General features: G+C 35.9%; 1 protein-coding gene across 1 annotated transcript; it reads left to right on the top strand.

The window, feature by feature from the left end:
* The first annotated feature begins 27124 nt into the window (after nt 1–27124).
* On the top strand, nt 27125–118890 carry LOC112043430 (knirps-related protein-like). Its single transcript, XM_024078837.2, has 3 exons — nt 27125–27482; nt 97162–97239; nt 117047–118890. Exons 2-3 carry the CDS (start codon nt 97162–97164, stop codon nt 118064–118066), a joined length of 1098 nt encoding a protein of 365 aa, XP_023934605.1. The 5' UTR covers nt 27125–27482; the 3' UTR covers nt 118067–118890.
* The last annotated feature ends 25289 nt before the right edge of the window (nt 118891–144179 follow it).

Here is a 144179-nt window from a genome sequence, read left to right as displayed (position 1 = left end):
AACAATACTTGAGTATTTTATTGATCGATTTGGGAAGTAGGTGTCCTTCAAGGATACACACTGAGCCCGGATTTATTGTTGAGTTGATAACTTGGGATTTGAACTTTGTTATAGGCGATGCTATTTCACTTAACATCAGTTAGGCCATGTATTTATTCCGTCATAAAAAAACATATAATGAGGATTAATTACTAAAACTACTGTAGCACATTTTCTGTATTTTTTTTATAGTAAGTGTGAGTTTGGAATTAATTTATATATATATGTCTATAGTCGTACTGTTTTAGATATAAAGAAATACAGGCGAATCAAGACACTGTCGAAGTAAAAAAATATAATTTCAGAATAACCTAAGAAGTGCCAAAAGCATATTGTGAAGAAAAAAATTAAAATATTGCTTAATTTTTTGTCGTCCGTATTCTGCCGTTATTAGTCAACGATATGTATTTTATCTTCACGAGATATCTCGTGTCGCGCATCTAAGGCCTACAGGTAACAGTTACATCGTTGAGGAAAGATCGTTGTAATGCGGAATCTCAAACTATACAACTGTAGAGTCGAGCGCAGAGTCGTACATCGATACCTGTGATGCAGGACGCCCACTCAAAAATTCTTATCTCACACGAGCAAGCGTGGAAACAAATCAAGACGCTAATCCTGGAATCGGGAAGCCCATAATTGGTGTTAAATGAAACACGGTCCGGGGACCGCGTGAATGGAATCCGGAGATCGGCGATGGCCGCGCATCGATGCTATCGGCGCCTAGACCTCGCCTGTACACCGCGCCCGTGTGTACCCGCATCGTACGATACGTCCGATTTATTATATCGTTATATTATTTCGAATGTATGAAACGTTAAGTAAAGAAGCGTCAGTAAAACTTTTTAAAAAATAAGTTCCACCGACTTTTTTTTATTCTCTACAAGCTAGCCCTTGACTACACTCTCACCTGATGGTAAGTGATGATGCAATCTAAGATGGAAGCGATTTCAATGGTGTGACTGCTGAAAGCGACTTGTCTTCTGTATCAAGTTTGGAATGAGGTGGTTTTGAAAGATAGCAAGTTTTTACGTTCAAGACTTTCAGTAGTCCTAACAAAGCGTACTTTTTTAATATTTTCCTCGACATAATTTGAGAATCATGTGCACCATTCACTTAATTTTGCGGCACCCTTTTAAGATCCCTTTCATAGATCAAATATTAAAGATATCTACAGATCGCGGACTCTCTTATTTTTTATGGTTGGAAAACCTACAGCTAGAAAGACATTCCATATCTTCGCAATGTGAATCAGGAGATGTACCAAAATGTTTTGTATGCTTCTAGGGGATATCGACTATGTAAGGGTGGGTGCTCACCTCTGCTTCAATGGCCGACGAGTGACGCATACTGCGCAGCCGATGTGGCTTCGCAGTTTTTTCCAGATTATTTATATTTATATGACCAATATTTTAATTTCCCTCAAACTAGTCAGATAAGACTGTTAGGAGTGAGTACGACAAAAGTGCATAGAACCACGACCCCTTTACAGTTGAGCTATTGAGGCTTCATACAGCGTGATGTGTCTAAGCTCCACATTACCTCTTCTATAAGAAGGGACACCTGGCCCTCTATTAAGACGTTTGAAATAGATCATGAGGAAGGGCGCTGACTAATACGATGCCAGGAATTGCCAGGCGGACCCAGGAACTGATTTTTCAAATTCTTTTAGCAATAGAAAGCCACGTATGATTATTAAAACCTATACTTTATCCCCGTATTCCCACGGGAAAAGGAACGACGCGGGTAAATCCACGAGTCATTTGCTAGTGTTATACAAACATGATAGACCAGTAGTAACCGCTTGAGTGGCAACGCACAGTGCGTGCGTCGCCGAGTGCGGCGCTAGTAATTGCGCCCGCGAGTTATCTGTGCATTGTCCGTATGCGGCACAAGGCTAGACGTGTGAGCGGCAGCCATTGTTTGACTCCCGGTGCGTTTGCGTTTGATTGTTTTGACGGGCTTAATGATCTATTTATGTTGTGATTATGGAAAGGAAAGAAATCCTGGCTCATATGGTCTATGGCACTGGGACTTGGTCAGTATGGTCCTCATAAGAAGGGATTACTCAGCTGGCTAATTGAAAATCAGTAGAAGAACCAAAGCCACCAACATAGGTCAACGACTCGCAAAACTGAAGTAGTAAAGGGTGGTCCACATAGTTCAAAGAGCTGATGGACGTTGGGATTACAAGTAGCTAGAATTACTTGAAGACCTCACATAAGAAAGCGCACAGTTGGTTGACCTTTTTTAAAGGTTACAGACAGGTAGCGTACATTTGAATAAATTTATTTACCTTCGTTCTTTCTTTCTTTCACTTTCTTTCTTTCTTTTTCTAGGTGGACTGAAACGTTAAACGTGAATCTGGGAACCGCTGATTACAGGCACCGACAGGCAGGACAGTTTTCTTTTAAACTCCCTGCAAAATAACTATGTCCAGCAGTGGTTGTTCACCGGCTAATATGATGGTGATGGATAAAGTCATCATCATTACCAGCTTATTTGAATGGCCTGCTACAGATTTTTCTGATTTTACAGATCTTTTAGTCACTAAGCTATTAAGGTTTCTCATAAGTTCATTGGCTACTATGATTCACTGCCTCAAGTTGCAAGCTAAATAATTCTGTAGTGAGTTTTTATTATATAAATCACTGCAAAAGATGCGTTAACCGTTCAACGCTCTTTATTGTCCAAGATTAACTGCATTGCGAGAATAATTATAGCGTTTAATTAATTTTTATACTCTTGCCTGTTTTGCATTAAACGTGTCGGTTTAAACTGCTTACCATTACAATTGGAACTCTAATTATGTATTACTAGAGAACGCCCGTGACTTCGTCCGTTTGAAAATTCAGTTTTTCACTAATCCTGCGCAAACCCTGGATTTTTCAGAATAAAAGTAGCATTTATGTTAATCTTGAGTTAGAAACTCTGGACCGCTTCGCCAGCTCCAGCGGCTCACTGCAACCCGCTTGAAGTCCTCAGTACACCTAGTGGGGGGTTGACCAAACACTACGCTTTCCGGTGCGGTGTCGCTATTCCAGCACCTTAGGATCCCTACGTACATCGGCTTATCGAACTATGTGGCCTGTCCATTGCAACTTCAGCTTTGCGACTTTTTAAAGTGACCACAATCCAAAGTTTATAGGATCCAACCGTACTGTACCGTACCAATGGAAGCATGGATTGACAAACTTTTACCTTTTAAAAAGGTTTTACGAGTAGGTTGAACAAAGAATTAGCTAGACATCACATACTCTCACTCTATAGACCTCCTCAGTCCATAGCGATATCAACATAGGTATATAATTACGTACGTCTTCTTTTTATATCTGTAAAAAATATCACGTCATTCGTTATTCGAACAAATAAAATCGACTAAGTTCCCTTTCCCAAGTGTCTGTCAGAGTGTTCACGTACAACAAGACACTTCCCTTGCTAAATGTACTCTATTGTTCTTAATGTGAATAAATACATTTTTTAACGATCTAACTGACTTTTAAATCCGGCTGAACCGCCTCCTTGTTACAAAGCATTAAAGTTCAAAATGTCATACATAAAAAACAACCCTTTAAGATATCTCTATTTCGGTGATTCTTTTGCACTTAAGTGACAGGTAACGCGGTTATTACAATCATGTTAAAGGTCACAATCGCTTGGCAGATGTATCGATTTACATTGAATAGAGTTGAAAGGAAGGATTAAGTGCAATTTGAAAGGTGACTTTTTGTTGGTAGATAATATCTTAATATGTTTATAATAAATGGGGGTTACGCGTAATCTGTAACTGTTGCGATGTTTTGTGAAGGTTTTTTCATTTGGGGTGATGTTTCGCACCTTTACTTTTTAGGTGGTTATTCTAAAGGATTTCATTCGATATGCTGTATTTAAACATAAAGTATATGTGGAACGGATTGCAATTTATTGCGTACCACCTTATGAGTGAAGAAATTATTTAAAGATAGTAAGATAAACCCAATAAAAATTGTGTTTTTGTTTTCGTAATATTCAGTACAAAACAGAATGGGTTAAATGAACCCGGTTGTTAATAAAACAAAACCGCAATTATTCGTTATAGTAGTAGTAACTACATAACTATGTAATATTCAAAATGTGCAAGCAACTCTATTTCAAAAACTAAACACGGTCTAATCAATCTTTACTTAGTTACCCAGAAGTTGTACAGTGTGTATACATATTGTATTGGAGTGAACTTGTAATTTAAATATAGGACTAACACAATTATTCAAAAGTAAATATGAAATATTATAAAGTTAAGGCCTAAGATTGAGTTAAGATTAAGTTAAGTTAAGATCTAGACAAAAAACAATACAATAATAAACATGTATTTTTAAGCATAATTTAGCTCATGAGAAAAGAGTATAAAAAATATTACATTTTATTATTCGAGTATCGCAAGTCAATGTCGAATGGTTTCAAGTATACTCCCCGTGGAAGTGTGAATTGTATAGTTTTTGTTTGGATTTCATTAGTTTATGCGACATCACGAGCGGAGTGTACCGATAGGGATCGGATGCGGGTTCGATTCCGTTTGGTGTCTTTATGAAGTTTGTATGAATAATGCGAATGTTTTGTAACGGAATTCGTGTTTATTCAATGCTGGACTCTTAAGTGCAGTAGGAGCTGTATTTTTATAAGAAACGTCTCGGGTTCTATTTGGCAATTTAAGATTTTATTAATTATTATTGTACTGATCTAAAAACGAGGCAGTGCGATGGGATGTACTGCAACGATTTCCTGGTCTAAGAGAGGTGGGCGGCAATAATGGTGCCCATCCTCAATCAAAGGATGCCAGGGCGCTGGTACAGTCTTATTCTATTTTCTCTTCAGTACAAATTGTTTAGTTCTTGCAAGTAACTTATAAGTCCTGTCAGATAGTGAAATGAGGGTTCAACATGTATTTCAATCGGCATCCGCGTGCACTCATAGGAATTCCCCCCGGGCCTGGCACGCGACCAATGCTAAATACTATAAAAGTGCAATTGTTACTTCTCGTGATCATGTCACCACACAAACTACCTACCTACCTACCTACGAATATATATTATATACTACAGTAAAATACTTCTATATCTCATCATTATAAATCCATAGGTATTCGGCTCTCTGCTGCGCTCGAGTCTCCTTTCAGAATGAGAGGGGTTAAGCCAATAGTCCATTACGCTAACGCTATCAGAGAATTGTGAAAATTCTCTGTTATGCAGGTTTCCTCACGATGTTTTTCCTTCACCGTTTGACGTGATATTTAATTTCTTAAATGCACACTGCTGAAAAGTTGAAAGTGCTTGCCCCGGACCGAATTCGAACCCACACCGTCCGATATCGAAGGCAGAGGTCATATCCACTGGGCTATCATGACTATGATAATCTATATCTATACTTATAATACATTTGTAGAGAGTTAAAGTCTATACATGAAATATATTTCCAAAATAACTATCAGGGGGAGATTAGTGATCGATACTGATACCAAAAATGCAAGCAGTAAAATTTTTGTCTCTCTTTCTGTCTGTATGTTCGTTATAGAAACAAAAACTACTCGACGGATTTTAACGAAACTTAGTACAATTGTTCATCATACTCCTGGGCAGGTTAAAGTATACTTTTCATCACGCTACGATCAATAGGAGCAGAGCAGAGTGAAGGGAAATGTTGGTAAAACGGGAAAAGTTACTTCAAGCCTTAATAGATAGGGTAGGGGTAGGGGTAGTTAAAAGTTTACATCGACTTTCACGCGGGCGAAGTCGCAGGCGTCCGCTAGTCTTTACTAATACTATAAAGATGTAAAGGTTGGTGGTATTGTAGGGGTAATTTCTGCATCAACGTCAATCATTACAAACATATTTTTCATCGCATTTTCAACATTTTTAATAAACATTATAGATAAAAGAAACCTTCTACCGTTACCGTTCCGATTTCAAAAACAATACTTTTTCTAATTTTTGTATTTATTTTTTATAGAGAAAGAATACAATAAGGAAGTTAAGCTAACTTATCCTAATAACTATACAAATCATGCCCACGTGGAATAGTGGTAAAAATAGTGGCTGCATTTCCGCGTTGGACAGCCAGGCTGATCCTTTTCGTATAAAATGAGCCAGCCCTTCTGTCGCCAGTCGAGGCAACTAGCCGCGGTAAAATGATTCGGTAAAACTTTTTGGCACCGCGACTAATTAATGTTGGATACATTGTGTAGCCAGCGTACATAGAATAAGATAAGGGAGATGGTATAAATTTGAAAAAATTCCACAGGCAAGTTCTCAATTTATAACATAGAATTGAAGGATTAAATTTGCAGCGTACATAAAGTAAAATCTAAACAAATTCGTGAATTAATCTACCACTTATGCATTTAGTTTGCATTATCAATACGCCACTAAACTATCTTTGGTATCGGCATACAAAGCATATAAATTAGAGGCTGTTTTTAATATATAATGCCTCCGTCCGAGCCATAAGTCTCTCGGAACAAGACGCCATTTCTAACGCGTGTGAAACCCCATACTGTTAATATATTACGGAATTATTCACGTTATCATGTCGCGTCTGGTATTTATGCCGGCCATATTGTGTCTGGCCGCCTTCCCGGTGGCAGCGACAAATCAATTTGCTACATTTAGACCCCCTTCACACTAGCGCTACTACATACATACGAGGAGTGCCTTCTCTAAGTTTCGTATCCTTTTCGAAGGTGTCAATTGTGCACTTGATATGATCACCATCATCATCATCATTATCAACCCATATTCAGCTCACTGCTGAGCTCGAGTCTCCCCTCAGAGAGGGGTTAGGCCAATAGTCCACCACGCTGGCTCTATGCGGATTGGCAGACTTCACACACGCAGAGAATTAAGAAAATTCTCTGATATGCAGGTTTCCTCATGATGTTTTTCCTTCACCGATTGAGACACGTGATATTTAATTTCTTAAAATGCACACAACTGAAAACTTGGAGGTGCATGCCCCAGACCGGATTCGAACCCACATCCTCCGGATTCGGAGGCAGAGGTCACTGGGCTATAACGGCTATGCACTTGCTAGCAAGCTTATGATTTCTTAATTTTTATTTTTGATGTACAATAAAGTAAATTTCATTCATTCATTCATTCATTTAAGGTTGCATGCAGCCCAACAGTTATTTCAGTTTTGATAGCAGCAACACGGAACAATGATTTTATGTTCACCACAGAGATTCTTATGCCAGGAGGCGTCGTCTGCTAGGTATTCGGCTTCCTTAGAGCCAGTGGCATACAATCAACAGATGCAAAAAATACTGCCTACCCATCACTCAATACAAACCTATGTTGGACCATAGAATACATAGATAAAGAAGGAATTTTCCAATTTGTACTTGTAGTGCATACCCTAGTTAAAACCCTTAGGCATGCCACTGTACTTAGAGCTTATCTTGTAATGATTAGTCCTGCGCGTGATGTGCCCCAAGTACGTACAGCAGTATTCTGTATGACAAAGTAAGTTAGCGTGAAGATTTTACAATGTTGTTTATTAAGTAGACACAATGAACAAAAAACAAAGGCAATTGGTAAAGGCATCCCAAAGGATCATCATCATTATCGGGATTTGATATATTGATATTTTGATTTGATATCCCTATTTTAAAGGGAATTTGAACCACAGCATTACCAATAACGTCAGAAAGGTTGCCCAATCGAAGGTCGAATAGAGAGGACCAGAGAAGCTTTATAGTATTTGGTACATCACCGCGGCGCATAGCGCAAGGAAAGTGTCTTCTCACATAAAGGAGGCTTGTATAAATGATAGAATGAAGGCGGATGATGGTGATGATGATGATGAAAGGCAAGAGCTCACACATGCGACAAATAGCGCAGTATCAGGTAGATCGGCGCATTGTGCGCGCGGTCAAGGCGCGGCCCGGTTCGCACAACACAATCGCCTCTGTCTTTGTGAGCTTTTTGTTGACGCTGATACTTGATACGATTGTTTCGTGCGCGCTGTTGTGTTGGCGCCGCCGATATCATACAACAACGATACACTAAACCTCTAGCACGTTTGTTGAGGCTCTAATTTTTCTGTACTTTCCCCTGGTGCAGTACGGGGTGTAGCGACCCCGTACTAAAAATTTCCGTGGTGCGGTTCGAGGTCGATCAACCCCGTAACGCAGCGAACGTGTTAAGTTGTATACCTAAAATATGTAAAAATATGTATCTAATAAAATAAACCACATCCAAATAGTATCAATAGCGCTGTTCTATAACGATTTCCTCACAGTTTCATAATGTGAAGGGCCGTGATAGCCTAGTGGATATTACCTCTGCTCTAGATTCGAAAGGCTTAGAATCGAATCAAGTCTGGGGCATGCACTTCCAATATTTCAGTTTTGTACATTTTAAGGAATTAAGTATCACACGTCTCAATCGGTGTAGGAAGAACATCGTAAGAAAACCTTCATACCTGAGAATTTTCTTAATTCACTACAAGTAAGTGTGTGAAGTCTGCCAATCCGCATTGGGCCCACGTGGTGGGCTGGAGGCCTGACCCCTCTCATTCTCAGAGGAGACCCGCCGACAATGAGCAGTATAAGGGTTATTAATTAATTATGATGATATAAAAAATTTCACTTTTCAAATTCTTACGTACTCGTAACATATCTCGGGCTTTGTATATCAATGGGTTGATATTAAATTACGTGAACTCCTTAACTCGAATTACCTAATTTGAGTGCGCCTCGAACTTTGACCGTGACAAGTAAAATTAACTGGATGCCTAAGTTCAGTTTAACTGCTATTGTTCTTAAGTTAAATAACATTCATTAATTGACATCAGGTTTTTTTTCGCGCACTAAACGAGGTCAATATTCAAAGACAAATTTTTAACAACCTTTTTGGTTAAATACTATTGGCACGTATCATAGACAATGAAACAAAAGTAATGATGCCGAGAGTGCCCTAGTAGGAATTTAGCTCGAAGGCATTTTGGTAGACTTTCCCTGGGAAGTACGAGTAGAAGCTCTTGAGCTTTAATTATTCTGAATTCAAACAGCTTGGAGTTGAAAAGTTCTTAGTTTTACGATCTCTACGGTTAAGTAGTCGGTCAAGCCTCATCAGAATACCTTGGTGGTAGAAGGTGAAAAATACCTAGAAGAAGTAAAAAGAAAAAAACGTACCTATGCGTAACGGTACGCTAGACAGAAATGATAACTTAAAACTTCTGCCGTATGAGTGAGAGAAAGGGAAGCCAGACAGAGTAGTGTCGTAACGCGTTGCGTTACGAAGCGGTTTACTCTCCCATATCAAGTTATTACTTCAAAACGTAACGTTTGAAAAAAAAAATACTCCTTGTAAAATTTTCCTCACGTCTTCTTTAATTGAAAATCGTTTCTAAACCTGCAAAAGTATTTCGATTGTATTTATCGATTAAGCATGCAACACCTTGCAAATTAGTTGTGTCATAAATATGTAAGCCATCCAATATTAATAAAATATATTATATGAATCGGCTAGGTGATTAACTATTTAATGTCCATTAATTTTGCTGTGACGTGTCTTTAGAAGTACCGGTTCTAGTTATTGCTACAATTTTAATGGCAATTTTATGAGATGCCAACTTATTAGTAATAAATATTGTGTCATTTGAAGGGTTTTATAATTTTATGCTCTATTTATAAACATTTTAATTAAAATAAAGTAGTTTTATTATAAATTCAGACAAGTGGTTTAAATCTATTTTTATCTTAATTATAATAAAACAATAAAAAAGCCAACTCTATTTACCTAAACGTCGTTAATTTTTTTATGGAAAACAATTATAACACAGACCCAAGAACACTTGCAGTTTAATATTTTTTTAACAGTTTGTCTGTTTTTTCTATTTCTTTCTTTAAGTCTACGATTTCACTATCAATATAATCGTTACAGAGTTTGCCAATTCGTATAGAGGCTTCGGATTCCCCTTTCTTTTAGTACAGAAAGGAAAAATTAATATTATTCTAAATTAAGCCAATAAAAATACTAATTAACTATAAAACACGACTACAACTCACGTGATATAACGTCGGAAAATGCCCGACTAGTTTCGAATCCATACGGGGCCCCTAGTCATGAGCTGGTTCTTGCAACGCGGCTAACTAAATTAATATGAATAATACTCACGATAGTTTAAACAATAATACCATTATGATGTATTTTATTAGTCTACGATATTGTATTGTGATTTGTGTGTGTGATCTTAGTTACAAGTTTATGTAATCGAATAATTATATACCTAATTTTACGTTGCTGATTATAAATAAATATATTTAAAAAAATGTCCAGCCGAGGACTTCCATTGACTGATAACGGTGAGGACGATAATGCATACATACTACACAAAATACGATTTTACTAAAAAATAAACAGCGTGAAGCTCGGACCCCCAGAATGTTAATTAAAACTGTAACAAACTTAACGACAGCCGCTCTTAATGAGACGTAATTAATGATCGACATGTCACTAATCATCATCTCGATTAGAACATTTATTAATTTGATTACATTTTAATTGGCAAGCGGTTCTTTAATATAACATTTAATTTTAAACAGCTGGTAGTAATATAAAGTAGTTTCATTTATAAATTATATTTCACGGAAAATACCATTTTGAACAAAATATTCTTATATAAAAATTAACTATACCCCCTTTTTAAAACTATATTGGTAAAATAATTTTAAAGAAAGAATAAAAGACTACGCAATTTTATCGCTTTGTAGTGATCTTTATTTTGTAACTTAAATTTAAAATTAAAATTTATTGTTAAATTCTCAAAAGAATACGATGTAATATTTTTAGGATCTAATAAAATTTTATTGAAATATATGTCCTCGGCCCACCTAAAGGAGGGTCAACCAACACTGCGCTTTCCGGTGCGGGATCGCCATTCTGGCATCTTGGGACCCCAAAGTCCATCAACTCTTCGAAGTATTTGGCCTGCCCATTGCCACTTCAGCTTTGCGACTCGCTGAGCTATGTCAGTAACTTTGGTTTGTCTGCGGATCTTCTCATTTCTAATTCAATCACGCATATAACCTCCTCTCCTCCTCCTTACCATACCTCGCTCCATCGCCCGCTGAGTGACTTTTAGCCTTCTAAAAAGATTATTAGAAGGTTCTGACTGTTAATTTCGCTAAATTTGTATTAATAGTTTGTTTGTACATTCCGTCTTTTATGTAACTATTTTTATTATGTTATAAAATTTTCACAGAGTTACCACCATGCGCGATGGAGGTACAAGCAGGCGATGTATTTTTATCTGAATCCTGACGACGCTATCACTAGGTACCGGTGAATAGGTACACACTCCCTTCATAAATTTTAGGGCTTAAAATTCGATAGATTATATAAAAATTATTTTGTTTAAAATAAGTCAACCATTCTTACTTGTACCGAACACAAATATACACACATCAGTCAGTTCTGTTACAAAAAACGTAAGTGTAACTACACATATCCGGAAACGTAACATTAGTGAACAAATTTTTCCAAACATTACCATCATTCAAAATTAGTGGCTTAATTTTTCTACTTAAATCTCATGTTGTGATTAAATAACACGATAATGCTATCATTATAATGATCTAAGAGCCAGTGGGTAATTTTGAGATGGGGTTAAACATTTATAATACAATTGAATATTTTATAACATTAGCCGTTGGTTTGCGGAAGGTCTTGATGTGCAAGGTTCGGTTATTGGCCCTTTGCATTTTTTAACGTATGTAAATGATCTTGCAAATAAAATTAAAACGTGCGAAATGTTTCAATTTGCTGATGATACTTGCTTAGTGTCCGCTCATCACGACATCCACGAAGCTATGTTCCAGCTTCAATCAGATTTTGATTCACTATTAAAATGGTCGCATGACGTTGGCCTAGTTATTAATGTTGATAAAACTAAAATGATGTACATTAGTTCGAGTCATAACAGATACAATGGTATTACAAAGCTTATAGCACATAGCCATCAATGTATGCATAAAAACGAGCAACATTTTACAAAACGGACATCTAATATTTGTAGTTGTGCTTCCGTTGAGACGGTCTCCAGTCAACGATACCTAGGATTAATTATCGATGATCGTCTGCAATGGAAAGAACACATTAATTATGTGTGCGATAAGCTTCGTGCTCTCCTGGCTAAACTATCATTGATCAATAACAAAGTTCCATTTTCCACCTTACTAATGATGTACAAAGCACTAGGTGAATCAATAATATCATATGGATTGAGTAGTTATGGTCTTACGTATAAAAGTAATATTAATCAAATATATCAACTTCAACTACGCCTTTTAAAAACCATTGTACCTAGAAAAATAAAACAACAATATAGAAATGATTATCATGTCTTATTTAATTACTGTAAATTAATGCCAATAGACGTAAAAACAAAATATTCCATAATAACAGAGCAGTATCTTCAAATAAAACCTAAACTGAAGGAAATTACATACAATAAACAACTAAGAAATTCAAAAAAATGTAAATTGTATGTACCGAACTTCATAAATGGGTATGGTATGAGAAGGCTGGAATATATTGTTCCAACAATCTTTAACGATTTTCCGGATGCGGTAAAGAATCTTCTAAAAGATACCAATATACTCACGAACGTACATAAGCGGAAACTAAAGAATTATTTTTTGGGACAGCCTGTGTAGCGTCGCAGCACCGGTTCACTCACACTTTTATTTAACTACCCTATAATGATTATTCTTGGTATTTATCCTCTTCTGTTTGTTAATCTGTTTATTTATCCTCTTCTGTTTGTTAATAATGTTCTGTTTGTTCCTAAATATTGTATTATGCAATAATAACCAGTGCACAGTAAAACTAACTGTGGTTTGTGTTGCACTATGGTTAGGCTTAATTTCAATGTGTTGTTTGTTGAATAATAAAAAAATAAATAAATAAAAAATAAATAAATAAAAAATAAATAAATAAAAAATAAATAAATAAAGGAGTAATTTACTATCTGCCAGTATCCACCAATTTAGTGGTTATACATTTTTTTGGTTATACAGTATATATCCTACGCGGACTACGCGGGAGGGTAGTCCCAGTAGGTACTTGCTTTTAGAGTAGCATTTCCATGCGATACTATCTTAAGACACTACAACGTTGGTTTAATATTTTTCCATTAGTGTGCATTCTCCGTCTTCTGGGACTGGCCGGGTTGAGTTAACACAGCACACTCGATTACGTTAATGTAGGTCCTTTTAAAGTTAAAGTTATATCTAATTATTTTCGACATGTCGTATCAATTCGAAACGTAAGTATGTAATATTGTGAGAACTGCACATTTTTATATAAATTTAAATTATATCAGCTTCTAAACATGCGTGGAAAATTTAATACCGGAGTGAATTTATCTTTACATATCCATGCATATCTCAAAAACTAAGTCGCATTGCACTTTTGAACTCATACGAAATAACCCAATAATTATATTATTGATTTGATAATGTTTTTTATCTGCGTGATCGAATGAGGAGATCCAAAGTCACTGACATAGCTAGTGAGTCGCGAAGCTGAAGTGACAATGGGCAGAGCACATAATTTTAAGAACCAATGGACGTTGGTCCCAAGATGCTGGAATGGCGACCCTGTACGAGATAGCGCAGTGTTGGTCGTTGGATCGTTTTGTTTGGAAGTCCATGCAAGAGGCCTATGTCTAGTTGTAGACGCCCATCGACTGTTGATAATGATGATGATGATGAATGTTTTTATACAGCTCAAATTAAATGCCTCGTGAAATCTACCCACCAGCTCCTGCACTACAATCGGTGGAATCGACCGTGAGAATGGAGACAGGCACTTCATAACGAGGATTATTCTAATCTCCAAACTCGGCTACAGCGAGTAGTGATTAATGCGTTTCCATTAGAACTGAGCGTCACCTCGCGGTCACAATCGGAGGCCAATAGAAAAATTCACGCCGATAGTAAATACGTCACTGATAATCTATATCTACGATAAAAAATTGAGGGACATCGGTGTCTGTTTATAAAAATTACTTTAAACGTCTGATATAATAAAACGTGTAATCTGTTTGTATGTATATTAGATAATTTTGGTAATTTAAAAGAAGAACAAATAACATCCCACCCTGCCCGGTAAAACATTTAATGTGCTTTTATTGATAATTTCTTATCTTCAACAACATACATACAGCCTCGTCCGGAAAAGCTTATTATTTACCCCTTCAAGCAAAATTGTTAGGTTTTGGTTTAAAGAGTTAAACTGGTGAAATTATAGGCAAAAATAGAATACCTCAAGGGTTTCAAGGACCTTAAGACATCAAAGTGATGATGGAAGTCCAAAACTTTTAGGCACTTTTGGGATGGGGAAAAAACATTAAACTCGCGGACGTAAACATCACGCACATTTAAAGTTTTCTCTTCTAACATACATTGCTATGATTGACAGTTTATTGATCCTTGAGATATCTATGTTGATTTATAAAATACTTGTAAGCAACGTCGCACGCATTCGCTAGTGCAACATAAATAGTGGCAAACGGGAATTATCAGGCCGTGATCGTAGGAGCCGGGCGCATTCACACCGCGGGCTCGTGATAAATCGACGACATTTATCTGTGCGCGATTGTATCAAAATATTTCACTTGATCTCCGGGATAAGTGTCAAGATTGTAATGGAGCGAGCTTAGTGAACCGCCCTGGGAGACACCGAGCCTCCTGATGTACGGATGACCAGGATATTTAGGCCTAAAGAGTAGAGTAGCTATTTGTGCAACTCATTTATACCAATGTTAATATTTAAAAGGGGACAGTAGTTCTATCAACGAGTCACTGTCCTCATTATTTTTTATTACCTTTCTTTAATTAATCTTTGAAATCATTATAATTATAATTTATCGAGAGACCCTTAGCTTGGTCGACATTTGTCAATTTCTCAGATGACCATAATTAATTAATAATGTGCTCTTGAAGCGCAAGGTTTGATTATATTGTATATCTTAAGTTGTCGAAAATTTTACAAAAAGTAACATAAATAATAACTAAATAATAATATAATAACTCTCTCTTAACCACTAAGCCAATGAATAAAATCAGACTAATCTTTTGATGCTATTAAACTTGTAAATCTCCTTCCAAAGGACCCGGAAAGGTTTGTACATATATATAATCCAATAGAACATACTTTTCTTATACGTAGGATGACTGGTATCCCCTAGTTATTGCAATTAAACAAATAATAGACGAAATATATAAACTTGAAATAATAGAGTAGCCAAATTTCTTCTACGTTTACAGTTGGTCCTATCTATTTCACACATAGTTTAAATATCTTTGACAGACAGCCATTTATTGGCAGGCATCCGTTAAAATTATATCAGTGACATCTTATTTATAATTTTGCATTGTATTCTGTACGTTAAACATGTATTAAAGTTTTTCTACCTTTGATCTTCAAGGATTTACAAAGATGTCCAGAGTTACTAATTAATAATAATTAATTAATCAGCCGTGATAGCCCAGTGGATATGACCTCTGCCTCCGATTCCGGAGGGTGTGGGTTCGAATCCGGTCCGGGGCATGCACCTCCAACTTTTCAGATATGTGCATTTTAAGAAATTAAATATCACGTGTCTCAATCGGTGAAGGAAAACATCGTGAGGAAACCTGCATACCAGAGAATTATCTTAATTCTCTGCGTGTGTGAAGTCTGCCAATCCGCATTGGGCCAGCGTGGTGGACCATTGGCCTAACCCCTCTCTTTCTGAGAGGAGACTTGAGCTGCGATATAGCGTTCCGGTACGATGTCCCGCAGACACCGCTAGAGGTTAATGGTAGAATAAACTTGTGCCTCTTCCACGTAAGCCCGCTTATATCTTAGACTGCATTATCACATAACATCAGGTGTGATCGCAATAAAAAAATAAAAAATATATATATATAGGCGATTTTGAGATTTCGTGATGAATGAGCTTTCGCATTTTTTTAACCAGAATAAAAAAAAACTATTTTCTACTTAAGATTAGGCGGACTACCAATTAGTCTTAATAAAAGTCTCATGCATGTACTTATTTTATTTGAATAATTTATAATAGTCTAAATACAGGTGCACTATGTGGCTATTTATAAAGATATACATAATTTATAACTGTATCTATGTTAAGCGCTATACTCGGACAAACCCAATATAAAACTAAGCGAGTTTAAATGTAAAAATTATTATAATCAACTGTCTGATTCATCAGACATAAATACTAAGTCTAGTGAGCTTAGACCCGCCACGCTGCTGCAATGCGGGTCGGTGGGATTAGGGTGATACACATAACACTAATATATAAATGCGAAAGTTTGTGTGTAAGTGTGTAAGTTTGTTCCTCCTTTATGCATCGGCTACTGAAGCGATTTGGCTGAAATTTAGAATGGAAGTAGATTTTACTCTGGATGAACACATAGGCTACTTTCACCATTTCAAAATCCATAGCTAGTGTTAAATAATTACCGTGACCGAAGGCTTACGTGCTCTCTGAGGCATGGCACCATAAAATGTTTACAAACTCCGAGCTGAGAATTCGTGCTGAAAATGTCTTAGAATAAAAGCTGAGAAACTTTTCCATGACCCAGGGGCCAGGATTTGAACCCAGGACCTCGTATTTCGAATCTAAATAGGCTAACTAGACCAATGAGGTACCAGTCTACTAGTTATCATCATCATAATTATATCAACCCATATTCGGCTCACTATTGAGCACGAGTCTCCTCTCAGAATTCATTGGCAGACTTCACACACGTAGAGAATTAAGAAAATTCTCGAATATGTAGTTATATGTATGCAGCTTTCCTCACGATGTTTTACTTTAATTTTTTAAGACACGTGATATTTAATTTCTTAAAATGCACAACTGTTGGAGGTGCATGCCCCGTGCCGGATTCGAACCTACGCCCTCCGCAATCGGAGAGATCATATCCACTGGGCCAGTGTACTAGTAGTAACAATCTGTCAAAATATGACCCAATTCCACACGTGCTCAGTGACCATAACCATTGATGATTTATTAAGTAATTCTAAACAGCTATAATCGTAAATCGTTTAGCTGCCCCGGGGTCAACGACCCGGTTGTCGATTCTTGTTCTGTGAAATTAATTAGATGAATATTTTATAATTATCACCGCGAATGGGATATCTATCGCTTTATATTGTGGTATAAAATATTTTGTACATAAATTTCTTTGTGAAACCTGATTCCTTGTATTGTACAGATTGGAGATAAAATAACGATAATTTTTAAGACATTTTTCGAAAATTTTTGATATTCGCTATGAATCATGTAAACAACGTCTCAACTCTACAATACGAGTATATCTACTAAATACACACAAATTCCTCTCTTTCAATGAATAGATACGACCATAATACAAGAGACGAGAACTAAGCCTAGAACAGCCAGCCAGTCCAGCCTTTATTTTTAATTGATTTGTAATAATGACGTAGGTATCTAAGTTTTTTACATTAACGCATTCCTCATAAGGACCAACGAACTGACCAAGTGTAAAAAGCTCTCCATGGTAATGTGCTAGGAGAGCCACACTGGCGACGAATGGCGACGGATAGTGAGACTTGCCACCACGACCACTCTGTCAAGAGTATAATACACGCAGACACTGGAAAACGCCCATGCTCATCGCAAAAATATTTTTTCCAGTGATGGGAATCGAAGCCATGATACAAAAAGCACGATCACTACCTACCCACTGTGCCACGCGGCCGTCGAAGATAGATAAGATAAACACATTACCAGCTACATCTAAGTATTAGGTATGTATGATCTAACATTTGCTTGGTCTTGGAGTACAATGCTGACCTGGTAACCAACGTTGAAACCTCAATAGCTCAACGGTAAGAGCAGTTGAACTTATCACCGAGGGGTGGTGGTTCGATTCTCGCCCCGTTGGTCTATTGTCGTACCCACTCCTAGCACAGTCTTTCCCGACTAGTTGGAGGGGAATGGGAATATTGGTCATATTACAAAAAATATGGCAAATATTCTTTTTTAAAAAAAAACACGAAACCATGAAGTTGCGGGCGTGCACTAGTTTTAATATGAATGTTGCTTTTTAACATTGGTATTTCGAAGGCATTTCGTTTTTTATTGAAAAACTATACTTCGTTATTCAAAAAATATTTTACAATAGCCTAACAAACCAGGTAGCCAGGGTCGTCGGGTGAAATTGAATGAAGCTAACAGGACCTATTATCTCTATGAATAACTTAGCACTAACGGCTTTGCGATATTCGCTTTTAATCATTACGGTGTAATAACTTTGAGTATTATTGGCAGGCACGTAGCCAGTTGTGAATTTGGGATTCGTGTACAAAAACTTCTCAAGAACTTTACATATTACATTTATACATTCATACACAATATTACATTTCACAAACTATTATTATGTTTCACAAACTTTATTGATACTTGTCTATATATTGTACAAAAAAAAATAATACTAAATTCAATTAGTTTTATTGTAATAACCCTGAAATTCCAAAATATTAATAATTTTCAATGAAGAAGACCAGTGTTCTTTTGCAATTTTTTCACTATCCTAACTTATTATTATAAATACAAAGTAAGTGAATTGATTTTATCACATCAACAAAATCAATTTGAATGCGAAAAAATCTGTAAAGTATAATCAAGTATTTTAAGACGTCTATTTCATAGATACAAAAATACACTGCCTATCCTGATGACTCATTACGAAGTTGCATCAAGAATTGTGGATTTTATAATTGAAAAAAAATACATTAAAGCGGTTACTGAAAAATCTGAAATTTTTCAGAGGAACGGTTTTAATAATTATGAATAATAAAATTAATGTGCTTTCTTCACTATTTCCCGTTTTCTTTGGTTTTATGAGCACGCTTCTTTATTAGTCATATATGCATTCATGCTAGCTTTATTTTCTTTACAGATACGTATAAATTCTTTTTGCTTTTATGGATAACCTAAGCATAACAACTTTATTCCTGTTGATGCCTTTTTGAGTGATGTCGATCCATCGATTTTGACTCCAAATCTGAATATCAACCTAATGTTAAACCTAAATTCATTTTGGACTAAATGCATACGAAGCCATTTATGAACAGATATTGTTCGATGAGACTGCATACGAAGCCATACGTGGCTTCGTATACTATTTTCTAAAATAACATATATATTTTTTTTATAATTAGGACTTATTATTGTTTAAGGTACATAAAATATATTTTCATCAAAAATTCATTCTATTTTCATCTCCTTCATAATTCATGCAATAAGGGGTTAATATCGATATATTTCGGACCCTAATTCCATGTACTATGTGATTGTGAAATTAATATTGTTTATATAAAATTTGAGTCAACTGTAGGGTATTGTATGACGAAAAGATTAACACCCTGCATTACCCTATTGCCTAACCAAGCTACGGCCCTGGCTGGATAATATAAAGATGAATACGGCGGAGCGTCCCGAGCGAGAGGTCGTGGGTTCAGACCCCGGACGCATACCAATTAGTTTTCAGTATTGTCGTGTTTATTTCCTGATGCTGGAATTCATAAAGGGCCTAAAGATGCGTCAGAGGCTATTTTATGATTATTGAGATTGGTATTTGTAAAAAGCCAATAGTATTTTCTTGACCAAAGATCGGCTGCAGCGGGCCATCATATCAGAGAGTCGTGATAGCCCAGTGGATATGATCTGTGCCTCCGAATCCGGAGGGAGCGGGTTCGAATCCGGTCCGGGGCATGCACCACCAACTTTACTTTTCAGTTGTGTGCATTTTAAGAAATTAAATATCTCGTGTCTCAAACGGAGAAGGAAAAACATCGTGAGGAAACCTGCACACCGGAGAATTTTCTTAAATCTTTGCCAATCGGCATCTTGTACACGTGATTACATCATCTCATTCTGAGAGGAGACCCGAGCTCAGCAGTGAGCCAAATATGAGTTGATAATGATGATGAAAATGGGCCATTTCACTAGTGCACAAGTGTACGCAGGTGCACTTTTATTTCCTCATTTTCAGGTTCTGTTAGATATAACAGTCTGACGATGACGAGATTTCCTAAACTGTCTCTATCTGATAATTGAACCTGGGACCTTTTTATTGCAACACCAACGTCATCTAAGAACTCGAAAAAATTCGTAAAGTTTTCAAATACAAATCACGTTTCATACATTCAGATAAATTGCATACCATCTGTGTTAAATTAAAAACAATAAATATAGTACTTACTAAATAGTTTTAGTAAAGTCTTTGGATACGTCAAAGTTATTATACCTACCTGCCAAAAGAAAATACAAAAAACAAGGTTACTTTAAACTGTTTAAAGGATTATAAACATTCAGTTCACCCACACATTAAAACGTCACCATTCTTTTGTTCATATTCCCAAAAATAGGAGCTTAGGACACCTAAGACGATTTCTTACTTTTAATGTTTTCATCCTAATTTTTGGTTAGAGATTATTTTAATTCTATTATTTAGCCTTACAACACGATGTGGTAAATGCGTGATTTCTAAAAATTTAAGATATTACAAATACTTAATATCTAACTATTTACTGTATCCATTTTGCAACCTGTGTTATATTATTATTTTTCTTCTTAGTTGACTTACTTATAATGTAAGATATTATTTACTTTTTATCATTCAGTTGGTAAGTACATAGTATGTAGTACTAGACAAAAGACAATCACATAGTTTATAATATCTTAACAGAATGTCACTTAGTATAACGGAGTGTCACTTAGATAGATACGAGTAGGTGAACACACCGAGAACACGTCCCACAAAGCACTGCCTTGCAAACTATCATATTAAAAAAAAACTGTTACAAGACTTTCCTTGAGCTCTATCAAAACTACAGAATACTTCCGCCTACTTTTAACAGATCCAACACTTCACAATTCAAAAACAGTCAATAAAATCAGTTTAAATCTATGTGTTGTTTATATTTTCATCATCATGATCATACGGCCTTCTACGAAGCCAGCTCTTGCTCTTTATAGGATAGGGGATGTGAAGCTTAGACCCACTATACTGCTACAACGCTGGTTGGCGGGCACATATTATGCAAAGCAAGCGACACTAGCAAACTGCCTGTCAAACTTTAGGAGCTAAGCCTCACCATTTCTTTCATACCGGAACAATAGCAATGTTGTATATAGGTATTACATTTATCAATCTGCAATAGATTATGTATTAACATTTCCGGGTAGTCTACGGCATGTTTATGGTATTGCGTTTTGGCATAAAAAGTTCAAATGATACTTGTGTAGACGTACTCCTAACTATCCCATACAGCCGGATCTACCACATTAATAAGAAACTTCCGGAAAATGTTCAAGGTATTTGAATAAGCACCCTCAACACTACTTAAGATCAACTAAGATCGCACTCAAGAGCAATACTTTCGATGCTATAAAGTTCGTGACACGCACAGTCCGTTATAAATAGACAACGGACATATTTGCTATATGATATGACATAAGACACGTAGTGGAGACGTATTTTTTCCATGGGTCAACGCACTTACCCATTCAAGTCCAAACGTTTGGGCGAATCAATCAATATCAAACTTTGGATAAATACACATAAGGTGGAGTTTCAAATGAGGGTAGTTGTATATTAATCAAATAACATCGTGTACATAAATCGAGGCGAGCTCCCTAAAGTATCATAGTATCGGATTAACAGGCCTGAAACGTACGACCGATATCTGAAGTTGGATGTGTTAATTCCACTCGAAGAAAATGATAACATTTTAGGGTTCCTTTGAATTACAGTTGAATAATTTAAATACTTATACACAACAAAAAGTATATTAATATGATGAAAAAACGTTTGTATTACTTGATTTAATCTTATGCTGGGTTCTACATATTCGTATTAAAATGCTAAATTGCTTTGCGATTTTTCACTTCATTTTGTGGTTACTATCGAACTATTGTGGTCATGGGTAAAGGATGCCTAAATCTAATAGTAATTAGCCCTAGTTAGGAATGGAATCAAATTCAAATCTTTCAAATTTATACATATAAATTCAAGAAGGTTCTCAAAGACACCAAAGTTTCTAAGACTTAACAAATCAGAACTATTATTTCCGTCAAGTTTAATGTCTAATTAAATCTAATGTAGTTCTGCCAATGCCTAAACTTTAGTCACCTAAAGGTCGTAAAATACATTTAATAGAGATTTATGAAAGACGAATTTGTTGTACTAATATTAGTCGCTTAGTGGCATATAAAAATTTTATTTAAAAAAAAATGCCTCACGTCGAATATACTTTTTTCAACATTAGGGAACTCTTAATTAACATGGAATTATTCCCACTTAGCCACCGATATAGACCAATAAATATCGGAAGGGCCCGTTACTCAATACCGCAGCTATCTTGTAACGACGTACTTAGGTACAGTCGGCACAATAAATATTCTGCTCCAGTCAAACTAATAAATTTATTGTAAAATTAAGACGTATGAACGAGATCTAATCTCACGCAGTGATTTATGTACTGAATAGATTTATTTTGTATAAAAAACGTATAGAATGTCGTCCCCACTAATGTGGGCCTGTTGTACTTCGCCCGGATTTGAATACTTAATACGGTTTAAACTGTTTTAAATGTCTTCTTTGAGTAAGTTCCGGATGTTCGAATAGGGCTTTCTCTGTGATATAAATGTCGTAACTGTATTTATGAGATATTTCGATGATTTTCACTCACAACTCACGAGTTTTTTTCATTATTGAGAAAAAATAGAATAAGAAACTTCAGCTAATTTATCTTAATGTATATAATTACCTACAGATTACGACCACGTGGGCGTTTATATGAATATATGAACGTAGAATGATGGTAAAGTTACTGGCTCCATTTCCACAATTCCACCGCCGCCAAGTCACATTATTTAAACTACAAAAGATTTTTAATGTGTATATGCATATGGTCAGTATTAGACGTTGTTAGTTCAGTAGATTATGTAATTGCTTGAGACAGGAGGCCTGTAAATATGAATTAAATAAAGTAACCGATAGTAGTAGTAGTAGATAGTAAAACTTTTTACGGTAAAATAACCAAGTTGCGAGATTTTTTTCAATTTTTAAGTTTTGTTTTTGAAGGCATATTTATTCTCTTTAAGTATATTTCTTTCGGAGGGAGGAAACTCCAAAATAATTTAATTTTTGAATTAAATTCAATTGATTGTTTAAGTGAACTATTCTAGCGACATATTTTAATAATCAAATATTTTACAAGCATATCTAAACTACGTACTCACGCGTTGAACTCTTTTGAACGAACGATACAAATAAGTTAATTTTACTTGTTTAGGCTAATGCAAGTAAAATTTTAGTTGTATTATAACCAATTTGTATGAATACTAGGTTATCCTAATAAAAAAAATGTGCGTGCCACAGCTATAAATATTGTCATTCCTAGTAGGTATAATCAATAATAATATTGGAATGATATTAACCTATTATAATATGTGTTTTAACTTAAAAAAAATGGGACGATTTAATATAATAAAGTAACAGAATCAGTAAAAAACATCCTAACTTAACTCTTAACCCCAAAATGGTAACAAAAAAGTGACGTCACAGGATCCCCATAGCGGTCCGGCAGCAAAAAAGTAGCATAAAAACAAAACGTACCGTTTCAAACATTTAAGGGTCGGTACCGTAAACTTTATAGCTTCAACCGTTTTGCGCAAATCACATTTCTTTTCATAGAATTGCACTTTACGTGTGTCGGTAGACTTTTGCAAATTTTTTTATTCACTTTTTCGACTTCTTTCTTCACTAATGGGTGTAGATACTAATTGTGTAACGGGTGAATTTCTTTATTTGCATAATATCCATTGTTTATTTTTAGGATATTTTGAAAGAAATTTTAATTACCTTTCGAATAGCTAACTTTTTTAATGTGTTTTGTTACGTTTGTGTTTTTATGTTGTGCAAACTACAGCGGATGTTCGTTGATTTTGAAATTTGCTTTTTTATCTAAATAAGAGATTTCTTAACCTATACGCATATTAGCGCCACTGGACTTGTGACCAATGGGTGTACATTGGTCACAAGTCCAGTGGCGCTAATATGCGATCAACGAGATATACTCCTGAAGAGAAACAGATTTGCGTTGGTATGAAAGAGATAGGACTGTGAAAACTCGAAATTATGGTCTATATTTCTCTACACTGGTTGCATGTTAGTACCTCAAGGCTCGGAGTTTTTCTCTCTGCCACACGATTGACGGACCTGTACGGTGAATCCATGGAATGCTAAGATATTCTATCTATCTTTCTCATACTCCCAAAAATCCGTTAAAATAGAGCTGAAGCATTTTATAATAGAACTACTATCGCCATATTTTTTGCCAAGCAGTATTGCTGTCATGAAGTTTCTGATAATTATAATAGTTTTCGTTGTAATATGTATATGAGGTTTTGTGATTAAATCGATTACTATTGCTTTCATTAGGTTCTATGCCTCAGATTGACGTGCGTTGCATATGCTAAGAATTTTTCCTCTGTAACACTTTCTCCTGAAAATTCAAAAATATTGTAATGCGTGAATAATCAACCTCCTATATTCTCTGTTACTCTGGTAGTTTGTTTGACGTTTTCATAATGAGCATAAATTAACTTATTACAATAAGCCGTGATAGTCCGTCGGATATGACGTCATTGCTTTGGAGGGAATAGGCTCGTGTCTGGTCCGAGGCAAGCATCTTCAACTTTTCAGTTATTTGCATTCAAAGAAATTATATATCACGTGTGAAATAGAAACATTAAAGACCTTACATATTTTATTTCCTTCTTTCGCCTTACAATGTTATCCTTCTCACTTACTCATATTTATTCTTAATTTTAATCATTTTTTATTTAAAATGAAATTTTTGTCGATAAAAGAACTATGTTCAAAAAATACTAATATTATAAAATGATCATTTATGTTTTTTTAACATGCTATGCTAAGACGCGGTGTAATAAGATTGCATCATAATATTCATATGTAGTTGAGAAATAAATGCCCTATCATTAACCACAATCAGCTAATCCTGTATATTAAATTCATTTAAATAAACTTATAACAAATAGTAACATAACATTCTATACACGATCAGTATGTGCATAAATTCAGTCCAATAACACAATAATCCACACTAATATTATAAATGTGAATGTATGTCTGTAACCTTCTGCTAAACCACTGAACCAATATGTACCTATTATAATTTTTTGTATAGATATAAATTGGAAATATATTTCGCGGAATTAGTTTGAAAAAGAAGTTATATAATAACTATAGAGACTATTTCATCATTATTAACCCATATTCGGCTCACTGCTGAGCTCGAGTCTCCTCTCAGAATGAGAGGGGCCATAGTGTGGTGGACCCACACTGGCCCAATGCGGATCGGCAGAGGCCGAGAATTAAAAAAAATCTCTGGTGAGGTTTCCTCACGATATTTTCCTTCACAGTTTTAGACACGTGATATTTAATTTCTTAAAATGCACACAACTGAAAAGTTCGAGGTGCATGCCCCGGACCGGATTCGAACCTACGCCCTCCGGAATCGGAGGCAGAGGTCATATCCACTGGACTATAACGGCTCTACAGACACCATACTACATACTAAATAATAAAATTAAGTGGAAATAGTTTGCGATTCCACAAACATAGCAACTTTTAATAACCTCGTTATTGATATAAGCTGGGAGGAAGGTGGTTTATCAAAAATAGTTACTAACCAGATGTATAACTGTAAATATTTACACGACTTAACAGCCACAATGTCCACAAATTGCGTGGTACATTGTCTTGTTCCGATGCTCAGAAATTTTTATTTCCTGGTAACCGGAATCAAGTTGACCGTCTCATCGAGATGAAGCTACTCAAGAAAAATATACTTGAAAGTAATCAACTGTAAAAAATGTTCTATGGATCCCTGACTAATGAGTTAATGCCACGTTAACGGAATTGATTGTGTTATTGTGTTCATACAAGTTAGTATATAACTGATATTGAATGATAATTAGCCCATTAGGTTTTATAATCCATAAAGGTAATAGGTATCTGGTAACGAAGATGAGTTACGCATTTATTCATATCTGTCAGCAGTAGGTAATAGTAGTTTCTTGTTGTGTGCAAACTGCAAACTAATGACTAAGTCGATTGGCATTTTATATAACACAAAGAAAAATGACCCGAACAGAAAGTAAATTGATTGATATGCATTAAGTTAAAATGTATGTTTTTTTATATTGACGATTTTAGAAGAATGACAAATAAACTTAAGCTACGTTAGCTTAAGTTACCTATATTAACAACTATAATCAAGACCACGTTGAATAGTGGCAAGAACTTTTTGCATTTCCGGTGCATTTCTGTCAGCCAGGCTTATTTTTAATTATTAATATTCGTAACGTTAAAATTAAGAAATAACTTGAAAGTAATAGTTATAAGTTACCTGAAATTGAATTAATGAAAATTAATGAATAAAACTCACATTTTTAAACGCACTATAAATTGATTTATATTTATATGTAATTGATATTTAAAAAAATAATAAATCATAAAAATTATTTTTATTTTATAAAAAATAAAACTTGAAGTTCAGTCAAATTAAATTATTATTTACGACCTTCTAATAACGGAGAGCTACAGAGGTTTCTAAAATGATAATTAATTACATATTGTAAAAAAATAAACTATGATTTAATTTAATACTAGATAAGCCCTTAAATTTAAAAAAATGCGAAATTAAAAAATACTTCCTCGAAGAAATGACTTCCGAACATACGGCAATAAAACATTGTAAGTTGCTAAGCCTACTACGGTCTAACGCATTTCATTAATCCAGCCAAAGTTCACCCCCACCACTTCACTTCATAACGCACAAGTGTTAGAGAGCGAGAACCATATACTCTCTAAAGCATATTAACAAAAGAGACGGCTATATACATAGATGTTACGTTAGACTGACGCCACGCCCACCCAGCGATCAACTTTGCGTGTACACCTCCGAAGTCCAAAGGCATTCGTGCGCGCGCGCTGCCGAAACAGCACGTTCTATTCTCAAATTATGAACCCATTTTTCTGACACGTAAAATGTACCGTGAAAATTTAAAAATGACAACATATCCACCCAGTTCTTAACACTCATCTGACAGTATCTGACCATTTTTTTTAATATCTGACAAGTTTTAAACGCATCTGATACGATTGTAGAGACGAAAGTGTATTGAGTTTGCGTTTTCAGTTAGCGCTTAGATGAGTTTCGAAAGTGACTGTGACATTTCTGTAAGCAGTTTCAGTGGTGACTATTGACTTGTGAACCCAGTGAAGTGCCAGTGGGATTTGTTAAAGGCTTTACACACCAAAGAGGTTTAAGGTGAGTATGATTTAAAAAGAATTATATACTTTTTATGTTATGGTTACTGCTTACTTTTTTTTCAAAATTTTGTTTTAATACTTATAATTATGTTTATCTGTGATGAAATATTTTATTTTAAAATCACAAGATTATGCGATAAATGAAACCACTTTATTACATTCATAGCGTACTTCATATAACTGACATAATGAAATAGTCCGAGAAGAAACTCAGCCAAGGTTTATATTTTTTTTTGTTTACCACTATTTTACAAACTTATCTAGAACTAAGTACACAATAATTAATTGCAGTTCAACACCAAGCTTTTTTATCGTTTAGATATTCACTAAAACTATAATAAAACTTTCCTATAAAGCTTGCGTTTAGTAAAAACTTTGAGGTTTAAAGAAAACTTTGGAGAGTTAAACTCTTAAAATGATTATCATTGTAGACGTTATTATCTACTAAAAATGCGCCGGTGACTGATTGAAACGTAGAGTACGTTATTTGGGGAAAATATATAAATTTATTAAGATATTCTATCATTAAATGTTTTTGCGACTTACTCAATTAAACATACTAACTCTGCGTATAGATTAAATAATGCATTTAATTGTGCTATAACAATTTGTTCATATAATTAGGTACCTACTAGATAAAATCAAATATGTATCTTTGAATATTTTACATGTAATATGACGTAAAACATGTTTTTTTCTAATATTTAACCTACTTACCTAGACAATATGTAGATGGTAGATTTCATGTTTTTGTTTGTCTCTAATTAAACTAACAACAACCATAATATGCACATAAAAATTACGAGTAGACGTACAATTTTAAAAATTATCTTTCGGAACATCTGTTAATTGTCATATCAATCATAAAATAATGAGAACCAGACGCTGGTTGTGTTTGAGTAGTGTATATTAGTACGTATATCCTTACATTAATAGAAAAATATCGTGTCACGTTGTTTATCATATTACAAACGCAAAATTTTGTATGGATGTTTATCTCTCTTCAACGCCGCTACTACTGAAGCGATTTAGCTGAAATTTGGAATGGAATTAGATTTTACTCTGATTTAACACAAAGGCTATTTCTTATCCCGGAAAATCCATAATTCCCGTGGGATTTGTGAAAAACTGAATTCCACGCGGTGAAGACGCGAGCGTCCGCTAGTCCGTCATAAATTCTTTAGTTAATGAGCCGATTTTAACGAAATATAATAATATTGTATATATTGTAATATTTTCCCTAATTCAAATAATTCCAATAATTAATTCTCCTTTAAGTTATAGAGCTACTAACTAGGTAGATGTTATAACTCAAAGAGTATTTATGAGTACAATCGTATAACTACGTTGTACTATTATTATGTATTCTGTCCTCTGTCCATTCTTTTAAAAAACCCTTAAAAGTTACCAAAGGTACTACAAAAATGATTTTATGCGTCTCTAATGAGAAGAATTGATAATGACAATTAAATTATTTACGCATATTTTTTTTTAGAAGCTATAGATGTTTATTGGCGAAGGTATAAAGAAAACTAAATCATATTTTTGTTCTCTTATCTACTACTACTCTTATTTACTAAATCATATTTTCATAGTTAACTTTTGGTTAACTATAAATTTAATCAGAAAACGTAAAATTGTGTGATATAGTTTTTATAAAAATATAAATATAAAGTAAACTGCAAAAAACAGTAATTAAAACAAATTTTAAAATCGTTATCGTTTGTGAATTATATTATCCCACAGTCTCCTTTTTCATAATTATGTATGTAATTAAGTTTTATTTCAAAGTTTTTATTATAAATTTATTGTTACTTCAAACGTATCTTTTTTTACATATTTCATTATTTGTTTGCTATGTCATAATTAGAATTAATAATCAGTGCAGCTTTATACTGTAAACTGAAAAAAATCGTGTACATGAAAAATACTCACTAAAAAATCACCTACGTTTCCAAGTCGGTTAAAATCTAAATCTTGGGAAGGTGATAATATATAAGTCTCATAATCATAATAATCAAATCAAATGAACAAAAAGTATTAGAACTTTATTATAGAAGATTTTTTTCAAATTTAGCTAACTATTTTTATTATAGAAAATTATTATTATTCAAATACTAACTACAGAGTTCAATTTAATTTAACGTAAACAATCTCTGAAATTGCAGATAAGTAGTTTTTATTTAAGTTACTTAATTTCTAATACTTTCCGATACATATAATATTAAAATCTTTATTTGTAACTTGAATCATTCCCGTTACTACTCGTTGATCCCATATAAAGGACTTAAACGCGCTACAACCCAGATTCTAATACCATTTCAAATATTATCTGTCCTTCTCCAAACTCTTAATTTTAATCCTATTACTGTATTTAAGTCTTACTAATTTTGTGTAAAAGGAAGTAATTTGTATCTTGTTATAAATAGTTTCCGTTATACCTATTAATATAGGTTTAAATAGAATATTCGAGAACTTATTTGATTTTTTTTATTATATCATATTATATTGACTACAACTTTACCTCGTTCAGTCAAAAATGCTAAAATAAACCTTTAGAGATGCTATGATGATATTTGATTAATTTTTACGTGGCTCTGTACTGGAGAGCTCAATATCACCACGTTTGGTAGATTTGTGTTATTATAACATTCTGGTAACATCAATCCACTAAAGTGAAATCAAAAAATATATTTATTTTGCTACAATATAATGTATCTGTGTGTATAAGAAATAAAACACATCTAAAATTGGCCTTTTATCTTTATTTAGGTTGAATTGCTTATTAGAATAACAGTTCCATGGGTGTACACTGAACTTAATACCCTTTGGTTCAACCGTTGAGTGGTTAAGAAGAACTGTTATACATTTTTAAAAGACATCAATATAAACAACCACTTTTGTGAATACACTAACAGATCTAAGTAAATTATGTAAGTTTTGAAATTAACCTAAAAAAATATAGGTATTTAAGTAATTTGTTTCATTAAAATAAATTAATTAATTTTGATTGTAATCTTATAAAATATATGAAAATATATTTTAATAATCTTGATTTTTTTTTTAAAAGCTAATTATTGTTACATAAAGTACCTACATAAACAAATTACTACCGTATGTAATGATAAGGAATGCCAACACATCCGCGTTGAATCACTAAGCGGATTCGTGACGTCAACACTACCCTTTTGTCATCTTAAAGCCTCTTTATACGTAACTCTTTCTAACTCGTAACAGTTAACGGAATCAAATCCAAGAGACCTGGGTTCCATTGTTATTGTTATGATTCGAAGGATAAAAAAGAACTTGATAGTGAATTATTGTAGTAGGTATAAAACTTAATTTAGAGTTCACAATATCATAATAGTAATTTAAAGACTAGATAAATATCTATTTAGTATTTTTATAAATAAACTAGTAGAGGAGTCGGTACAATGACTATAACACTAAAAAATCAAGATTATTATCGCTTTATTATGTTAATGCTAATCCCACAAATTACTAAACGGATTTTCATGCGGTTTAAACAAGTAAATTAACTTAAGCATAGGGAGTAATGATGCAGATATTGAGATAAGGAGAAGGCACTGGTTTAAATAACAAATCACTGTTCTGATAATTAGAAAGAACTCTAGGCACAGTTTTCAATTGTATAACTTGAATTTTAACTTTTCGACTTTAATTAACTCCTAACCTAACCTGAAGTTTCAAAACTGCTTGTATACTAAGCCTAATTGATATAAATTAATTTTGACTTTGATTTATCTTACTTTTGATACCACTGCGTCACGGTATATGTGGTGGATTTACAAAACGGAGGTCTGGGGTTCGGACCCTCGCCTGAGCCAATTGAGATTTTCTTAATTAGTCCAGGTCTGGCTGCCTTCGGCAAAAACGTACCGCCAAGCAACTTGACGTTCCGGTACGATGTCGTGTAAAAACCGAAATGGGGTGTGGATTTTCATCCTCCTCCTAAAAAGTTAGCCCGCTTACATCTTAGACTGCATCATCACTTACCATCAGGTGAGATTGTAGTCATGGACTTGTAAGGAATTAAAAAAAATCCTATTAACTCAAAACAATGAGCTGCTATGGGGCACACTCTCAATTCCTCTCCTCATAGGAGAGAAAATGAGAGTAGATAAGCAAGTAGAAGTGGGTGAGGGTAGGTAAGTTTGCACAAAATCTTTTGACATCAACACAAGACTCACAAAAACGTCATATCACTGTGACCCATTTAAAAATCAATTGAACAATTGACCATTATGTTCGTAATAGTACAAGTTATTTAAAAACAACGATAAAAACGATACTGAGGTAGACAATACTGGCGTGGGAGATGTTCCCACGTGGCTAAATGATACCGCACAAAAACACTGTGTCATTCGTGTTCGACTTAAACAGGTAATAAGCGTTGAGACGGCAATACAATGAGGATTGTTGGAAAACGGGCAGATAACGTATTATGGAGGCAAAATTATGATAACTCGGCTCGCGATTTCAGATAATACGTATGCTTAAATGGCGGACCTTACGAAATACGCAGGTAATTTAGCAGAATTCATATTGGAGGATGATAATAATTCACTAAAATATAATATCTATTACGTTTTGTCAAAAGATTTGCAATGTTTTATGGATCTAACAAAAATTTCCCTTTATTCTCCACTTAAACCAAGAACTGGTAGCTTTTGGCCTAATACAAGTAGACAAATAGTGCAGGTGGGAATCGAACGTAAAACCGTTTAATATTCATATTATGAACAAAGCTAATGTAGTTGCGAATCCAACCTAGATCTGATTAAATATTATTTGATCTTCCTGAACCTTTGAGCTATTATGACTAAAACTATAACTGTATCATATATCATCATTAACAACCCATATTCGGCTCACTATTGAGCACGAGTCTCCTCTCAGAATGAGGGTTAGGCCTTAGTCCTCCACGCTGGCCCAATGCTGATTGGCAGACTTCACATATGTAAAGAATTAAGAAAATTATCAGGTATACATGTTTCCTCACGATGTTTTTCCTGCACCGTTCGACATAATTGATATTTAATTGCTTAAAATGCACATAACTGAAAAATTGAAGGTGCATGCCCCGGACCGGATCCAAACCTACACCCTCCGAATCGAATGCAGATGTCATATCCACTGGGCTATCACGTCTTTATCATTCACGTCATATAAATAGAATAAAAAAATCGGAATCTTTAAACAGGTGGAATACACATTTTATAATATGAGGTTCTAGAATTAAAAAATCAGGTCAGACAAAATTGTAAGTAACTGGAATTTTCCTTCAACATAACATGTCCTTCGTAGATTGCTATTCTCAATGTGAATCATATCAAATGCCTAAACTAGTAGTTTTTCGTTAGCATTTGATATTATTTGCAATATAAAAAATTGAGAGAAACAAATTATAATCTTAAAAACGATATTTGAAATTAAATCTACCTATGTCTAGAAAAAACCCAAAAATCTTAGCTCTTGGATTTAAGAGCGAAACTATAGACAGTGTTCGTTATTAATTGCTTTTAAAAAAATCCAATTTTCCGTGAGTTCCCTCGTTAAATAATTAGCGCATAATCCATCATTCGGCAAGTCTCGGCGAGTTTCGACACTTTTAGAAAAGACTAATTGCCCACAAATTATCGCGTCGCCGTTGCTCCATCGAACGCCATAGAATTGTCGCAACACACCTTTCAACTGTTTAGAAACTGGCTCTCTTTAAGAAAAATCCATTTGAAATCCATAACTGCTAACTGTAATATTTTGTGAATGTCAAAACTACGAGTAATCTTCAGGTTGCACATGGATTAAAAATGTACGTTAACACTAAACGTTAATTAGGCTTGACATAAATTATATAATTATAATGGGGATGATATGATACATTCGGGTAAATAAGGTCAATGTTAACTAATTTGCACATGAAAGCAAAGATTGTCTGGATATTTGCAAAATAAATGAGATTATAAAATTTCAAAATCTATTAAATATCTTTTATCGTAATTAGATGAAAATTCATACAGTTTTAGCTTCTTTACATTAAATGTGACATTTCTTAATATATGAACTATAAACATAAACATAAATTATAAATCCCTGTAGCTCCAAAAGTAATGATCGCAGATACCGTGTTCCTTTTACAAAATTGCTTTACTATTAGCATACTCTTAATTTATATACGATTTAAAAAACTGTCATCATCCCTATTGTCACTGTCTCGTTTGTCCAGTAGTTAGTCATGTGGCTTTGTATTAAGGGGTTCGAATCCTGCGGCATTTTTTTTTTTAAATCAAAAGTCTTATTGGTAGACTGCAGTTTGAAATTTGGTAGTGTATCTTCCAAATCTTGTCTCTCCTTATAGTAGATAAACCTCATTAGCTCCGCAGTAAAGGCACCAGACTCAACACACAGTGGTCACAGGTTCAATCCCGGCCCGCTGCACTGTTGTCGTAACTACTCCTAACACAGTTCCTACAACAGATAAGATGGTTGGCTCTGATAAGAGTATTAATTTATATAATTACTACATACTTTATTAAATTAAGACATGATATAAAATTACAAGCCTCCTTATTATACGCGATACTATAATATAATTTCACGGCCATGTTTTTCTAACTTTTAATATTATGTACACGTATTAATTTTTTTTAAATTTTACTATTTTTTAATTGAAGTACAAGCTTTAATTAGCGATCTCGACTGATAATACCTACTCATTTGTAGCAATTAAATAAACATTTTTTTTCATATCGACAAAACAAACAAACTCAATAAAAAAAATTTGATACGCCATCCCTTATCTTCAATTTATTTGCATCTGTTAGCATACATACTCATATTTTAAAATTCTTGTAAGAAAAAACACGATTCTTTTTAGTTTTTCTTCTTTTGTTTACCACAAAGTATCTATGACATTAAAACTACTTAAATATTAACTACTACAGGAATATAAAACTTGAAAAAAAATTAATACATTTATTCAATTTTAATATATTTGTTCGTTTTGCTTTTACGCTCTAACTACAAAACATGCAAGAAAATTCTGATAATGTAAAAAATACGTTTACAAATGGTCAAAACCTACTAACGTTTGATCCAAGCGGGAATCGAACCAGAATGTACTTGTAGCAACACTTTGTTACGACTATGTCGAAGAAATAGCCTTAAGTAATCATGTACATTTTAATAATATTGTTTAATAATTACGAGTATATCAGCCAAGTCTTTAGAAGATAAGGATTGGGATGCGTGAGTCCGACGGCCGAGAATCGAATCCCAGACCTCTTGAATTGAATCCGGTTAACCGTGGGTTTATTGAGGTACCTATTTACAGTACCAAAGAGGCTAGGTATATACAGTACAAAATTGATGACACTCAAAGGTATTTCACAACAAGAAAATTCCCTTCCTCCAAACATAAAGTTGTCGATTCCCGACTAAACATCGCAGTAATCGATGGTACATTTTACGGCGGTGATTATAATTTTACGTCCCATGTCGCCATGGGAATCTTCCGGGTGGTACATTTCTGGTACAAACGTACAAACACGGATTTTGTACGACTTCATTCGAACGGAATCGTGCGCGCTCGTGAGATCCCGCCGGTTAACATGGCTCACCCTATTGGTATATACTAGTGTACACTGTACACTGAGATTGATTCGCAGTCCAAGATTCAATTCCCAGACTTATCACACTAATAAATTTTATAGGCGAAAGTTTGTGAGTATGTTTGTTCCTCCTTTATGCTGTTCCTACTGAAGCGATTTAGCTGAAAATTGGTATGGAAATAGATTTTACTATGGCTTAACATATATGCTACTTATTATCCCGGAAAAATCCATGGTAATTCCACGCGGACGAAGTCCTGGACGTCCGCTAGTTTTACATATAAGTGGAAACCGCCTATGTTAGAACTGGATTTGTCAATAACCCAACAGCCGGGATCAAACGATAAACCTCTAAGGTCATTAAGACTTGAGTAGACCTACACCTTAGATGCTTAGACCTCGAGAGAGCTTACCCACCACGCTGTTCCAATGTGGGTTAGCGGGTGACTGATAATAATCTATACTAATATTATATAAATAGGAAAAGCTTGTGGTATTTTAAGGGGTAATAACCGATTTTGAAAATTCTTTTACCACTAGAAAGCCACGTTATTTGCGAGTGTCATAGGCTATATTTTATCCCCGTATTCTCAAAGGAACGAGAAATATACGGGTAAACCCACAGGGCATCAGCTAGTGATAAATATTTTTGTAGATTGTATAAATGATGGGATGGAAAATTCCCTATATCTTCTTCACCTCTAACCAAAGGTGTGATGATGATTGGTTGAGTAGTGAATAAAAAAAAGTAATTTACTGTTTCTTTTGTATAGATATAGCCTTAAATTTCAAAGCCCGCAATCTTTCCATCCATCGAACCATCCCACCCATCGAAGCATGGTGGGTTAAAGTTCTAGGTTTTGCAAAGTCGCCAGTGTGGTATCCGCCTTATTTCTACATTAGCGACATTGTTTACGACTCGGCAGTTACATTTTATTGAGCACTCGTGATGTCTCTACTCCTCTCGAGTCGTTTATCAAACTCCTGGCTGTTTATAGGCAGAATTACTTTACTCTAAAAGCGACATTTTCTATAACGCTCCCAATAAATTCGCCATAAAACGTAGCTACCAAGATATTGCAAACAAAGACGTGTAACATTTATAAAGCTACTAGCTAATGCCCGCGACTTTTTCCGTGTGAATATTAGTTTTACTCGAATCTTGCGGAAACAAAGACTTTTCCGAGATAAACGGCCTCCGTGGCGCAGTGGTATGCACGGTGGATTTACAAGACGGAGGTCCTGGGTTCGATCCCCAGCTGGGCCGATTGAGGTTTTCTTAATTGGTCCAGGTCTAGTTGGTGGGAGGCTTTGGCCGTGGCTAGTTACCACCCTACCGACAAAGACGTACCACCAAGCGATTTTGCGTTCCGGTACGATGACGTGTAGAAACCGAAAGGGGTGTGGATATTCATTAGAAAATTAGATTGCATCATAACTTACCATCAGGTGAGATTGTAATCAAAGGCTAACTTGTAAAGAATAAAAAAAAAGATAGTCCACTTCAGGCGGGGGTCGAACCTACGACTTGTTGGTGTGAGTCTGAACCCTTTATCGTAAAGTTATTGCGGCTTCAAACTTACAATACAACACTCAAATACATTCACTCTATCATTCATTTGTCAATTAAAACTATCCTCAACAAGTTGATAAACAATCACTCGAAGAAACAGTTACTAATTTATATGGCACAAACAATGCCGTCATATAAAAAGAGCATCATTAGTTTAGTATCGCTCACTTGCCCTCAAGTAGCATGCAAAGCTTTATATATCATTAATTAACAATGGCGGTAACGACTATTAATTTTAATTAAATCGAATCGAAACTCATTATCGCTCGGTCCATCTCATAAGCTTAAAGCTTTTAATTCCTTGGGTAAAACTTTTACTTTCTTTTTCCTTAATTTGAATAAGTTAGCTTATAACTTGTTTATTAAAATCTACAATACATCTGTATAGTACCTAATTGGGAGATTAGGATTTCAAAAATAATTGTTTTCTGGGTTTTTCTTTTCTGTTCTGTTGATTTTACACTACTACTATAGTCCTAGTTAATATTATTGTAATTTTATTAAATTAACCATCAATTGGATTGTTATATATTATTATCTTTAATCATAATGTTTAATTCGTAATTAATAGAGTTACTCAAAAAAATTTAACAAATATATTTTAAGAAAATCAATATTGTAGGTACTCGTATGTTTATAGAAATATCAAATATGATTATCAAAGACTAATTTATCAAATATGATTATCAAAAAACTGACTGACTGACTGACAAAAAAACTGTCCAAAATATTAACACTCTACCCAATTTTCAATAAAACTACCAAAAAGAAACAATTATTCAATCATTCAAATCATCCGTCACAAAATTTTAAATGATTTGAATCCCCTGATTTGAATAGAACGCTTATTAAATCTTTATGCACTTATCCATTGTACCAAGTGCGCAATTATTCAAAGATGATTTCTATCATTCAGTTCGCATGACCACTTGCATCACTCGACAATCTCTAATTACACTGTAGCGAAAATTTGATGGTACCACACACGGCAAACTTACATTTGCGGTGGTCGAAACATAAATACCTTATGAATCGACCTTACCAACTGCAAACATAAGTTTGCGAGCACCGTTGATATTTAATTTGTCAATGTTTCTGTTGACAGGCTTGTTATTACGTTTTACTTTTTTTTGGTTTTGAGAAATCGTCTCGAGTGGTGAAACATGGTTGTGTGGTCAGGTTTAAATGTCAATGTGTATTGTAACTCCGTTTACTTACGACTTTTTAATAGCAGGGGTATCGATTCCGACGATTGTGATACCGTTATTAAATAAATATTACTGGACTCTTAACATTCTGACTGTTTACACTGATTCATGTGGTCCAAAATACTACCTACCTTTGCACTCAAATCGTTTGTTTCATATACGTTCACTAGCGGACGCCCGCGACTTCGTCCGCGTGAAATTTAGTTTTTCACAAATCCCTCGTGAAATTTAGTTTTTCACAAATCCAAATTTCCATTCCAAATTTCAGCCAAATCGTTCAGTAGTTGCGGCGTTAAAGAGTAACAGACATCCAAACAAACATCCATTCAATTTAATATTAGTAGAATTGATTTATTTAGAAACACCTCTATCAACTGTCATTAAATTATAATACTAAAACTAAAAATGCCATATTTTTAGCAGATAAAATCCATATTTTTAGCAAATCGAAATTTTTCTATGTTACATAAATGGGGCTCAAAAAGAGAACTTAATTTTTTCAAGTAATTTAAAAATATTTATCGTATTTAACGTATCGTAATTGTTATAGCAGAAAGTTACCACTTGCCATCAAGTGTACTCTCTGTTTGTATCATATATTTCAAAGGAAATATATAAACTTTTCTATGTGTTACCCATTTTCTTTGAGCAATAGCATATTAAATGGTTCCTCACGATTACAGGCGCCGTAAAGTCTGCGATTGCACAACGAAGATTTACACTATACGATTTATTGTCGTACACTGTAAATGTATTAGTTGAAACAAAGTAAAATTGTAAATGTTCTAAATATAACTAATATTACGTCATGTAACCTTAATACTAACACACGTCTGCGACTTTGTTTGCGTGTTACTTTATTTTTCGATGAACTTTTTCATGATACAGAAAATTTTGCAATCGCTAAATTAACTATTAAGCTTGGCGAGGCCTAACAATGACATAAAAGTATGTAAATTGTAATATTTTCGTGAATTATATTTATTATTTTTTGCACTCAACAAATTATAAAATTAAAAAATCAAAACCGAGATAATGCCATTCAAATGTCACAAAAACATATATACAATTATGAAGGAAAATCTAAATAAATTACAATAAAATATAATAAAAAATTCCGTCTAATTTTTATATGATTCAGTTAAACGTTGCAATTTTATAAATTATATTACCATATTCACAATATTGTTAGTATTTAAACGGAGTAAAATAATTCTAATTTTATGTTAATAAGGTATTAATTGCTCTCAAATGAACTCATTCGACTTAATGCCAGCTCCGCATACCTCGATAACATCTTTAAGTTGAACTTAAATTACTCTATATTGTTCAATTTAAAAATATAATTAGTTAATACGAATAAGATTTGTCCAACAAAAAAGTGTTGCGACGATTAATATTTTTGTTTGCCAAAATAAATAATATTTATAAGTAAAAAAAATTAGTTTTTAAATTAAGATATCTTGAGTTTTTTTTTCAAATTTGCCAGTTGTGAGTCATTGGCGTGTGCATTAAATAATATACTTTTATACAAAAACTAAGTTTCAGTTAAATTATTTCTGAATTACATTTAGGTATATTTAAGATTCTCCGGTATCGCTTTTTATAATAAAAAGTTGTTCTTTTGATTTCTAAAATATAATTATTTTTAATTAATATCTATTCGAGTAAATCTATTTATAAAAGCTTTATTAAATTTAGTTTTAAAAGCAAAATATATTTAGTTAAAGTTGTAGTTGTACTAACACATTCTGTCCTGCAGTGCCATTCTGTAACGACGTTTTTATAATTCGCAAGTACGACTATTTCTATAGCATCGCGTTAGACAGAGAGAGATAGATTTGAATTCGAAAATCGCACTAGCAAGTTATAAAAACATCGTTCCAGAATAGCTCTACCTATCTTATCATATTTCGCAAAGACACGTTTCTTTAGTAGCCATAAGAACGTACAGAACATCTCAAAAGTTCGATATTTACAAACAGATTATTGAACCCACAGAGCAATAATTCATCTCCGTCGCAATTAAACGTCCTGACAAATAGCACTTACACAATCCGTTACACGCACCTGTACAGCCAATAGAAAGGCAGGTCGCCGTGACGTCGTATCGGGCACGCGTCGTCGACACAAAATGCAATCAAACGTAATAAGTAGCAATAACCTGTAGGCAAAGAGCTGGTGAAGAAACTGTGGGAGGTACACGATAAATTAAGGGGGTCCCAAGTTTGTACTTTGGTCGCTTCTAGAAAAACCGTTTCTGAGAATGTAATGAGCTTAAATTAATATTTCCGAATATTAATAACATTTGACTTTATGTTAAAAAAATTAGGAACGAACATGAAAATATCATGATTAAGAAACTGATTTAGTGCTAAAAAGTAAGTCTGTCGTTTAAATTAATGAAATAAAAAATATATTAACTTAAATCTTTGCACTCTTTAATTTTGAACACATGAATTGAAATTAAGTTATTTAAAACGGGTTTGTTTCAGAAGTAAATACCCAACAAAATTGTCCCGCTTTTCTTCTTATCATCTCCGTTACCTGTAACTAATCAACTGCGATTAGAAACTACTTAGCGCCATACATTACAACGCCTATTAATCTTCTCAGTAATCTTAAAAGTTAAGAGTTTTAAAGTAAATCACTGATACAGAATTAACTGTAATGATTCAAATAGTTAAGAAATAGACAAGGCTTTTCTTAATAATTGTCATACTCCTACTACTAAGTAAGCCGTTTAATAAAACTATTTTTTCCTTTTTTTTTAACGATAACTCATAACTGGACTGCCATGTTACCTAATGCTTAGTGCTGATACTGATACAATCTAAGATAGATTGTATCAGTAAAACTCGGTTAGTTACTAGCCTCACTCAAAACCTATAACATATTCATTATCAAAAAATCATAAATCGACTCTGAGTATCATTTATTTTATCACAGTACATTTCCTTTCCCTCTCTATAGTAACCCATTTGGGTTTACGGGTAGAGATTACTCCAACAGGCCAATTCGTCTTTTACGTATGTTACTTGACATATACGAAATTATAGCTGGTGAAAGACTTCCGCCGTGGCTAGTTAACTCCTTACCTTACCAAAGACGTATCGCCAAGCGAGTCAGCGTTCCGGTACGATGTCGTGTAGAAACTGAAAGGGTTGTGGATTTTCATCTTCCTCCTAACAAGTTAGCCCACTTCCATCTTAGATTGCATCATAACTTACCAACAGGTGAGATTAGTAGTAAAGGACTAACTTCTAAAGAATTAAAAAAAATTAGATTCTATGTAACAAATGTCATCCGGTGGCTATTGATAATGTATGTATTCGTGGATATTATACAATAGGTACAAGAAATTTCTCAGTTGATTTGATGTTTATTTTAATAGGTTATTATTAAAAATTAGGGCATAGCCCAGCAGATGCCCCTTTGAGTAGTTGGAATCTGCGATGACGTAAGAAATCGGGAAGCGCGTGAGAGGTCGTTATCGCAAACCTCCACTAAAACATCCCAGCGGCTCTTCGCATACAATAAGTAGCAATAACTCGGTTGACATTTACTATTGAATTTCAATTTTACGGCCGCGCCGCGTCGCGCGCTGTGATTGATTCTCACAAATAACACCTGAGCGCATTGTACTGTCAGTCCGGTGAGATTGCCTGCGCCTCGCGCTGCCCGTGAATCTCCTATTTCTATTAATGCTGATCGCACACCTTCCAACGCCATAGATACCGTATTACCATCGCCTATCTAGATTAATGATGCACCTTACGCATAAAAGAAGGAGCTTACAGCTTACCTCCACCTCTCTGGTGCTTCACTTCGTCTTCTAAACAGTCAAGGGGGTCTAAGTGATCTCAGTCATCTTACAAACTCATAGCATATAAGTTTATTGATCCCAACGTCTTGTGCATGCATTAAGCGCATGTAATTTCATAAGCAATCATACTCTTACTAATCAAAGCTTCAGGGGCAGCTTGATGGTATAAAAAGCTTGGCACACTTCCAAGAGCTCTGTTGCAAATATTCTTACTATAGAAAAAGAAGCTAAAATTCTTGGCAAAAATATCCATTTAATTTTTTACTACTGTGTTACACTTTTTTACACAGTCGATGCGCATTGCTCCTGACATATAAAAATATTACAATAAGCAAGTTGACAAGAAGGCAGGTCCTGCAGAGCCAGCAAGAAACAGTTGCTCTTTTGAAAAGTGTTATTTTCTGTCCTGTGGGATAATATTACCGACAATTTTACCTTTTAAAATATAATTAATTGATAATAGAATGAAACCACGGATGGGGACCGAATAGTTACCGTTTATTTTTCGTCAGTTCATCACAATACATACCGTAATCTCAAGTGTGTGGTCATCTTTACCCATATTTCTGTGTATTGTATCCGTTTATTAATTGTGAAACACGTTATGACGGTTCCCAGTGACCGTTGCACGTAATATCGCAACGTATTCAATTGAAATTATTTATATCTTCTCTACATATGCGTAATCGTGTGTATTGAATGGTGTTATTAGTGTTCGTGTGTTCACTGCTTAGGGCCGACGTTCACCTGATGAGGAGCGTGCTACCGTCAAACTAAAATTGATATTGCTGCCATTGAAATAAAGTCGAAAATTAATTGACACCTCTCTCCTAATTTGTGTCTGTTTGACTGTAAATTTTACTGTAGCATTCATATGAACAGGAATTTTCATTTAATTTTTGGCACAGCTTTGGACCTTGGAAAAGCTTTGCTTTCTCTAATTTATTTTTATTCTGTACTAGTTAGCCCTTGACTACCATCCCACGTGATGGTGTGATACAATCTAAGATGGAAGCCAGCTTGTTAGGAAAAGGATGAAATCCACACCCTTTCGGTTTCTACACGACATCGTATCGGAATCGCTAAATCACCTGGCAGTACGTCTTTGCCGGTAGGGTGGTAACTAGCCACGGCCGAAGCCTCCCGTCTGCCAGTCAGGTAGTTAACAAATAACTACCTCGTAGGCTCATTGGTTATCCTATGCGACTTAGGGTCACGAGGTCCTGCGTTTGAGATCTGGGTTATGTTAAGAAATATTGAGCTTCTAGAAAATCTCAGTAAATATAAAAGCTCGGAGTAGGAAACTTGGAGGTGTCACACTCCAAGTTCACTTCATTAAGAAGTCGGCCCCGGTCATCACCATTCATATATGATAGTGATTGTTACAAAATCACAAACTAATGACCTTTTGACTAATGGACGCCCGCGACTTCGTTTGTGGAATCAAGTTTTTCACTCGCGGGAAATATGTATTTTTCTGCATGAAAAATATTATAAAATAGTAAAATATAGTCCAAATGTCAGCCAGATCGGTTAAGTAGCCGTAGCAAAGGAGGAACAAACATACACACACACAAATTTCACCTTTACATCATTAGTGTTATTTGGTTCCCGTAAATTGAGTTTTTGGTTGTGTTTAATTAAAATTGTTTAACTAAAAAGTCGGCCTCTGATAGTTATTAATACGTCTTTATTGTCTGCATAAAATTACAGGTTACGCAATAATCAAGGCAAAACGCCATAATCTAGTTCACGGTGCAAAATATCACAACAATACCGCCTCTTGTAGAGTGCAGTAATTAAAACTAACAATGGCGTGACGTCACACCGACGCGACGTTTGCTCTCGTGTTCGTTGTAATTACAGCAAGATCAAGGCGCTCGGAGAGAGATTACGGTCAAGATTAATTGGATTAAATTCAAATCCGTTCTTCAACTAGCTATTCCACGCGGTTTTACCGACGTGTTTCCGTGGGAAATAGGCATATAAAGAAACTTGCATGATCATCATTCATCATTTGGATCATTGTTGAGTACGACTCTCTCAGTATGAGAGAGTTTAGGCCTTTAGTCCACCATGCTGGCCAAATGCGGATTGGCAGACTTCACACACATGGATAATTAAGAAAATTCTCAGGTATGCAGGTTTCCTCACTATGTGTTTCCTTCACCGTTTGAGACACGTGATATTTAATTTCTTACAATGCACATAACTGTAAAGTTGTAGATGTATACTAAGAATCTCTTGAAATAACTGAATTAATGTTTCTTTGATTAAATAAATAATACCTAAACAATGATTCCAAGCCTAAACGTCGTAATCATATAAATCAAATAATTCTCAACAAAACTTCTAAATTTGATAAGGTTTGATTTATTACAGTTACTATAACATATAAAAAATGACACATTACATAGTACTTTACAGTTAAGAGTAATTTTTACAAATTACTTATTAAATAGTTATATTTCTAATTTTAATATTATATGCTTAATTAAGATAAGACTCAGTTTTTGTGTTGTCACTTCACAGTATTATTTAATTGTTAGCACTTTATATTAAGTGTCTTTAATTATGTAAATCAGCTCGATATCTGATTTTTATTATGTTACTGTGAGCTAGCATCCTATTCCAAGAGATAGTAAATGATCAATGATCACCATATTTAACGTTAAACTAACTCTGAAAAAATACCAACATTTTATTTTGTGTAGTTTAAACAACAAGCAATAGCCGTTAACTAAGTCGCTAACAAAAAAATAAAGCCTCCGAACACATCTCACTACGAAATATTATATTTTTTATCTTCCAAAGTTGTAATGTAAATCGTCAAATAGGCTTAGTTGACTTAATCCTCCAAAAAACAGCGAGTTACTGAATAACATTACATTAGTGCACACTGTCACATGTCACTATCACAGCACATCCTACAATGTCACGTGCCTACAACTTCATTGTTCTACCGTACCTTTCAAACGAAACACAGCGATGCTCGTTCTAAAACATTATAACTCTTGAATACTAAAATAATAATTAGCCTTAAGATTCTCATCTCAACACACACCAAAAGTAATATAAAAACAACAATATCCATCCCGAAATAGTCATAAAACCAGATCTTCGTACAATTTGACCACTAAAAATCAACGAAGCGTGAAAGCATCATTTTTTGCGGTGCACTTTATTTGATAATACGCTAATTTGGCCGCATTATAAGCTCGGTGCGGCGGCGTGACGTCACAGCGCGTGCGTGCCTTCGCGGATAATTACTGCGAGCAAGATCAAGGTTGCGCTACGGTGTGAGTGGCGGATGGAAGCGGGAATTCATAATCTATCTATTTTTGGAAGACACTTTGTTTACAGCACAAATTCTGTGTGTGTATAAAATAAAAGAACGTAAGTATACCAGAAAGACATTGAAATCCGTTTACCAAAAAACCGTTGCTTAGCAAAGTCATACAGAGAGATGAAAATTTATATACACAGTCAGATGGAAATGAACATGTCTCTGCTTTAGTAGCGTTTTGATAAAAATATTTGAGAAGATAAAAGAAAATTTAAAATTTTAAAAGGAAGAAAAACAATGAACACTGCTTGATAGGTAATATCTAATTATTTTTGGAAATTAGAGTAAACACTCGACAGACACAAAAAAAAGTCCTACGTCTCCATTATTATTATATTTATTTCTTCGTTACGTTTTATTAACAAACTAGCTGACGCCGCGCGGTTTCACCCGCGTGGTTCCCGTTCCTATAGGAAAACGGGGATAATATATAGCCTATAGCCTTCCTCGATAACACTGAAATAATTTTTCAAATCGGACCAATAGTTCCTGAGATTAGCGCGTTCAATCAAACAAACGAACAAACAAACTCTTCAGCTTTATAATATTAGTATAGATATACAATTCAAACGTTTCAAAGCGTTGTATAACAAGTACGAGAATATATAATTTTCAATTGTTTAAATCGCTTCAGCCTATGGCTCGGTCCGGTCGCATAATCGCCGTGGGAACTGGAGCGCGAAGTTTTTCACTCTTATCCGCGGACGTATTACACTATTGTTGGCACTGTTGTTACGTGTTCCGTCCGTAAGTGTTGTCCGTACGTACGTAACATTCCACGTTCCGTACGGATTCACTCTCGGATTCAAGCTCAAGGTCACGTAAGAGAGTACGGAAATGTTAATCTGGATAAAATATATTACTAAAAACGTGTGTCTACTTTAATAAAGATGTTGCACACAGTGGACGTAATTATTTCTGGAAGGACATTTTGTAATTAAATAATAAAAAATATAATTTACGGACCAAGGAGATGATCCAGTGACAACATCATTATTTTAGACGAGCGAGACTGTATGCTATATCTATACAAAAGAAAGAAAGAAAATTTGTTTATTTGACACACACATACAATACAAGGAAGACACTGAAAAAAAAGTTAATAAAATAAAAAACTACAAAGATGTGCTATGCTTACGAGCGAGTAATACTTACAAACTTACTTATGTGTCATAAAAACATTAAAAACATATATTATTATGTTTAACTTCCAGGAAAAATAAATATAACATACAGACCTATATATTATTTTGCACTGAAAATATGTTTTTAAATTAGGAAACCCCATAAAAAGATCATTAAAAAGTCGGTAAATAAACAAAGATAATTATCATTGATTGAAATTTTGGGTCAAATAAACAACCTCATCCTAACATTGACAAACTATTGTAACATTAAGTAACATAATCACAAACAAGTATCAGAAACACCCATACGCTAAAACATGGTCAAAACCAAACACATAATGAGCTAATCCAAGAACCTAACCAATGAACAACGTTCAAACAATACACTTGTTAATCGATGTTAACCAATATTAATCGTGTGTTGAAATAGTTTTCGAACCTCGAAAATACATAGACATGATCGAACACTCGATAAAGTAACCGATATGCAAATATCGAGCTTGTACTATACTTATTTTGGAGACTGCGCAAGTGTAAGACAAAACTGTCGCACGACAAGTTTGTCGCGGTATGGTATACAGCGATTTCAGTTACATCAAATAATTGGAGAGCTATTCTTTTATCTCTAACGTTTCAGTTTCAAAATAATGTTACTGCTTCTATTTCGCGTATAGTATCAAAATTAATAAACTATTCATTGAACGTAATGAACTTCAGCACGCACGCAATATTCATAGAAGCAGTCTTTTCATTAGAAAAACAATCAATCAAAATCATATTTTTTGCATAATAAATTCAACAAAAGGTAAGCTTAAAATAATAACTGCCACGTTCATTATCGTCGCGAGCACAGAACATAAAGCACTTAAGCTACGCTTAAGCGGGGCACAAGCATATTGAACGCATACGTCAATAGTGAATACAATCGTTTATTATATAACGCGTTATGTGTGCGCAAGGCACTTAGGAGTTTATTAGAAGAAAATCTCATGTAACCACTAAAATACAGAACAGTTTACACGCCGTTTACGTTGCATTTGTGAAATATCTCTCGCTATTCAGACCTTTACATGATAAAGATAATGCAATTCATTAACGAGGTTCTAAAGGTATTTAATATATACCAAAATGTACTTTTTTAGGGTGCTTTTTTTTTTCTCCATCCAGGAGGGGAAATCCTCATGGACACCCTAGGGTTTTTTAGGGTTCTGTCAGCAGGAAAAAACGGAACCCTTACAAGATCGGTTGTCCGTCTGTGAATACCCTTTATTTTGGGAAAGTGTGGCGGTATCAATTTGAAACCGTATGCTCAGGTCTACAGCCCTTCCTGAATTGTCAATAAATCGAACTTGTAAGTTAACGTAAAAAAGATACGATCTTTTTTCAGCAAAAAAAAACGGATATTTCGACACTCTCAAGGGAATCAATACGCATAGGGTAATTCCCATTGACTTAGTTATTAGAACTATAAAATTTCGTTATCGACAAGAACTAAGGCCAAAGGCTAAAGGCTAGGCTACTAACCCCTCTCATTCTGAGAGAAGACTCAGTGAGCCAAATATGGGTTGATAATGAATGAATGAATATAACCATTGTAACAAAATCAAAGTAAAGTTTCTATAAATCATTACAATATAGAGCGATTGCCATCAGCCGGGATAGCCGGAGTCGGTAAGCTAATAAAATATTATTTATAATATTCAAGATAGTATAGGCTTGTATTATGAGTATCAATTCAAAAACTGGGTGCTTCCGTATAAGTTTTCGACGTCGGGTCGGGCTTCTACGTCAGCGAAAACGTGATTCAAGATCAATCGGGCCATCAGAGAGATGCTTGCAGGAATCAAGCCATACGTCCGTAATGGTAATCTACATATTGTTCAACATTCCCCATTCAATTCCTTATTTGATGCTTTATCTACGGGTATATCGGCGGACGCATGTGTACAATACATAATTAACTTTACAATATGTTTGTAACCAAAGCTACTCTCTTTCCGAAAAATTAAAAAAAATATTCACATCTCTCACTGAAGAGTTGCAAAGGTAGGTAGGTAGTCATACGTTTTTTGTTGAAAAAAAATAATTCAAAGAGTAGACTTTATATGTAATGGGCATTTCTCTTTTATAAGATGATAGGTGTGAGGTGCTTGATTGACTGAGACATATCTTTTTGATCTTAATGACGATGATTGGGACTGACTTGGTAATATTTTAATATTCTATTTGATTTGTTTTTTGGTGTTATTAAAAAAATAGTTTCCAAAAAAAACATTTTCTTATTATAAAGACTCGATTTCAGAATATTGGATATTTATTTTTTTATTTTTATTAAATCATTTAAGATCAACATAAATCTACTTTAATAATATATGGACGCAACAGTTTCCGCTGTCTTAATCTTCAAAACTATACTCTATTAAAAGCTACGACTAATCCCACACATTTAAATGAGAAAGAGCAACCAATGAACCTTTACCTCCTCGCACCATTGCCAATGAAAGGAGAGATATCCGATCGAAACAATCTCTTATCTCCCCACAAAACAAAGCCCATAAAAAATTATCAACGATCGCATTCTGTGATAACGCCTCTTTCACACAGAATTAAAATGGTTATTGTTTTAAGATAAATGCTTGACGATAAGCTCGCAGGTCGTTTGGTTATGTAAATATGTGTTTTATTGCCTAATTGCTAAGCTTCATTATGCTGTGCAAAGGTCACATGAGTTTGGGCGCGTGTGTTGTGACCCGATGGTACCGTAGACAGTAAAGTTTATTTAGTTATTTAATTAGTTAATTCTTCAAAATTATGTAAACAAAATAAGATATTAAGTTCAGGTATGGAAAATTATTGTAAGCTTTATAATATTGCAAGCTTCATATTTTATTGGAAATTAATATAGAATTCGATATAATAAAGTAGGTAGTGATACATATTTTGAATATTAGTTTTATTATATCAGTATTTTTTTTCATTGACCACCAGTAACCACAAAAACATGTATTATATTATGCTACTAAATGATATAGTATATAGTAAAGCCTCAGCAAAATATGGCAAGAACCAAAAACGGTTCGAATCCCACCGGTTCAGAAACTTGGAAAAAATAACGATTCAAATATGCGAATTCACAGCTGCAACAATCAATATAATTTTAACATACACAGTCTGATTAATTAACATTAGCTAACAATGTTGCACAACAGTAAATAACAGTAATAATAATAATTATACACCATATCGTTACGTAACGTTAAATCGAAACCAAAAATCTATCCGGAAAAAATCGAGCGTGGAATTTTTAAACAAACTTTTGAAATACATTTTAATAGAAACTATTGAGTCATCAAATTACCTGGCGGCAATCAGAGAAACAGAAATAATTACTCCACGGTATAGTTTCACGCGTATTTCTCTTAATAGTCCAAGTTGAAAAGTTTTTTTTCTGATTGTATATTTGCTGCAGGCTCTTTACGGACTATAGCTATCTCACTGGGGTGATGTTGCTATAGTCCGTAATATAATTCGTCCATAATATCATATAAATATATACATTTTTGCAAATTATACATCGCTATGATGAATATCATCATCATCATCATTAACAACCCTTATTTGGCTTACTGTTGAGCACGAGTCTCCTCTCAGAATGTGAGGGGTTAGAACAGATTTCAAAGCGTTAGCAATCATAGAAAGAGAATCGTCACTTGGCTAGGGGGGCTGTTGTTATAGTATACGCTTTGTTTCTAGACTAGTGATATGAAGTGAGATCCTTCTCACTTTATAATTTCCGACAAAAACCGCAAATAACAACTGCAAAACAGTGTTTTCCAATTCGTGCTTTAAATATACTTTACCCTATATTATAGAAAAATTATTTTTTTGTATGTGCTTTTATGTAATTAATTTAAATTAAAATAAAATATTTATATGCTGACGTTACCATTTCAACAGCTGTGCGATATCATCATTACATTTCGGAGGGTCAGAGTGGTAGAGTAATGTTCTTGCGCTTCTCGGGTTGTTGTCGTAATGACGCGGTGCGTTACCGCAACACTCATTACACTGCGAGATTACACTTTCGTTAGTTAACCTTTCAGTTGGGACGGTTAAGTGGTGAGCCATGATCTCTTGTTAAAACTTTACAATTTATTTTATTTTAGTTAAGAGGTTTGAGAAACCTAATTATTAAAACGTTACCACACCACCCTCTAAATGTGAATATTCAGAATATCATCATTATCAACTTATATTCGGCTCACTGCTGAGCTCGAGTCTCCTCTCAGAATGAGACGGGTTAGGCCAATAATCCACTACGCTAGCCCAATGTCAGACTTCACACACGCAGAGAATTAAGGTATGCAGGTCTCCTCACCGCTTTAGAAATTAAATATCACGTGTCTCAACACGTGATATTTAATTTCTAAAAACGCACACAACTGAAAAGTTGGTCACATCCACTGGGCTATCACGTACTCCTAAAAAAACTTTATATTAGATAGATAGATATTTATTGACTTCAATTCTGGCACGCTCTAAACGGCCTCGCTAACCAAACTGTTTTGAGACACAATAAAAGACGGTATTACGCATGTAGTGCAAACATGTTTCGATATGGAAGAGTGGACAAATTATGATCATTTATCGCTCACTCTCACTGCACGCAACCGGGATATTGGTAGAGCAAACGTTGCGCGAATCGTAAGTGCTGGGACATAGTGAAACACGTGCTAAACGATATGTGTAACCGGTGCAAATCGTTGACACATTTTTACAAATTGGGAACAATTCACAAATAACTTTAAATTAGTTTATACAAGCCCTGACCAGTGGTGTCCATACTGTTTTTAAGTAGGATAGGCATGATGATATTACTCATAATGCACAAATATTACAAAAAACACTACCCTCTCTAATACCCTCGAAACTTAAACCGAATCAAAATGAGCTCATTCGGTTAGATTCTACGATACTAAACAACTCAAGTGGCAATGGGCGGGGCACCTAGTTCGAAAAGTCGATGAACGTTGGGTTCTCAAGGTGCAGTGTTGGTCGACCCCCCACCAGGTGGACTGACGACATCAAGTAAGTCGCAGGGATTTGCTGGCGGCTCGAGATCGTGATGTTTGGAAGAAGTCCATACTGCTGATATGATGATGATGATGAAACAGACACACTAACGGACGCGTCTTTAAAACCGCCCTCTTTTTATATCAGGAATACCCAACTATATCTAAACTATTTTAACCAGGCGAATCAACACAATTACTGTGGTATTGTCTTAACCAGGCTTTAGAAGCGAGGATCTCATAAAGTATAGTCACACAGACTGGACCAACAAGTTAGCTAGAATGTTCAAGCTAGGATATTTGCTTAAAGTGTTCAAAAAATGTACATAAAAACCAACACAATCCCGTGTATATGAGCTTCGAATGAGATGTTTGAGCCGATCGGGCGCGTAAAAGCAGGTGCTAACACAATCGTTCCGGAACCACGTAATGTGTAGCGCTAAATGATGTTTAACTAGCAACTCCACGCTACGGACGTTTCTAGGAATGACCCGTGACGGCAGTTACTCACTTTTAGTCTGTGACCTATTAAAGTGATTTGTAAAATAAATAAAAATATTATAACTACGAATATTAGATTTTTTTGTACGCATAGATAGCGATGCGTTCCTTTGGGGTATTATTGGCGTATTTTTTTAAATAAATAACCTATTTAGGCAACACAGACCTCAGGTGAACCTGAGGTTAACTGGCGATGCAGTTTATGAAAGATTGCAGACTTTAGCTACTTTATAACTGTTATTATATCGAAGATATTAATATCTATAGGTCAGGAAACATGATTAAATTTGAAACAAAAAAGGAAATAGAAAATATAATCAAAATTTTTATGAAAAAAAAACAAAAGAACAAACGTTTGAATTGTTTTATAAAAATATCATAAACTTGTATTCTTTAATAACACCAGATTTGAGATATATTTTTACAGGTCAAATTACATCAATTATGACCTGTTGTTCGATAATTAAGTGTGAAGGTGATTTACTAAAAAACAGATAAATCCAGTTCTTCGACGTACGTTTTAATTTGGATTAAATAACATTTTGATAATTTCTCGGGTAGATCCGCCATGATTGTACCTCAATTATGCCAAAGTCAAAATTGTTACTGCCTTAAATTGTAGGTTGATCTTTTTAGAATACATTTATTTTAATGTCGGTTTATTTATTAACAATTACAACAAATTAAAACGTTATAATTGATCATAAATGTTATATAAAATAATTGAATGCAAATGTTAAATCAATTTAAATTCAAGTCACAATTTAACTTATTTTGGGATCACAGCAATATTTTAAGTTTTGATTTTGTAATATCTACTCAAATGATGCTGAGTATTTTGAACACGATGTTACTAATAGGTAACCCTTTTTCACCTAAATGAAAGGGTTTTATTGATATCCTGCTTAATTCCGGTTCCTGTGGATGACGGGGATAAAGTTTAACCTATGATACAAGCTGATAGCTCTTTATTGGTGAAAAAAATAGTTTTAGGCGTGAAATCGTAACAAACAAACTCACATTCGTGTTTAGTCAAGATATTCAGTGCAGCGACGCATGAGAGAGACGCCCATCTCTTCTGCTTCTGCTTTCGGGCCCAATTAAGCGATTGTTCTGCGCTCGCGTAAATCCGCCGCTGAGGTCTCATTCGCCGAGGCACTTTTTTTTTTAAGATGTCCTTCGTGTGCACAACCGCATGGCCACCCCACAGCCAGTGCGGCGTGTGGCGACCAACAAAAGCCGCTAATTCCCCGCTATCAATCCTATCCGCTGCGACGTGCTAATTTAGAAACGCGACTTTCCCTCTGTTTGTGCGATCATTATCGGCGCGACCACGTTTACTGCATTAGTGGACCGACCAATATACCTGTTGCTGTCAAATATACACACTAGCAATAGGTAGGTACACAGATAGCAGTTCGTTTGTTTTCTTTGCCTCGTTAGTCCAGTGGTTAGCCTAAGTGGCTTCGGCTCTCGAGATCCTGGATTCGATTCCTGGGCGGGGTATGAAAGAGCTTTTCTTTCTTCTATGTAAACATTCTCAGCCCAGAGTTGAGAAGTAGGCGGTGTTTACCATGCCAGAATCCAGACCAAAACCAGTATCCAGTGGCACTATTAATGCCTTGCAGGTTTATGAGTGACCAGCCGTCGCCCCGCGGTTTCACACGTGTAGTTCCCGCGAGAATTCAGGGAGAAAATATGCCTTAATAGCCCAAATAACGACTTTCTAGTAATAAAAGAATTTTCAAAATCGGTTTGGCAGACCCAGAGATTACTCCCTACAACACCACAAACTTTACCTCTTTATAATATTAGTATAGATTTTCCCGACCCAATGTAGAAACTGTTTTTAAAGAATGTAACTTTATTATAATTAATAAACTTTGATGTACGAAATCGCGTTACCAGTAGGTAGTTTAAATGTTTTATAAGTTTTTTTATAAAGACATCCAAAAAACATCAACTCTGCAAACCTTGCTAAATGCAAACTTAGATCCATGTCGCTCAATCTTAGAAATAGGTGTTAAATAAACAACGAAGTAGTTTTTATGCCAAAATATTTTTGAATGCAGAAAAAAAAACAATTTGCTGCTGGGAAGGTACCACATGCAAATCTTATTCTCGCAAATAATGCTAAGCCTTTAGCTACCTAAAAAGGGCCATAAATAAACCTCAGCGATTTAAAAATGCAAAATAGTTTACCATGAATAAGATGTAACCCTTTAGTTTCGGAGATATCAACAAAGAAGTTAAAGACTGGGGTACGGGATAGTTGTTGTGGTATTACCACATGCTAAGCTGTACAAAAGAACAGATTAAACAGTATTTTGACTTTGGAAAAATGAATGGACCTTAGCGGGGGTATTTTGGCATCAATAATTGTTAATCGACTTCAAAAAGGTGAGTATTTAATAAAAACATGAGTTAAGGTGTATTTTTAGAGCGTGTCTTTTCTGTATCTGTATTCAATGCTAAGTTAACTATCAATGCTAAATTAACAATCAATGCTAAGTTAACAATCAATGCTATGTTAACTATCAATGCTAAGTTAACAATCAATACTAAGTTAACAATCAATGCTCCAAGTAATGAGAGCTACGAGTACATAATATCGAGTAGATAAACATCGTGTAAATAATATTGTAGTAAAACTAATATTCGTATACACTCGTATAGTATTCATTTAGTATTAGCCAAGTAATTATATTATGTATGGACTTGATTTTAATCTTGATTTTGTTACAGGTACGTCTTTCTACCATATTTCTCTCCGGTCTCCTATTATTACTGACATCGCAGATATTGAGTGAGTTATTTCTTAGAAAGTTTTATTATTTAACGCATTAAATATTATTTTCAAAAACCAACTAGCTTAGAAATAAAGCACTGGACTCACAATACTATAAGTAATTTGACAATAGCGCTTAAGCATTATAGCGCTTAAACATCCTTTTTTAAAAGTCGGTTAAAACTTCAGTTCAATCCAACTTATAACATATTAACAATATGTTTGCTAAAGTATATAATAGTGTAGTGCAATAATCGTCGTCGACCAATAATTTGTATCGATGTTTTATGGACAATCGGACGGAGCAGAATCGATATCATTTTATAGCTTTGTAACGAGGTGTGAAGTGGGATACACACGTTCACGTGGTCCCGTTACGTCATTAACTTTAAGCGGCCATTTTCTTTATGTCCTATCAATAATATCAAATCAAATCAAATTTTTACTATCCCACGTTATGGTGGCTGGCTGCTTGTATACTATGGGTATAGTTTAATGACTACAAAGTATAGTAAAATCTTAGTGACTACGTGGTCATTTTGAATTCTATCTATCTGGATTACTAACTTGAGAGTTGACTATTTTTTATACCTTAACTTAAGTGTGAATTTTCACTAATATTAAATATATTTAAATATAGACAAATAACATATCTTTTACTTAAACTAAATATGTCAAACATTTTTAAACACATCAATAATAAAGTAGGTATGTACAATACAATGTATGTAATACAATTCTATGTACAATTGTACAATAACACTTATCACAGAGTGTGTAACACGCTTAAGATTATCGTTACTCTTAAGTTATGAAAATCCAAGCGGTATGAGTAGAGATCAAAGCTAATTTCGAAATCCCAATAATTATAACAAATGGGCTCATTATATCGTACACGGTCTATTAATTCCAAAATTATTACTAGAAATAACATTAATATCGAACAAATTAATATTTCAGATTATCGACATAGAATGATGTTTCAAAATTTCTAAACATATTTCGATAAATTTGTCCGTAACTAATGTTTATAAAATGTTTGCTCTTACTTGGCCGGCAGTTCGGTTTACCTAATGTTGTTTTAATAAAGAAACGGAAACAGTTGTAATAAACACGGCATTAAGCTGAATTGGGTAGAGTTTTTAATTATTTAGTTGTGTAATTAAAACATTTATAATAATTTTTAATCGATATCGATGTGGCGGCCGGTTTTCTAATCTCTATTTGTTAATTTGTGTAGTTATCTTTCTCTTCGATTAGAAAAACTATTAAATACAAACAATTAGCAAGATTAAACATACACAAAAAATTTAATGAAAAAAAAATGTGGTTAAAAGGCGGAACTGCATTTCCAGGTGTAAAAAGGTTTGCCTACAGAATTTTTGCAATCCATACCCATATCGCAGAATATATTAAGACAGTAAACGACAGATTATAAACACCATCTATGTATAATTACAGTGTTTTTAACTACAAACGTTTTTATGCTTAATAAATCGAGATCACTATTCAATTAACTGTAGGTAAATAGAGAAAATTATCTATGTAATGTTTATATAAATAACAGTATATTGACTTAGATCTGCAAATACAAACATTTTGTATCTATAGAAAATATTTTTAATATCTATAACAATACTTTGAACAAAATATTTTTGATGTTAAAAATTGTTGATTCATCAACATTTGCTTTGAAGGTAATATGTCAGTGACCTAGATTCTAATGTGGGATAAATCCGACAAAAAGCTATTGAAAGACAAACAAAGTGTTTCAAAAGAAAGTCTTTTATTTTCGTTCTTTCATTGTGCGCCTTTATTTTGGTATCGATGCACTATCTCATCTCGAAGACCGTTGCGAAATCTCTAATAGGCTCATTGCGTTCAGCACGTTATAAAGAAATGCGTGGATATGGGACCGTGCAATGCATTTAGAACTCTATGCCCATTAAAATAAGAGTTACACAAATCAAATCACCGCTCATTTGTAGAAATTAAGCTATATCAGAGGTGTAATATCATCATCGTTGGATATCGCGCCCGGGGCGTTGGACACGACCGGTGTTTTGTCTTACTCGCGCTCGTTAGTTTCGTATGTTGGCGTCTCTTTTCGTACTTTCGCGTTGTCATTTTTGTGGATTGACCTCTGAACCGAGAATGCGGGGAATGTGGCAAATGGAGCCTCGGCATAAGTCAGGTCTTCATCGCTCGTGTATTGCAAGCTTGAGATAAAACAATAAAATGTTACTAGAGGCTTGCAACACTTGATATAAATCACATGTAAAAAGTACCCGCCTTCTAACAAGTACAGAAACTTCGTGCCATGCGGTTTCAAGTCGCGATTGGAACCTCGTAACGATTAGTTTTAAGTTTGCAACTTTACTTAACACATTATTATGATATTTGATAATAAAGTAAAAAACAAGAGCAAATATATCATAAATATTTAAAATTATAGTGTCTTTCAGACAGGATGGATAGTTTTGATTTTTCACCCGCATAAATCCTATTCCGGTGGGAATATGAGGACAGAAAGTTGTCTTGATAATAATTATATCTCTGCCAAATATCCACTTTCCATTTAAAATAGTTTAAAATCACTATAAGTATCAACTAAAAATCGTATCTTCACACTAAGTCGCTTTACCTTTATTTTATCGTGTTTATTTAAAGTTCCTTAAGCGCTTTCCTACCACCTTTTTAGTGAGGAAAAAAATGAAAAAATCTCCAGATTTATATGACTTCCTAGGGGGTAACTCGAAACACGGATATTGATCTGTATGAAAAGGGAGGCTCCCCTTTCTACCTGGAATGAAAGAAATTTCCAACAAGTTGCACTAACCACCTCAGCTACCGTCTTAAGCAACAGCGAGACCCTTGATCCAACCCACGATACAGATTATCATGTGATTGTTATTTATATTAGAATTAAACTGTAATAACAAAAGGCTCATTGTGGCAGTTCGCAGCTGTTGGTTACGCCACAGTAACAATAGGCTTTCGAGGTGTGCGTGTAGGCTTCGTGTAGGCGACTCTGATTCAGTTTTGGCGCCCTTCATAATATTGCTCTCTGTGGTGCAGTGGTGAATATGCATATCTGAGTTTGTTAAAGGCTCTTCTCGGACCAAGGCGGGTTTGGAACCCTCTTAACTTTAATTTTAAGTTTTCGACTATTATTACCACCATTAGATTAAATTATGACATAATCCTGACATTTCAAAAATGCTTGTAAACTAAGCCAAATTGAAATAAATGTATTTTGAATTTTACCGTTCCTGAGTTCAATTATGCTTCTCATTTTTTATCATCCATCAATTTTATTGATCACTTGAGGAATATAGAGCTTAGACCCACCATAGTTCTTCGATGTGGGTTGGAGGGCTTAGGGTAATAATGTTTAAAATTGTAACAATCATTGTCCTGTAACAGTGTATTTTTATCAATTGTGTTCCTTTCGAATCTGTCTGTCTCTGTCTACAGTATCGTGTTAGACACAGAGAGATATAGAGGAATTCGAGACTTACATTGTCGAGTATTCAAAACATAACAGAAAAGTTCTAATGATGTTAAAGATAATGATAATGATTTTTTTTTATAAATATGTTTTTCAGCATTACTGGTAGGTACCTACCCGTCGCTTGAATAAATAAATGAGTGATTTATTATCGGGTTTACGCCGCTCCAAAAAACATTTTACTCAACAAAATCCGATGATTATGAACATATAAATTATTTTTATAATTTTAGTAATGGACATAATACCTACTTGTAGTAAACTTAAAATGAAACAACTGAATAACTTTATATTCATTGTCAATAAGTTTTGATGAATAAAAACAATTAAAGCAACGAACAGATGCATGCCCACTGATACAGGGTGAGTTAGGATAAGTCAGCGCGCTGCGTGGGTGTAGCAAACACCGTGGGAACTTGCGCGATTGGCACTAACTTCGCTTTCTTACTATATAGGCAACTTCGTTCGTAACACTCCTGTTGATCCGCGCGGGCCGGGATGCGTGTAGCGATGAATGAAAAACCTACTACGAATTTTCAAAATCGGTTCAGTATATCCAGAGATTAGTCCCTACAATAACGCAAACTTCATCTTATTATAATATTAGTACAGATTACAATTATAAAGTAATTGCATGTCCTTTATCAACCTACCCCATGCCTCACTACATTGTCAGGACCATAAGGAAGGGCACCCACCATGCTGTTCCAATGTAGATTGGCGAGCATAAGGTGATAATGAATAACTAACGATCATTATCAAATGTAATGATGTTGGGATGGGCTCAACATGCTATCCAAAGTACAAGGTTGTTACACTACCAATTTCCGAATTCGTGATTGTGCTAATAATCTTAACAAAGCTCAATATTTGAGAACCTCACCGAAGACTCGAACCCAGGACCCCATCATGATGAGAAGCCACATAAGTCCTTCAAAAGACCTGACATTTGATCAAGGAGGCATTGTAATAGGTATCTAAAAATCGATAATACACTAACAAACAAACATCATTCTATTGTGCTAAGAGTCGTAAAACCTCAGAAAGAGACAAATATCTTGTCATTTTGCAAGTAGTCGTAAAATTTAAACTAATATTTTGACGTTAGATTTGACACCACGTCGGTAAACGTCAACTGGTTATTAAGGGTAAATTACCACTTTAATATAGCAAATAAAAGCCCAAGGCTAGGGTTATCTTTAATCTAAATAAATTAGCCTCTTGCCCACTAAAAGCGGTGCGTACACGGGCGATAAAAGTAAATACTAGACCAGTTTGTTTTAATTACTCCGCAAAAGAGGGTAATATCGGACTTTATTTATATCTTCATGGATTATAGCTTTTATCGCTGACTAAAGGAAACATAGACAGAACAATCGCATAACTAAATTATTTTACAATACAACCAATCTATCAGCAATATACCACTGTAATTATAACAATGTTTAATTAGTCATGCGACAATACTGTACAAAATCATAGAAATAACATTGCTTATAAAAAATATTTCAAACGAGTACGTACCTATACGCATGTAGAGGACACTCGTGCTCAACAGTGAGCTGCAAATGGGTTGTTAATGACGATGATGATGACGTATATATGTAAAACATTTTGTTTATCACTATTGGAAGGTTTTCTAAAATTGGTACCAATTTAATAAAAATCTTGTGAAGATATTGAATGTGGATTAAAGTTACCACTCGTGCAATCATAAAAAATATTAAGTGATTTCAGTTTACTACATATTTGGAAGCTTACCTAATTGCTCTCATAACTATCTATAAATCGTACAAACGTCATCGTCGGCATTTTTAATGCCTCAATACAAAACAAGCTGTCTATCTTTATAAGAGTCGGGATGTGTAACTTAAACCCATCATGCTGCAGAAATATGGGTAATCGAGCGAATCGATCATAAAAAAGTATCAAATTGGTTTAAATAATTTTATTTTAATTGGCTCTCCTTAATGAAAGTCATTAGTTTTCCACCTTTGATACTCTTTCTATTTTCTTTCCATAGTCTGTGTCTTTTATCTTGAAATATCATCTGTCGGTGCGTCCACCGCTGTTTAGATAAGTGGTGTTAACCGCCACTGAGTTACCGCCGCCGGCTAATGCGGTATTAATACATTGCTATCAATTAGTGTGCAAATGCCCTTAGGCTGTGCCACGGTCCACTGTTTATGGTTTTAGATATATTTATACCACTAACCGACGACCCGTGGTTTTACCCGCGTAGTTTCTGTTCCCGTGAGAATACGGGGATAAAATATGACACTCACAAATAACGTGACTTTCTATTGGTACAAGAATTTTCAAAAACCCCCTATAATATCACAGACTATACCTCTTTATAATATTAGTATAGATTAAATATTTATATTACATAACCAAGCTCTACGCTACGTCTGTCTGTCTGAGTGTCTATTCGTGATAAGCTCTGTAAGCATGTTTTCACAAATGTGTTAATTATGATTAATGAGGAAGGTTAAGACTAGTTGTTTAATTTAAAGTTTAGTGTAAATCGTTTGAAATATGACGAAAAGTAATTGTTGAAAGTGTCAGAAAAAGTCCAGCCTCATAGAAGCTTTCATCGAAAACGTTCCCTTGGTCCAATTATTTAAAATATCTGTAACTCTTAAATGCATGAATGAATTTCGAACATATTTGGCACAAAGATAGTTTATAGTTTGAATTAGCCGGTAGGATGCGGGCGAAACCGCGGAGCATAGCTGTAGATTTACCAAAAATATATGGCATTTAAATCAAATTAACATTACAAATTAAAACTATACAATTAATATGACATAACAATAAATAATGTTTACCAATTAGCTTACAATCTTAATTAAGATCGAAAATATTCAACAAAATGTCAAGCATGCCTACATCGGGTAACGACTAATTAAGCGGATACAGACGTACCATAAAACCCATATTAGATTTCAATTTACAACCGTTTGTCCGTGCATTAACGACTGTCATGGGGACAATACAGTCGACATGAAAATGTCAGACACGATTTTTCCACGTATAAGGAGTTTTATGACATACTTCATGGCCCGTCTTGCGAAACGCTACATGTGAACGGGGCCTTATACCTAAGCAATAACTGTCCCATTAAGTATCATCTGCTATGAAAGTTATCTTTATAGGCATTAGTACCAACATTCAAATGAATATTGTATGCGGTATCTCTTAAATAGGGTCGATTGTAAAAATTTATATCACGATAGGACTTTTTACGTCCCTTACATGTACTTAGAAGATAGCGTAACAGAATATGTAGATTATTTCAGTACACTTGTGTGCGAAATTAATTATTATTTTATATAATGATAATAAATATTGCAAAGAATAATCGTTTTAAAAGAGCAACTATTGCCGGTTCTTCTAACCTGTCTTCCTAACCGGTGATGGATTATTTACAAATAGTTACTTGGCGTTTCAAGATTGCGTGGAAATTTAACCCTACTTAGATAAAACAAAATTTATCTTGATTTTGATTTTAACAAGTCTTTGTACACTGTTCCTGTAATTAAATCAGCAGCGTGGTCTATATCAAATTTTTCTACTATTTATTATTAGATTAAATGTGAATCATCTATTGTGAAGAATCAAAATCACTCGGGCTTCAATGGCTCTCATTACTTCATAGTGGCTTACATAACCATTATAGAGTAGAAACAATTTTTTTAAAGAATATTTGCCATATCTTTTAAATATGACCAATATTCCAATTCCCCTCCAACTAGTCGGACAAGACTCTTAGGAATGGGTACGACAATTATCCAGCAGGCGAAGATCGAACCAACACCTTTTGGTGATAAGTCCACTACCACTACGCTATTGAGGTTTTTGAGGAAACATTATCACACTAACCTCTAATCCCGCCAACCCCCATTTTAACAGTATGAGGTGTCTCTCTCCTATGAGTCCTGACACTGTAGTGAAAAATAAGGTAAGGTTATTTCCATAAAAATGTCAAAATTTAAATCGAAACTGCAATAATATCTCCATTTCACCATAACAAAGTTAACAAACGCATGCAATATCCTCTTAAATCAAAATCGAGGAACTTTATGCAAATCTCCCCGAGTCGGGATATTGAATCGAAGCGGCGCAGAGGAGCAACTACAGTTATTTGAGTCAACAATAACAGCTAAGTAGTTCCAGAAGTCTCAATTACATTAGATTCCCATACGCCGGGCCCATTACGTGCCCACGAAGCGCCCACGGCGTTCCCAGGGCTGGCGGATTCTGCTGAACGACTTTTTGGAATACGGGAACAACGTACACGCATAGAGGCATAGTTCACGCTTATTATACTTACGTACAAGACTGAATAGGCACTTGCTAGGCAAGCCCGCTCCATTCTAGACCTCATCACAGCTTTTCATCAGACATGATTGTAATCAAGCGCAATTATGAACCATAAATAAATATAACGTAGACAGGAAGACGTTTAGAGCTTTAATTTTTCTTTATTCAACTAAAAGTTAGCCTGCTAGCTATTCTAGTAGAACGCCAGACCTTTTAAGAGTGGATCTGGAGTTAGACCCACGGCTGTACTTCAATGCGCGTTAGCCATCTGATGAAATATTTACTCTTGTGACGATTACTGGCACTGATGGCTTAACGTATACCAGAATCCAATGTCATGAAACAAAAAATCCTTTATTATGTAGCCCGACCGATGTCGACTCGTGATTCGAAGTCACAGACTAACCATTGAATCAACGAAGCAGAGCCAAGCATTAAATAACAAAAATTATCATCATTTCGCAAGAATAAAAACACTTAAGTTAAACGTAATATCATTCGCTTTAATACAGCCTCATAAAACGGCACTCTGGGATAGGTTACAGTTTAAAAACAAACATCTTCAAAGCAAACGATATTTCAACATTCGAAACTGCACCAACGAGATGAGTCCATACGTGGACTTTACCGTCATTACATTTGTTTCAAAGTTATTTACATAAGTGCGACCACTTAAATGCAATGTTTATACAAATATTTTCTAGTCCACATAATGGGGACTGGTTTGCTATTTCTTTCCCCGTTTACGTAACATAATTATCTCTGTAATTGAGAAGGTTCGTGGTCGTATGACCTTAAAGTTGGCCGCTCACCTAACTGTATACGTGCTTTGCACCGTGCGGGATCGGAATAAAAAAGTTTTGGCTTTCATATTTTGTATAACTCCAGATAGGCTGTGCTTTATTTTTAGAACTTTCTACACTACAATCTGTCAAATTTAATCTTTTCGAGATTTCGTGACCTTATGCATTTATTTTATTACTATTTATTATAGCAGGCAACACACCACAGGAAATAGTTTTGGTGTGAAAGAAATCTCGCCCGCAACTTTTATGCTATATAAAAAGTGAAAATTCAAAGCTTTTTTGTAGCTATCTAAAAATATATTGCTTGTATAAATTACAATAATAGATAACTGTATTAAAGTAAATAAACATAAAAGTATAATGTATCCAGATGGCAACACTAATTTAGCTTAAACACTATTACATAGTTTTACTACAACATACATATTACCGTCTAATACATTGTCTTAATATACGTGAAAGGTTATTATAACTTTTAATTAAATCAAAAATATCTCCGTCTAACAACGCGTGCGGTACAAACATATGTGCGACCACCTTTAACGTATTTTCATAACTAAGAAACCCTTATAGCTTTGAATATAAAAGTCATAATCGCACAAAACTCCTCTAGTAGCCCATCACTGGCAGAAGATCACATCAGATCGTAAATATCTGATATTATTTGATACCCTGACGATCTCACGCCAAGATTGGCTCAACCGATCACTATCGGAGTATTTCATTTTATAGGCAACTTACAGTAAAAGCTATTCGGGTCGAGTGCTTGGCTTAAAGAGGATAAGCTATTAGACATTAAATTGTATATGGCTTAATATGGTACGGAAGCCTTTACGTCTGTTTATGGTGTGTCTTTATGGAATGATAAACAAACCCTTTGAACAAATCGTGGCGACATTCTAATACAATGTCCTTGATTGTTCAAAAATACAATAAATTAAAAATAACGATTAGTACACAGTTTTGGAGATCATATCAAAATGTCCAACTGTGTTAAGAAACGATGCGATTCCTTGAAGCCCTTCAGTGGGTCACAATAGAATATCAAACTAAAAATATATCCTAAATTGATTAGCATAAGGTCCATTATTTAATGCGCGTCAACGTCCCACCTGCTGTGAGCGTTAGCAGGGCAATACGAAAAATAAAATATCAATATTCAAAATAATAAAATCTTAGAACGGTCACACGGCATCGTGGTGACAAACTTATGTAATACCGTCCCACAAATGATTTGTAAGCGAAAATCAACCCTTTTCCAATTATTATAAGAGTGTATAAACCACACTTGGTATATTCCAGTAATGGTGGCGGGTCGCAAAGAATCGCATAAATTCGAATAAAAATGTCAAAAATGAATTCTCGAGATAGTAATCGCAATAAAGTCAATAATATCGCGATGAAATTCCGAATAAACAAAAATAAAATATTAATGTGTAGGAACATTAAGAATTAGTGTACATTTTTTTTAGTTTGGTGACTTTTTGTTGTGGTTTATGAGATCGCGGTGGGCCGACCGACGTTTATGGGTCTCTTTTATGAAGTAGCGGATTTTTTACCCGATTCCTTACCGTTGCGCGGTAATTTATAAAGCGATATTTTTTTTTTTTTTACAAGTTAGTGCTTGACTACAATCTCACCTAATGGTAAGTAACGATGCAATCTAAGATGGAAGCGGGCTAACTTGTTAGGAGTAGAATGAAAACCCCCTTTCAGTTTCTACAATGACATCGTACCGAAACTCTAATTCGATTTATTTGTACGACGTTATTAACAGACTCTCAGTAAAGTAACCACGATTTTATTTGGATGTTACAGGTAGTTCATAATTGTGTGACAGTAATATTATACCGAAAAGTCCTGGATTCGATTCTCAGCTGAGATAAATTTAAAATATTTTCTAAACTGGCTCTTATATATTTCCTAAAAGGAATATAAAAAATCATTTGACCCCGTATCACTTGCTCAATATTCAGCTATCCATTTCATGGTGTTAATTAATTGCCATAATTTAGTATTAATTGGACTGGGAATGAGTCAGAATTCGATTAACCACAGTTGGCAAACAGCACTGAAAAATAAATTCATTTGAATTATTTTTTAATCTATCTCGGGCGGAATTTTGCGAAACAGTTAGGTACGATTAACCTACATTAAAAACTACAATTAATTTAAATTTCCTATGAAATGTTTTTACATCATCCGTATTATAAATCGCACCAGCTTGATAAATAATGATTTAGTGCTTTCCGATAAAGAGCAATTTTACTGCATGCAAAAAAATCACCATTAAAAAGCTATATTATCATCAAGTAACAGTTACAGGAACGGGTACTACACAGATGAAACAGCGGGGCGTCCGCTAGTACAAACATAATTGTCACTATATGCATTTTCTTGGATTGTTCCTAGCTAACACATTATAGTAATACGAATACATAGTAATAGGTTAAAAACTTGCATCCTTATTATGAAACATCCTCGACAATAAAGGTAACAAGACTTGCCCGGCAAGTTGAAAGTTCAGTACGCATAGTCTAAGATCCCATCTCACAAAAGCCTACACTCATTGAATTTTCATACAAAATGGTCATTGTCTTCATATTGAGATGCAAATGATTTTTTCTTTGTTAAGCTTTTAAGCTTTATCTAATCGATCAAGATTGAATGTAAGATACCCCTTCAATAAAATACAAAATGTATTTCTGAAAAATATAAAAATATTTTGGATGTATGCAAAACTGTGGTTAAAGACTAGAGAACTACCCTTCTCGTCGTACTTCTTTATTTCCGCGAAACAAAATAATTGGCGCTCACGACTTCTAGTTGATTATGTTGGTCAAAAAATTGGAAATGATAAGGAAAATTAATGAGGGTAGGTCAACGTAAGTCGGGATCTTAGACTAGTAGTATATCTGAATTTGCATATGTTATGCCCGCGATATATGCGCGGGATCGAGGGTAGTTATACTAAATCCGAACGCCAATTATTTCGAAAATTATAGCGTCTAGGCAACGAGATAATACCATAATAATAATTTCAGGGCAGATGCCCTTTTGACGTTCCCATACTGTAAATTCTCACCTTTAATGTTGGTATTATTTATTAATATCTGGTTATATGCTTATGTTGGTATTTATGGGGAACCGCGAGTGTCAGTTTATGCGGTGCCGTTAATGTGTATGGAGTCAAGTGGGGAATGTTTCAGATGGTTATGGTTTGTAATAATTGTTGTTAATCTATGGCTATGAGAATATTAGTATTATTGAACTTCGGTATGTGCTTTTATGTCTTCTTCTAGAAACATTTTCCTCGGATTTTCCTTAGTGTTAGTGCAGAAACAAATTAAAATTTTTATTATTTTTTTAAAATAAACTACACGAGTATTTGTATCTATAGACGACGTATTATACGCGTTGGTATAATATTCTATCTAACTTATCATTATACTACCTAATATGAAAATATACCTATATTACGTAAATTATTGATTTTTGGGAAATTCTCGCTTAAGTCGCGAATTACTAGAAGAAGCAGTTTTTAACTTAACTGTTCTTCAATTTTAGTTAAAAAGCTTCGTTTTAAACTGATTAACAGTAACTGATGCCAAGGTGCTGGAATGGCGACCTCACATTAGAAAGCGCAGTGTTGGTCGACCCCGTACAAGGTGGACTGATGACATCAAGCAAGTCGCAGAAATTCGGTGGCTGTAGGAGGCTCAGGATCGTCATTTTTGGAAGTCTCTACAAAAGTCCTATGTCCTACAGTGGACATCCATCGGCTGATATAATGATGATGATGATGAACAGTAACTAAATTTTCATTTAAGTAAATATGTAGGTTTATAAAGTCTTGGACATTTCAACGTCACATTCAGTAAATATAGGTCCCCCAGCGGTTCCACTGCGGTGGCTTGGAGCAGATTAACATACAATCCGTTCTGCCGACTTGCCGCAGTCCGCCATCCGTCACAATCTTCATTCAGACAGGCTAATTTTTATTTGCTAACTAAGTAAGGTTACGACCCCCGTGAAACTGTATTTTAGCCTTAACTCTTAAACATTGACTTTGATTTCATAAATATAAAAAAATCGGTTGTCTGTAAAGTCGGTTTACTGACGATAATTGAACGTGACAACGTCATAAGAAAATACTGAATGGTTGCATTATTCAAAAGAAAATGTTCGTTTTTCTAAAATACTGTTTAATAATCTTCATAGACCAGAATATACTTTGTTTCTTGAAAAAAAAGTTTGCAACCCTAGAGCGAGGGAACGACGTATGACGTCATCTTTTTTCGAGTGTGCAGCTTCATCAAATTATAAGACGTTGTCACGATTCTGGATCAAAAAGTTAAACACGCTCTGCCAAACTAATCTACAAGAATACTGACCTTTTAAGGTTGTCAAATCAAAACAATATTTCATCTAGGTTCTTGGACCTTAACTAAACTCCATACTGCGAAAGCCGGCAAAATCAATTCCATTTTAATTCCAAATCCAAAATTACTATTATTCCAGTCCCACCAGGGTTATAGAAGTCAAACTTTCTACTCTCGTACCCACTTCCCTATTACTGTGAGCATAAAACCCAGATTGCTTTAACACTTTCGATTGAAACTTTTAAAGTAGTAATGGAAAATATACTTTAACTGTAAGTCATTATGGTCGGTATTCATTTGTGTGGTCCAATCTAGTTTGTTAAAGCTAAGTCCTGACTAAAGGGATGCTTTCAAAATTTACAACCAAGGCAGTATTTAATATTTTTTAACATGTAGGAGTAGTATTAAGCAGATAGTCTAACCTGATTTTAATCTCTTAAATCGCTGCCTTAAAAGTTCAAGACACCAGCATCAGGATCATATATCGTTTATAAAGTCTAGTTAATTCAAAACAGTTAAACATGGTCCGTTTGGTTAAGCATTCAATAAAAATATTTAAAGTGAGAGTACGAGTACAATCCACCTCACCGCTTCACTTGTGAAGGTCTAATACGGCAAATCATCGTCATCATCATTATCAGCCGTCCGATGGACGTCCACAGCTGGACATAAGACACTTCGAAACACCTCAGTCTCAAGCCAACATCCAGCGGCTGCCTGCTACCCGCTTAACGTCTCGGTCCATAGTGAGGGGTTGATCAACACTACGCTTTCCGGTACGGGGTTACCATTCCAGCACCTTAGGATCCCAACGTCCATCTGTTCTTCGAGCTATGTGCCCTGCCCATTCAGTGGCGTAGTGTGCCTTGGAGGGGCCCTGTATCAAAATTAGTTGGGGGGCCAAAATGAAGGGTAAAGATTTCTCACAAAAGAAACAAAAATGCTTTCTTAAAATAAATATGACAGTGACTTAATCTATGTACTCGTAGGATGTTTCCAACTTTTGAGCGCACGCTTATTAACTAGGGAAGGAAAAAAGGAGATATGTCCGGGAAGCACCCGATTAAGAGGAATTGTAAATTAAATTTCACTAATTTTTGGTTTCACACGTAAGGGGCCCCTGTAGTCCGTGGGCCCCGTATCCTTGATACGGCGGTAGCTACCAACGCCCTTGTGCCCATTTCCACTTCAACTTCGCGACTCACTGAGCTATGCGGTGACTTTGGCAAATATTCTTTAAAAAAATTTAAATACCTACCTCATAAATTTAGTCCTAGTTGTCGTCAGTGCGCTCGTTGGCTAAGGCCGGGTCGCGGGATGCGCTCAACCTTTCACGCGTGCGCGCGAGGGGCGCGGCGCTGTTTATTGTGTCGGTGAAATGCGCGCCGATGCGCCGCAGATTAGCCGACCTGTGTTTGAGCTGGCGCAGAATAACGATCTAACAAACATACCTACATACTACCATGTCATTATATAACTTAGAGAGCCGTGATATCCTGGTGGATATGACCTCTGTCTCCTATTCCGGAGGGTGTGGGTTTTTTAATAAACTTGCAATTCTTCCAAGTTTGATTCCATCATAAACTACATCGCCAATCATCAAATGAGATTTCAGTCAAGGGCATGTAATATAAATGAAAAAAAAATACGTCAGTATATCAACTTATGCAATTATAGTTATTTATGTATTTTATTTATGCAGTATTTCTTTTTTTTTAAAAAAAACAATAACTTATAAAAAAATAAATAAAAAATGTCGTTACGTTGAGCTGGAATCGAACTCTGGTTTAATAAGTTTTGCCCGTTAGTTTCACACTATCTGTCCAGTTGAGTCGTAACTTGATGCACGGTTTGGGTGTTAGGTTTATTTTCGTTACGGAATTCCTTGATTCGGTCTCCGCACTCAAAGCCCGCAATAAAAGCTATGCAATAGCTTAATAAAAATACTACTTAGTCCCATAATGGGCCACTGAGTTACTAGTGATTCCCATAGTCACTTCAATCTCATAACAACTGAGTTACTAGTGATTCCCATAGTCACTTCAATCTCATAACAACTGAGTTTACTAATTTAATTGTAAGAATATAATCTGGCCGTCTATAGTACCTCTCATTAGCCGTCAAAGGATGTATTGACACAGTTGGTTCGTCCTCCGGTCGGTGATCACCGCTGTCCGCTTGCTACATCGCCGCGTACCGTGACCACTACCTCAGCTAGAGCCTACAGAGTGCTCCGAATATGCTCTGCAATTTTAAGACAAGAGTAAATAGTCCTTCTATATTCTATCTTCTATCAGTAATAATTAATAAGTACCTACGTAAAAAAATAATTGAACTGGAGATTGTTTTAGTTATCCTTCATTTAGTTCTTTGACACTACCTATATATAAAGTTTTTTTATTTGTTTTATTAGTAAATAAGGTATATTTGCTAATTCAAATTTATAAACTTTGTTTTCACCTTGAAAAACTATTTATCTTCAAGATTTTCCGGCAAATTATAGCCACTTAGCTTATTATCCTGAAAATAATACTTAGGAAGATACAGGGACGTTACCTTTGTTACTAGCTACTTATCTCCCAAAATAACCATGACCCAAACTCCATACTTATTACTTACCTACAGTTGGAGCATAAGATGGTCTCGAGCTATGCGGAAATGACATTAATTTGTTATTGATAGGTGACTTTATCAATCGGATAATGTCGAAGCGTTGTAGAAATACAATCGATGAAAATTGAAATACATGGCTAGAAGCCCTACCTACCACACGTTCATAGTATAACATGGTTATAGATTTAACGCAAAACCGGAGCACTCTGTATACAAGTAACAAAACAGTAGTGCGTGTAATCTGTCATTTGCATCAGTCCATCCCGGACGGACGCTCGATTGTCTCTTCGACGATAACCTCCAAAACTGCGCGTCTAGCTATCGAGTACCTTAACTACCTTAGAAGGCAGTTAGAACTGCATTGGTGTACCAGTGATTAACTTATGTGCTAGTGAAGTCCTAAGTTTGAAGGCAATAACTATGTACAAAGTACTTTTTAATAGGTGGACCGAGGACTTCAAGCAGGTTGCAGGGAACTTCTGGATGCTAGACAAGAGACCGTGGTATTTGGACATCCACTGCTGGACATAGATCTCTATGTCCAGCAGTGGATGTCCACAGGCTGTTAATGATGGTGTACTAACTACAAAGCAATACATTACAGTCAACATTACTTATTCCGTATATAGTAGCTTACTGTGTCGTTGGTCCATCGGTTACTGGTTATCTTTCACATACGGTTATCACAAGGTCGGTTTGAGTCCTGAATCGGGCTATGAAATACTCATTTCTTTCTTCCAAAAAAAATCTCAGTAAAACTTCTCAGCTCAGAGTTGGGATTTTGGTGAGCACGTTAAGTTTTCAGAACAGGTCATTATCATCAACATCTGTCTATGATTGGTACAGAGTCCTAAGTCCACTCTCACACGATATGGAGCTTAAACCCATCTTGCTGAAGTTGGTTGAAAAGGTATGAATGTTTGACACTATAATAATTACTAACAGATGACAATAATGATGAATGATGATAAAAAAGTGCCCGATACATATGGCTTCAACTTACCAATGAGCTGGCTACTGATAATTTTATAAAAGTTTGAAAAAGTCCATATCTCAATGCTTAACCCTAGACTAGAACCGAGAACCAAGAACTAGAACCCAGAATTCGAATCTAGGACTTCATTATCCGAAGAAAATGCTAACCATTGAGCCGACGAGGCAACTGACGTCATAGTTTAGTCAAATAAGTAAAGTACCGCATCGGTGTGCCGGTCTGCCGCAAGTCAACATTGATATTACTGTCGTAATACGAATTTGATGATCCGTTATTAAGTTGCGAAGGTCGGAGGATACAATCTAACACGAGGCCGTGAATGATCCGATCCGATCTAGACGCTGTTCACACTGCTCCCTACATTAGCGACTAAATGTCTTGTAGAATGAGAGCCTGTCACACCCAGACCATCCTCTAAAAGCTGAGAATTTGTCAGTCTCCAACTATTTGGATCTTTTGGGAAGTAGCAGGGTCCAGTGGTTCAAGCCTCAACCCTCCAAGTACATTTTACAAGTTAGCCCTTGACTACAATCTTACCTGATGGTTAGTAATGATGCAATCTAAGATGGAAGCGAGCTAACTTGTTAGGAGTAGGATGAAAATTCACACCTCTTTCGGTTACTACACGACATCGTACCGGATCGCTAAACTGCTTGGCGGTACGTTTTTGCTGGTAGGGTGGTAAAGCCTTAGCCTCCCTCCAGCCAAACCGGGCCCAATAAACCTCAATCGAACTTAAGACCTCCGTCTTGTAAAACCACAGGATCCATTGGATCAGCTTCCATCTTCACACTGGAAGTGTATTAAAATTAAAGAAATTATAATTATTTTAAACTATTGTAAATTATAAAATTGTATGAGTAAATCTTACACGGGAGCTTTCATCGAAAACTCTACCTTATCCCTTTGTGATGTTATACAGAGCATACACTTTGAACCACCATATTGTGTTAAACCATTACCACTCAAAAATAAACCTGCACCGCGCACACCAGCTTGCAACCCGTCGTTTCTCATGTTCATGACTAAGAACCCCATATAGGTTGTTAGACTGACATAATATAAAGCAAGTGAATGTTTTCCGATTTTCTATTTTGTAATACATCGCCTGTTTTGTCTAGAGTATGTGAACAAGGGCTTATAGTCAAAGGTCAAATGATTTTGACGACCCATTTAGCTCGCTTGTGCAACGTTTGTATGGGTTTGGGATTAATTGCGTCGTTTCTGTCTCTCGATGTGATATTATGGCGTATCTACAAACAAGGAGGTGTTAATTTGACACTCCATTTAAGTGTTATACGCCAATGGTTCAAGTGGTAAGCCTGTGAGGCTTTGTACCACGAGAACGTGGGTTCTTACAAGAGTAATATTATCTATGTGATACTTTACTTGTTTAAGTAAACATTTACATCAACTGTCGTTGTTTTAATGTTAGCCTTCATGAGGTAACAAGGTTCGAGCCCTGGATTAAGCTTCAAAATTTTGAACTTTTCTTTCATTCGAAAAATTGTCCATGTCTGGTGTTGCGAAGTTAGTCATCATCATCATCATCATGGATCATTCGTTCGTTATCAACCTATATTCGGCTCACTGCTGAGCTCGAGCCTCGAGGGGTTAGGCCAAAAGTCCACAACGCTTGCCCAATGCGGATTGGCAGACTTCACATACACAGAATCAAGAAAAATTCACTATGTTTTCCTTCGCCGTTTGAGACACGTGATACTTAATTTCTTAAAATGCACACAACTGAAAAGTTGGAGGTGCATGCCCCGGACCGGATATAGCTATATTACATGATATATTTTGTTTTAAACAATAAATACCAATTTTATTAATTTATATCATCATCGTCTCTCACTAGTCATTAGAGATACATGCCATGTGTGTACATACACGGAATTCAGCACACATCAAAACTGTAACACAATAGGTACGTACAGCGCGCGCTGATTGGTCGATCGCGCCCCGCCTCGCGTGACGTCACACTATATAGATCATTTGTTTGACGCCTCGAATGTCACATGCGGTCAATGTGTCACAGTATGACATAATTGGGCTCAATACATATTGACTTTATCGTACATCGTATGCTGCCTCTTTCTTCTAAAATTTTTTTTTGTAAAAATTCAGAGTCCGGAGTTGGGTTGGGTTGGGTTGTGGTGTGACCGGGACCGATGAATTAATGTGCTTCTCGAGACATGGAGGTGTAAAACCACCAACTTCACTATTCCAAGCCGATTTTTTTTACTGAAAATGTCATAGAAGAAATAATAACTCAGTACTTCATAACCCGACCCCAGACCCTCTTTTTCCGAAGCCAAGCTAACCAGTACACCATCATGCATACGTTAGTATTTGAACTAAATGCAATAGTAGTAAGAAAGTTAAAATAGCAGACAAAAGTTTAGCTATTAATAAAGAGTACCGATGAAATTGAGCTGCCTTGTGTAATTACAATGATCGAGTGCCCCTGACCGCTGGCCCCGCCTACGTGACGTCATCTATGTAGATCATGTTCAATGGGGACATTTGACACTTTACATGAGCACTGATGGGACCCTAATAGCGTTTAAGCAACCAATCACAACACATTATTTAAAGCTACATTTATATATTTGATACAGACGCCTCGCGGTTTCAACCGCATAGCTCCTTTTACCATAGCAATATGGGAATAAAATATCATCATCATCATCATCATCATCATATCAGCCGTTGGACGTCCACTGCAGGACATAGGCCTTTTGTAGGGACTTCCAAACATCACGATACTGAGCCATCTGCATCCAGCGAATCCCTGCGACTCGCTTGATCTCGTCAGTCCACCTGGTGGGGGGTCGGCCAACACTGCGCTTACTAGTGCGGGGTCGCCATTCCAGCACTTTGGGACCCCAACTTCCATCGGCTCTTCAAACTATGTGCCCCGCCCATTGCCACTTCAGCTTCGCAACTCGTTGAGCTATACTCTGAATAAAATAATATACACCTTAAAATAATATACACTTTAATATACTTTCTATTGGTGAAAGAATTCATAAATTCAGTCGAGTAATTTTTGAGTTAAATCGTAACAAGCAATAAAACAAAAAATCAAATCTTACATATGAATTAGTTTATATTTAGATACAATTTTGGTATGAGTTTGATTTGATTCTATGCTTTCGTTCTTTGTTCTAAATCTTGTACTCGTAGGTACTCTTTTTATGCCACTTTTTATACACCCCTGCCCTCCACTTTTTATACACCCTCCTGGTGAACTTTTTATGCCTCGAACTTCACTATGAACTTAATACATGAAGCTAGGCTTTAGCAGAGTCATCCCTTTTAATTTTTTCAAGAATATTTGCTATACCTTTTTTATATGACTATCCCAAATTAGTCTGAAAAGACTGTATCATACAAATATTAGAGTGGGTACGATAATAGTCCAGAGGGCAGGAATCAAACAAACGACCTTTGTGACCAAACGAAAGTGTTGAGTCCGGTCCCTTTATCTATAGGCGCTTCAAAAACATGAAAAACTAACTATAAAACAAATATTTGTGTATATAATAAAACAGGTCATAAAACCGTTGAAAGAATGCCGTATTATTATAATTACGAGCGTCATTGTTGGCTTACAGCACAATTACAAGTGTATTCATACAAGTGGAATCAACGGTCGTGTCGTAAATTCCAAGTCAATGGTAAGACAACCCGACCAATAACCATTCGTATTAGGCCAAGAGTTAGTGACTTTTTAATTTAAAGGAATTAATAAATAATTGATGAGAAGAGAAGAGAAAGATGAGAAATTTATTGAGATGATGCGTTCATCACTTTTATGTAATTACTTGACGTGTAATCGAGAGATTTAATTTTTTTAACATATGAGATATTGGAAAATGAGATGAAATAATTTCTTCAATTCGACTTCATTCAAACTTCGTTATTGAAATTGGAAAGATCAGATCAGAAGTAGGTAATCTAGCAGGAAAAAAAATACGTGACGATTTTTCTAGGGACCCCTCCGATTAATTCATCACGGCCCACTAAGTAGATATAAATACGCCACTGAACCACAAACAAATAATTGACCATCTCTCAAACAATACGACAAACCACCAAACAACAAATTCCCTACTATTCTAATACCACACTAAGAAAGCTTTCTACATTACATTACAGAACCGACCTTTGACACACAAATCAAGTCGCCGATGACTGGTCAATACCCGCGCAGTGGTATTATGATGTGAGGCGCTATCGCCACACTTTTTCGTATATAACATCGGCTATTGTTTGTTGTAAGCGATACTATTAAAGTACCGTTTCGTTGCTCAGACTTAGGCTAAATGCATACTGAAGACAACATTCTACAAAAACTATTTTCATGTATTTCATCATCATTATCAGTTATTGAACGTAAATGCTGGGCAAAAACTTCTTGCAAAGACTGTCAATCACCAACGGTCACGCTTGTATCTAGCGAATCCCTGTTTGATGTCATCGGTCCCTCTAATGGGGATCCATCAACATCTGTCATATATATTAATGCTTTTAATACATAATTAACATAAAGTAAATCAGTCAATCAATGAAAAACTCTCAATTACACATCATTCAAATTTATGCATATTTATTGGAAATTAACAAAAATATGCATTTATGGATAGTGCATTTAATAGTACATGTTTACTAATTTAACGGCCCTTTCATCAATGAGATTTGGAGCTTAGTAGACCGTCACGCTGCTAATGCGGATTAACAGGCCATAGTTTCGCCTTTATTAAACACTAGCCGACGCTCCGCGGTTACCCCCTAATAGTTCCCATACCATTGCGAATACGGGGGTAAAATATAGCCTATGACATTCACAAATGATGTGGCTTTTAAGTAGTAAAAGAATTTTGTAAATCGGTTCAGTAGATCCAGGGATTATATAATACTACAAGCTTTATACACACACAACCTCTGTATAATATTAGTATAGATTTTTGCAATGCTTTCTAGTTTCCCTTTTTCCCCGAAAACCGGAGATGTAGAGTTGACGATATTCAATTGCAAAGCTCTAAATATGCTCGGAATGTATCCCCGGCCTTACAAAAGGAAAAACTCGATTCAAATTCAATACCCACCCGATTGGAGAGTCATTAATCTTTACGTTTAATAACATTTTATGATTTCGCATAAAGTGAAACGTTTAGTGCTTATGAAAGTTGATATCAAATATGATTCTTTCATACCGATGTTCGAGTCGCAGCATATCGATTCTGTAGATAAAATCGATTTGGAATCTTAATGGCGAGTGTCGTTTCATTCGTAATGAGTATTTGAATGAGGTTATAAAGTATCTCGATTGGATGAAATCGCTTATGTATTTTTTTTTTATTTAACGAGATTTTTATAGATCGTATTAGATTACTATACATCAGGTGTTACACTGATGAGGTGCTAAGTTTATTTTGTAACATGTCGTTTAAAATTGACACGTGTTATGAAATAGGCATTATTTTTAGGTGATTTGCATTTATTATAATACTGATTTTGATCTAAAGCTTTAATATTTAGAAGTATTCAGTGCATCGTGAGATAGTAAGTGCACAGAATACATAATGGTAGTTACAAGATAGATTATTAGTATGACAGACAACATATCTAAACAGGCGTTGTAATATTATTAACCAACTTCAAAAAAGGAGGAGTTTTTCAATTTCTAGGTATGTTTTTTAATATTTGTTACATATATAACTTCGTGATTTTTGAAAATTCTGTTTTTGTTTGAAAGAGATCTTCCAGATTGGTCCCATTTCATTTTCGTGAAATCAGTTTAGTCATTTTGTGTTAAAATCAAATAACTGAAGTATGTCTTTAAAGTCGGTTCTTTTTGTGTTAAAATTTTAATATTTTAAATTCTTAGGCTTAGTCTTGGTATTTTTTTACTCCATTTGATTAGATTTGACAACAACAAGACTTTCTTATAAAAACAGTAGGGTGCGAGGAGGCGAAGGACGTTAGGGTATCGAGGCACTGGAATTACGACCCCACAACAAAAAGCGCAGTGTTGGTCGACCCTGCACTCTGTGGACAATGATGATAATGAAAAAGTGTCTGTTTAATCAAACGCAACCTTAAATCTATCTCCTAATATGTATTTCGCTGAATCACACCGCGCTCTAAACAATCGATGTCACAGTATCAGAGCACCTTTGTAGATCACTGCGGCCGCCTCATTGTTGGCTGGGTGTGTTAACATTTTTGTATCCCGACGCTTTGTTCTCGCGCATTCTTTGCCTTTCATTTCTTTATGTTCTTTAATGTATTGACATCGGCAGATAGCTGTGAGGCGATACCATGAGGAACTAGGACGATTGCGTAGCTTACCGCGTTTAGAAATTTACCAAAAATCCACGCAACGCCGTACGAGTGAAATTGAAAATGAACATGAAGCTCGCATGAACAAGCTCGTGACTATATTATATTCGAAATTAGTTGGGCATATTCCCACAATAACCACGTGAGATTTAGCCGTGTCATGATTATGAATACACAATATCATTCGCTATAGTTTAAAGTCTGAAATAATATATATATGACATACTGTTTTTTACTCTGATTAAAGACAAGGCTGCCCCTCACTTTCCTGACCCAGTATTGAGCCTTTAAATATTCCTGATAAACTGGAAATAAATTACAATTAAGTTACGTCATACCTAATCCGACCAATATTTATAGGCGTATATAGAGGGGGGGCCGGGTGGGCCATGCTCTCCCTAGAATTTTGGGATACCGATATGGAATTCTATTAAGATACTTATAATAGATTTGATGTCGTCGGCCAGGCCCACCCTAGGAATTAATCCTAGATACGCCTATGCTAATATTGGTTATTGACTAAATAATGGCATGTCCATGTCAGATATACGGTAGCTGCTTTGATATTTAAATAGCCACCATTTCCATGAAGTGGGGCGCAATGTTTCAATGATCGCAATCAATTAGAAATGCTTTGGATGCCGTCCGTCAGTTGCCATCGAGCGGACTTTCCTCAATTACCCTTTGAAATCACCTGTTTATTCCGCACCGTGACCAATCAACCGGGTCAAATCACTACGCCAGCACAATTGCTTACCATCGCACTGAAATACTGGACTTATTCATGCTTCTTAGTACTCGGGCTAATTGCGCTACGCCATCGCAATGGCAAACACCTTCGATTTTAAAGACAGTTTTAAATTGTGTCTGTAAGCATCTTTGTCATGTCTATTAGGTATATAAATCGATCGTTATAAGTCCAACAATTTTAATTTTTTTAATGGACTGTAGAAACCGAAAGGGGTGTGGATGTTCATCCTCCTAACAAGTTAGCCCGCTTCCATCTTATTCCATTGCATCATCACTTACCATCCGGTGAAATTGCACTTGTAAAGAATAATAAAAAAATGGACTGCTAACAGAGCACAGGCGTACTCTCTATTATGGTGCAAGGATCACAATGCAAAGTAAATAGATACTTTCCAACTCTATTATTGAGAACTTGTAATGAAGAAGAATCCAATAACTTATGTCCTAAGCTCCTTGCTTAGGATATAAACTAAGTATTGAAAACCTGGGTAACACCTGGATACAGATGACATTAAGTTGAGATTAATGAATTGTAAACGGACAAATTAACTACTGAACCAACGAGACATTCGATTGCCGCCCTACCACAAATTGGCTTACTTTATATCTATAGATTAGTTTGACCCCGATACTTCTTGACAAAACAGTCCATATTGATACCGTATAAACACAAAGCACAGTTATAAATTAAGACAATAAACGAATGTTACATATTGAGTCGTCAAGCCATTGTCGCAACAATGGACTGCCGTATGGATACAATTCGAATACAATACCGACTCGATTCCTACGCGATCGAGTCGGCACGCGCCTTCCTACCATTACACCATTACACCTACTCGTGTGTTGTACTGATAAGCCTGTTTATCGCTTCCTAAGTTTTTTTTCCTAACACAGAACCTTTTAAAAGGCGGTTAAAATTTGGACAAAAATACCTATTCTATTTTACTCTAACCTCCTATTTCCTATGCAAAAGAAATGTGGGAAGACTGGAGAGATGGGACGATAATATAATAAAAACAGCAAAAAAAACTGGATGCATATGGCCAAAGACAGGGAAAGATGGAAAACGAGGAGGAAATTATGTATTGTAAAATTGTCAAGTGAAAAATAATGCTCGAATAATAATAATTACGAACGTGACATTAACAGAATGCATATCTTTTGACAATAAAAACGTTAAATCCTACTCCTTTTTAAAAGTCTGTTAAAAATTGGACAAAAGATACTTAACCCATTATGTATGTGACACTAAACTGAATGCCTAAGTTTTGACACTAAAAAGTGAAACCTCCTACTTTTTGGAAATCGTTAAAAATGGTACAAAGATACCTATCCTATTTTCTTTAACCTCCTATTTCCTATTTTACACACATAATATTATGTATGCGACACTAAACCAAATGGTTTTACATTTCAGCATTCCAAAAAGCCACAACGAATTGTACGATTGTTCATCTTTTTTCAAACATAGATTATATTGTACCAAACATTCCGTAGATAGTTTTTAATTCCTACGCAATATTTAGAATCAAAAAAACAAAACCGTTACGCAAAAATCCAAAACAATTCAAAAAACGAAAGCATAATAGCTTTATTACGCACAACTCCGCTATCTCCATTTTAAGTAATAAAAGTTAAAAATGCGAATAGTCAAATGAGTGATTGCGAAACAAAAAGCAAAAAAAAGCTAAAACATGTTCGCTCGCTACAAAGAGTTGCCGATAAGCGAAACAAAAGCGCTCATAAAGTGCAAACATCTCTTCGGGGAAAAGAAATTTTGCACAACGCAAGCGCATTGTGCGAGCAAATCGGTGCTCGTGTGAAACTATGCCTTTGAAACTTTGATTTTAGCGCAATAAAATATACAACTAGAGAAATGGACTAACAGATACTCAAAGAAATTTCAAGTCAAATAATAATCATGTTTTGAATAAACGTTGAGTGGAGAGAAGTGGAGATTTTATTTTAGGCATGTTTTTTATGCAAGCACTTTTGAAAAGGTAGTATTTTTTTTACAGTTGAAGCATAGATTTATAACACATAGATAGTGTATAGTCACAGGATTCGCAAGTCGTTTTATGTGCCCCGAAATGGGAGCCCTTGACGCATTGCTACGCTTCGATAAGTACGCTTGTGTGTGTGTCGGCAGTGTAATTACTCTTAGTAGCTTAGCTCTTACGCTCACATAGTCACAGAAGTGGCTTACGTTTGGAGTGAAAACTTATTAGATGTTGCAGGTCTATAGGTTATTAGTCCAAGAGTTGAAGTCATCCTATCTTGTGCGCTGAAGAAAGCAGAGCCGATTGCTTCCATGAATCTTTGTCATTAAGAAAGTCATCAATTCACAATAAATATCTACAATTCGATATTTTTTGAATTTTTGTAGTATTATCTGTTAGTACACCTAATATTAATTGTCATGATTTTTAGACTTGACATTGGAGAAAGATTTGCTTTGCTGATTGAAATAAAAGTTGAAAATTTATATAGAAAAGCTATAACGGCTACATTTCTAAATTAGATCTAAGCAGGTAGGTATTCAAATAATATACTAATATAATATTTTCGATACTGTTACTTCCCACGGACCGTCAATTTAATATTTTGATTTTTAATAAAAGATTAAATATCGATAACCGTTCTTGTGTGTAATCATGTAGACTTTAGTGTCGCCTCGTCAATTAATAAATTAATTAATATGCATATATCAATAATAAATAATTAAAGGTGACAAATTATTTTCTTATATAAAGCTTTGCATTTAGATTGCCGTTCATGAATAAATTTACAACATTCCCACCATTTTGACAACATTTCCTATGTATCTATATATTAAAACAAATAGCTGTTAGTTCGTTGAGCTATAACTCAAGAACAGTTTGACGGATTAGATTTGTTTTTATTCACTTTTATGCAAGGAGATAGAATCAAGTCATAAGCTCGATGGGGGAACCCAAGATGCTAAAATATTTTTTTGTTACATAAAATGAAAAAAACACAGTTCCTCTGGGGCCCTGTCTAATGAATTGGACACGGGCCTCAGACAGTATAGTTTCTCCACTGATAAGAACCCTGGACCTCAAAATCTGTCGATAACAGGCTAACTGCTGACCAACGCTTATTATTTTCATGTTGTACTCTTCTTTTCTTAGTTTTTTATTAATGATCTGAATAAAATTTAAGTTAAGTCTAATTTCAACCAACGCCGGAAACTAATTGGTTTAAGAATTTGTCAACAAATTAAAAACAGCTATAAATACATAAATCGCGTTTAAAAACATTCTAAATTTAAATTATGTAATTAGTTATTCATACCGCTTGGTATGTACATATTCATTTCGTTCAGAAATGTAAAAGTAAAATGAATGAATGAAATGCAGCCCAAGACCGGTTCACGAGAGTGGTTTGTATGTGAAATTTCATTGGGCAAATAAAATAAGTCGCTCCATCGATCAGTGGGAGCGGATCGCAGCGCGTGCAGTGGAGACAGGTGAATGATGCTCATCCATATTGATCCATTCGCGGAGATGCGAGGCTCGAGATCTAGAGTTGGGCGGCGTTTGTGATCCAGATTCAAAGTTAGGGTGCCTTTCCATTGTGTCTGCCGTATTGAGTTATGAACAATGTACGCACTGTGATTTTATTTTCCGCTAGTGGAAACCTCCCTTCCCTTTTGTTGTACCTGGTTCTGGGGGAATACGGGAATAAATGTCAACTTATGTTACTCTCTGATAATGTAGCTCTTCATTGGTTTATGTTTTGATGTGTTTTAAAGACTGTATTCGCTACAAACAAACAAACAAACAAATCTTTACTCTTTATAATATGTACTTATTTTGCATTTCTCCTGAACATTACCAAGACCCAAAGAAGATTATAAATTTTTTATATATTCATTTATGAAAAAGTGTTATAAATACATGCATTTTTCCAATATGTTAAACCTGAAGAATTTTCCTTTTTCCTTTTCAAATTATGTGAAATTCCACTGCTGGCAGTCTGACAATGAAGAGTCAAAGATGTCTTCTCTTCGGAGCTATCTCTCCCAATCCCAAACTAAGCACATAACTTGTGCTAGCAACGGTTGACGGAAAACTAAACCGAGTAGCCTCGAAGTGTGCCCACTTGCTGGTACCTTGCCAACTGGCGACAAACCCTAGACTAAAGAATTTGAGTCCGGCCCATTAACCGTGAAGCTCTAGGTGTTTGTATTCTACATTATTCTCCATTGATGCGGTCTCAGCGCTGCCTCTCATACATTTCAAGCAGCACGCGTGAGTTAGAGCTGTATTGTAGTGGCGGACATGTTAGCGGAAACGCACCGCGCTGTCCTCTAGGAAATTAATGCCATATTATTAATTGGCAATGACTTTTATCTAGCACCCACTTTTATATCTACACTAGCTGACGCCGCGCAGTTTCACCCGCGTGGTTCCCGTTCCCGTAGGAATACAGGGTTAATATATAGCCTATAGCCTTCCTCGATAAATGGGTTATCTAACACTGAAAGAATTTTTCAAATCGGACCAGTAGTTCTTGAGATTAGCGCGTTCAATGAAACAAACAAACAAACTCATTTTATATTTACATTCTTTTAACTCCCCACTTCAATACTTTGAACAGCGTGCTTGTGTGTCTATGAAGTGGAATTACGACAAACAATCATCTTCATCATCACTAGCAGACGCCAAACGACTTCGTCCTTTAAAGATTTCCCGTTTTCCCACAATTTTCATTGAAGTCTCGCTCTGCTTCTGCAGTGTTATAAACAATATATATACAAGCACTATTTGGCAAAGACGGTTGTGTGGCGCAATGAATAGTGGCCCTGCCTTTTGCGTCGAAAGCCGTGGATTCGATTCCCACTATTGGAAAACGTTATCCAGCGACTTGTTAATTATTTAATTTAACATCTTTCATTATTATTTAATTAATCATCTCCAATTATCGTCTATAATACATCACACCTTAGATTCTAAGTTAAGCCGTAAGTGTGAAAACTATATCAATTAATCCATTGGTTTCTCAGCTGTACATAGTTTAGCGTCAGAAAGCTTAACCGCTGTAATTAGTTTGCCGGTAGAATATCAACTAGCCGTAGATGACGCTTCAAACTAAATTCTACGTTCTAAAATAACACCTTACAATAGTGACCTTCGATTATAGTTATTAGTTTTATTTATTTTTCTTCAACAACTCGTACAAAAAAATGCCAAAAAAACTTATTATTTTCCGAATAAATTAACCTTTATAATTAATTTTAAACTACATATGCCGGAATACTATATTACCATAGAAATATGATTTACAACCGATGACATCAATACAGAGTACATTATAAATAAAATATTGTATACTAGGTCGAATATATTTATTTCAATCTTATTAATCTTATTTAATTAATCTATAGGTATTTGCATTGCATATCAAAAATTGATTATAGATATCGTTTCCATAAATTTCTGAACGATCCTCGGCAGATGTTTATAACGCTGAGCTTAATTTTAAAATTCGAACCATTGATATTCGAATACCAAATTTTCCGTTCGTCGAGTCATCTTACAAATAGCAGTTCCATTCATTTCTTTATTTCCGAACGTGAATTCATTCATTCAAATTTTTAAATTCAGAACGCTACGTCATTGCGTGCCTGCGTTACGCATTCGAAATGCTAATGTACGAGTATACCCAATACGCAAATTTCGTTAACGAATTTTAGTCTTTACGCTGTTGCAGTTAAAGTTTAATTGTTATGCATATGTCGGTATTATGTTCGACTGGTTACAGGGTGAGTTTTTAGGAATAATCAGATAGTTATGGACTAGGATAATATTATAGACGAAACTTATTTATATGATACAAGAAAGCAAATATATAACTTAAATTAAATATGGAATCAAAGCAATTGTTAATTTTGTTTAATATTCAGCTCAAGTAACGTTTTATTATAATGTTTATACGTTTTTATACCTAATCTTATTTTATTTTTATTTTTCCATAATAAGTTGCAATTTATCGTAGGCTAGAATTCTGAAGTCAAGAATTCAAAGATTTTTTTTTATTTTCGTCTATGTGAGCCTTACCAAAATGTCACCCTGTAGATTTACGTGAGATTCGATCACCATAGAGGGTTGGTCCGAATAAATTGATGCAACTGTTGAAATATTTTGTCACAACAATTTGTCATGGGCTGTCAAGAGTTGCACGTCAGGATGACGCGTCGAACCGCGGGGGCCTGAATTATATCGATTATGTGCAATTAATCATTCGATCATATCGATCAATAATGTCCCTTTTATCGATTCAGCCCTTTCCGAACGACAAATATTTGAATGATTTGAATGAATGACATTGTTATATTTTATTGTTAATATTGGTAGAAGTTTTAGACGTAAAATGTGTTGCGTAATCGATTATACTATTCAAAAAATTATAAATTCCTTTTAAGTTACAAGCACTTTTATATGGCTTACATGGTTACATGGCTTGACTGAACTCGTTTTCAAATTACTAGTGTATCCATATTTGATAGGTAAAATATGAATCTACTACCTATTCAGTAAATATTTCAAAATACCGCCTAAATAAATAAGTTCTTCTTCCAACTAAAAACTCCAGGATTTTAACAATTGATTTTATTCTAGTAGAGCCAAAATTTTAGTAAAATATCATTGAAAAGACATATAATTATACTATAGAGTACTTTTAACGTAGGACTATTTATAAAGTGATGGTGATAAAAAAAACTCATTAATGATAAATAAGCTACGATCGATGGTTCTAAGTGCTGTATGTTTTCTTTTTTAGCTTTTAAGCCAAGACTCACTATTATGTACAGAAATCATTATTGCCACTATTTACTGTTTTCTATTAATAATTCGATCTATTACTCGTAAATATATCATATATCAGCCCAACACTAATTGGTATAAATAATACTGTCGGCACACAATTAACCGGCCCCGGCGATGTCTATCTCGTTCAGTTAAATGTCCTCTAAAAGCTCTTATAACATAATAGACCATATTAATAACAAGAACCTTGTTTTCAACGCGTGCTAGTTCGACGTTGGTAGAAATGGACATTTAAATACGTACATTTATTATTTTTTTTTAATATAGACAATATTCTAATAAGAGATATTTAATATTTTACTAAATATCAATTATATTGTCTGTTAGTTAACTTTACCAAGTGAAAAATCGCGGGGATTCGCTGGATGCAGGCGGATCGTGGTGTTTGGAAATCCCTACAATAAATATTTTACTTGAATAAGAAGTGAATTGAATATTTGGATTTCCTTAAACTTGAATAGTAAAAAAATTGTAGGTAAGTCTTCGAAAATATCGCAAATTAATAAAAAATGGCGTCAACGGCATATACAAATGGCGAACGTGAAAGGTTCTAGGTGTTCGTTTAAGATTCCTTAATTGCTATTAATGTATGGCCATTTTGTTTAATTACAAACATAAGATAAACATTATTATTCACCCACTTGGTATTTCTTCGAGTGGTAATTGTAAAAAATGGGTTCGATCAAGATAACTTGGAATTTCTGTTTCTATTTACAGTCTGTAGCATAATTTTAGTCGATTATAATTTGACTGGAAATACCTGGTACGTGTAGATATACGAGTATTTGAATATTATCAAAAATACTAAAAACAGATTCTTAAAAAATTTTTAATGCTATGTCTGACAAATTGGTCCATGCGTCAGGTGACCTAAGAGCTGGCGCTTATTTGGCCGAAAGGTTTGCCTTGCCATCCAGAGGGTTAATAGCGCCAGCGTACCTTGGCTCTGGGTGAACAATTAGATGGTGTGTATTTTTTATAATTATTTTATTTCTTATAAATTTAAATTCAATTTACTTTTGATTCTTAGTTTTTATTTATTTTAATTAATATGTTGTTCTTGGAATTAATTAATAAAGTCTATTTATGCTCATGTTGTCTGTAGTTTAATAAATAGCTACTGCCTCGCTGGTCATTCGGCTCTGAAGCTGAACGCTGAACCATAAGGTCCAGTGCTTTAGATAAACATTGAATGTGTTATTACTTATTAGGTTTCTGTTTTGAGATATTCTCGGTGGCAGCCTCAAGTTACGAAAATTGACGGTTTTGGTAAACTCCCATAGCCCAGAGAACATAATATATTATAACAAGATCTCCAAGACTGTGATGGACCTGCTAATGCATAGCTTTAAGCAATGTGTTAAAAAACATTTACTTAGTCGAGGTTACTACAACATTGATGAGTTCCTTAAAGATAAAAGCGCTTGGAGGCCATTGGATCAGCTTCCACCTTCACACAGGAAATAAAACTATAAGAAATTGTAATTGTTATCAATTGTGAATTATAATACTGTATGACTTTTTCAAAAGAGCAACTGTTGAGTTTCTTGCCGGTATCTTCTCAGCAGAACCTGCCTTCCGAACCGGTGGTAGAATCTTTACAAATAGTCAACTGACGTGTCAAAAGTGCTTGTAAACTGAGCCTACTTGAAATAAATGATTTTTGATTTGATTTAAATAATTAAGCTGTCATACCTGCTTCTTATTTCTTCCTAATCTTGATTCTTAGTCTCCTAGTTGTGTACAAAACTTTCATCAATTTCACAAATTACACTTTTCAAATGGAGCTTTTATTTATTAATTTATTACGTCACTAGCGAACGCCCGCGACTTATTCCGCGTGGAATTTAGTTTTACCCAAATCCCACGGGAACCATGGATTTTCCGGAATTAAAAGTAGCCTATGTGTTAATGTAGAGTAAAATCTATTTCCATTCCAAATGTCAGCCAAATCGCTTCAGTAGTAGCGGCGTAACAAACATCCATACAAACTTTCGCGTCCATAATGTTAGTATAAGATGTAATTCTAATATATTACGATAAAAATCTACGAGACATATTAGACCAAAAAAGCCTTCTCAATATTTACACTGCACTCTGTCAATCACTGCTTATCTATTGTATACCTGCATGGGGTGGAGCTGCTGCTACCCACATGATAGAAGTAGAAAGAGCGCAGAGAGCACTCATTAAAGTAATGCTGAAAAAGTGGCGTAGATACCCAACAGAAGAATTGTACAAAGATTCTGAATTGCTCTCTGTACGTCAGCTATATATAATGTTTACTGTACTACGCCATCACAAGAGCAAGTCCCAACCCATCATACAGCATAGAAAGATAAGGCGCAGAACGTATTTTCCTTTACCCTTAACAAAAACCACTTTTGCCAGACGTCAGTACAATTACTTAGCTCCATACCTGTATAGGTACATGAACAGAAAGGAAAATATCTCGGAAATTTCTAGACACTCATTAAAAAAGTGGTTAAAATCCACATTATCTACAGTTAATTATGATAATACGGAAAACATAATGGATCCATATTTAGTCCACAAATAAAATAAAATTAAGATTGTATTTTGAAACTAGTACCTAATCTAGTAGTTAAATATTAATAGTAAAGGTAAATATAATATTATTGGTAAAGAAGTCTAGTTATAACTCACACTCATACGCACACACACAGACATAGCCGCATACAGACACACACACGCACACACACAGACATACCCGCACTTACACGCATGCATGTATTTACACACACACACACACACACACACGCACTAACATGCACACAACATTAAAAATTATAAACTCTTTTTTTTTTAGTAATGTATTTTTAAGATCTTTGTAAAAATTCTTTTGGATATTGTATGGATATTGTATGTAGCAAATGTACCCAGGGAAGTCACTGGCCCTTAAGACACGGGCTTACCTAGTTTAAGGGCCAGGACGTCATTGCTATTTATATGTACCGAGTTTATTCAAATAAAACAATTCTTATTCTTATTCTTATTCTTATTCTTATTCTTATTCTTATTCTTATTCTTATATAAGCGGCTGTACCATATTACAAGAAATAATATGTTTATTTGCATAATTGGAAACGTATCATCGTTCCAAAAACAAACAACACCACGCTAGCAGCTCGTTTATTATCTCGTCAAAAGCTTTAACATTTTTGAGCAAAAACTTTTTCGAATCGTTTAAGTGAGGGCGCACACCTGCGGCGGCGCGGATCTGTGTTTGTTTAGTTTTTGTTATTTTATTTTGATACGTGACAGCGACTTGGCATGCTCACCAGTGCTACTTGTGATTTATGTCGTGGCGTAAACACACATTTTTGGAAACATTTGTCTTGTATGCTATCTGTTGCATGCATACAATAGGGCTAATTTGTAACGACGCCTCGTAGTAACCATCAGAGGTAAGGCTAGAATAAACTGGTACCTCTTCCAAGCAAGCCCATCACCATGTATCAGGTGAGATCACAGTCTAGGGCTAATTTGTCACTAAATAAAAAAAATGCCGATTTTAACTGATTGGACTTCATGAATGTTTTCATAAAGTCTTAAGGTATTGTTGTTACAAGCTTTTCAATTACATTTTTTTTTTTTTTTTTTTTCTGTCTGAGTAGGTGCCGATAGCTCCCTGCGGAACCACTACGGCGTCACCGGGGGGGGTTGGGCGAGCGCAGAAGCATCGCCTGTTCAATTACAGATGGTCATTGTTGATATAAATAAGAGGATATTTGATGATTTTATTACAGTTGTTTGTTAGGCAGCGTTAACACCGTCACGCTGCCAGTCGCATTTGTGATTCTGTGTAATAGTGTTTTGTGTTGCTTAATGTAGGAATGGAGTCAGACAGTCAGTTACAAGTCAGTGTAATGCATTCTAAAGGGATCCCTTAAGCCTACTCCCAAGGTCACAAGTCCTGGGATCTGCTCGAGGTGTTTCCTCTACAAATAATAGGTACAATCACTGTCGCTGCTACACGTCACGTCACACTACAGTCTTTAGTGCGCACTCGCTCTAATCCAGGGTATGTAACCATGAGAGCATAACAAATTATCGCCTATCAAAACGAAATCAAGAGATCGCGGCGCTCAGCAAAGGCGGCATTACAGATTTTATGATGTATTATTATATTCCGATCGGTCCGCTTTTAATGTTTAATCACGTTCGCAGATGATCGTAAAACATCCGAGATATATTGTGATGTTATCGTTAGCTTTTACTTGCAGCTTTTCACAGCGAAATATGTTGTGGAACACAGATTTGACGACCGTGTAATTTGTGTGGCCTTTAAAAAGGAACCTTTGAATAAGTATATTTAATACGACTAATATTTTTTTTACTCATCCAATTAAATGAAAAGTTTGAGCTAGAATGTACGTAAAGGACCGCCTGATTGAACCTTCCCCTCTTGGATGTACAACCCTAAGCCATTCTCATTTATTAGATAGAGTAAGTGAAGGAAAATAATAAAAATGACAACACACTAATATGAAAATCAAGAGATTTATGGAAACTCCCGAAATGTTTAAGAAAACTTTTAATCTAATTTTGTATTTTTCATCTAGATCATATCCATCCACAGATCAATTATTAACCTAAATAATTTTGCAATGACAGACTAATGTCTGTATTAAAATACTTCAATATATTCTTCATGGTATAAAATCTTTTATCCAATAAAATGGAAATGGCTTTTTAAAATCATCTATCACTGCTTCAATAAATAGATGCTTTATGATGCTGTCTTTACCTGTTCCAAAATTTTAACCCTGAACTTTTAAGTTTAAGACACATGCTAACGAATAAGACAGCAATAATAAATAGCACCTACTCAAGAGTCTAAAAACCAAACAATACGACAAATACATTTATTATGTTTTCTATTCTTTTCCCGACATTACCAATCGGTCGCGCTCACTTACCGGTGAGAACCCTTGGACGTATTTTCTTTAGCTCTATATTTTTCTTTTGCCCTCGTTAACTTATTTACTTTTTGTCGTAATGTATAATGCGATACGATTCGATTCGTTTTTGTTGAGTGTAAAATGTCGGAAGATATAATAGTAAAGTTTTAAAGTTATAGTTATTCGTTTGTTTCATATGAGCTTACTTAATGGCAACTAAAGCTCTTCTTTCTAAAATAGGTAATTAGGTAAACTATCGTCTAATAAAGCTAAAACTAAACTTAGGTCGTGGATCTATTAACGTGTTTTACATTCTAATCAGCATCATGAACCGTGATAGCCCAGTGGATGTGACTTCGAAAGGCAAGTTTGAATCCTGACCGGGGCATGCAACTTGTCAGTTATGTGCAGTGTACCACACCGTTCCAACACGAGTTGGTAAGCTAATTAGCACACATATTATTATAAAAAAACTTTACCGAATAAAAGTTATTTAATCTATCCTAAAAAAGGCAATTACCAAATGGAAATACAAAAACAGTTGATCAAAGAAGTGGCACATAGCGCCTAATTAAAACAGTTCGTATTCTAGGCAAAAAGCGTCTTCTTTTATGAATCGAGGCACGCAAGCGGCCATTTGTAAATACTTGTGCCCTAGAATTTAGATTTTTCAAATCAAGTTTCGCATGCCCTTACGCCGGCGAAATGTCAAACAGCGCAACAATGGAAATGGGCCCGCAGCTGTTTAGAGGAGCTACACTTGCCGCGCGAATAACAATCGCCTGTTGCTGCAATTGACACGATAGGAAGCCATGGCTCCATCTTTTATTAGACAAGCGGACGCGAATTTGTCCGCGTACAGTTTTCCAGGAATCCCGCGGGAACAATGGATTTTCAGCTGCCTATGTTGCTTAATAATCGTCTCTATCTTAGAGGGAGAGGGCCATTAAAATCGGTCTTGTCGCAAGTTTCGATTATTTTTTACTACCATGTATATAACTACAAGCTATTAAGAAAATAAATTTATACTTGACAATAGAAATAAGCATAGCGATAGTACATCCCCGATAAGCTCTCGCACAAAGACTTGAACCTACTACAAGTAAATCTCAAACATACCATAAAAAATCCTCGATGACTACGTTTTTGAGTAACTAGTTATCTACAGCTGATATTGTTGATACTTGTATTATTTTATGTGATGTAATTTTTAACTTAATTTTAATCAAACAGTAAATAAAATAAATAAGGGGTTTTTTGTAATATTTACGAAAAAAATAACCTATACCGTTTTATTGAAATTGTGTTAAAGAAATAAATAGTGTTATATAATAATAAATAACACACCTGTATTCGATTAATTTTGCTTTATGTTTGTTCACTCTCTGGAGTCCCACTGAGACCATGGCAGGTTTTGAGAATCCATCATACTTTTGAAGAATCAATTATCTACTTGTTTCTGTTTATGGCAAAAAATCTTATTAGCCAAACTCAAATATAATTTTCAAAACCAATAAGTAGCATTCCAATAAGATATGTATGCTGAATAGGAATAATTTATTATGAATTTGTTTTAGAATTGATAGTCAGTACCGTCAATATAGCAAAAACATGTAGGCACTTATATTGTTTTTTTTTCAAAAAGCACTGTCTACTGTCTTTCATGTCTTTCATGGCATTTCATAGAAACCAACGGTGAAGACAGACATTCAATAATAATCATTATTTTCATCCGACGAACATTATTTACTGGACATAAGTACTTCCTAACACTATAGTCGCAAGCCGCAAACATCCAGCGGCTCCATGTTACCCGCTTGATGTCAGAGGTCCAGTAGGGGGTTGACCAACACCATGCTTTCCGTTGCGGGGTAGCTATTCCAGCACCTTGATACCCTAACATCCATCGTTCTATGTGCACCGCCCATAATGTTTTTGTTGTTTTCTATTTCTTAGTGTTTGTCTGAAGAAGGTTCCTGTGAAAGAAAATTATGCAGAGAACTCTAAAAACGTAATGACTATTTTAGGGGTATTTGTTACTCCATCACAGCTGAACGGATTGCGATGAAACTTGGCACAGAGTTATATCTGGTATGACTCCCACATGATCAATTCAATATACTCATAGGAATGCGATCAACGCGGGTGAAAACACGGGGCACAGCTAGATTCATATAAGACAACCTTATAAGACACAGTTCGATAGATTACTCTCCGTTTCCAATTACCCACAGAACGCAGAGTGTGACGCGATTAGCCCATCAACACAGATGTATCGTGAGGTGCGGGCGTGTGAAGTGGACCGGCCTGTCATTTGCGGCCGCCGTTACATGGCGCCCGGCGCGTGGGAACCTATGCTCTGGATGGGGATTTAGGTCCAAAAACTTATTATAAACTTCTTTTACCTTCAACTTTTGTGGTCTATATCACATCTGGTCTATATATTACTTGAAAACTATAGATTCGTGAAGCCACTTGAGTTTCTTTTTTTTTTAGATTCTGTAATCTTATTGTGACTTCAGGGGAGATACCTTTTTATTCGAAACAGTAGAACAGATGGGGAAAAGGGCTCTCTAATGGCGGCTCTTGTGAGATTCTGACCTTGGCATAGAAGGCCATTCGCGACGGGTGTGTTGCCATGAGTATGTCAGAAGCTGAACCGTCCGGGTGACGTCTGATTGGAGGTCTAGATGTGACAGCGAAGACGCTGTTTAGCTTATATTTTCGGTATTGTCAGGGTCGTAAGCGATGTTTTCGAAAGGCTTTTTCTAGAATCGACCATAGAGTTGGGGGTGAACGCCATAATTGCTAACACTGAGCAAATCAGCTAATACAAAGTAACACAAAGCTGACAGGCACAAACGGAATATATGACCTATAAAAAAATATTTCGAGAAATATTTTATCACGAAAAAAATGCTCTGATAATAATTATAATCGGTTTAATGAAAGAATTTATCGCAACACCGAAAAATCGCGGTCATCGCTCTCGTATCATTCGCGATGCGAACGCATCGACGACTCGATCCGTATTCCGATGTATTCGAGCATGTAACTCGATTCAGCAGATCGATTCCCTTCGAGTACCACTTAATTAATTTGTCAGTTGCGCTTACATATTTTGAACTTACGCATCCCATTTTTTTCTTTCACCCGCACTCAAATATCAACTCTATTTATTTGTATGTTAAGTGTAAAGTTGATTAGCAAGCGTGCCAAAGGGCAGTCGGGCGTATGAACCGAAAACTTATGACATGTCTCGATTTTGGCAAAAAGAACCGCAAGGGCCGTCACCGGGTCGGTCATAATTTATCTCGAATGCAATCTAGACATGCAATTACCATATTAATTACTTAATATTTGCTTGACGGGCATATTGAAAGCGTTGTTTTGTAATTTATTAAGGTGTGGAGTTTTTTCGGCTAAATTGATAAAGGTGTGAAGGTTTTTAAATTAATCCCGAGGATACGTCAGAAGTGACAGCTCGGAAATGCTAAATAGGTATCACCTATTGCGTGAACTATGCGATATTGTACATGTTTAAATGTGATGAATCTGCCACGTACATTTTAATTAATACAAGGTTTTTTTTACTTTTTTGCAATGTCAGAAGTTGCACACTGCTTAATACAGATTGAAGGAAAAACATTCCTACATTAATATCCTCATTAATTCTTAAAATTAGATAGGCTATTTTAATACTAACTCTTAATATTTGACAAAAGATTTTTATTTTTTTATAGTAGTAAATCATATCGTTTACCTATTTATGAAAAGTGGAAAACCATTGCCTATAAACGGGGCATGCAAAGAAAACATTCTACAAATTGACCTATGTGTCAAGCTTCATGTAAATATACCGGCATAAAGCGATGCTGCTTGTTAGCAGATATATGGCGATAGTACCTACTTCCCTGGACAAGCTTCATCAAAAAAGGCTCTACTACTACAAAATATAATGCAGTACTGCAGTACCCTTTTTCCGTGCAGCTACAGAAAACCGAAACTAAAATTACCTACAGCGAACGAAAATATATCGATTACATCGCAAACCGATATCGCACGGAACATAACGAGCGACTCAAAATATTAAAATACAGCAGGCGATATCATAAAACCGACAAATCATTGGGACATCGTGCGTTACCAACTTACAAACGCGTCCAATGCGTTTCATTGCTCCAACAAAACACCACCACTCGTAATTTAGACTTTAAGTGTGTGCCAATAAGGTTCTGTTTGTGAAGTGGGTTATTGTTGGGCTGTAGTTGGGGTCGTGTTCGATCTAATTTAGAGCGGGCCCCGTGATGAGCGGGCGATAAGCGCAGAGGACCCCGTGCTGGGTGATTTACTCGATGCGCCTGCGCAAGCTGCGTATTTACTATATGCTAGAGGTTTTTTAACGGGGTCGCCGTTTACTTTGTATATAATTTTGAAAAATCGTTATAAAATATTTCAAGTCATATTACCTTCAGAAATTTAAATTTGTTCATTTATTTAATAAGAGTACCTAATAGATTATTATTATAGTAGATTTTTTGTTAAATTCAGAATTTCATGATTATTCAGAAATTATAATTTAAAAAGATTTGAAGAAAAATAATAAGTTAAGTAAATTTTTTTTATAAATTTTTAATAATGTTTTGTAAGTTAAGTATACCTAAACCTTAATAATATATACATTATCATAACAAAAAATCCATATCGGTACAGTATTATGTAATAAATCGTAGACATATAAATACATACATTATATAAATTTTTTCGTCATCATCATTTTCATTTTAATTAGTAAAAATGTACAAAACATAAAACAATAAAAATATACTCACTAGTAATATATTTTCTGTCAACCATTTTCGTAGGCATATTTCGCTCTCACGAAGTTCCCACATAACATGATTTAACTGTTGTTCGGAAATATGCGTCTTAGGACACGGGAACGTCTCCGCGCACCTGTTCCGCTTACATCAGCGATGTCAGCGCTTATACACAATAGTATAGTCTGTACAATCCATTGTTTCAAGCACTACAGCGCTATAACTATAATTTTATATTAACAAAATTATTTACATCCGCACGCGAATATAGGTGCTTTGTAATTTGGAAATATGGATGTGAATTGCTTGGCGGATTTTCAACAATGGGTCGTCTGTATGATCTGATGGTTGTACGGGCTGAGATAAAGGATGAGTTTGTAGGGTTGTCGAGTTAACTGCGATAGGTTTTGTTCTGCGAATCCCTTGGTTTATCTTTCTCTTTACTGGTTGCAGTATTACATGCGTAATCGTATACTGGATTGTATGGAATTCCTAAACCGCCTGGGATTTTGTTGGAATATCCTTTTTGTGAAGTAACAATAAATAGAAAGACAAAGAGCCATAGAAAATAAAATAATTTATTTATTATTAATTTGTATGATGATAGTGCTTTAGCAAGTTCTCACTCGATGTTGAGTGAACATGCTTTACTACTACCTACATATAGGTCTATTTTAATCGAAAAATTTGCCAAATCTTTAATATATGTATTTCCGTTCCCTTTCAAATATTCGGCGGGTAATCTATTTGGGGTGAGTATCATCCTAATTTTTTGTTGTTTGATCCATATTTTCTTGTATATACTTTGGAAAATTCGATCCATGAGGCTCTATTATACGCCTTCAGTAGGTACAACATCTCTAGAGTATCTTTGCATTTTTGCCCAAAACTCGGTACCTAACCTCGATTTCTTATAATATGGGGACGTTCACAAAATTGTAGCCAACGTCTTTAGCACGAAACTTTGTTGCTCAAAAGTTGATTTTTGCCCAAAACTTGCTGCCAATTTCTTGCAATGTGAAGAGTTCGTGCGAAATTCTGCTCATGACACTCCAAGCATACCTATGCGCTTCTAAAACTAAATCGCTAGTGCATTATTATTTTTCTAATTTGTACTTACAAAAAAGCAATTACAAAAGAAAATCACAGCATGCGAGGTACATAAAAGCCATATCGATCATCTAAAAACAATTCCAATTATAACAACGATTTCATTATACCGCAGAACCAATAACATGCGCCACGATCCTTAAAATGAACCGCCAAATGAGTCGCGTTACGCGTATCAGCGGCAGAGCGCTTGATAAGAGAAACGATTTGCCGATACATTGTGCTTAAGCGAGATTACTTATTCGTTTCTTGAAATTATTTCAATTTTTAATCAGTAAGTCTATTTTTTATTTTAAATTAGTTGGCGCAACGAGGTAGTAGTGATTTTGGGTGGAAAAGTATACATAATAATTATATATGCTAATGTTATACTCGTATTATAAAGCGTTAAAGTTTGTGGGGGTTTTAGGGGGTCATCTCTGGATCTACTGGACCGATTTTAAAAATTCGTTTACCAATAGAAAGCTACGTTATTTGTGAGTGTCATGGGTTATATTGTATCCCCGTATTCTCCCTTGAACGGGAACAACGCGGGGCGTCGGCTGATGTACAATATAGTAACACTATCCTACTTTGAATGCATCCTGTTTTAAAAAGTGTGTGTACTTGTCCTCCTAAGACTCATATATGAAGTTGTTAAGCCTCAGGGTATTTCTTATTCAATTTGTTAACAGATACTCTACTTAAAGTATTCATAGCCCCAAGCACTAAAATGGCTTTATAACCCCATGTACCAATAGCGTTTTTTAATGTATCTTTTTTTTTAAATGAAGTATATTTTATCCCCTCAAATTATTCACCAATACTGTCAGAAGTGGATACAATATGAATCCAATGATATTCATATTATTTTCTTATACAATATGAAACAGTAAATTAAACCAAGGTCTATCGGATCGAATAACAACTGTGCATTTTTAAGGACAGAGACGCCATTCCAGATTAGCACCTCAAAGTCCTTTGGCTTCACGTCTGACCCTATTTCCCGGTCTGGAAGTAAACTCTAACATTGGCGTGAAGTATTGGCAGTAATATTAAAATCTTGTTTTAGCAATGCGACATATATAACTGATAACATCAACATATTCAACATATTTTGCTCTATAGTAAGTAATTTTTTAAAGGTTTTGTTTTAACAGTGTTGTATGTTGTTACAGATGAATCAGAAATGCAAAGTGTGCGGCGAGCCAGCAGCCGGCTTCCACTTCGGCGCCTTCACGTGCGAGGGATGCAAGGTAAATATTCATATTTAGCTTTCAAGTCTCCTTAACTATGAACCTCAGAAGCAGATACTCTCACTCAGCGGTCAATGGAGCAAGCTGATCGTAATCAAATCAGAAACAAGGAGATCCGCAAAAAATCGGTTACCGGCACAACTCTACTAGCCCCAAAGCTGATATTACAGTAGATATAGGTCGAATATTCAATGGGCGTTGAGGCCCCATGGTGCAAAATTGGAGATCTCACAGTGGAAAACGCAGCGATGGTCTACCCATCCATCTGCTAGACAGGACATTACATCATCTATTTTAATAAATTCTTGGCTGCCTATCAAAGTGAGTCACATACTTGGGCTAATGCTACTTAACTATGATATTCCAATAAATACGTAAATATTTATGTCATAGAAACACAAAACTGCGAATAAAAAATGTAAATTAAATATTTTATAAGAACGCTGAAACGCGTTTGTTTCATAATATTTTTTTAGTAAAATAGATCTAATTACAATCAAATAGGAAACGGCGTAGAAAATAGTCAGTGCAACTTTTGAGTAATTGTATCAAGGCCTAATGCCGCTTTCAGACGAACAATAACATTACGATACCGACTAGTACATGCACACGACTTTGCCTCGACGACTACAAATACTATCAAACCAATGCGAAGGTTTTAGGCTTCGAATGCCTCCACGGTTAAGGGGCCAGACTCAAACCCGAAGGGTTTTGGGTTCGATCCCCGCTGGCTGAACTCTTGCCTTACAAATACGGGTATTCACTTCTTAAGAAGGACGTAGGGAACATAGGCCATGTTTAACGAGATATGAATAATATTCACAAAAAAAGACCCTGTATTCATGGATTCAAATAAACCAAAAACAAACCCCTCTCGTCATATTTCTCTGATGTGCAAGTGTTCTCATTCGGCGGAAATCACTTTACATCAGATGAAATGTAGCGATTAAAAGAAGCTAGATACAACTAATGTAGGTACATTCTCCTCAGAGTGCTTTTCATACAACCAAATTCGTTTTACTAATTACTAAATGTGTGTCTGTATGCATTTCGATATCGAATTGTTTACATCCATGTGAAGCGACACTTAGAGACCAATAACCGAACAACAACATCCAAATACAAAACTGATTCAATATTAATTGCGTTAATCCGAATCCGATACACACCTGTACCAAAATCATCGCACATATTTACAAAATTGTACACACAAATTTAACTTCTATTTAAATTGAAATTCATAGCAATTGTGACTAGTTTAGCGTGCAAGTTTGTTTAAAGAACAGTGTCCGGGCGATGCACATGGATAACTCGTTCACGCAACAATCCGTTATAGTTTTTTTGTTGGAGCAATAAATTAGTGTAGTTGAGATTTCTAGCTTGGAGGATGCGAAAATTGCTTACTTTTATAACAAGTTTCTATTTCGCTGTTATTGGCTATTGACATATTTACCTTGTGTGGTCGTGATATCCCAGTTGATATAACCTCTGCCTTCAATTCGGAGGGTGTAAGTTTGGATCCGGTCTGGGACATGCACCTCCAACTTTTCAGTTATGTGCATAATTAAATATCACAGTGAAGAACAAACATCGTGAGAAATGCATACTTACCTGAGAATTTTCTTAATTTTCTGTGTGTGAAGTCTGCTAATCCGGGCCAGCGTGGTGAACTATTGAAATAAACCCTCTCATTCTGAGAGGAAACTCGTGCTCAACAGTAAGCCAAAAATGGGTTACCAATGATAAATGAACGATATTTACTTCGAACTCGCAAAATGGTGGATTCAAATCGTTCTCTTTGCCAAAAATAAAACCATAATGATGAAAGCAATTCTCTATGATACAATAGTTCCTATTTTAAATAACTTAACGAGTTTAGGGCATACTCGTATTACAAACTTTATATTTATATAGGAGTCAAAGCCAGGACCTGCCACTTATATAGGAGCCATTGGCCCAACAATACATCCTCATGGCTGGTGGGAGGCTTCGGCCGAAGCTAGTTACCACCCTAACAAAGACGTACCGCCAAGCGACTTAGCGTTCGGGTATGATCATGTAGAAACCGAAAGAAGTGTGGATTTTATCCTCCTCCTAACAAGTTGCCCGCTTCCATCTTAGATTCTATCATCACTTCAGTTGAGATTGTAGTCAAGGGATAACTTTAAAAAAAAAAACAATAGTCAAACTTTATGGCCCTAATCCCACCAGCTCGTATTGGAGCATATCATATTTATGCAGTAGATGGTACAGTTCGCCTCGGTGCCCTTAGCGCAAAGGTTGGGCGGGTTCAGCCGGCGCGCAGGGGTGACGCAAGCGCACCAAGTGGAACAGAACCACAATGGCGTTTGCGTCAGAATGTCGCAGGATGCGGGAAACGCGGTCAATCGGCCGATGTAACATCCTAGATACTCTGACTGCCGTACTTGAGGTACTTGTTGACCTGACGCAGTTTGTAGTGCTGTGCTTCTCAACAGAGAGGTCGTAAGTTCGATTCCCAGCTTCATTCAGTTTAGGTTTTATAATTTCTAAATCGGCCCAACTGGCTAATTCACTAATTTTGGCGTATGATACTTGATATATACGAAATTGAGATTTAATTTGATAAATGTCACCTGGTGTCTACTGACTTCCCTTTACTGTATGTTCTCAGTTGATTTGGTGTTTTGATGTTTATTTCAATAGGTTGTTAACAATGATCAAATTAGTTTAGCATCAGCTGTCCTAGTTACCATCATACCGGCAAAGACGTACCTCCAAGCGATTTAGCGTTCCGGTACGATGCCGCGTAGAAACTGTCACAGGTAGGTAAACTGATTTTGTACCTCTTCCAAGTAAGTCCACTTCCATCTTAAACTGCATCGTCACTAAGTTCAGGTGAGATCGAGGTCTAGGAGTAACTTGTCATTGAATAAAATAAGCTCAAGATACTTATACCTAGGTATAGTCATTATTATCAACCCATATCCAGCTCACTGCTGAGCTCGAGTCTCCTCTCAGAATGAGAGGGGTTAGGCCAATGGTCCTTCACGTTGGCCCAATGCGGATTGGCAGAATTCACACACGCAGAGAATTAAGACAATTCTCTGATATGCAGGTTTCCTCACGATGTTTTTCCTTCACTCTGACTAACAAGGATACCACTGGGCCACTGGGCTATCAAGGATAGCTTATTACTTCTTAAATAGTGAAGTACCTAGCTACATAGAAAAAGTGCCATTGTAATATTACAGTTATTTCGCAGACAAAGTCGCGGGCGTCTGCTAGTCTTAGATAATACTAACCTATTGATAATAATAATAATTAATAACTAAACTCGATTAAGTTCATATGATACGAAAGTAAATGTAAGCGATATTATACAAACACCAACCAAATGTATGGCATCAAAAATACATAAAGATCAAGATGATTTTGATTGATGATAATGATTAAATGATGTGTTCACGAGTGGAAACGAAAGGTCGGGCATGGTGTTCGAGTCCTATGCATCTATAGCTTCATAGCATAAAATCTTTTTTTATAAAATCTACAATCTCACCTGATGGTAAGTGATAATGCAATCTAAGATGGAAGCGGGTTAACTTGTTAGGAGGAGGATGAAAATCCACACCCCTTTCGGTTTATACACAACATTGTACCGGAACGCTAAATCGCTTAGCTATACCGTCTTTCCGTAGGGTGGCCACGGCCGAAGCCTTCTACCAGCCGAATCTCAGATCCGGCAAGTCTTATGTTTTCGACCCATTAAATTAATTTGGTACCCAATCCTAGAAGAAGCTGTATTATCTCTTAATTGGATGGGAATGGGGTACAATATACGTGCTAAAAAATGGTCTATGACATACAAGTGCGATAGCCTTCTCCTACCTCCCAAAGCCATCATGGTCTGAACTCTATAGCTGCCGTCCGTACTTACTTACCTATGGTAAGAGCATTGGCTGACAAATTTTCAGCTGTTCTAAATAACAAAGGTCTAGCTCTAGTACAAAATCACTGACTGTTTCTTTAAAATAATCAGCTTGTTTGCTGTTTACCTGACCTGAGCAAAATCGACTCTACCGAGAATCAAATCCAGGATCTTCTTTCTACGACAACTCCACAATTTATTTTTAATAGCAAATGGCGCATCACTGGTATGACGATAAAATACTTAGTAACAAACAAATGCAATAAACTCTGAACAGTCAATACAAATCACGGATAATATGCGAGAAAAAATCTAATAAAAACATAGTAACTCACCTTTTGAGCTGACCCCTGACATATAAGATTAATTGCTCGTACAAATAATATCTGTAATATCAATATGTATATACAATGATATACAAAATATAAGATGTTCCTCTTTATTATGTTTGTGTTTTTACTGTACGCTCCATAATGAGATATCAGTGTCATTGAAGGACTTGGAGCGCAGAAGTTACAATAATCCTACTAATATTATAAACGGAAAACTTTGTATGTTTGTTGCTTTTTAACGCCGCTACTACTGAAGAGATTTGGCTGGAATGGAAATAGATTTTACTATGGATTAACACATCCCAAAAAAATGGTTCCCGCGGGATTTGTGATAAATTGAATTCCATTTTAAAATTTTATGATTTGTTATATATTACCCAATTAACCTTGCTAAAGTCCATATTTATATATTTAAACCTTCTTCATGAGTGTTCAACGTTAAATTTGTTCAAAGTTAAACTGATTGTCTATTGCCACTGGTGAAATATAATAGATACCGTCGTCCGATAGATGCGGCAGGCAACCTAAAAGTAATATAATTATGTACATTAAACCATTTCAATAGTTTAGAATAAAAACACGTTTACGTAATAATTATTTCACAATTAACTACTAGATCATCACCATTAGTATAATCAAAATATTTATAATGTAGAAAAAAAAACTTTAAATTTTTAAAAACTACATATCTTAGGAAATGTATATCGATGTAGAAATAAAAGAAAAACTTAAAAACGTTTAAAACAAAAGTTCACATCAATTTCGATCCAGAGAAGTGAAGTATGACCTTGACAACCTGTTTTATGAATTTACTTTTGTTGACCTACAACATGAGATAGGTATAGAATATCGGAGATCATGAGATTAATTGACCGTGTCAGTAATCGTATAATTTTTGTGAACTCATAAAAAAACATTAGGTAGGTGTTTAGAGCGCCTTACATACACGCTATGGAGCCTTGGCTATGTAATCTATATTTATAGTTTTAATCCACTGCATAAAAAGAAGCAAAACAACATTAAAAAAATAAAAGTTTGAACCTTCTTACGGAGGTTATAAGTCAAGAGGTAGTCAGGGCTCCAGATCAACCATACGATTTCCATCATTACTGCCGACAATCCGACAATTGGTTCAACAGTTCAACAGCTAACCGAAAGCTTTTTATCAATTATTCTCACGTTTTTGCAGCGCAAACGGCAACGATGACGTTTCATAAGTCGAGTCGTCATATACGCAGTTACCAATACATGATCAGTTATAGTCGTGGGTGCTGCAGAAACGTGGGAATAATTGATCGTCAATGGCGTGCATAAGATGTTGAAGCTTTCCTAACTAAAATAACTATCGGGACAATATTAAATGGATGGTTTCAATAAGTTAGATAGAAGTCATGTGGCCATTCCTTTGCTAATTGGAGGAGACTGTCAAAAAATAAAAAGAAATACATCTTTGTTATCAATTTGTTTTATTTCAATTGCATCATACAATCTACGTAGATGAAAGAATTATCCATGTAAGATTTGCGTATAAATAACTCATAAAGTGCAACATTGTCAGCTAACACTATTAACACCAATAAACTCGAGGTGCTGCGATGGCGTTACGATGTAAAGTTAATGGACAGTTTACTCCATGCTATAAAGACCCGCCATCTTGCACTAGAGCACTATGGTGGGTCCAAGGTGCAAAACGCTTATCCTCGTGATGTCGTGTAGAAACCGAAAGGTATGGATCTTCATCCTACCCTAACAAGTTGGCTCGCTTCCATCTTAGATTGCATCATCACTTACCATCAGGTGAGATTGTAGTCAATAGCTAACTTGTAAAGAATAAAAATGAAATTTTTTAGAAGACGAAGGCCTTGACGGCCTCAAAAAAGAAAAAGACTCAACCTTTGTAATTAAAATTAGTTTGTTTGGCCTCTGTGCTCAGTGGTGTGCGCGGTGGATTTACGTACAAAACGAAAGTCCTGGGTTCGATCCCCATCTGGGTCGATTGAGATTTTTCTTAATTGGTCCAGGTCAAGTTACCTTCCATCTTAGATCCACTGCATCATCACTAACCATCAAGTGAGATTGTAGTGAAGAAAAAAAAATAACAACTTTAATCTTTTCTTACTTTTCCTTGATATACAGAAAGTCGGTCTATACTATTTATTATAATAATTCGTATACAGCAGTCCATTAGCCGCGGTAAACTTATAAATGATGTATCGCTAGAGAGCGGTAATTTGGTGTGAGGCGGTAATTGGAGCGGCTTGCACTCACACGTTTTTGCGCGCACACATCAATCACTCGTCAGCTGACCGACACACTGCTGGCCGCTGGTGTCAACAGTGTTTACTGAGCATGTCTAGCGCAGTGGCAGAAAGTACGACAATCTTTCGTTGTTGTACTATTTTATTATTAGAGCAGTTTTGGACCTGCCCATGTTTAAAAAACATTACTAACATACAACAAAATCAAAAAATGTTTCAAAACTATAATAGTTTTAGGTACCTGCTTATTATAAATGATTATTTTTTTAAACTGCCTGATACAGAGCCGGGCCTCTTCTATAAGGAAAGGGAAAATAAAGCTTTCAGGCGGCCCCAAAACGGGTTAGGATGATATGATTAATCTTAATATATAAATGCGAAAGGTCATCATGAAATATCAAAAACTATTAGACGTAAAAATATTAAATTTGGCAGGGAGATAGCTAATAGTTAGTAGACGTCCGCTAAGAAAAAATTTTGCCAGAGGGCCGAATTGAGGAGGTCTAAAGGCGGACGAAGTCGCGAGCGTCCGTTAGTTTATAATATTTATAATGACATAAGAATGTGATTTTTAAATAAAGTTTCTCATAAGAAAGAAAACCTCCAATCTTAGCCCGACATAGGACTGGAACCCAGGACCTCGTTATCTGCATCCAGTGGTGACGAGGTGATTAGCAGTGTCAGTGTTGTCAGACCGTAAATTAAATATCAACTAAAGCATTACCAACTGTGTTAAAGAGTTTGTGAAAAATCGCACTTGTAATGACACTATTAAAAGTAAAGCTAGGGACACACAGGGCGTTTGTTGTCGCACATTTCGATGCTGTCACATAACGCCAACCAAATTTCTCGAATATTCAAATATGGAATAAGACACAATAAAGCTGAAAACGTCTGTTTTGTTAGACCGTAAATGTAAACAGCCAGGGAGTCGCCAAGCAAGACAATACCAACAAAAGTTAAGGCTAGGCATAGACACATGCAACGGCGTCGACCAAAGTACTCATTTCATCAAATTCGGAATAGTTAAGACTAGGACACATAACCAGGGAATTGCCAAGACATATTACCAACAATGTTAAGAGGTCATGAAAAATTGCACTTGTAATGACACCATAAAGGTAAGGACACACAGATGCCAAGGGCGTTTGTTGCTTGCTGCACGTCCGGATGCTGCAGCGGTCGCACGACGGCAACCAAATTATATTCAAATTTGGAGCACATTCAAATTGCGGTAGCGCACGCGAGTACGTCTGCGGTAAAGTGCTGTCTTTCGCAACTACTATCGTCGAGCAATACGTTGGAGAGAAGACCAGAAAATTTATTTATAAGCGTCTTCTTATTGCACCGATTCTGTTCGCGTGAAATTTTCTTGACTTTGATCTTGATAAAACAATGCCTATTTTTGTTCCTTTATTAATTTACCTGTGAAATCTGCATGAACCACTAGATAGATCCAGTGACTAATTAGTACAGATTGACAGACATAAAGATGGCCAATATTTTTAACAATTGATATTTTTCTGTACCGGTGCTCTTCTTTTGTCACCCTAATTTTATTTTTAGGAGTAATTTTTTCAAAGGATACATTAATACACCAAATTTCTTGTATATCGATATTGATTTTACTTCTGCCGTGAAACGCGTTTAGAGTCACATAATATGGTCAGAAAAAGAAAGGAGACCGTTATGAAAGAGACTATATGTTTCACCTTTAAAATATAAAAAATCTATCATTATTTCGCTCATAGATTCAGCTTACTGCTATCAACTCAACTTTAAGACCCGGGTCCAAACGCGATGTTATTTAGAATAAATGGAATCTTTTCACATCAACGAGTCACATTAAACCACTCATATAAAATCATTTCAATCATCACAAGTCTTTGAAGACCACATGGCCCAATACTTTGCCAAACAAGAACAGTGGACAGAGTTACTTCACGTCCCCAATGGTAATAAATCACGGCTACTAATTTGTTTTTAAAGGTTTTGTGGCGATTATCTGCGTGCGCAATCGCGTATTGTGCTCACAATCGGCGCCATTGTGCAGGCCGGTAGTTAAGAGCGCTCAGCAAAGACGCCGCCTCGCTCGATAATTTGTCACCCGCATTAGTTTCAGCCTCAAACAAAACAAAAGTCCAACCCTTTAATGGCCCGACTGAATTAATCGGATTGTTACTTTATTCTTAATTGGACTTTCGGCTTCAGTATTGACCGTTTAATGCGATTTAATGAGTTTTGCGTCCACTTTATACAGGATGTTGTTTTTTCTTTAGAGACTGCGTTATTTCTGCACACCTAGCATGCGTTGTATTAACGACGTAACTCGTGACGAGAAAGAGATATGTCACTGACCAACAGCGGTAAAGTCGACAATAACGCTCTCTCTCTCTTTCATCGCGATGGGATGGGAAGTTGTTAATATATTAGCTAAATCTGTTTCCCTATTTTATTACATTTGATACTGTTGAATAAAACCGACTGCAAAAATAAATAGTTAATAGGTACAAAATCCGGTAAATAATATCTATTCTATGACATTACAACAATTGGGTCAAATCAAATGAGTGATCTCTCATACCTACGTGGAAATCAATCAAACTACACTTATTCGAATGTATCCTGTAAGGGATCAAACTCCTTCCGTAGCCGTGTAAAAATGTGAATAATTATTTATCAATTACATTAAATTAAGTTTAAGTCAAATTATATTACTTAATTATGCCTTTACTTAGAATAATCACTAATTATTGAACAAATAATTTATTACTTATTTTAATCAGGCAATTAACGCATCAACCTGTACATAACATGGGCAGCACTATACTCATCAATACGATCAGATGTTATCATGTTGATCTGTTGATTCACATTAACATTAACTGTTTTAAACAGTATATTAAGAATGCGACTAAAAACATGATAAATAAAATGATATATTTAAAACTGACAGCACAATTGTATTCTCCGTTTAAAACTTTAATTTGTTTAAGTTTAATTTGTTTAATTATTATTTGCAATACATATATATCTTTTAATAAATTGCAAAAATTTAATAGTATCTGAAATATTATTAATGAAAATAAGTAACAAAAATTAAGATAAAAATCTAAAAAATATTTTTTTATTTTTTAGAATTATCATAATAGTTTTCACAGGTATTTCTTTCATTATCAAAGAAAAAGAACAGAAAGCACACAAATAAAATCGCGAGCGTCTTATCCTATATAGTAGATTAAAAATCGAAATATAGTCCAATAATTACGAATGAAAAATACACATAATAAACTCGTGCGTGTAAGAAATAGTTAACACACTCGTGTATGCAGAGATTACATTGCTCAAACACAGCGCGTGTCTGGCTACCATTATGGTTATGATTTTGATACATAAATCGTTTCTCAACTCGATAAGCTTCGATATGGGATTATAATTATAAAAAGCATTAAACTACAATGTATATCCTAATTGCTAACAAATCGATCGATTGCGCTGGTTAGGCTAAAATAAACCTGAATATCTTCACGTCTAAAAGGTTGGAGTAAAATCTGAGGAGTCGCGGATTCGATGTCAGGACTATTCTCATATTTTATCCTAACACATACCTTTAGTTTAGTTGATGAAAGGTTTGGGAATATTGGCCATAAAAAAATAATGTTCCTATCTCTTTATTTTGAAAATAAAAAATGTCAATCAAAATGTTTCTAGGTCACAGTGTTTATTAATTATTTTTTGAGGTTTGGATTAGTTTACTGGGACTAACTCTCGCATCTGTCTCGCTGAAAAAAAATCAGCTCACACAATGTCATGTCACTGTCAATTATTTTTAATATTTTTTTAAATAAATTGGGCATTATTTACGTACCTACCAGTTGTATAAAATGGAAAGGTCCTTCACCTTTACCAGTTTGTAACGAGTCCGCAAGCATTTTTGTATCTATGAAGTGGACGTCACTACATTACTTTTCTGTGACGTCACTATCTATATATATATATCTCATAAATCGAAACATGTTCGTCGCAAACATACGACACGACAATGTCACGCCAAAAATCCTTACCATCCTTACACAAAACAATATGCTATTAACCTTGCAAATAAAGTGGCTAATTAAAAAGAACTGGATCAAAATCAATTGGTTCATTTGCGATGGCCGCCACGTCGAAACAATTGCAATCCATTCGCGGGGTGAATCGATTCGTCTCGTGACGTCATTCGGTTTAATTGATCTCGTACCCTGTTTAGGACACGTTTACATTGTTAGAATAAGAACTAAAGGTTATCGCACATAAGGTATAGTTTTTCTATTCCCAGAAGAAGGTATGCCTTTTGATTTTTTAGCAAGTTGACAGCAGTAACGACTTTTTGTGAGTAACGTAGAGAAACGTCAACACAACTTATTACTACACCCAAACATAACCGTCTTCCGAAAGTTGAAAAAATTCATTTTTAACAACTTTTAATTATATCAACACAATGTAAAAACTCTTTTAGATGTCCTTTTAAATTTCATAGCAGATTCAGGTTTAGCACTGCATTTTTAGGAGACTCTGGCTTTTGAAATATGAATGCTATAAATATGAATGCTATATATATCAGTGTATTATATTGGCACTCAAACTATTCGGTTTTTATAGAGAATAATTAAATATCACCAATTCAAATAGGCACCACTTCTAAAAGAAACTACATATAAACTCAAAATAAAAAACTGTTTTTTTTAATATCAGGTTTGTTACCCGACTGTTTTACAATTAGTGTTACAAATTAGTATTTTTTTAACCTTTTGATATTGCGTAAAAAAATGAAACTTCTGTTGATGTTAATTGATTATGAAACACGGCTAAAGCTCACGTGATACATCGTTGGTGTATGTCGGACTAGTTTCGAACCCATGCGGGGTTTCCCCAACCCCCAACCCATTCTGTTGATGTGAAAAATGCAATAATTGATGCGTATAAATCTTACTGATTTCTCTTTATTTCCAAATAAATCGTAGGGTTGAGCGGATATAAGAGTTCATGGTTGAGGCCCGATAGGGTCTAAAATTGCTTCAATTGTAGGTCAGCGATTAATGATTGTCATTGTCTTATGGAGGTCGTTATGAAACTGTCAACGAACGCAACTTGTTGGCCAACCGATCGACTTATTGGAGCGTGCATTTTTATTCACGTCATGAAACGGAGAGTACACGAAGAATGCAGTTAGAGCCTTTTGTAAACGCGAACCTATAAGTTTGCGTAGACAAAAGACATTTACGTACAAGTTGTTGTCAGACAATCTTGTCTGGATTTATTTTCATAACAATACAATTAATTTTCTGGTTAACTGTTATATTTTGTTCAAAGTCTTAAAAAGTGATAATTATACCACTGACGTACCTTTAGTTGTTCAATAACGAAAAATATCAAGAAACTTGGTGGTCAATGTTTACAATATTTTTCACATAAAATTTAATATCAATGAAATAAAAAGTTCGAAACGATTAGATCTCGGTGTTCAAATCCACTTAAATGTCACTTGATATCAAGTTATTGTACTATAAATTTTCACCAAAGCAATGCGCTATCGGGTGACCGTATAAATATTAATAGATGTCGCAAATAAGCATCTCTCGGAAATGGCATTTATCGATTTGATTACCAAATTACTAATAATATTTAAAAATATCCGACTGTAGATCCGAATGCTAATGTAAGCGGTATTTATTTACTTTTTACGACTCTCGCTGATTTTGTGTGTGCAATGCTTTATGACTAAGTTCATGTCTCAGATGAATTAACAAATATGTAAATTTATTATATGGCTGATGTCTGGTGTGTTCTGGTCATGACTAATTACCACTCTCTTGGCAAAACATACAGTGACTAGAGTTAGCAATATTTAATTTATTAATCGTATGATATTTCAGTAAAGCACAAACTTATTGTAAAATAAAAAGAAGTTGACGTTTTATATATTTATGACTAAATTTATGCTTAAATTTATTTAAAAAATGGTCATTTCCATTTTTACATAGATGAGCTTTTGCAGTATACCCGTAAAAATATTTTTTTTATATTTCTGTGATTTTATATGCGACTATTAAATTTAATCTCTTTTAACCATCATTTAATTAATGGTCTACTCTGGTATGATATTTTAGCAATACAATTCCTCAATAATGAATTCAGTTGATTTGTAGCATTAGATACCATTTACAAATTATATAGATTAGTAAATGTATGTGATTTATTGGACAGAATATATTGAATGCGAGCACATTTCACGATTTCATTATATTAATCTGTTTGTAATTTCAATTCACCGATTTATTTTATTAATTAATTTTTGTTGATCGCTCATAAGAGTAAGTTTTGTTATTTGTCACAATATAATTTTCTTCTAATAATATACAAATACATTACCGAAGAACGCTTTCTCTCGTTCAAAGTTACAGCATACATGACCATTATTATATTCATTATTAATTTAAACATTATTACTATTATTACGACATTATATAAGTCATATAAGTTTATATAAGTTTATAAATTATTTGGATTATTGGCAATCATCAGCCAATAATATCATCCTCAGATCAACTATTCCCATTACTCTCGTAATGTGCGACAGTCGTGTCTGAAGTCAGTGTCGCACACGTTATTGTGACAAGTGGCATTTTGACGGATGGTTCTGCAACCGAGACTATAATGGCGGCTTTGGTTGATTTATGACGCGCGATAGCCGGATTTGCGTCTTCTCAAATATATAACCTTTACACGGCGTTTAGGACTTGTGTAGACATTTAAATCATACCAGCTTTTGTGTTGGAGATCATAATATACTTCATATTTATTTGCCTATTTTAGAAACGGACTGTCTCTTTATGAGAGGAGCAATTTCGAGCTTAGACCCTCCACGCTGTTCCAATGTGTGGGTCGTTGGACTTAGGGTAATGTTTGACTCAATAACGTCATATTGATGATAGTGCCTGGGACGACGGCTTACCTAACATGCTCCCTGAGGCTTCACTCACTTCCCAACTCGAATGTGTGATCTCTCTGAGTCATCCGCTTATACATTTTTTTGTTAAGTTATGCAAGGGTTGGATAAACAATCTAACGCTTGAATAACCCCAAATTATTATAGGAATCGGAAATCCCGGAAGGTGGAAACCGATTCCATATTTTGCGTAAAAAACAGCCAACAAACAACCGAATTGAGTACCTCCTAGCCCTAACACAGACTTCAGGTCATCAGATCAGACGTCAGGTATTTGAACTCCATGACTTAGGCAAGTGTTTTTTTTTTTAATGTGAATGTACAAATTGTAATTTTTAAACAATAAAACATAAATAAGCTCGTGATCTAAATCCAAATGATAATTGAATCGCGTCAAATTTCGTTTTAATCAAACGCCGGTGACCCGAGCACAACCGAGGCGATGTTTTGATTACGACTGACATTAGGGTACAATCGATTATTCGTGTAATGTGAACCGATGCCGCGCTTTGCTGCTTCTGATATTTCGATATCCGGTTTAGATTTGGTAAACGGAACATTTGTGATCGATATCGAGATTTAACTATTAATGAATAAGGAATGGGATTTAGGTAACATAGCAAGTCATCTTTGCGTGCATTTTCAAAATCACAGTCAAAAAATTGTTTAATAATCTCTTTGTGGTTGTTGAACGTGCTTTATAACGTGCTGAAAAGTCTTCTGTCTTTGCTGTCTCAGTTAAGGTTTTTAATTTCTATAATGGTCTGATGGTAGATATTTTTCAGGACTAGTTATGCTCTATAACGTAACTGGTCTTGGAAAAATTCTACCATCAGGCCAACCTTCTTTCAATTGTTTCATGATGAGTCGTAACGTATACGTTACAGTAAGATCGCCTAAATGGTCTAACTAATGACCGTCCAACCCCCATGACTTGAGGCTTATGCAGCAGCTAACAATTTTGCCGACTCTGAAGATAAAGAGAAATTTTGAACATGAAATTGGTTATGTAAAACAACATGGCTGATGGAAGTGGGAAGAGACGGGGTCATAGAAACACAGGTGCATTCAAAACACGAGACCGGTCCAAAACCCGATACGCCTGTAAAACTACGACCGATCATTCATATATTTGGGTGGCAATAAATTTCCCTAAGAATGGATCCATCAGTGAAGTCACACCCATTAAACTAATGGCAGATTTATTCGATCGCGAGGAGATTTACGATGTCGGCATCTGTTTACCGACTTCGCCCAAGGTGGACAGCTTTGTGCAGATACAACGGCCTGCAATCGCCAGACATACCTCATTGTATGTAATAATCTGTCAGCTCGTGCTAGGTAAGAACGGTAGACAATTTTGAAGTGTGACCTGTGGTGGCTATTGAAGGTAGTTTGGACTTTTTACTTGGATGGTTAAAACCACCTTTCAAAGCCACCATAGACCATACTCTATATTTAGCTACAGTAGTTATCCAATTCCATGGTAAGAGCATATTTTAAAGGAGCAAACCGGTGGTAGAGTCATTACAAATAATCAAACTCGACGTTTCAAAAGTGTTTGTAAACTAAGCCTACTTGAAATATGAGTTAATGAATTTTGATTTTGAGCCTTCATCCTGCCTTCATTTTGCCTTCATAATTGAGGGAGGTCTGGCCATCACAGGGTCTAAGTCCAAGATGTCACGTTGCGGAAACACACACGTACTGAGTTATTGTCTCACATTAGTCTCCTAATGACAATACTGCTATGTAATGCATGAACTATAATATATACAATGTCACACTGTGAAACATACATAAAACATCCATAGTTCACACTTTAGACCAGTTAGCTTAAGCCAACCTAGTCCATAGAAAACAAATTACTAAATACAGTTTCACTCAATCTTCAATGAATATTTGACTATCCAGACAACTAGATATTTTAATATAATGCAAACAAAATTTTACATTGCCGAAAAATTGTCTGTCGGTAATATTATAGATTTATATCTGAATATACTTCGAAATTATGCCTAAATCATTTATTTATTTCTTCATATTCTTACTACACGATATGTGGATGTGTTGCTACGCCTGACCCAAGAATGACATAGTACGTAGAATCGACATCCCTTAAATTGCTCTATACGTACTAGACACTACTTTTCTCGTTTCCCATACAAAACAATGCAAAGATTTGGATTTCCTTTCCAACTTTCAAATTCTCATATCTTTAACTTCGGTCCAATATCACAATAATAGCCAAGCTAGCTTATAACATTTAAAAACGTCTTGAACTAAACAAAAAATACTAACATATGTAGTTGTGTTATCAAAATGAAGAAATGCTAATTAAAATTAAAACACTTAATCACGAACTTAGTATACTGCAACAATAAAGTTGCAGTTATGAATTTTCACACGTAAAAAAAATTGCACGATGCAGCTACTGTGTAGACTGCACTTAGTATTTTATATCTATAAATCAAAGCGTTCCTCGAGCTAGTTCTTTTTGAAACCTCTGCGGTAGGTAGAGAACACTATAAAACATACCATAAGTTTTATACCCCGGTTTATGAACACCTAATGGGGCAGTGCAGAATTTGCTCACGGCAAATTTTATGACCTTTACTTTGTATCGATGTATCGGCTGTGCGATAGGTTTTGCTCACTTGTAGGAAGATGCCGGCAGTAATGCGTTAAACTTTAAATCGGAGTTTTTAATTCGATTCCTGGTGAATATTAATTAAAAAAATATATAATTTTAGCAATTCAAAGTTTGGAAATTGGTGGTGCAAGATCCATGATCTTTTAAAGCACATAAAATCTTTTCTTAAGAATCAATGTCTGTCTATGACTTCAAAACACCTGTGTCTTCTCAAGTGCTTAGGTATACATACACAATACTAAAATACAATCTTTATAAAACTTTTCTCTGGCTGTCTGTTTGTCCAGGCTAATCTTTGGAACGGCTGAACGGATTTTAACGCGGTTTTCACTAGAAGATAGAGGAGGTTATTGAGCAATATCTACCTATTGTTTATCCCGAAAAAAATTTATGGTTCCCGCGGGATTTGTGGAAACTGAATTAACTGAACGCTGACGGATTCACGATTGTCGTCACTAATATATAATGGCCTGATGTTGTAATGAACCTCAGTGAGGGTTTAGTGATTAAGTGCTATGTCACATTCTTGTGATATTTGACTTAGAAATATGTTTCACCGTACATTATTATCTAGTTTTTGTCTTTGTCTATAGTTTGCAGGAGTCCTATCAAATAGGATGTATTCATAAATACCTAAGAGTCAATAATGGTACCATATATGACCGCGTGTGCCGCTCTAAGGACACAAGGACGATGATATTAGAAGGGACCGCTTTAACTTAGATTATTTGATTAAAAGCACAGTTTTTATGATAAAATATTAACTCCAATTCCATTGATAATAAATGCCTATATACCTATGAGATATTTTTATAAATATAGATATTTTTAAAAATAATTCCTGAAAAAAAAACTGTAAATTTTCACTATTCCAATTTCTTATACCTACTTAAATTATTCTATAGTAAAATACTTGATGAACTTTTAGGATTACGTAGGTATATAAGTATTTAAAAAAGGTACCGTATATGGAATAATTTACCTTTACCTAAAATAAAGTAAAAATTCAGTTTATTGTATTATTTTAATTAATACACGTATGTTACTAACAAAACTAACAGTCGCAATGTAATATTTTCTTACCAAGAATCCAGTAATAAACTCGAATTTCAACTATTAAATAGAAATATATCAAATTGACAGTTCATAATTTGTAATATATGGCTTCTATTTTAAAGTATTATAATATAATAATATAAAATATGGCAAATAAATAAACAACAGTCTGTATGGCGCGACAATTATTATTCCTCCATAAATTGATATTATCGCTTTGTCAACATAATAATAGAAGCCTGCGTAAGTATGAAAGCCTCGCTCGCTTGTATGCGACATCTCAGCCGGGGTCACAGGTCGGGGGCTTCTACGGCCGGCTGCTAAGTCCTAATATTATAATAAATTATAATGCATACATTACCCATCGCTATACGATAGACTGGTCATTCCGTTTGGACTGGTCCTCACTCATTTAGCAAGAAGGTACCTATTCGGAGGTACCTAGTTTCAGTTTGGTAACATCTCCTTTCAGTTTTGAGTTTTGCCGATAGAAAGTCACGTTATTTGTTAGTGTCAGTAAAAGACACTGTCTCTGTATTTCCACAGGGCCTAGTTCCCGGTCCTGTGGAAATACGGGGATAAAATATGCCCTATGACACTAACAAATAACGTGACTTTCTATCGGCAAACATAAATCTAAATCGGTTCAGTAGATCGCAACCTACCTCACAAACCTAGCGTTATAATGTAATGGAGATTTATATTATATTGACTCATTAAGAAAGAACGTACGAGTATTATAAAGAATTAACCCATATTCGTCTCGAGTCTCCTCTCAGAGTGAGAGGCAGACTTCACACACGCAGAGAATTAAGAAAATCTTCTGGTATACAGGTTTCCTCACGATGTTTTTCCTTCACCGTTTGAGACACGTGACATTTTAATGTCTTAGAATGCACAAAACTGAAAAGTTGGAGGTGCACTTCACCCACACCTGGAATTGGAGGCAGAGGTCATATCCTATCATGTAACAAAATATATCCACGATATTATATCGCGAGAAGGAGAATATATCTAGAAATACCGTTCCACTAACAGATCCTAAACACAAGCAGCCAGATTATGCATACGCGTCGTCACATCGCATCCCGAGCTTATCTGATCCATTAATTATAACATCAAACTAGTACGGAAAGCTCACTTTTCTGCGCCGGGCTGGTCCGGCCGGTCGGGTTCAACGGGTCATGTGAAAATTATGTGTTGTATCGATTAGCTATAATATAGACGCGAGCTCACTGCATGGTAATGCGCACATTTCTCCAGCTGCAAATGAATTTTATGTAATGAGAGCTTTCCAATATGACGTATATTGTTTACTTGCGAGAGTGCATTTATGAGCAACTCGATTAAATTTAATTCTGAGTTGCTGAGCATTGAATGTTTAATTCATTTATGTAGATTATATAAGACCCAACTTATTATGTGTAAAGTAGTCTAAATTTAAATATCTCACACATTTTGTGTAGTGACTCTGAAAAGTTGTATAATGTGCACTTTTTGACTAATTATTTAACACTATTATCTGATAACATTACCTGACGGTTCAAAAGTAAACTAAGTCTAATTGAATTCAATGAATTTTGACTTTGACTTTAGCTTCTACAAAGAACATTACGATACTCGTATCTTTGTACCTTCAAAAGTTCATCAAAATAAGTGTTATAGAGTTGTTGTCAATCTTAAGTATATGCAAGTCTGCTACTAAAATTTATTTAAAATCAATACAAACAGAAAATGTGGTCAATCTGTTAAAATATCACATTTCAAATAACATAAATTGCTTAAAAGTAATAAAAATAACCTTGAGTATTGTTATTTTAAAAATGTCACCTTCGCAGTGTTAAAACACAGCTTTTATAGAAGCGGCAGCGGGCGCCGGCTCTATCGGGTATTTGATCTGGCGCGTTTACACGCTCGTAAGATGCCGATCACGCGCGGCGCGATTTAAAGATGGCATTGTTTTAGTTTAAATTCCACGTCTATGACGCGAGCTGCAATCGCGTTTATCATTCACCCCGTGTTCCGAAAAATTTGGCAGCGGCCAAGTATCCCAAGATATTGATATAGCATTGTCTCGAAATTATTTCGAAGACACGGAGGCATTGACATGACAATATCGAGCGTCCAATCGCGGAATTCAATGCGACTTCCTTGACCTTGAAATCCGAAGTACTGTCAAACCTTTTAATAGATCTGATCAACCCGAAACATTCGAACAATGGAGTTTACATAACGAGTTAAGCAAAAATCCAAGGTTGAAAAATGAAACCGTATATAAACGAAGGTAGCCGACCGGAACCCTGCCTGTGGCCTATATCCAACGGAAGCAGCGTCTCAAACCGTAAACACTACGCTAATAAGGCAGCGGTTTCACTTTCGGCGTCACGCGCCGCGCCGTGACCAGCGGCCGTGTAAACGCCGCCTTACTACGTTACAAGCTTGCTACGATAATGTGATTTTATAAACAATTTACGACGTACACTTTTAATGATGTTATCACTTATAGAGGCCACTTAAAACCCCATGAAAATTATGATAATATTAAATACCTCCATAAATCACTTGTTTACAACGTTGCCCTCTAACCTGATGTTTTTCTTTCTTTTTCAGTCATTCTTCGGGCGCTCCTACAACAACCTGAACTCCATCACCGAGTGCAAGAACAACGGGGAGTGCGTCATCAACAAAAAGAACCGCACGGCGTGCAAAGCGTGTCGACTGCGCAAATGCCTCATGGTGGGCATGTCCAAATCCGGCTCCAGATACGGAAGACGATCCAACTGGTTCAAGATACACTGCCTTCTGCAAGAACAGCAACAAGCCGCCCAGGCGCACTCTCCCCCTAGAGTACCGCAGTCGCCGCACTTAGCGCCGCCTTTTCCACCTCACCTCTTCCCTGGACTGGCGCGACCGAGAACCAAAGAGGAACTCGCTCTGTTAGGCCTCGACGATTACAAAGCACCCTGCTCAGGATCCCCGGACTCTCAACGAAGCGGCTCATCCCCTAAACTAGACGAAAAAGCTCGCATCACTCACCGACCGCCTGACCGCCCTCTGACGCCACCCAGAGACTCCTTCCTCCCTTTACCTTTAGCCTTGCCGCACTTTCCACACTCACCGTTTCTCCATCCGCAGCACTTCAACCCGTTCCCGCCGAATCACCACCTCCTCTTCCCGCCAGGGTTCCACCCGATATACTCCAGACATCTATTAGACCACGCCGCACTCAGACAAGTGGCTGAAAATAACAACGACGTGAGAATCGACGACAATAACACGGAATCATCGAAGCGCTTCTTTTTGGATGAGATTCTTAAGCAGCAACGATCTGCGCAGCCTACGCCGCAAGAAGATGTGATATCTGAAGCAGAATTTGTACCCACTCCGCCGGCGGAAAGGAGAACGTCGGAGTCACCTCTGCAAGAGAATCCAATGGATCTATCCGTCAAATCTGACGGAAGATCGAGTTCGGCGCGACGGCGGTCCGACGACAGCGAGGTGATCGCCCCGGACAACGATGACCCAGAATCCGGGAGTGACCGAGCGTCCGCCAGTGAAGAAGAAGATTTATCGTACTCCCAAATAAAGAGGATCAAACTCCACCCTTTAGATCTGACAACCAAAGTCTGATGCCATTTACAGAAAGCGCTGCAACAGCGCTATTATGACCATAAACTTTTGACACCACGTCGAAGGCCAGTAAGTCGGATGGTGGTTATGAAATAAGACGTAGATTCGGGAAGTCAGTGTTGTTATCGATTGAATAAAGAGTCTATCCAAATACGTATCTTAAGTAGTTAGTTAATGAAATGTTATTGGTACTTAAACCCCGGTTGAAGGATGTACAAATTGTCTGTAAATACTAAATTATTTGTATTGTAAGATTTAGGTTACTTAGCTGGTTTTAGTTAAAATAAATGGACCAATTTTTGCATCCAGTTTTTAGCGGAAAAAAGTATCTAATATAACTGCGTATATTTTTGTATTATTTTAATATAATTTATTCAATTTAGTAGAATTTTGCTCGAAGTGTCGTTTGCCGTTTGATGGTTTAAAATGTTAACGTCGAGTGATTTGTGAAAATTGTTACTATTTATGTATTGTAGTACTTCAGTAAATATGTATACTTTTGATACGAAACATTCCTTTTACGTGAGAAGTTAATAAATATTTTTTATATACTCTGGAAACTTATACATTCCTAAGATATTGCTCAATTTATATATTATGGATATCATATAAAAATATACTACTTTTTACTATACTCTTTACTCCTTATGTACTCAATGTAGTAAAATTTAGTCGACCACATACTCATATATGTAATATTTTGTGAGAAATGTTTTGTAAATACTATAATGTAAGTAGCATGGTTTTTTTTTCATGAAACGGATTTAATGAATGCATTCCAATTTTCACGGAAGACGTACAAAATAAAATATTCACGCACTCGACCTACTATCGTTTTATTTTTAAATGACCTTTCTGCGACAAACCAGTATCTTTTAGTTTTTGAGAAGTTGAATACACAAACGTCTAAACTTCTAGAAAGAAAGAAAAACATGAATTCTTTGAATATTTTTTACAATAAACAAATAAGTAAAGGGCTTTTCCACTTGTTTAAAGTTCTTAGAAGAACTTATTCTCACAAAATTCAACTTAATTTTTTTCAAAATTTCAAGTTGTAATTTGAAATTTTTGCTTCGGTTTTGACCTAATTCACTTCAATTATGTTTAGTTTACCTATTTCATTATTGTATTTGTCCCAACCAAGAAATCGAACCCAAAACCACTTTAGCTCTTGCCAGGGTAACTTTATCAAAATTAATGGCCGAACTTGTGAATTTATTTATTTTTACATCGCATTTGATGTTAAGTGACAATGCAACGGTTTCTACGCGTTATCATAACAGGTTTTACGTTTTTGATTGGATAGTAAACGGTAGTATTATAGCAGAGTTAACCTGAGCCAATTTAGAAAAATGACATCCTAAATTGACTCGAGCTCCTCAGCCTTCATGGCGCATGGTGGTGGTGGGGGTGGTATGCGCGGTGGATTTACAAGTCGGAGGTCCAGGGTTCAATCCCCGGTTGGGCCAATTGAGGTTTCCATAATTGGTCCAGGCCTGACTGGTGAGAAGCTTCGGCCATGGCTAGTTACCTTACCGACAAAGCGAATTAGATGTGAATTTTGCATCATCACTTAACATCAGGTGAGATTGTAGTTAAGGGTTAACTTGTAAAGAAAAAAAATGCTGAAATTGGAACTAAAGAACCCAAAATTCGAAGCCCTCTGTTGAACGTCACAGCATTACCAACTTCACCTGAAACGTCATCAAAAACCTACCAACCTACTGCACTAACCTGGAAAGAGTACTGTTTATCCAATCTATTCTCCAGGCTGTTTTCTTAGCACTATTGTGCCTGAATGTAAATCGCTAGACAGTTCGACTTTGTCGGTAAGTTAGTGGCTACATTAAATTGTTAATTAACTACGTGCAATTACAACCACATGAGGCTTAACACTTATTTAAGCCACAGGTTGACTGGCGTAGGGATGTGCATTTTAATTCCTTATTTAAAGACGATAGTTTGTCAGAGGCAAGTTGAAATAAAAAAAAAAACCGTTATAACCAGACCTTAAATAGCAGAGACATTCAATATCACGTGTGAAGGAAAAACATCGTGAGAAAATCTGCATATCTGAGAAATTTCTCAATAATCCTCTTCGTGTTTAAAGTCTGCCAATCCGCATTGGACCATTTAGTCATTAGGGCTATTAGCCTAACCCCTCTTATTCTGAGAGGAGACCTATACTCAACAATGAGCCAAATATAGGTTGTTAATGATGAACTAGAGATTTCTCATTTTACAAAAGCTTATGGTAGCTGTCAGATAGACAATAGAGTTGAAAAAATTAAATAACACCGACATGGATTGAGACTGTATGATAACCAGACCTAAAGATAGTTTGTCAGCTCATGTATTTACCATAGGTAAGTAACGGTAGGCAACTATGTACTGAAACTGTGATAGCGAGGAGGTACACGCGCTATCACAGGTTTCAAGGGCCGATACCCTCTTCTTCTTCTTCTTCTTCTTTATTCTGGGCCGTTTCCGCACTTAGCCATTTGATTGGCCGTTGTGCGTGGGTCCCTCCGGTGTAGGTTCCCGCTGGATTTATTCCATCCAGCCGAGCTCGCTCCAGAAGCTTAGCAGGCCGCCCAGGTCGCCGATAGCCTCATGGAGTGTCGCTGAGGAGCCAATGTAGGTTGCTCGTTGTTCCGTTACGCCTCTGCAACTGAGCATAACGTGTAGCGGTGTCTCGTCCTCCTCCATGCAGGCTCTGCACAGAGGACTGTCTGTCATACCTAGAATTGAAAGGTGTTTGTTTAGTGGGCAATGACCAGTTATGAGGCCAACTACTGTTCTTAACTTATCTCGTGGAAGGTTTATAAGTTTCTTTGTTAACCTTGGGTCGGGGCTTGGAAGTGCCTCCTTTGTATGTCTACATGTGGTTATACTGCCCCATAGTTCAGCGTGGGTTCTGATGGTTTGTTTGTGCAACCATGTTTTGTATTCACTGAATGGTATGGGTACTATTGGTTCGGGTCCTACTACCTTCAGTGTCGTGGCGCGACGCGCCAGTTCGTCAGCCGCTTCATTACCTAAAATTCCGCTGTGTCCCTTTATCCATCTTAGGATGACTGTGTTATTTGTTGCAAGTTTTGTTAGGGCCTTGTGACAGTCCAGCAGTAGTTTTGACGTGGTCGAATGTTTTGCCAGTGCTTTTAGTACTGCCTGACTATCGCTAAGTATATTAATGTTAAAATTTGTTACCTGTCTGTTGGTCACGGCAACAGCCGCAGTTGTGATGCCGACGCATTCTGCCTGGAAGACTGAGTTGTGCTTACCAAGCGCTTGTGCAATCCGTATATTGAGGTCTTGGCAGTAGACTCCTGCTCCAGTACCTGTGTCTGTCTTTGACCCATCCGTGTACACATCTAGGGTGTCAGGGTTTGTGTAGCAGTTACTAGCTTCTTCTGTATTGATTTTGTATGTTTTGTCCATCACGAATTGTTTTTGTGTTTTATCACATATCCACTCCATACATGGGTTTATTTGTATTCCCTCTTTTAAGATGTTGGTGTGGGCTGTGTTTGTGTGTTTCCACAGTCCGCATGTTTTTAGTCTGAGAGCTGTAAGCGTTGCTTCCTCTTTTATATGGAGATGTAATGGAGGAATTCCTAGTATTACCTCCATTGCAGCTGTCGGTGTTGTGCACATACTGCCCGTTATGGATAGCAGTGCTTGTCTTTGGAATTTTTGAAGTTCCTGTTGAGTTGTCGTTTGGATCACTTTTGGCCACCAGACTATAGATGCATATGTCATTGAGCTTCTTACAACTGTAAGGTATAGCCACTTCATTATGTGCGGTTTTAGTCCCCATGTTTTGCCTATCATGCGTTTGCACTGACATAGGATGATTGTAGATTTCTGAATTTTCGTTTCAATATGTTTTTTCCAGTTCAACTGTTGATCTAGTGTTACCCCTAAGTATTTTACCTCTGTGGTTAACTTTAGGGTTACTTTGAATAAAGTCGGTGTTTTTGGAAAGTTTGGTTTTCTTTTATGTGTGAACAGAATAAGTTCTGTTTTTCTGGGGTTAACAGATAGTTCGTTAAGTGTACACCATTTTTCTATCTGTTTGAGTGCATCTTGCATTATTCCACTTAGGGTGTTTTCATGTTTTCCTCCTATAAGTATTGTTAGGTCGTCAGCGTACCCTATTGTGAGGAAGCCATTGTTGTTCAGTTTACTGATTAGTTCATTTACCACCAGGTTCCATAGGAGTGGGGATAGTACTCCTCCTTGAGGGCATCCTCTGGCAGCAATGGCTTGAGTTTTACCATTTATGTTTATTTGTATCGCCCTGAGTGATAAAAGGGAATTTATCCATTTTCTTATTGTTAGAGGTACATTATGCCGTTCAAGGGACTTTTCTATACTGTTGAACGTGGTTTTGTCGAAAGCACCTTCTATGTCTATGAAGGCTCCTAGTGTTGATAATTTATTTTCCATGTTGTGTTCTATTTTGTTTACCACTGAGTGTAGGGCTGTTTCTGTGGATTTGCTGGTACTGTAAGCATGTTGGTTCGGGTGTAGGGGGGTGTTACTCAGTACCCCATCCCGTAAAAATCTGTCTACTAACCTTTCCAGGGTTTTTAGCAAGAAGGATGTTAGGCTGATTGGTCTGAAAGCTTTCGGATCAGTGTAATCTGATTTACCTGGTTTTGGTAGGAGGATTACTTTCACATCTCTCCATAGTTTTGGTATATATCTGTAAGCTATGCAGGCTCTGTATATTTCTGCTAGCCATGGTGTTAGCCATTTCAAACCCCATTGTAAAAGGGCCGGAAAGATGTCATCCGTACCTGGTGATTTGAAGGGGTGGAATGTGTTTATTGCCCACTGTATTCTGTTATGTGTGACTATCTTGTTGGCGAGTTCCCTGTCTGATTCTACTGGGTTGTAGGTTTCATTTATGTTTGTCCAGTCTGCAGAGTCTAGTATTTTGCATCCTGGGAAGTGTGTTTCTAGAAGAGTCTCACTTACTTCTTTGTCGTTTTTTGTGTAACTACCATCGGCTTTCTTTAGGGAGCCTAGTATGAGGGCGTTGTCTTTTGCAAGGATTTTCCTTACTCTGTTAGCTTTCTCACATGATTCTATGTTTGAGCAGAACCGGCGCCATATTTTTGTGTCCTTCTGCCTTATTGTTTTGTTGTAACTGTACTGGTGATCTTTGAAAGTATCCCAGTCTTCATCCTTCCTGGTGTTCTTAGCTTTGTTAAACAGTCGTCTAAGATTATGTCGCTTCCTTTCAAGGTCGGGGCTCCACCATGCATGCATTGGTTTCTGTTTTGTTGTGCAGGTCTTTATGGGACAGGCTTTTATGTAGCATGACGTGATGACATTAGTTATGCTTGTCACGTTGTTGTCTATTTGATTTGTTGTCTCGATTGTAGTGTTATGGAGTTCGCTCTCATTCCCATAGTTGCTATGGAGTAGTGTTTTATATAGTTTCCTGTTTGTTTTCCTTGGATTTCTCCGTGGTGTGTCCTGTGCCGTGGTCAAGTTCAATTCGAAATGGATGCGTTGATGATCACATAAGGTGAGATCATCAGACACATGCCAGTTTCTTATTTGATCTATTACACCGTTAGACGCCAGAGTTATGTCTACTATTGTTTGGGAACGGCTCGTGATAAACGTTGGTTTCGAGCCTTTATTTAAAACTACAAGATTAGTTGTTAAAAGATATGTTACAAGTTGCTCACCTCTTTTGTTGTTTTCGTTGCATCCCCATAGGGTGTGATGTGCGTTGCTGTCTACTCCAATTATGAGGTCAGTGTTTTCGTCCTCACAGTATTTTATGAGGTCCGTCATCTCTTTTGGTGGTATATGTTCTTCTATGGGTAGATATAACGATGCCAAGACTAGTGGTCTTGTCCTAGCACCGGTTTGTTGTCCTATGCCACTTTGTATTCTTATTGTTGTTATGTCTCTGAAACAGAATTGTGTTAGCATTGTCGCTGTGATACAGCGAGGTATATAAATACAAGTTCTCGGTGGAGTTTGTTTACTGTCATAAAGAAACTTACCGTTGCAGTTGCCAAAACCACATATGCGGTTTCCTCTGACCCACGGCTCTTGGATCAGCACTATGGTTTGGGCCCCCTCCTCCAGTTGTTTGCGTAGAGTAGCCGTTGCAAGGATCTTATGCTGGAGGTTGGCCTGTACTATGTCTACATTACTGAAGATGGATATTGATGGAGTTTATGCGTCCCGGGGGACACATTTCTCCAGTAATGTATACAGCGGAGCTGAGTCCGCCATGTCGTCGTCGTCTGAATCAGTTGCGTCTGTGCCTGATGCCCTTTCCCATTTCAACCCCTCTAGAGTGGGTGTGATACTTGGTCCGGGGCGCGTCTCTTCCCATTGCATCCCACTTGTTGATGGTGTGATGCTTGGTTCGGGACGCGTTCCTTCCCAATTCATCCCACTTGTTGAGGGAGCGGTACTTGGTCCAGGGCACGTCGTATCGCTGTCATGTCCGTCCTGTACAGAGTCCGGTAGTTTTTCACAAACTGTCTGTGTGATTGTCTTCGCGGCTGCGTCTGTCTCAGTATTGTCCTGTTTTGTGGAGGTAGCTTGACTGGGCGGTATATCACTAAGTTCTTCGCCAACAAAGAACTTGAGATATATCGTCCCAGTGGAATAGGCTACCCTCCTGTCGTTGTCCAAAATGGTGTCGATCTTTTCCTGGGGTATTCCTAGTATTAGGAACACACCTGGAAGTCTCCCTGTCGACCTTTTGAAATTATGTAGGGTCCAGCTGCCGATATCATACTTCGGGTTCTGCCGTAGGAGGATCCTGTGAAGTTTGCCGATCTCTCCCCGGTAGTTGGGCACGTATAGTGCTCCTTTCACCCTCTTCGTGATTTCGCGCTGGTTTATTATTTTAATTTCGAAGCCCTCCCTTGGCGAATTCAGCCTTGGTAAGACCGCGTTCAACCATTGAAGGGCTTGGTCGTCTTCACACCACATTTTCAGGACGCCTTCACTGAGGAAGGCTTTTCCTGAGAAGGTGGGTGCATGGGTTAGAGGAACTCCAGGAATTGGATCTCTAAGGCAAGCCTCGAAAACCTCCTCCTGGATTTGCTCTTGCAGAGTCATCGCCTCTGTCTGCGTCATGTCAGCCCTAGGAACGAGGGTGATTGCGACACTCAGATGTTGTTGGGTCGCGCCTGCGTAACTCTCCCTCGTTCTGGTCTGTCCGATTGTCTTGGTTCTTTTTGTCTGGCCCCTTGGTGAAATGGAGTCATCTAGCCTGCCCCGTTTAAGACTGGGCTGGCTATTTGACGGGTTGGGGTTTCTGTCCTCGTCAGCCCCACCACCGCTCCGCCCTCTCCAGTGTTTGTTGCACCGGGGTGCGACGGGGTGTTGCTGACGTTGGCCAGAGGTGTTTGCGCATGTAGCGTCCAATGTTGGTTTGGCAGGCTCCGCCGGAAGGTTTTCGCCGGAGATTTTCTGGACTACAGCAGTGCTGCGGCTTGTGCCTGGGCGTGGGACGACAGTCTCCGCGGGGGGCAGCCGCTGTTGTGCAGACTGCCCGCCGCTTTGTCCGTACAAGCCCCCCGTCTGGGCCTTGCCTGTCACTGTTGTAGTCCTTTCTGTCTTCGACGTCTGCCCGCTTAGGCGTGTGCCTGAAGGGGATGCAGTCTGTAAGTCCGTCTTGTTTCTCTTTCTTTTAGGTTTTTTCCGCTTGTGCTTGGATTCTACGTTGGCCCAAGCGGATTTTATATCTGGTGGAGGGACGGCCATCGCGACTGAAGTCATATTTATATCGGAGTCCTTGTTAGCTGTGGTCGGGCATGGTTGCAAGTCGGGTGCTGTCAGGGTAGTTGGGTTAGTGGTGGGTTCGTTTTTTGCTTGGTCATCTGTCCTTTTTACATAGCCGAGTCGTTGGTTGCGCAATGCGCAAGGCGGGTTCTCGCCCCCCCCCCAGAATACGCAGGGCGGACTGTAGCCACACCCCCGTCCGGTAATCCAGTGACCGGCGGTGTCGCTACAGCGGAGGATTGTCCGTTTCCGGTACCCCCCTGGGGTAGTAATTGTCTCTTTGAATCCGTCTTCATGGTTTAGTCGTATGTGTAGTTTGTAGAGTGTAGTGTGAGCAGTGAATGTATAGTTGGGGACGTATAAAGGGTAGGAAGTGGCTGGGTAAGGGTTTAGGTTCCTAACTAAGGGATCAAGGGATAAGGTTTTGGGCACCCTACCAGAGTTGGGTGTGTCCTCTGGCCTGACCGTTCTGGATCAGTCTTTTAGAGGTGATTTAGACCTCTTGGCCACTGGTTGCCATGGTGTTGTCAGGTTATTAACCGCCGCCTGGGGTTCGGCGTTGACCCTTTTACAGCAGGTATGGTCACTCCTGCAAACCCTCCTCCTTTTGCATCCGGGCTTGGGACCGGCATCGGCCGATACCCTCATTTAATTAAGTATATAATTTAATTAAATTAAATTAAACATATTTTTTTTTATAATTTCTACAGGATTTCATGAGAAATTATGATCCTAGTCGCCAGACAGTTGATTTCATGGCAACTTTCGCTAGAGACCTTTTTTAAATATTTTTCGAAGTTGCTACGAAACTAAGTAACCAGATTGACTAGACTGAACTAACGCTGCTCCAATATGAGTTGGCTTATACTTACCAGCTTAGCTTATATTTGTTTTTGTAATTACCACAATCATGTGTTAATTATAATGACTGAAGACTTATATAAACTATTATAAAGTGGGCGGATAATTGTGCCTCTGAGTATAGTATTCTCCGAGGTATTGTGTTAGGAGTGCGTACAACAATAATCCAACGGACGGGAATCGGAGTGATTCCGACCATGATGGTGTTGATGTTTCAAAATTAAAGAGGTATCAAAGAGGTATTTTGAAAACCACCCTGATTCCTACAGTCAAGTGAACCACTGCACCAGCGAGGCGATGTAGGAATAGCTTAGCATAAGTGGGGAGAATGCTCGGCATAATCAACACGTCGCCGGCGCGAAGCTATCGCCATCGGAAATTTAAATCAGCCCCGACCTGGATTGAACCCGCTGCCTTCGTGTATCACGATGTTTTGGAAGGAGATCGCGTGGATTACAAAGTGTTTTTGCTAACGCGAGTTATTTTTGATGACATTGAATAGGAGTAGGTGTCAAATCGCTTAACTGAGATAGCCATAATCATCATTCATCATTATCAATCACTATATTCGTCTCACTGCTGAGCTCGAGTCTCCTCTCAGATTGATAAGAGGGGTTAGACCAAATAGTCCACCACGCTGGCCCAATGCGGATTGGCAGATTTCACACACGCAGACCATTAATTACAGGCTTATTTCCTCACGATGTTTTTCCTTCACCGTTTGAGACACGTGATATTTAATTTCTTAAAATCCTAACTGAAAAGTTGGAGGGCCCCGGACCAGGTTCGAACCTACGCCCTCCGGAAGCGAAGGCAGAGGTCATATCGTCATTATCAGCCTATTTTAACGGCCCGCTACAGGGTCAGAACTCTGTCCTTATACGAGAGTCTTATGGAGCTTAGACCCACCACGCTGCTCTACTGCGGGCGGTCTTAAGGTGATAATGATTAATTAACAACCACTATCAGATGTTAATGATAATGAGCGACAGCTTAACCAGCTTTCTTGGGTACGGTGATAAAACCACCTTCTTCCCAAGTAAGGGCTTTGAATTTCAACAAAAAAATTCTTAGAAGACAAATAAATTCTATAATAGCCCGCCCCAGGATTCGAACCCAGGACCTCGTAATCCAAAACCACACAAACTAAGCACTGGACCAACGAGGCAGTATCAAGGCCTATTCATTTAAAATGCAGTAAACTCAATGGCGTGTTTTTAGGGTTCCGTAGTCCATAAGGAAGCCAGTTTCGCCAATGTTTTGTCTATCCGTCCATCCGTCATATGTTCATTAAAAAAAATAACAGGTCAATTGCGTGTCGGGCCACGCGCAGTGTAGGGTTTCGTAAATTAAATGACCAGTTTACTAAATCCTTAATATTATATTTTAACAGCACAAATCAATTTTAACTAGCCTAACCCTAATCCAGGACTGTGATCCGAAGTCACATTGACTAGCCGCTGGGTAAATGAGCACACCTTGGGCAGTCAAATTAGACAGATGACTAATTTGACTAAAATTAGACAAATGTGAATTTCACTGTCTAAGTCTGGCCTGAAAAAAGCCCAGTTTAAGAATCCAAAAGCATGTCCGTATTTTCTGATCCTTAAATTACTGATTCGAGGGGAAATTAAATTTAACTAGCTGTGGCGAAGGATAGAATTTTGACGAAAGTAAGCCGTCCCAAAGAAAAGGAAATTCATACCGTTTGATACAAAATTCGGTTTGTCATACATCCATACATATATATATTTGTTGCTATAATGAATATATTTATATGAATTTTCAAAAGGTAACCCGGCGGGAATCGGCCTGTATGGACTCTTCGCCACTGCTAGCTATGCGTGTAAGAAATGAACGGAAAACCCTTTGTATGAGTTCCAAGAATATCAACGACATTGGTCTTAAAACCCCACCCAAAAAAGAATTCTGGGCTATTAACTCGTGCCTAGCAATTCATAATTTGCAAATACAGTACATGATGTTGCACCTTTCCCCAACAAAAACAATGTAAGCCAAAATAAATCGTTTGCAATTATCAATTTATCGGTTGTCGGGATGCCTTACGAAAATATATGAGAGTCAAAAGATCATTGTGTTTCAATTATTGCTAAATACGATTTCATGATTTAGTGCCTCACTGTGGTAATTACACGCGCGACCTGGTTATGCCTTTTAATACCAAATACCTAACGTCTGTAGTCTTAGGCTGTGGTATCAGGGATGAGCAAGAATGCACCTAGCAGGCTTTATAATTTTTATTGTAAAACCCGTAATCTCATCATCATCATAACTATTAGTCAATAGACGACCACAGCTGGACGTAGGCCTCTTGTATCGACTTCCAAACACAAGTCTCTCAACTGCCAGCATCCAGGGCCTTCCTGGAATCCGGTCGTCGGTCCACCTAGTAAGGTGTCGATCAACCTTGCGCTTTCCAGTGAGGATAGCATTGACTACTAAAAATTATCTCTTACTAAATTAAGAAAGTGTTATGAAGATTAAAGTTACATTTTTTTTTTCGTAGGGGGGAAAATCCTCATGGATACCCATGTTGGGTAGTGCCGGACTCTTACCGGCTAAAAACCCCTCCTACCTTCTAGACGTTTGGTGTTCCTGCCATAAAGCCTACCACCAACGTCGCGAGTCTCATTTTACTTCCCATTCTCTCTTTCATCCTTCTCCTTGATCTTCATTATATTGTCCAGATAATTCCTAACTATATTCCATTTCTCACTGCATTCCAGCATTATATTTATGTCATAAAATTACATTTGTTGATGAGCTTTTTGCTTATTGAACTTTTTTTTTTTAATTTATGATTCCTTTCGCTATGAAACGAAAAATTGATTGACAATAATAAAATGATTTGAATGGAACACACTTTATTGTACGCCATAAAAAAATCTTAAATATATGTAAATAGTGGATTAAAGAAATTTAGCTTCTTTGTTATAATTCACAAAATCGGATAAATTAAAACGAATGGCAACCCTAATTAGAGGAAACATGACTCGTCATATCTCACAATATGGTCCGTCTCCATTCGCAGAGGCTTTTAACTGCGAAGTGTTAATTTTCACACTCTTTTATTACGGACACAGTGCTTTTATGCGCGGAATTAATTTCACAATGCTGCGTCTATTGCGGACAGACAGACATGTGCATGTATTGACAGACACACTGTATTGTGTGCACGGTTATTGATTTAATAAAAAACTAAACTTACAATGATCGTATTGAAATTAAATAGTAGGTGAACTGTGATAGCTGTACACTCTCGTGGTTTTATAAGTACTGAAAGTTTGTCAGCACTATAAATACCATAGACAACAATTAGTTGGAACCGCTGTGCCTTTGGGTGGTAGAAAGTTTCAAGGGTCTAGACCCTGTAATAGCACAGGCGTATCACACTAATATTATAAAGGCGAAAGTTTGTGTGTAATTGTGTATGTTTGTTCCTCCTTTGCACTGTAGCTAATGAAGCGATTTGGTTGTAATTTAGAATGGAAATGAATTTTACTCTGGATTAACACATACTTTTCATCCCGGAAAAATCCATGGTTCCCGCGGGATTTGTGAAAACTGTCCCCTACACTATATGGTCAACTATATTGATGAGTTCAACTTAATGTTGTACCTAGTGTACGTGCTATGCGAAATTGCTAATTAACTTTTCTAATGTTCCAAAATCTTTCTTATTTTTTTTCTTTCGTGCGAACTTTATACTGCCAATAAATATAAAATGAAGCCACAGTATAAAATGAAGCCACTTCTTCTGTATGTTCGCTTAGACTAAACTATTTAACCGATTTGAGTGCACATCTTGTTATAGAAGAGTACACTAAGCCCTATGATTTTTTACTCTTTGTATCGCGCAAAATGCAAATCTTAGAAAGACGAATGTTCGACGAAACACTGTAGTGTTTACAACGCCCCGTCAATACGATTACCAGACCTGTAACTCGCAACAATAATGGACCCCTCACCATACGCCTTAGTTTATGGGATCATAAAATGAATTCTATTCCAACGTAGTTCCATGAAAATTTTATTAGTGGTCGTGGCAGTTCGCGATGAACTAGTTCGAAAGAGCTACGAAATACGTGATTAAATACACCTCTCTTATTTACATAGTTTTACTCTCTTCTCACCCTTTAACGTTTGTTCAATCATTTTCCAAAGATGTGTTACAGACATTTACTTCACTTTAATCATGCAAATGGCATAGAAAACTCAGCAAGGCAAACTCAATCTTTTTAATTTTTTCATGATCGTGTAGGTGCCGTAGGCTCCCATATGCGACCACAGAAGCATCGCCTGATAGGACCCGAAGTCAGAAGCAGAATGTGCGGAACGACCCTCCCTCAAAGGGCGTCTTATTTTAACGTTAACGGACAATCAGTGCAGCGAATGTTGATCCAATTGTTTTAATTCCCACAACTGGAAAATATTTGTGTGATAAACATGGACGTTTTCCAGTGCCTATGTAGTTTATGTTCATCAGTTATACAACGAATCAGTAAACAAAAGCTACGTTTAACTTTGAGCTACATGGAGATATGTGTATTGTCCTAACATATTTATGTGTTTAGTGATACAGTAAAGGAGTAGTAATAGAACATATTATGAAAACGAAACATTAATAATTTCTTAATAACTAAAGAATGATTTAGTTCACCTGTATCTTTCGTTCGCACTGCCCTAGTGCACAAGCATAGGAAATTTGAACAAAATCTCTCGTCCACAAGACGTATGCGCGGTGTCGCAGTACATCAGACCCCGCTGCGAAAGCTGCACATACTCGTTATTTTTAAAACATTGTTTCTTCTTTCTTCATTTTAGCAAGTTCTATATTACAAGTAAAAAGCGTATTCAAAGTTGTTCTAATAGCATTTTACCAAATTTGGTTAGGCAGGAAGGAAAATGGGAGTGATAATCGATTGTCAAGGAATTCCTTAACCCTACTTCCAGTTGTGACAAGTCTTGGACTTTGCTCGGAGTTTTTCTCTCTGCCACGCGATGGACCTGGCACTCGCACGGTGAATCCATGGATTGATAATAGATATATTCGTCTCGTCTCGTCTATAACCTGGATTGACAATTATATTTATATCCTGGATTTGATTAATATTCACAATAATATTTTGTAGGAACTCCGTTACCACAATTGTACACCATGGTCCTAAACTCTGGATTATTTTTTGTACGAAAGAACCCAATATTACATATCGTAATCACGACTCAAGACTCGAACTCAGGACTTCATGATCGTAACCGCCCAACTAACTACTAGTCAAGCGACTACAAGTTCTACATAGTAAGTCTGAATTTGGGCTGTTTCTTTAGATGTAGTTGTAAGTACAAAGCACACAGGTTTCGACGGAGGATCGGAACAAGTCACACACCGCGTCGACCGCAGTCACATGTGAGCGGCGCGCCTTGACCCGAGCCTCTCCGACAAGCACATAGTGATACTGGAAGCGCCTTGTTACCGACTTCGAGCAAGAAGGATTGCTATTACGATACCTACCAGAAGTGGCATTACCTGACTGCAAACAAGAACTGTCTCATCAGAAGAAACCAGCAACGATACTCATCCCATTCATCGTTTTTCATTCTTAACCCATATTCGGCTCACTGTGTGTGAGAGTAAGCTCGTCCTACTCTCGGAATGGGTTAGGCCAATAATCCACCGTGCGGATTTCGCGCACGTAGAGGATTAAGAAAATTCTCAGGCATGCAGGTTTCCTGTGTTCTTCCTTCACCATTTTAGAAACGTGTAATTTAATTTCTTAAAATGCACATACCTGAAAAGTGCCGTGCATGCCCCGGACCAGATTCGAACCTGCGCCTAAGCGAAATGAAGATCTAGCAGCTCTACGTCCGTGTGGCCGAGTATCGCAAGTGTGTGGTTATGTAACAGTAGTGAAGCGCACAATACTCCGTGTCACAGGTCGGGTCACTCCGCACAGAATACGTCATTAGGAGCGACTAATTACAACGAGACTTTCAAAATACCAGCCAAAAACTTCAGTTGTAGGTAGATATTATCTTTTTTAAATAAACGTTTTTTATATAAATTATAATTATGAAACTGCATCGCTGGTCTTATGGTTAATCTGTGCGGCTTTGGATCAAGAGTTACTTAATAATTTAGAGTCAGTGAATAATAAAAAATATTCTTTTGTTGTCGTTTGAATTGTTGCCCGGAGGTTGGTGGCTGGCTGGTAATAATCGCTTCAGAGTTCATGGCAGCGAAGCACATCTTCATACGAAGATTCACATAGAAGCGTTCTATCTTTACATTTTCACCTATAAACATTACTTAAGACAACGGATATTGAACTTGCGTGAATAATGTCATACGCCGCAATATCGGTGCGAGTTGATGACTTCCTCTGGGAACCAATCGTTACTAAAAATTTAAACGAAGAGAGTTTCAAAGTGAGAGAGTTGCCACACTGAACAATATAGATCGAATTAAAAATAAAATTAGTCATTTGCATTCTAGTTACAGTCTTTCATTCTAATTTTCCGATTGGAGAGTACATAAATAAACACTTTATTTATGTACTCTCCAATCTAATATTCTATAATAATAATTCTAACTTTTTTAACTCAACTTTTAACTAAAATAACCCGTTATGTATGTAGGTACGTACAACTTTACACAACACAGTAGGTACATTTTTACCTATATAGATAGATTCAATTTAGATTAAAATTATCATCACTATATCCATAATAGTACCTACATAACAATATTAACCAGAAGTCTGTTTTCTTCTAATTTAATTTTTGGATTTCTAAATATCGAACAATGTTAGATCAACGTTCGATTGATATATTATCAATCGATGACTGTCGATCAGCCAAACTTACCATTAATTTATTAACATATATCACATGTGAGAATAAAATTAGTGTGGTAATACCTTAATAGATGCATCAAAGCGATGCAACATATTAATTAGGAAGGTGATTCAACACTTTGATTACAAATTAAATTAGCATTACATTTGTAACCTTGTTACAAGAAGAGTAATCTGTAAATGTGAACAAATGAATGGCTGTCATCGGGTTTGTAGTTCATTAAAAATGTAAATTGTACCGACTTCAGTTAAAAATTAAAATAAATTTTATACCAAATCACAGACTATATCCACCGACAAAGCTAAGCTATTGCCAAATAAAGCTCACCAATAATACTTAGAATGTTTTACTACCCCCATTACAAGTCCAAGGCTCTGCTCGGATTTATTCTCTCTGCCACTCGGTATCCTGACGGTGAATCCATGGAATGCTAAGATATTCGTCACTTTTTTACGATCACTAACATATATTATGTTAATGACAATGACAGGGGACGGCTTGTCATGTTCTTCAAGATACAGGGTTATGTGGTACACCCCCATCGACTTCTTCACTCCGGGCTGAAAATTTTCACTGAAAATACAGATCAAAGGTTTGATAAGTTTTCAATTGTACATTTCAATTGCAATTTTCAAGAGCGGTCGGCCTCATCACCGAAGGGTGGTGGTTCGATTCCCGCCCCGTTGGTCTATTGTCGTACCCACTCCTAGCACAGTCTTTCCCGATTAGTTGGAGGGGAATGGGAATATTGGTCATATTATAAAAGATATGGCAAATATTCTTTTAAAAAAAAAAATAAAAACCCAATAAATAGCCTAGCTAAGGCTAGCCTAACCTCTCGGTAGGTCGCTGCTTAAGTAAAAATAAAACCTCCAAGGTTGTGAACAGATGTCGCAAGGCGGCAAATTAATGAAAATATTATGGAGGCGCAATTATGTGAATACGCGGCCGCGACCCGCGGGTCTTACTATTATCGTTTTTTGCTCGATGTTATCCATACAATAATATGCGCTTATTTACATTGATATTGTGACTTTGCGCATAGAGTAAGCGACGACAGAGATTTGCTTGTACAGAGTAGCTATACAAAATCAAAATCAAACTTACAAAGTTTAAATTTTTCTCAAACTTCCCTACTTATATCCATTATGTACTTATATTTGTCAATTAAATAGTTATGTTGTCGGTTTGTCTTTTGGCTAAACTCCTGAAAAAATTGATGTTTTTTTATATATCTACCTAAAGATAAATTTTACCTTGGAGCAGAACTTGGCTACTTTCTGCTGCTAAAATATGAATATAAATTTTGTAAGAAAAGTCCTACGTTTTTAAGTAATGTGCAACGTAATTGGTAAAATGTAAAATGTCATGGAATTAAAAATTGGTGGGAAGCTTATAGTTTGGCAAGTTCGTTCATAACACTCCCAGGATATCGGGAGTGTTACGAACGAAGTTTACACGTTTATTTCGTCACAGATGACGTGTTGAAAATATCAAAATGGCGGCAGGTCTATTATGTCAGATCGGTTCAATGTCCTTCCTCTACAACTCTACTTTATATTAAAATAATTATTTGTATAAATTTTTTTCATAAAATTGTACTTTCTCAAGAATTCCTGTACTATGTTATCAATCATAAATTAACAACACTGTACAGGCATAATTATGTAAATATGTGCTACGGTTTGCCACTTTGTCGTTGCTTTATGTAAATATTGGGATATTAAAATTAAAATATAGTGTCGTTAGAACATTCCTCGGCTTGAATTGTTTATTTTATTGATTGTAAATGCCTATTTACATTTTTTACATCTTTTTATTGTTACATTTCGACACTTTCCCGTTTTTAAACCCGCTTTGAAAAAAGGAGTTTTTTTTCTTATTAATGTTTTTATATTCACGATTATTATCTCAAAAACTGCTGATTCCATTTAAATGAGTTTTCTTCGAATTAAATATATGTAATTAAAAAAATGCGTCCAAATCTGGCATTTAGAAGTTCAAATGGAATAATTTACAGTAAGACAGAGCAAGATTAATTCGAAACTCACATTATAGAGTTACAAAAACGCCGTTACAGAATAGCCCCCGTGATCGTATGCAAAATAATAATCACGTGGGTGTGTATTCAGTTTGCAATAGACACTTCCTTACAGGCATAAAAGGCCAAAAACTTGCACCTCAGGTCGATGGACACTGGGCGGCATTTTATAAGTGTTACTTGAAAGCTCTGTGAAAAGTTTCTCTGTTTATCGGCGATGGTTTTCCATTTACCGTCAGTAGATTTTTACTAATAGACTTTAAAATACTTCCGCAAAGTAGAACCTATTTGTATTAAACATATCAGTATAACGTGACCTTATAACTAGCTAAGTATAAAGCTAAGGTCACAGTGTTTCGTGCACAAAAATCACATAAATTGGCATTAGTTTCCACACTAATACAATAATATGCTCACTGCGCCACAGTAACGGCCACAAATGACCACTGTATGTTAATTGGACCTCGCGTCTCAGCCCACGACCCTGTGTGCGGATTACGACCGCATGATGAGACTAACTGTTATCATTTGTCATGATAATCATCACACTAATTAACGAATTCGGCAAAAAATCTGATATGAGGACTTAATTTTATTTTTTTGGTCATGTTTTTAGGGTTCCGCGATGCTTGTTATAAGCTTATTTTAACCGACTCCAAAAAAGTGGGTTAAAATTAAATTCACCACATCGCTTAGGTCGCATGTATCGCAATGGTGGGCTTAGGGTGTTAATGTTAAAATCATTAACGACCACATAAAGATAATGACGGGACCGACGGCTTACGGCTTCAGAATAAAGAAACACTCAGTACCTCATACAGGATTCGAACACAAGTCCTCGTGCTTCCAAAGCCACCACAGTCCGAACTCCATGATTGGCCACCGCATTTATCGAATTTACTTTTATTCTTTCGAAATAATATTCATTCTTTCCGAAGAAATGCAACACTAATATGGGTAATATTTGGTGGATTGGTGGCGTTTTCAATGCAGTAGTCGATTTGACGTTTGCTGTCAATTGTCATGAAGTCATAGTTGCTTTAAGGGCGCTATCATGGTTTAACTCAAAAACTTGGTTTTTATTTTTTTTTCATTTTATTTAGTTAGATTTATTCACTTATTTAAATTTCAATAAAATCCTTGTATTTTAAAATTTTAATGATATGGGGTACAAAAGTGGACCTGAAATGGACCAACTCCTTTCGAATTATTTGACACTTTAATGTACTGGGCGTCCATGGGACACGCGTTTAACACTTTGGTTTACAACTGTACCTGCGCAGATGACCGCCATTTCGGTTTAACTTACTTGCCGGGGTATATACTTGTATGTTTGACTCTTAAGCCTTAACGGGACCTGTTAAATGGAAGCTTGTAATGAATGCTAATAATTATGTCAAATAAAATGCACATCTCAATCGTCCGATCGCAGCGAGAGAACATTCAGTGTTACTGCAAACGTGCAGGCTCGCTCACGAGTCGATCCGTCAAAGCACAATCATGAATAAGTCATTAAAAGTTACCTCTGATGAACTGGTGACCTATGTCTTCATCCGCTACTACCATAGATACGAGTATCTTAATGACAATAGAAGTGGCGTGTGACGTGAATAGTCTTGGATTATCCTGCCCCATCTACGGACAGGACTATTGACGAAAGAGAAAATAAATTGACCTTTTAAATTGACCTTGATTGATACAAATTCTACGTACTTACAGTAATACGTATTAACACTATTTATAATGAATTGTATGTAATACACTTAAGGAAGGGGGCTCACAGCGGAAAATTGCGTAGGGCATCAACGTACTTTAATCCGGATTATTGTTAGTGAATTGGTTGCCGCCAAGTCCTTGAGTCAAGTTCCTCATTACTAAGAGTCGTAACCCAATTTTTTTTTCTATACGATGTCGCTCCATGTGGCTTAACTTTTTGCTACTTGTCTCGTTAGACCATTATGTACTTTTGTGTCGAGAGTGACGCGAATTTGCCCTGACAAAGCCCTCTTTCCTACCACTTTACCCCAGGGATGTTGTTTCGAAGCAAATGTATATATCTCACACATACACAGCCCTCATACCTGCATAATATCCCACCGTATAAGGAATGAGACCTGGTCCTGTAATAGGCCATATTAAAATATGCTGATAATGAAGATGTTGTCTCTCACTACGTAAAGTTTCAGCACTCGACACTCCAATTGCAAGGTATTAGCGATACTTTTTTTGAACAGTTGAATGTGTACACGGCATTTCTATTGCATTTTAGATTCTATGGTGATTCTATGGCTAGAAATGAGACCGAATAAGCACAAATACTCAACTGTGGGATGCGCCCACCACAGAGTAATACACATCGATTAGCTTTTACTAGGTATTTACCTTGTTTACTAGTGGTGTGTTTGTTGACGACCCCTTAGCTACTCAGCAGCCTCAGAGAGGGTTTGGGCGAGAGTTTTAATGGAGTACCAGAGGGCTAGTTTTAGTACCTGAGTGATTCTAAACATAAGGTCCCTACTTCGAATTTTAAGTAAGAGTAAGAATATTATAGAGATTTTCTTTCTTCCAAAAATTTCAGGAGTCGGTGATTGTACACCCCCATGCCACATTAAGCTGTTTTAGGGCTGGTCTTTATCATTAACATCTGCTGTAGTATATTTTTTAAACTTAACTCTAAACTACAAATAGGACAGAGTATAAGTGCCGAAATTTTCATTATAATTCATTATAAATTAATATTGAGTATCTCGTTCTAACGGTTGGTGAAAATAATAAAAATAAACTATCAAAGTATAGGTTAACACCATAAAAATAAAGGCAAGTAATTATAATAAATAAACAAAAGAATTTATATAACACGAATACAATGATAGGCCGTTAACAGACGACCAAACTTGGTCGGAGCCGACTACTGCGTTTGCGATGGTGAATTATATTCATTATCCACCAGACAGAAATTAACATTAAACCTAAAAGTAGAAAGAAAGTTTAATAATAATATATATAGTATAATAATAATATAATAAACAAAATATTGTTTACATCATCAATAACTTAATTATTAAAAGAAATTTATTTCAATAAGAAATAAAAATAATTAAGCTTTATGTAAGAGTGTTAGTTGTTGTAGCTATAAAGTCGTATTAGCATATACGATAATATACAAAAGTCGTTTACGCGAATACGCAGTGGCTTATTCGCGTAAACTCGTTGTGAATTTTAATACTCGAATTATGAAACAAAACATATTGAATCGGTTATCAATATTTTCAGGTTTCATAAAATTAATTAATTACAAAAAAGATTTGGACCGACCGTGTCGGAGTACAAACCAAACAAGTTGGATGGTCTATCACGCCCAAAAGTAATAATAAACCTCTGTAACAATATGCCGTCATCCGCGCGGAAAGCTCATACATATGGAATAGAAAAGGCTTATTTATGACAAATGAATGGCGATGATTTAAGCCATAATCATAATAGCCTTAGAATCAGGGTTCTTTGGTTTTAAATTAAGCACCGATCACCACAAGGTTTCACAGTAATTGGGTTTTATAATGAACTGCGGCAATACAGGTCAATACCGACGAACAGATTTGAAATATTGTGATTAAAGCAAACATATTGTACAGCTTAAATGAGGCCTTGTCACGTTATAAAACAAATAAGTAATAAGTTTATTGTAATAGGATTTATTAGACATACGAAACTGAGTCGTCATTCAAATCAAATGTACGTAGGTCGTAAAAAAATATATTATATTATAACAAACTGCCGAATAAAATAATGGGCTTGTGTCTAAATAACTCCAAGGTACTTTGAATTAATAAAATCCTATATATAAATTGTATAAAACGAAACTTTTAAAGCTTGTGGGTGTATTACTGTACAAAATTGGCTTGTAAATTTAAATGATACTGTGGAATGGAGATATCCCTTACGTGGTGGATCATGGAGATATCCCTAACGTAGTGGATCATTGGCTTAACCCCTCTCATTCTGAGAGGGCTTAGGCTAAGTCAATGCAGAATGGCAGACATTACACACGCAGAGAATTATGAAAATTCTTTGGTATGCAGATTTCCTCACGATGTTTTCCTTTACCGCTTGAGAGACACGATATTTAATTTCTTAAAATGCACGCAGCTGAAAAGTTGTAAGTCCGGACCGGATTCGAACCCACACCCTCTGGATTCGGAGGCAGAGGTCATATCCACTAGGCCATCACGGCTCTATAATATTCGATATCTTATTAATTCCGTATATCTTATTAAGTATACGGAACCAAATTCGTAACTTTATCCAAACTAAATTAATGGCTATATCTATATATGTATAACGTTGTAAATATTGATTCGTGAAAAACGGTACCTTGATTGTACCAAACTCTGAATATATTAGCACAGATTATATGTAATATTAGACGGAATTCATGGAAATAAAAACTTTGTTTAAAAATTGAAATACAAACACAGCTCTCATTTATTTATTTTCTTTTAGCAATGTTAGTAAATATAACATATCAACAATTTTGGAAATATACATACAATGATAATTATTTCACATGAATGTGATAGTAGATAGGTAATATAAAGGCTTGTTTGCGTTTCTATAAATTAAATATAATTGTTATTTACAGTATTAAGTTTTACAATAAATAATTAAATTAAATACTAAACTAAATCTTACCTATAAATTAAATATAAAAACAACATTCAAAGCCATTATTTACATTTACTTTATATTTTAATAAAAATTTTAATATTTTGCTGTTAAGTCAATAATAATATATCGAATATTTAAAATGTGACAATGACATGAAAAAAAAAGTAAATTACCAAAAAGAAACACTACAAATAAAACATTTAGTTGCGCGTTTAATGTATATTTCAAGACATTAGTAATTTATCACTTATTTCATTTCAGTGCCGTTTTCTAACACCAATGAATATATCAAGCGAAATTTTATCTGTAAATTCATTCAAAGCAAATTCATAACTGCATCGTCACTAAATTCTGAGTGAGAGCCTTGTCATTGGCAAGGCATGATGATTTTAAGACCGCTGAATGAAGACAAATGTTTTGCATATTTGTGGTAGGTACCTATTTGATAAGAAGTTTTGAATTTAAAGAGGTATAAGATATAATATAGGTGTAATTTCAACAGTTCTATTTCCAGCCTTATTTTTCCTTTAGTCTATGTATTATATAATCAATTTCCAACAGATAATGATCGTCACGATTTTCTAATTTCTTCTAACACTTGTGTTATTTTATAATTATATTACTATAATTAAGTATATCAAAAATTCGAAATATTATATTAGTTTTAAAAGATACTTTGTTGGGGTTTACAATATTTTTATGTTATGTAAGTTGTAAGTACCTACTTGTTTAGTTTATGATCTTAACTTATTTGTTATCCTTTTAACTCTTACAAACTTAAGAGTAATTTTTGCTTTATATATAAATTTTGCTCTATTTATATATAAAATATACATAAACGTGAAAGTTATGGATGTTTATTACTCAAATGATGGACGCCCGCAATTTAGTCTACCTGAAATTTACAAATATCGCAGGAACCATGATTTTTTCCAAGCTGAAAAGTATATTGAACGGACGCATTAAAATCATTTCAACCTCATAGAATATATGTATGTAGCACAATCACCAATAAGATCTTCCAGTGAAGAACGTATTAAAATCATTTTAGCCTAATGAAAATATCTCAGACTTATATCATAGACATACATAATTAAGTAAGTATAGTAAGTAGGTATGCAGTTTAGCTGTTGTAGTTCAGAGAGGTTTAAAGGGCCTAAACCCTCGATTAAAATCGAACACTATTTAAAATCAAATTAATAAAATAATATCTTCTCTATTGACTGTACCTACACATAGTTACCTCGTAACTTAACAATAAAATATGAAGTGCTAATAAACCAGTAACATTATCGTTTGTTATTTAAGAAAAAGCTCCTCCGTCCGGTTTAGAAAAGAATTTTTACAATAAAAACAATCAAGTCTAAATTAAAATATAAAAGCCGCGGGTCCGCTGCAGGGGGCGCCATTCTAATCCATAATCGTCAAGACTTCCTTGTAATTATACATGTCCATTTATATATTAACATCTATAGCCGCACGTAAAACCGATTTCTGGCGTGGCGACGCATTCCGCTATATGATGGTATATATACACAGTCTATATGCAGTAGTGTGAACGGTGTGGCGACGCGTCGCCACGCGCAATCGACTGTGCGATTCTCTCCCACTCGATCCGGCGTTAAGCTATCTCTCTCGCTACACTGAGCTCGGATACCTATAGTGTATACAGTGTTGTTTAACTTTTACAAAATAATGTCGATGTTTCACATCCGTCCCGTGACGGCTCAATTTTTTTGTAGCTAATTGTATTAAAAAAATATTTCCCTTCCCGTCTTACCAGAGTATACGTTTATTAAAAGTAGGTACGATTATCCCAATGAAGATCTCTAGGTCTTTGAGGAATCCGTCGCCAGGGAATCTTTAGCACCAGGAGGCTGGAAGAGAATATCTATAGGTCCCCCAGTAGAGGGTCTGCCTCGGCGAATGTCACTGGCTGGGTTGCGGACGATTGCACAGTGACCACCATAATGCGTTTCGGTAAGATGTCGTGTAGAAACCAAAAGGGGTGTGGATTTCATCCTACTCCTAACAAGTTAGCCCGCTTCCATCTTAGATTGCATCGTCACTGAGCAACAGGTGACATTGTGGTCTAGGGCTAACTTGTAAAGAATGAAAAAAAATAAGTGTGTATTCCAGTAACTCTCAACTGACGGGTCCCACATAGGTACACCCCGGAAACAGCGCAACTTTATCTGCCCTGTGATGCGTAAACGCATTCATCATTATCAACCTATATTCGGCTCACTGCTCATATATTCACTGGGCTATCACGGCTCAAACTGCGGTAAACGCATTACCCCGTATAAAAAAAGATCTCACATTACCTAGGTATTGAGGAATTTAATTTGTACAAACTTTTAACTGTGCAAAGTGTATGCACAAACGCGTCGAATGAATTTGCGCTGTGCATACCACGTGGAACCATTAAGAAATAACTCCGAAGTAAGCCCAAGCAGCAGTGCGCTGTGCAAACAACCGTCTCACAGTCTGATAATTAAATCAACAAGTACCACAAGCTCGTTAGGGGCCGTAGAAATAAGCTGTTGGTAATCTTTGACTTAGAACCTATTTGCTGACTCAATTTAGGAGTGCGTTACTCTCTACTTGTTAATACTTAATGTGTTATTTCTGTAGGGCTGCCACAAGCTAAGTTAGCTTTGTGATTATTTGTTAAAACCTCAGTAAAATCCAAATTTAGAATTCAAAAGCTCATTTCTAGTGGGCTTATTTTACAAGCACTATCGCATACACACTAAATCGTGATTTGTCAGACAAATTCATTAGTTCAATAACTATATAGTTCAATATACGTAGCGCAGTATTGCAACACTAAATTTCGTACCTCGTTAATAAATAAACCAAATACGAAGCAATAAAGCAATCTGAAATCCCTTAATTTAAAAGGATATTAATTCAAACTCACGGTAACCCATTAACAAAATTTTAGTAGGCATGGGTCGGTACAAAGTGATACTAGATTTCCACTTAACAATACAGTGCTTATTCTGTCAGAAAAATCAAGGTCATTTAGCATCCTCTCACAATTTCTAATGATCATGACTATGAAAACTAAAAATGAGCTACAAATGCGATTAATTTTATAGTATTAAAATGGGTTATAAATAATTCCTGCACACGTATTCTGGTATTTGCGGTTCTACATTTTTGTAAAGTATAATTTTACCTACTTTAAAATGTACACACATCAAAACTCTTATATTTAATGGCATAAATACTAAAGTCGCTTGTTGGAACTAAGATTTGATGGCCTGAGTAAAGCTCCTTACTTACGAGTGCACTATTTATCAAAGCATCATTATAATGTGTTTTTTATTCATGAGAGATCCATCGGAATCGATTGAGCTATCAAACCGGGTCTTATTTATATCGATCGACAGGTAGAATATTGATTACTAATCGAAGAAGTCTCAACTAAATATACATATTATGAGAAAAAAATCGCTTTATTCTTCTTTATCTTTATCTTTTAAGATAAATCAATATCTATGTCGAAAATATTTTATTTAATAAAAGCCAAAGTTGATTTGAATCCTTAACAAAATAATTTTATTAGTGTAAAATAATTATTAAAATTATAATCCTATGTACTTGAAATTAAAGATTTAAAACAATCACCGTGTGAGCGAAAGCCTACATAGAATAAATTCAACAAGATAAATATTTTATTGTACTACTTTGGAACTTAGCACTGAAAACCCGGTTCCTAACAGCAATTCTCATACCTAAAACTTTTATAACTTTTTGACGTTAAGCAAGTTCTTTACAATATCAATGTTTTTTTTTTCACGATAACTAATGTTATAATACGAGAATAATACTAATGTAATAAAAATATCATCCTGAAGGCGGACATAATATTGTGATATTATTTAT

This window comes from Bicyclus anynana, chromosome 15 (genome assembly GCF_947172395.1).
Source record: "Bicyclus anynana chromosome 15, ilBicAnyn1.1, whole genome shotgun sequence".
NCBI classification, from domain to species: Eukaryota; Metazoa; Arthropoda; class Insecta; order Lepidoptera; family Nymphalidae; genus Bicyclus; species Bicyclus anynana.
This window is presented reverse-complemented; position numbering and strand designations above follow the sequence as displayed.

What these genes read in the sequence shown, in the direction of transcription:
- LOC112043430 (XM_024078837.2), top strand. Translation starts at nt 97,162, where the DNA reads ATGAATCAGAAATGCAAAGTGTGCGGCGAGCCAGCAGCCGGCTTCCAC. An exon ending in TCACGTGCGAGGGATGCAAG is followed by an intron (nt 97,240 to 117,046) that starts GTAAATATTCAT and finishes TTTCTTTTTCAG; the next exon opens with TCATTCTTCGGGCGCTCCTA.